Source organism: Vigna unguiculata, chromosome 3, assembly GCF_037176805.1.
Source record: "Vigna unguiculata cultivar grain cowpea cultivar isolate G323 ecotype 2 chromosome 3, ASM3717680v1, whole genome shotgun sequence".
Classification (NCBI taxonomy): domain Eukaryota; kingdom Viridiplantae; phylum Streptophyta; class Magnoliopsida; order Fabales; family Fabaceae; genus Vigna; species Vigna unguiculata.
In genome coordinates, this window is record NC_140794.1 from 17,705,228 (window position 1) to 17,849,406 (window position 144,179).

General features: G+C 33.4%; 7 protein-coding genes across 11 annotated transcripts; 3 read left to right on the forward strand and 4 right to left on the reverse strand.

Moving 5' to 3' along the window:
- Window positions 1-450: 450 nt before the first annotated feature.
- LOC114178510 (DNA topoisomerase, type IA, core) lies at window positions 451-36,541 on the reverse strand. 4 transcript variants are annotated; one of them, XM_085670612.1, is made up of 23 exons: window positions 36,355-36,541; window positions 35,731-36,234; window positions 34,339-34,703; window positions 31,569-32,220; window positions 31,358-31,444; window positions 31,018-31,064; window positions 30,364-30,473; window positions 30,172-30,272; window positions 28,705-28,797; window positions 27,680-27,748; window positions 25,860-25,943; window positions 23,436-23,504; window positions 22,076-22,135; window positions 17,140-17,211; window positions 16,637-16,744; window positions 16,411-16,487; window positions 12,917-13,000; window positions 9,137-9,248; window positions 8,968-9,057; window positions 5,542-5,607; window positions 4,589-4,684; window positions 2,514-2,567; window positions 803-940 (listed from the first exon to the last, which is right to left on the reverse strand). In XM_085670612.1, exons 1-22 carry the CDS (start codon window positions 36,433-36,435, stop codon window positions 2,556-2,558), a joined length of 3,039 nt encoding a protein of 1,012 aa, XP_085526738.1. In that variant the 5' UTR covers window positions 36,436-36,541; the 3' UTR covers window positions 803-940; window positions 2,514-2,555. The 4 variants fall into 4 exon arrangements, with proteins under 4 accessions (XP_027920259.1, XP_027920256.1, XP_027920255.1 ...); XM_028064458.2 differs by lacking the exon at window positions 2,514-2,567 and having other exon boundaries at window positions 451-940; window positions 35,731-36,228; XM_028064455.2 differs by lacking the exon at window positions 2,514-2,567 and having other exon boundaries at window positions 451-940; window positions 34,339-34,700.
- Window positions 36,542-48,964: 12,423 nt separating this feature from the next.
- On the reverse strand, window positions 48,965-49,954 carry LOC146887541 (uncharacterized). The gene is made up of 3 exons (XM_085670272.1): window positions 49,748-49,954; window positions 49,412-49,495; window positions 48,965-49,315 (listed from the first exon to the last, which is right to left on the reverse strand). The coding sequence occupies exons 1-3, from the start codon at window positions 49,952-49,954 to the stop codon at window positions 48,965-48,967; spliced, it is 642 nt and encodes a 213-aa protein (XP_085526398.1).
- Window positions 49,955-71,731: 21,777 nt separating this feature from the next.
- Window positions 71,732-77,048, forward strand: LOC114177762 (RNA demethylase ALKBH10B-like). The gene is made up of 7 exons (XM_028063271.2): window positions 71,732-72,622; window positions 74,000-74,097; window positions 74,243-74,360; window positions 75,164-75,286; window positions 75,408-75,520; window positions 75,767-75,921; window positions 76,139-77,048. Exons 1-7 carry the CDS (start codon window positions 72,001-72,003, stop codon window positions 76,815-76,817), a joined length of 1,908 nt encoding a protein of 635 aa, XP_027919072.1. The 5' UTR covers window positions 71,732-72,000; the 3' UTR covers window positions 76,818-77,048.
- A 16,293-nt stretch (window positions 77,049-93,341) lies between these two features.
- LOC114178277 (2-oxoglutarate (2OG) and Fe(II)-dependent oxygenase superfamily protein) lies at window positions 93,342-100,154 on the forward strand. Of its 2 annotated transcripts, XM_085671147.1 has the most exons (9): window positions 93,342-93,527; window positions 93,610-93,736; window positions 93,835-93,910; window positions 94,006-94,078; window positions 94,177-94,272; window positions 94,468-94,518; window positions 97,674-98,036; window positions 98,862-99,205; window positions 99,402-100,154. In XM_085671147.1, exons 1-9 carry the CDS (start codon window positions 93,453-93,455, stop codon window positions 99,409-99,411), a joined length of 1,215 nt encoding a protein of 404 aa, XP_085527273.1. In that variant the 5' UTR covers window positions 93,342-93,452; the 3' UTR covers window positions 99,412-100,154. The 2 variants fall into 2 exon arrangements, with proteins under 2 accessions (XP_085527273.1, XP_027919895.1); XM_028064094.2 differs by having other exon boundaries at window positions 93,343-93,527; window positions 98,862-100,154.
- Window positions 99,337-103,992, reverse strand: LOC114178279 (purple acid phosphatase 7-like). The gene is made up of 7 exons (XM_028064096.2): window positions 103,687-103,992; window positions 100,994-101,150; window positions 100,801-100,908; window positions 100,578-100,705; window positions 100,268-100,396; window positions 99,990-100,057; window positions 99,337-99,901 (listed from the first exon to the last, which is right to left on the reverse strand). Exons 1-7 carry the CDS (start codon window positions 103,885-103,887, stop codon window positions 99,682-99,684), a joined length of 1,011 nt encoding a protein of 336 aa, XP_027919897.1. The 5' UTR covers window positions 103,888-103,992; the 3' UTR covers window positions 99,337-99,681.
- A 6,003-nt stretch (window positions 103,993-109,995) lies between these two features.
- GGR (geranylgeranyl reductase) lies at window positions 109,996-112,449 on the reverse strand. Its single transcript, XM_028064782.2, has 3 exons — window positions 112,285-112,449; window positions 111,540-111,911; window positions 109,996-111,045 (listed from the first exon to the last, which is right to left on the reverse strand). Exons 2-3 carry the CDS (start codon window positions 111,900-111,902, stop codon window positions 110,377-110,379), a joined length of 1,032 nt encoding a protein of 343 aa, XP_027920583.1. The 5' UTR covers window positions 111,903-111,911; window positions 112,285-112,449; the 3' UTR covers window positions 109,996-110,376.
- Window positions 112,450-127,952: 15,503 nt separating this feature from the next.
- LOC114176515 (purple acid phosphatase 8-like) lies at window positions 127,953-135,293 on the forward strand. Its single transcript, XM_028061578.2, has 7 exons — window positions 127,953-128,149; window positions 132,949-133,105; window positions 133,212-133,319; window positions 133,409-133,536; window positions 133,709-133,837; window positions 134,755-134,822; window positions 134,904-135,293. Exons 1-7 carry the CDS (start codon window positions 127,982-127,984, stop codon window positions 135,115-135,117), a joined length of 972 nt encoding a protein of 323 aa, XP_027917379.2. The 5' UTR covers window positions 127,953-127,981; the 3' UTR covers window positions 135,118-135,293.
- The last annotated feature ends 8,886 nt before the right edge of the window (window positions 135,294-144,179 follow it).

Genomic DNA, 144,179 nt, shown 5'->3' on the forward strand with positions numbered 1-144,179 from the left:
CAAAACTCAAATAAAAATTGGGATAACCATCCAATTTAATGTCCCTCTTTAAAAAACCATAATCTAAATTATTGCCACTGATAAACTTCTTTAATATAATATCTTCATTAACAAGTTCATCATATTATTGCTTAATTTTAATCGTTTAGCTAATTGAAGAAGAATTTTTTTAATAAAAATATTTTAATCGAAATCTCCATATTCAAGTAAAACTAACTACCATTGATGCATTTCACGGTATTAACCTTAAATAAGCATTCCCCACAGTGAGGAATACTTCTGAACCTCACCATCTCTTTCCAAAAATACAAGAATATTCTTAACTATATATCTTTACATAAATTATAATAAGTCTCTCTTTTCATCATTTTTGTAGGAGCCTGTCGAAAACCCTAGCAACGTCAAGTATTCTAAACATATGAAGAAAAAAAAAAAAGAGCAAGAAAAAGGTATATAACTTTTTCTATGAATTTATAAGGTAGATAAAAGAATATCAATCCTTGCTGATAAACAAACTTACCGTTCAGTGCTTATTCAAGTTCAACCAATATTGGCAATAACAAATATTCTTTTCTCTAAACTAAATAATATATTGGCCTAATGTACATATAACCAAAGAAAGACTACAAAATTTCTTAAATCAATTATAAATATACATTTGGTGCATAAAAGAACCTTGCAGGACTGGTGTTGGACTGGATTCACAAATTCTTTGGTTGGAGAATAGTTGGAAATTCCAAGTAGATAAAGGCACATGTTAACGTAGCCAATCACGAAAAAACCAGCACTCATGCTATAAATATAGGCCAACTTAAAATGCTTCAATGACTTCAACTTCTTGAGTTTTAGATTTGCCTTTTGGACGACCAGACCGTCTCACGTCTTTTCCGGATAAAAATTCAAGGGCTTTTTCCAGGGTCACATCAGTTGGCTTGATATTCTGAATGTCAAATTCAAAAGAAAAAAAAATGTCTTACAATACGAAAGGAAAACTCAGCCAACTCAGTTTAAACGAAAATAATGAAAATGGATGTGTTCGGTTACCGATTGGAAAATAAAGAAACTGATGAGTTGATGAAAATATTACATTTTTGAAAGTCCCACTTCAACTAGGATAAGTTATGGGAGCTTCAACTAGGATAAGTTATGGGAGTAGACATTGGTGACTATATATGTTTCTTGTCTCGGTCAAAAATAAGTTTGTATTTGACTTTTCTTATTTTTATTTCTTATATTTTTGTAAAGTGGTGTGAGGTTTGATTTAAATTCTTGCTTTGGAAAATGTAGTTGTACTTAAGTCAAAGAACATGAGAAAGTGGTCTATGTATTGTATAAATTTTTATATAATGCTATTCTCTTGTTATCTTTAGACAGCGGTTGTGATTTTCTTTTGCCTTTGGAGTTTTCACATATCTTTGTGTATCCTTGTATTTATCTTATTTCCATGTTAACAGAGTAATTCTCGGAGATAAAGACGATACTTTTCCCAACAAAAAAAAATGTGAAGAGAAACATTTCTTTCCTCAGTCTCAGGCTTGACATTTGCTTGTCATTGTTGTTCCAACGGAAAACCATGTACACCATTTTCTAGAATGGACATCAATAGTAAAAGTGATTTATCCATTTTACTTTCGGAGCACAATCTAGATAGGGCAAAATAACTTTTTTTGATATGGTTGTGCATGAATCCTATATGCTCTACACACAAGCATTCAGCCTATGATTTTCTTTCTTTTATTTTAACATGATATCTAAAATTAGGTTTACTCTGTGTCTCACCCATGAACAACCCACTAGTTACTAGAGCTACTTTCCTTTTTATCTTTTTTTCTTTTTCCAAATATTGTTCCTTTTAATTTCTGGCATTGTTCTTAGGTTCTTTCCGTCACTAACCTTTTTGCCACCACTATGTTGCCATACCTAGTCTAGTCTCACCATCGTTTTGCTTGATTGTGATCATCCAAGCTACACCCACAAAAATTGTGACGATTAAAGCTTCGACATAGCTAGACGTGCCAACCCCGACCCTCACCGCCTCTACTACCACTTCCTACTGGGTGGCATTGCTTTTGGCATCCTCTTTAGAAGCAACTAGCGGCGTCAGATTCGTCTCCCCATCCACTTTCTAGATGTGTAACTTTTATCTTGATCGAAGTTTGTTGCAATTGTGTCACCTTTTAGGGTTGTTTCTCTCTCCTAGTAATTATTTTCTCAATATACAATTATTTGTCCTCCTGCTCCTATGTCTAATCTACCAATCTATAACAACTATGTCAACGTGCATTATTCATTGGCAACTAATTATGATATTTGGGCGTTAGACATCAAAGTCAAGGTTATGTTCCACCTTATTGTGTATGCCAACCATTGAAATACCTTCTTCAGTGACCTTTGATGACCAGTCTACATTAGTATCTTAAAGTGATAATCGCCATCACCCTCGCAAGCTAGGCAAAGGACACACAATTGTTACATTGTCACAAGCTTGATTACAGAACTGACCGGTGTCATACCTTACATGGTCATGGTCGTCGTCCTCAATCTGTTGCAGTTGTTCAAGCTGCTCCCTTACAACCATCGAATTTATCAGCAAAGTCAAAACCACGAAAAACTTTGATCGTTGTTCTAATTCTTGAGCATGAGTAGAGACAAGAGGTAATAACTCATTAAATTTATGAAAAAGGGCATGTATGTTACCCAAATAATCAGCCATAGGATCTTCTGATTGCGAGGAGCAACAACATCAAACAGGTTTTGACAAACACCATAAAAACATTGAGTATCATTGCTGTATAATAATTTGGCCTATTCCCAGACTTTAGAACATGTGTCGTAAGCCTGAAACATTTGTTTTAAAGAGGATTGGATCGTATTCTTGAGAACAATGCATATATGAATCACTTTTTGAGTAAGATGATCATCAAGATATCTCTGACTCCCAAGCCAAAGTTTAACGTCTAATGGCCAAGTCGCATAATTCATGCCATCTAACTTACCAATGGGCAAGTTCACATTGACATAGTGGAGATGGCTGGTCAGACACATTGGTTGTGGTAGAAGAGATTTCAGAATTGGAAGAGGCTGTGTAAGATGCCATGGAGAAAGAGAGAAAAACCAAAAAATACCAAAGAGGTCTGACTGCATCAACAAGATCATATCCAAAAAGAGTAGGATGAGGCGATTCCGATGGCGATGAGGTCGCTTGGCTGAGGCAATCAGAACCATGTGGTCATCGGTCTGACTGACACTCCGGAAGTAGAGGCAGTGACGACGGAAAAAAAAATGCCAAGATAACCTTAAGCTCTAGTTACCATGTTGAATATTGAGAAAAACTATATAGGGTTAATCTCCCTTGTGTCTAACAAAGAGTGAACAATCGTAATTATAACAAAGAGTGAACAATGATGTCACTTGCAATAATTTCCCTCTCAAACATTACCATGTTGAGAATCGAACTTATATTAATTGTTGGATTGAGCACTTATTCTTAGGATAAAAGCTATAGGTGATAATAAAGGGTGGAACTTTTCTACTTAAGAACGTGACAGTCCAAACACCACGATTCGATTTTGACTTGACACGCCTAACGTACATCACTGGAAAATTGATGCCATCTACAATAGAAGTAACCTCTTATATTTGTTACTCAAGGGGAGGAGGTGACCTAGCTTGTAATTACATCAATCTCTTTGAGCTGAAGCAACCACTCAAAGCTAGGTTTTGAAACATATAATCATTCTTTAATCCTTGGATTAAACAAAGTGAGATTGATAATTTAGTTTTCTATTGTCATACTTCTCCCAATAAGTGTTTTTGTCTAATGTTTTATGTTGATGATATAGTTATGACACAAAATGATGCCACTCAAATTTCTCGATTTAGAGTAGTTATTCAATCACTTTCAAACCAAAGATCTTTGCTATCTAAAACACTTTCTTGTTATTGAAATAGCTCAATCAAAGGAAGGTTGTTGTAGTTTCACAAAGAAAATATGTTGTTGATATTCTTGAGGTGATAGGGTAAGAAAATTGCAACCGAATTGATAGTATCAAAACCTAAATAAGAAGCTAACAGGGGACCAAGGTGAAACCTTTTTAGATCTACAAAGATATTGAAAGCAAGTGGGAAACTCATTTATTTCACTACTCCAAGACTTGAGATCTCTTATGTAGTTGGATCTGTCAATTTATGCGGAATCTTCACAATGACCATTGGAATATTGTGATTCGCATTTTCATATATGTCAAAAAGGCTCTAGTACAAAGATTGTTGTGTGAGGACAAGAGAAATACTCAAACATTAGCGTATTGTATCTCTCGCTACCTATCATCATCAATATCAATCTTATTTTAATTCTGTATGTAGTTTCTTATAGCTTTTAATGGTTCTATGGTAGATTATTAGTATGGCAATACTGTAGCTGTTTGCATCCCAACAAATTACATACTAAAATATAGATCAACCACAATTGCATTTGCATTGTCAGGACAATCCTAAACACACGTTCAACAACTATGTCGCTATGGTTGTATAGTCAGGAGGTGAAATAAATTCTAAAACTAGAAAATGCTTAAGACCACCATCATACCTTAGGAACAGAAGCAATTGTGCGCCGATGTCTAACAGAAAACCCAACTCTTGCGAGCTTTAATATGACAGGTTGTCCATCCTTGGGATGGTTACCCTAATCACAAGCAAATGAATTAGTTCAGCAAAGACTAAAAAATGCAGACAGGGAAAGGCAAAAGGTTTATTAACATTAGGACACAAATCAAAATATCATACAAAAGAATAATATTTTGAAGGTCGAAAATTTTGAAAGAGAAAACAGCACTTCATTTAAAGTTCTCATTGTACATGTTCATAAAATATCATTCACTATGGACAATTTTTGTAACGCATTATTATTTATTAAATTAACATGAAATATTCTTTTTGAAACAGTACCCATTCACATATAACACCAACTGTATGTGGGATTATCTTATATTTATAATTGTTAAATCAATATTGTAGCATTTCGAAGAAGAATTTTAAAATAGCTCGTGAGTGTATGGGACAAGTAAACTCTAGAGGATGTGAATGAAGAGACAATATTAAAAAAATAAAGTACTAGAATACCATAATTTAGGAATGTGGCGGAGAAATTGTGATCGGACAAGTCACAGAATGGTACAAGATCGAGATAACATTTTGAATTTAATGAGATGGAATAGCATGAGCGATGTTGGTTTTTTATGCAATGTGTTTTATGAAGATTGCGGATTATGTAAACTAAGTGTGGTTTCACGTTTTAACAACCATTTCTCACTTTCCAAGAAACTAAATGTGACTAGGAGAAAGTGTTGGATTAATGTTCCGCGAAGGTCGAATAGTTTTGCAAATACTCTAATTCCTAAAGCTGCTTCCTAGGCTAAGTGATACTCTTATTCCAACAAACACTAAATGCATTTAATATGCGATACTTATAAATGAACCCAGAACGCATTACAATAAACGTGATAAGAACCTACGGCTCAAATTGAGAAGTGAGAAACATACCAATGTCAATGGGTATTGCAGCAACTCGAGTGCATCTTCAAGAGTGATAGTACCCACATCCTTGACCTGAAACAACCCAAATTGTTACTCCTTTCCTTTCATTGGAAGAGATAATAATTGGTCATATTTGCACAAGTAGCTCTAAACACAAAAAAACCTACAAGACATCAACCATAGGTTGCACAAGTACATGCGCCGCATGAGCAAACACAAATAGTCACATTAACAAAATAGTTAAAAAGGGTCCCTCCTACACCAAAACAAAAGGCTACCCTAAACAGAATAAAAATAAAAGATTTAATTGACGCATAATTAGCGAATTGCTCAAAACAGAGAAAAAGGGCAAGTAATATGTGCCTTGACAACTAAAGGTAAAATTGCTTTGTAAATCAAGTAAGTTTCAAGTTAGTGAACTATTCAGTAGCGTTCATTACAAAAACATAAGATATCTCGTCATTCTTTAACTACACATTATCTTTTGTTTCAGGGACATAAATGTAATACTTATATTAGGGTCTGATAGAGTCAAGTATGATTCTCTGTAGAATTAATGCTTCCAACAATTAAAGTGCAGCAAATTCCCAAATTTTATAATATCATAAATTCAACCAGATACATTTCTGATATATCATTTTGTCAAGATCCTTTGAAACTTGATTTTAGAGGATTCCAATTTTACAGGAAATTTAGGTGTGAACTGTGAAGGTAATATGCCAAAGTTACGTCAGGATTCTGATATTTTTTTACTATTCTCCTTTCTAGAAATATCTAACAAACATTGTGATAGAGTTTACTGTTGAAAATAGCAGATTATTAGGATAAAAATATTCCTAATATCTAAATAGTAATCAGGAAAGACTATGTTCAAAATCTTCCTATTCATTTAAGCATATATTTTTCCTTATTGGGCCAAGAAAGTTGTGTCCCATTTGTCATTTCCACGAAGACCATCATGGGGGACCTCCTAAGCCCATTCCAAATTCAATACTATATTGGACCTTTGCTTAGGGTATTTAGATTCTCGATTCAAGAGCACCTAATGACATGACTCCTTTTCCTAAGCTGTTTGACTTTAATTGAATGTCAAAATGACTAGAGTAGAACTCATTAAAGTTGCAAATGGTGATAGTGTACCTATAAGCAGATCTGAGAATATAACTTTAGAGTTGTCTATTGTAACATGTCTCAAAATTGGCCAATAGCCTTATCTCATTATTGAAACTTACAAACATGTTCAGCAGTTGTTTTTCGCTTCTTACTATCAGTTTAAGGACCTTGCCACAAGGAAGACAATTTTAATAGTTTGGAACCAAAGTGGGTGGTATCTGTTGGAGTCTAAGAACCAAAAATAAAAAATAAAAGGAGGTCATAAGCCAACAAACAACATCATAAACATGGGCAAGTTATGGCTTTATAAAAGAAGCATTGGACATCCCTTTTGTTCCCTCGTTTGTTTACCGAAGAGTTTGTTAATTCTTTCAATTGTGATATTCAATTCAACTAGCAAAGCAACGTCATACACTCTATCACAAACCGTAATGGAAAGAGTAATTTCCCATTAAATTTAAATGACTATGATGTTTAGGGACCCCTTTTAGAATCTATTTTCTGAATGCAATGGTTTGTTACTTTTATTGAAGACTAGGTTACGAAAAGTAAATGGGATATTTTAAATCCTTGTTAATTTTATTTGTGTTGTCTAGAGGCAATTTGGGTAAAGCATCTCAAATTTTTTGTATCCTAATGGTATTGCTCATGAACTAATATACATTAACACTCGTCACGTCAACAAAATGCTCCATTCCCAAAACATAATGGGGAGAAATTGTGTAACTATCACATACTTCATCAACATATTACCCACTCATGTCTTTAACAACATTAGTCATATTGAATCCCTATTGGCTTTTTCCTCTTCTGTCTTTGGATGTGTTGTTTTTGTTCACTTTAATAATCCTAATGTAGTTAATTAGATCCTAGACATCTGAAATGTGTCTTATTGTTTTCCGTCCAACAAAAAGGGATACTAATTATCATCCTCAAAGTTGTCATGTTTTTAACACCATGGGTGTCTCTTTTTTACCATTAACTTACACAGTGAGGGAAAAGACAAAAGAAAACAGCCCAACTCGGCCACAAAGCAAGACAAGTAGTGTCACCCGGAGATGAGGATCCGTGAATATAATAGTGAGGAGGTAAGTGTGTTATTGAGAATTTACCCGTTGCATTGAAAAAGGAAAAAAAGATTGAATCAACTATTCTACATGATGTCCATACTGGCAATCTCTCTAATAAGCGTCAAAGCTTTATTGTTGCCATTGATGGCTTAGAGATTCTTACCTCAGTCCAATAAGCCATGAAAAGTGAACATTAGACCCAAGCCAAGAAAGAGGAGATGATTGCATTATAAAAAAAAAATATTAACACTGGAGATTGTTGACAACCAAGAGACAAAAGGGTTGTAGGGTGCATGTAGATATTTAAAGTGAAATACAAGAAAGATGTTACAACAGACAGACACAGACAAACTGGTTGCGAAGGGATACACTGAAATTTCTAGAATTAACAAAGAGGAGACATTCGCTCCAAAGAGAAAGATGAATACAGTTCGAATTGCTTTTTCTCTGGCAACTCATTTTGATTGGCACATGTTAGATGTGAAGGATGTCTTTCTTCACGAAGCTTTAAAAGAAGTGTAAACAGAGATTCCTCTAGGGCTTTAAACTCAAAGTGGAAAGAACAAAGTATGCCTCCTAAGTACGCAGAGACATACTTTGCATTCTATATGTTCTTAGAGAAAGCACCATCGTTCACCAACTTTCTAAAATATAAAAATGATAAAAATCATGAAAATTAATTAATAAAATGCTTTTTAATAGCTCTAAGCTAAAATTAAAAAAATAAAAAACTATTAGGTGTCATTGGTACAACAAAAATTACCTAAATGTAAATAATAGAAAGAAAATAGTACATCAATTATAACAACAAACAAAACAAGTGATAGAAATTAAAAACATATCAATTTACACGAAATATTGACATTAAAATAGTTATTAGTAACACATAACATTCAATTTATAATTCGTGATTTTAATAATTATACAAAGTAAATAATTAAAAACATAAATCTTGCAAATACACTGACCAAGCATTTTGATCATCCGAGTTTGGGCCAATAAAAGTTCAGATCAGGACATGACCAGGACATGCATTAGTTAATCGAACCATCTCATTAAGCTTGACCTATTTTGACATCTCTAAACATATTATCTAGGCATGCAACGCATTTTCCTCTTAAATTTTCAAGAAAATGGAATGTCAGACTTCTATTTATGTCAGATACAAACTATTATCGGAATACATGGCAACATAGCATCGAAAATATTAAAACAGAATCAAAGTGTTGAAAACGGCAATGTGACATACATGAGACACAGAGGCTCTTTTGGGTGTGTATCCCTTCCTGTCTTCTCCGAGCTGAACATAAAAGCCATAAGGACCAGTTTTCAAAAGAACCTGAAGAAAGATAAGCAGCCCCAAAAGAAAATTAGAAGTTCGCTATAAGATGTAACCAAGAGCAGGATCAAAAACAAACCTTTTCATTTGAAGCACTGGTAACACCTAGTAGTTTTGGCTCCTCTACTCTAGTGTTTGGCTGAGGTACATCCTCTTCCTCCTCTGTACCATATAATGTTTTAGCAATGTACCTGTTTTCAGCAACACAAGAAAAACTCATCATAGATTCGTTTGTATATCTTGGTTACAAATACTAAAAATGAAGGGTAAGTCAACATCATAACGAGGTACTAGAAAACTACCAATCATAAAACTTAGATGAGATCCCATAAGCTTAGCACACGCACAATTTTCACACACTATACACTAAATGTACTTACAATTACTCGAAGGAGTATATATGAGAAAAACAGCTTGAGATATCTTATAACTTAGATATCTGTACTGGTTCAGATTCATATATAAAATATTAGGTTCTAGATAGGTATAACAGACAAGGCTTATACTCAAAAGATCATCTAAATTTTTGTAAGACATACAAGGTTGCTCTATCTAGACCTCCTCTTCAAGAGAGCCACAAAAACACTTTTTGAATATCCAATAGATGAAGAAGCCAATGACGAATGGTTGCTACGACAAGGACAAGTATGACAGTAATCATTTCAGCCACTAGAGAGAAAGTATCATTGTAGTTAAGTCTATAGATTCAAATATATCTTTTTGCCATCAATCAAGCTTTGAGGAGATCAACTTCACATTTAACTAATGGCATAGACGCATCGACACACAACTGTCTTCTTCTTGGAACTAACTCTAATGTTGTTATGTTAAAGAGTCTGTCTTTCAGTAATTATGGTTTGCCAACATCTAGGATGATCAAGTGCTTTCATCACAATTTTAGGAATAGTAATAGAAGGCCAAAATAAAAAAAAGGAAAAATAGGAAGGAGACAAGCTATAGTAAATCAAAATATTGTGAATAGGATGAGGATTACGGGTAGAGCAAGTGCCTTTGCAATTACAATGGGCCAACTCGATTCATCAAGATCAAGAGCCATGGTATTAAGTGATTGTTGAGCCAACTTCACCTTGGGGCACTGAACTAATAGGTAATTAAAGGTGGTGACAATGTTTCAAGAGGATTATGTATGTTATTTTGGGTGTCACAAGCAAAGGAACAAAAGAGGGAAGAATGGAGTTGGTTCCAAAAAGGTGACATTAGTGAACATATAATACTTCATGGGTTTAGGGGAGTATCGTTGATAGGTTTTTTTGAAGTCGAAAATAGCCCAAAAAGACACATTTGATGACTTTAGATGAGAGTTTATCTAAACTTGGAGACATAATGAACAAAACACTCAACCAAAAACACATGGAGAAATATGAAAAAGGGGTTCCTTTGGAACTAGAATGGAGGAGGGAACTTTATTGTCAAGTGAAGAAGAACGCATTTTGTTAATGAAACAAGCAGTTAGGATAGCATCACCCCGACAATGACCAAGCATATTTGCACCAAGCAATAAGGTACGAACAGTTTTGACCTGGTGTCTATGATTTCTTTTTGCTATACCATTTTGTTAAGGTGTGTTAAGGCTAGTAAATTGATACAAAATGCCATGTGAGCTTCAGAGTTTAGAGAAATTAGAGGAAACATATTCATTGGTAGTATCGCCTCACAAGATTTTGATTACTTTTCCAAATTGATTTCAAATTTCATTAAGGAAAGATATAAAAATAGACAAAAGTTCAAAACAATATTTAGTTAGCTAAATCCAATTACATCTAGAAAACTCATCAATAAACGTTACAAAATATCTAAAACCAAAACATGATACTCGGTTTGGCCCTGAATATCAAAATGGATGATACAAAAAGCAAAGTTACATCTAGATTCAAAATGATTAAGAAAAAAGATTGGACATGTTTTCCTAATAAACATGATTCACATTTAAATGTTTGGAGACTATTAAGTTCAAAACCATCTTTAATTTTAACAAATGTGGATGACTTAAGGGCAGAAATGAGCTTAAAAGACTTCAACGACATGAACTATGGTGGTCCAAAAGGATTTCAACCACTAGAAGGCGGGGCTTGAGACACACTTTCCTAGGACAGCCAAGATGATGACGACTTTGATCAGATTTTGGATCTGTGGCCACCTAGGTTAGGTCATGCTGCCCAAGACGCACCAAACCCAAGTGGCAGGTGGTGACGAACGATAGCGAACGATGGCAAACGTTGAAGGGATCACAAATTCTCTTTTGGTCAGAGACAAGCTGGTGAAGGCTTGATCCCTACCAAGGATGATGGTCCATGGCACATGCTTAGAAGAAGGGGAATTCCTTATTCCCTTTACATTGCCTTTATTTACTCTAGTTTGAATTCCATGAAGTTGGGTAGGTTGACTATTTTTAAGTTGACTTGTTAACCTTGACCTCAGGTTGATTAGTTGACTCAAAGATTAGCTTAACCTAAGCCCACATGCTAATTCAATTTTAATTTGTTTTGTAGGTTCATTAAGAGTTGAGACAATGAAGGACTAGTGGCGCATTTAAAGGGATTTTGAAGAGCACATGAGGAGGAGAGAGAAGGAGCAAAGCTTTCTAGAAACATTTAAAAAGGATGACCACATGCCTTGACCACCAAGAAGTCTAGAAAAATCTAGAAGGAGCATCCACCTTGCCTTGGCCAAGAAGGCTTCTAGAATGTGTCCATGTACTCCTTTGTTGACCTACTTTCTAGACTCTAGGTTTTGTTATTTGCATTGTAATCCTTTTAAAAACTTTGTCCTTTTGCTTAGAGACCCCTAAACACCTCTATACAAGGGGTCCTCTAACACTTGTAAAAGGGGTTGAACATTTTGGAGAATTAAACACCTTTGTGTATCAACTATATGTGAGAGTTTCCTCCCTAGGGAGTGAATACTTTTAAGCCTTATCTTGCATAGCAATTGGCAGCACACATCCACTCATCTACAAGGTTGTCATGACGTCTAGCCTAGCCTTATAGTGACGAGCTTCTCAGATCAATCTATTCCTTCTTGCCATTTTATTGTTTTCTTCTTCCTTTAATTGTTTTCAGTTTCTATGTGTTTATGCACATTCCATTTCCTTTTTGTTTTGAAACAATCCATCATCACCTTCTCTTGATCTTTGTAAAAGAAACATTCACATCTAGATAGCATGTTATTTTAATATCCAATGGAAATTTCACTTAACTTTCTTAATCAACTCACATCATAATCAAAATAATCTTAAAAAGGAATAAGATAATCCTACATCACAAGCAGAGCAGGATCAACTTGCTTTCATGCCAATTTGAGATAAAACACAAAAGAAGATAGAATGAATGAGAGAGTGAATTGACCTTTCTTAGGAACACATAATATTCATAATGACTTTGGAGAATTTAGATAATAATAATGTATGAAAGGGAAAATAATAGAATAAGAAAGGTCATATTTAGGAACTAGGTATCACATACAACAGCTTTCCAATAAATCCTATTTAAGACAACTTATTCTAACACATACATAAGCATGCATGTATGTATGTAAGCAAATATGTGTCTGTGTATATGAATCAGTAGAGATCTAAGTATACTCTCAAGCTCTTTTTCTCATATACACTTCTTGAAGTTGGTATCAAAGTGCATTCCCATAAAGTTTATTGGTCCCATTGTGTCACTCACTATTGGACCATTATCAGACTACCACAAATATCTAGTCTTACGCTTAAAATGTATTTAGTTAAATACTCTTGATAAACAAATATGGCATATATTATGAAATGCACCACAATAAACACGTCAAATAACTTAGAGACAAAACCTACGAAACAAATATGCAATAAAATACTCACTTGCACGTTGGATGTTGATCACAACCAATAAAGTAGCCAGCACCAAATCTACTTACTTTAAAAATAAGTGTGCCTTCCATGCAACTGAAAGAGTTCACACATAAAATCAAGAGAAAATGTAATCAATATACAAGGCAACACATAACTACAAACTTAGCCTAGTATAATGACAACAATATAAGACAATTCATATGATTTATGCTTCTCACTAGTAGAGACTTCTCTAGAAAAGTTGACTATGCTCTAGTGTTGAGTCTATTGGGTAGTTATATTGTTGTTAGGCATCACAAGTCAAACTAAAAATGAATTATACTGATTGTAAAATTGAAACCGTTTTAATTAACAAAATTAATATTTCACTATCATCTGAGTATTTTCCTCTCTTTTTGTCAGCTTCTTTGAGTTTCTCACACTACCATATTTCATTGAGGTATCAAATCTTAGAACAACATAGAAAAGACGCAAATATTATGTCAAGAACCCAAAATAGAAGCTAGAGAATAGAAAATAACGATTAAGTTTAGTGGACAAAAATGAAATAATCAAGGAAAAACATTATTCATAAAGAATCTCCATCCAAGAGCAATCCTCCTTTCTTTCTTACAAAGTGTTTTAGGCCAAACTCAACCCTTAAAAGATCACTTTATAAGTTTAGTGTAAGAAAATTTGTTGCTAGTATTATCTATATAGGAGAAATTGCTCTTAAATAGAATACATAGACATAGTAACTGAAAATCTTAATTTATGATGCTCTATCCCTACAATTCAAGATCAATGATCTTTTGTATAGTAAATATAACATATAATGTCAGCCTATTAATCATCCTAATTATTAATGTAATTAAATATCCTAATTATGTAATTAACACGATAGAAAAAGATATTAACTATGTCATAAATCAAGGGATTTTGATTTTGGTTTTTGTAGGGTTTTTTTCTCTCTTTTCCTCTATGGTATCTTCCGTTGCCTCTTCCGATATTTTTTCTGCCACCACCAATTTGTATGATATGTCAGTTTATACTATGTCAATGTGCAGTTGTCCATTGATAAGTTAGATGAACTAATTATGCAACAGGTAGTTAGACATTAAACTTTGGCTTAAGAGTCGAGGTATTTTGATCATCTTACTCAAAAAGTAATTGATATTGCCCCTGGTGACTTTTCTCGTTGAAAGAGAATTGATGCTCAGTTATGCATGGTTCTCAAAAATACCATTCACTCTTCCTTGAAACAAATGTTTCGTGTCTACAACACATGTTCTGAATTATGGGAACAAGCCAAATTATTATACACCAATGATACTCAATGTCTTTACGTTGTTTGTCACGATCTTTTCAATATTGTTGCTCCTCAAAGTCAGGACTCTATGGCTGATTATTTGGGTAAAATTCAAGAGTTTTTTCATGAATTTAATGAGTAATTACATACTGCCCAAGAAATAGAGCAACGGTCAAAGTTTTTCATTGTAATGGCTTTACACGAACTTGTTGATAAATATTCGAATATTTGTGATCAAATTTTGTGTTCTCCTGTTATACCCATTTTTTCTTCTACTTGTTCCACCTTTTGCATGTGCAAAGTAATGATCGCAATTGTTTTGACAACCTAAGCCACAAGATTGACAAGTATTATGCACATGGTCATCCTCCTCAATTTGCTACTGTTGCTAAGACTGATTCTCCCTCACAATCATTTATTGTGGATGCTCCTCCATTTGATATCGTCGATAAATCTACTCTCTCCAATGAATTTCTTAAATGGTCTGACTCATTTGATATCGTCAACCCTCTGGTTGCATTGGTGGTCTGACTCAATCTTCGTCTATAGATCCTTGGGTTCTCAACTAAAGAAGAAGGAATAAACCTTCACACAAGAATATTTATGAATTATTCCTTGTTCATTGAAGAAGGAGGATAATATTTGTTTGAAATAACATTTGGCATTGTCTAAACGAACTCTTTTAATGGTTGTCTCAACTTCCTTCTGTAGAACCAACTACATGTGTAGACTGGAAATTAAATCTCCCACTTGCCTAAGATAAGGAACCAGAGTCTACACAAAACCACCTTACCCTTTAACAAATTATGTATGCTTTGAATAATTTTCACCTACCCATGGAACCTTTTTCACAAGTCTAAATACCACAATTATACCTTCTTTTGTAAGAGGCATTAATTGACAAAAAAAAAATGGAGAAGTTGGAGAATCTTGTTAGTGAGATAATAAATGCATTACTAGAAGTTGTTGGTAGAATATTAAATGTATCACAAGAAGCTGATAGAGAAGCTAGAAGTTGTTAGAAGATTCTAGAGATCGCTTTGTAATTATTACTTTAGGGTTAGAGTTCTATATAGAGAGAGGTTGATCTACTGTTTCAAATTAATCAATTTGAATAAAGATCTTCTTTCTTTCATATTAATTATTTCAAGTGAGAAGAACAACATTGGAAACTAGTCACCTTACCACTTGGAAAAATACCAGTTGGTACAAGAGGGTTTAGAATACAAGACTGATAGGAGAGAGATATAAGACTAGGCTGGTGGCCAAAGGCTTCACTCAAGCTTACATTGTGGATTACTTGAAGACCTTTGAAATAGTTGCACAAATGAACACATTTAGAGTAATTTTGTCTTTGGCAGAAAACCATGATTGGAACTTGCACCAATTTGATGTGAAAAAAGCATTTCTACATGGGGCATAAAGGGCATATTAAAGCCAACATAGTTTGCAAGGTTAGAAAAGCACTATATGGGTTGAAATCGTTACCTAGAATATGATCAACCTTAAATACAAAGTTTAGGGGACCACACACCGTTGGCCCGTATTGGCCATCGGCCCAGGCTGGCCCATCTCCGCCTTCGGCCTGAGCTGACCGATCAGTCTTGATCTTCGATCTGGACCAGTTCAAGATAGCTCGGCTTGATCTTTGACTGAGACTCAAAGTGTTGTTTTTAGGGGAGCCAAACTCACCTTAGCCCTAGCCTTAACTCACTTGAGAGAGGGCTTTTGAGCCCCATAAAAGAGACTTAATGAAAAGTGGGTCAGGGCTGGCCCGTGGACCATTGGCCAAATTGACACCCCTACTCAAGGATTTGTTTCCGAGGATTAGGATAGGTTGTGTTTGTTTCCTAATTATCCAATCAATGTGTGTGTGTGTGTGTATATATATATATATATATATATATGTTTGTATGTAATGATGTAATGATAAGAGAGAAATTATTTTCTTCCAAACTTGAGACATTCCAAAACTCATAAAATTGCAACTCCTTCAAGAGTTTTTATATGATCATATGAACTCGTATGTTATCTAAGTCATTGATTGGTATCCTGCTTTTCATCAAATAACATTTTCTAATATCCTCCCTACGACAAGCCTAGTATTCTTGAAAAATGCCAAACAAAATAAGAAACACTTGCAGAAGAACCTACAACACGTCATTCCACACTTTATTAGTTAATTCTAATACCATCCAAAAATAGAATATTTTACCTTGGACAAACCCGAGTCTGATCTGGAAGAGAAGCAAATAAAAAATCGCCAAACTTTTTTTCCAACATTTTCTCAACCTACAAAAAACCATTTCATGAGTAAAGATCCAAAAAATAAAACTACAGGTGCATGTAGAAATATTCACAATTGCCAAATAGAACATAGCAACAAATTTAGAATTTTAGATCAACAAATTCCAATCCGTGAGCGAAAACAGATGTTACACCTGATGAATATGAACATTCGAAGTACGCTCACAGTATAATTTAAATCGTGTCCAATAGTCTCTAAGGAGGCCTTTCCATTCAGTCAACCCAGCGGAAACATTATCAAGCTGGATCAAGAAGTAGACATAAGAAATACAAACAATAATAACAACCAACTAGATCAAACTGTAGATAAAAGAATCAGATTTAAATAGTGAGGGAAAACGAGTCAACAAATGGAGTCAATTACAATAATGATACAGGTTCCTATCTTTAAAATTCGAGATGACAATGGGTAGGTTATTGTAGGGTACTAAAGTATATCTACTCCTCCCAGCTTTTAAAGAAAACAAGGGCAAGTAACAGTAATGATATTCATACGCAATGGATTCCTGTACACATGAACCCAATGCATGCTATTTGTGTTGGTACTCATTGAATTCAAATCACATGGTCATGCTAATTTAAAATGCACATATAATGGAAAGCTCAAACGGGACCACAACCCAATCACAGTAGATACCTCAGTTTCCATATCAGCAGTAAAACTGTAGTCCGTGACCTCTGAAAAATGATGCGACAGAAAAGCTGAAACCTATCAACCACCCAAAAACTTGCATAAAATAAACATCATAAAGAAAGTGGTAATCAACAAGCCTAGCATGAATTAAGTCATAAAACGTATGATAGAATAGAAAAATATATCCTATTTCCAAAGAATAATATGAAAATTTATGAAAGTTAATGAATGATGAGATAAATTAAATAGAGTAAAAAAATATATTAATTGATAAGAATAGAAGATTATTATTATTTATGTTTATTATTAATATTATTATATTTATATTATTATTATATTATTTATATTATTGTTATTTATATTATTTTATTAATATTGTTATTTTTTTAATAATTATGAAATTAGTTTTTAATATAAATTATTATAAATGTTTAAGGAAAAGCATACTTTCCCCGCAATTCTTCCCATATGAGATGGGAAAGTTGCATTTCTTAGCTTGCAAAGTTTCCATGTTGAAAACAAACAGTGCAAGCGCCCACCGGATATTTTGATACCAGCTTTACAATGAACTCATTCTCTTTTGGGGCAAGCTTTGATTGGATTTGCTCAACCTTTTCCAAATCATTCCTCTGCATCAAGTTTCAAACTACTCATTTAGGGGGCATGGGGTTACCAAACTCTCCATTAACTAAAAGCTAACTTATTTTGGACAAGTATGTCTCATGATGTTCAAAATTGGGGGAATCTGTCACTTGATTCATGTTGTGGTTACCTGATTTTCCAAGGGCAGTCACTTGAGTGCCCTTACTTCACATTAGGGTCATTTCCCCATGTACGGACACAACTTCATGGTTTTTTTGGATTGGAACTCATTTTCATCAATCAATTTTGGTGTAATTTGTTAAAAATTGCGGTGCTAAATCATGCATGAGCACATCCTACCACATCACAAATCCCATAGACAAATGGAAGTCCTTAGAAGAGTGATCCAACAAGACCTCATTGCACATGACTGCAAATTTATGAAGTCATTGATGATAAACCACCATCCTCTTCGTTTGTTGGCTCTTCTTTGGTGGAAGTAATGGAAGCCTTACTATCAACTAGCGAAAACCTCCATGCTCTACTCACCCACCGACTCACTAAGGTCATAGCTGCTATTAAATTTAACATGGATGCAAAGCAACATGATGTGCAATTACAAGGGATTTTTTATATGTCAAATTTCGCCATTACTAATGGCATTCAACGGTTGGTACTTTTTACATAGAAATTCCAAAAGGTTTTATGTTTTCTTCTAGATTACTCAACATATTGTGGTTGTGCTTAGAAACTCTAACAGCCAAACACTTCAAAGATTGACTTACTATTCCACTATTCTTTATTGAAACCACATCAAGGCCCTCATGCCCTTGCCCTTGCTCCTTTTCTAATAGGAATGGTTTTGATCCAGTAAAGATACCAGCTAGGAGAAATGGGCCCATATTTGTCCTTATGATGAGTGCATGAAGGAACACCAAACAATGAGCAGAACCTATCATCCCAAGAAGAATACCCAGAAACCTGAAAAGACATGTTCTTGCTCAAAAAAAAAAATAGTTCGTTAATTTCTTTATTTTGTATTTGTTGGACTTGCAATTAAGGGTTTCTTTTCTTGTAATTCATAAGCGTAAATAATAGTTTGTAGAATACGACTAGGGTTATTCCCAAGCCAGCCAAGGAGGGGAGTATACTTGGAACTTGATGGGTACAAAGAGGAGAAAAGGAAAGCATGTACTATAAAAGTAAGCATGGAAACCATAACCAAGCATGTTCCTTGCAACATAGGATTTGAATTTTGAATTTGATTCAAATTTTCTCACTTGAATTCATGGCCAAGCAAAGATAGATGCATCTAGATTAAAAATTTGCATTTCATTCCATGTTAATTAGCATTTGAATTTAACCTTTGTTTGGATTAGAGGATGGATTTGAGGGAGTGGAAAAGGATGGATTTGAGGTCAAAAAGAGATGAATTAAAGGAAAGATGATAAGAAATGAAGGAAAATGAGAGAAAAGTTTATGAAAGTTTGAGTGATTTGATTAATATAGATAATAAATAGAAAATTAATAGATGAAATTATACGATCAAAATACCCCTATGGTAAAAAATATTTATATTATTATTATTTTTTATTATTAAGATATAAATTTATTTATATTACTACTATATTTTTTTTTTATTATTACTATTTTAGAAATTTATTTTAATTACGATTGTTAATATTATTAATTTTTATCATCATGATATAAAACTTCTTTATAATTTTATTATTATTATTAATTTTTATATCACAATGGCATCTCTCCCCAACAACCTTTCTTCCCCTCCTCTCTCCACACCAGAGTCGACTCCCATTCAACCATGCATGCACCATCAAACCAAAGGACTCTCTGTCATCCCATGCATACATTCATGAAACAAAGCAAGAGCAGAAACGTAAATGTGTTATTTACAGCTGGTTTTCATTGCAGTTCTTTCACAAAAGTAGGGGGCCCATTTTAATGAACTCCCCCTTTTCCATCCTCTTAAATCAATACAAATTGATAAAATCAAACAAGGATGAGGATGTGCATGTGTCTCCCCTTGGTAACAATACATCTTTTGAAACAAACACAGGATTAAAGATGGCTTCTCCCATAAGTAGCCACCCTAGCTCTTCTAAGACAACTTTTGAATATATTGAATCAGAGAATTCATTTCTAACACTTAGAGTGTGTAAAGGATATTCTAGACTCTTATCATAATTCTTAGGAGGTAAGTGGTGATTCAACATTAAGCCTTATCTAGGAGAAGCATGGAGTTGCTTTCTACTTCAACAAATGGCACACCTTTCTTCATTCCATCCTAAGTCTTTTCATCTTTTATTAATCCATCCACCCATTTCATATTCAATCCTTATTCGTATTCTAGTTCTTTTGTTACTACAATGTTCTTGAGTTAATCTCAATTTGTGATTAGAATTGTTGACTCTAAAATGAACATGAAATCATTTCATGAGAATTTCAGTTGAGGAGATTCAACTCTTGTTTAATTCATGTTCTTATGCTTATATGCTTCCAGCCTACATGTATCCTATGACAAGGTGCATATTTCGTAGGATGGTACTGAGAGCAATGAGCCCAAAGGCACATCTAAAACACACACAAGGGGACCTTTGTACCTAGATGCATATCTAGAAAGGTTTAAGTGGCATGTAAGGAATTTGTACACAGTCGAATTTGCCATAACTCCCATCTACATTAATTCCTTTTGCACTTTCATCCCTTTTGTTTCCTACAAATGTGGTGAGCCAATGGTTGTTATTGTACTTAGTTAAATACTCTTTTCACTAATGAAAGAAGGAAATGAGGGATTATTCTATTATTCTTTCTTTTGTATTAGTCAAAAGGTTGTTTGTCCTTAAATTTTGCCCAATCAAACAATCATATGCACGATTATCAAACTCGTAAGTTAACTCGTACGAGTTTACGTTTCTAAACACAGCTTCCACGTTAACTCGACAGAAAACTTGTTTTGGTGTAAACTCGGCAGCATCAGGAGCGAACTCAGTCAACTCGCCCAAACTCATGAGTTTGCAACCAAGTTGGCATGTTCAAAGAGAAATTTTTTAAACCCAAAACAACAACAACAATAGTCGTTTGGTGTACGAGACTAGAAAAGAAGACAAAGAATTCATCGTGATTAGATTAGGGTTTCATCACATGATTGCCTCCTCACTGTGTCACTATTGCTCACTGCTCGTTGGGCCACCGCTTGCTCACCGCGTCATCGCTCGTCGCATCGTTGCTCGCTCACCACATAGTCGTTTGTGTCACTAAGGTTGTCTCCATTTCGTTCTTCTCCAGCTATGTATCGTGGGTCTTGTTCTCTTTTCCGAAAAGGTGGGTCCTTTTGTTGGTCAGCTACTGCACCGCACCATTTTGGAGAAAGGGATTAGGCGATATTTATTCATTAGATGCTTTGATGCAGCTTTCAGGAAAGGTAATATATATTATATATTAGGCTTTTTAATTAGGAATTAGGTCTTTTAATTAATTAGCATTTTTAATTTCATTTTTTAATTAAGAATTAGGGATTATTTTTAGTTATTTAATAATTGTATAATATGTTTTTTAATGTTGTAGTTCAAAACTGAAATTAGCAATCAATTTAAAGTATATTTGGGAATGAATCAAATTTAATTGAGAGCAGTCTAAGTATCCTATTTATTAAAAATAGAAGTAAAAATGCTCTTAAAATGGTTAGATATCTAGAGTACTTTGAATTGAACTTGTATTTGAATGGACTTATCTTCTTTAATTATTTTATTGTAATATTTGAATTAATATGTTATTTATAATATTTTTCATGGAAAGTAAACTCTTCCGAGTTTAGGAAGCTCTCACGAGTTTACATAAACTCTCAAGTTTGACAAACTTGATCATATGGTTTCTATCTATTAGTTTATCTAACTAAAATATATATGCACATAAAGAAAACAGAAAATTAAATGAAGACCATAGACCATCATTCATTAGAAAAATTATATGTTTACTTTAGATTATTGTTAAGATATTTTACGAAGTTTTAGATTTGACTCCTATTGTTTTTAATTCTATATATTGGTTGTATCTTGATTTTGTTAGTAGTATATCAATCCCTATTTCTTAGGGATTTGTTTCCTAGAATAGGCAGTAATTATTTCCAAATTTATCCAATTAATGTATGTATATATATATATATATATATATATATATATATATATATATATATATCAGATGTATGTAATGAGACTAAATAAGAGAGAAATTATTTTCTGCTAAACTTGAGAGTTTTCAAAAGCCAAAGGGGGCCCATGTCTATTAAACAATGCAATTTCATACAAACAAAACAAATTCAAAATTGCCCAAAGCTTACCATGCGTCCACGAAATTCCGGAGACAGAACTCGATTTTTTACTGTAACATAGTTTCTGTCCTGAGAGAACAAAAAAATTGAGGACTCAATTCTATAAAACTTTATTTTCAATGCAAGATAAAATTAAAATGAAATAAATATTAATTCTACAATGCAACGCATTAATTGTGTCAATGAATACCTATCACTGCATCGCAAGCTCAACAAAGACAAGCGTACGTCAAAAAGCATGATATATAAGAATACCCATCACTACTTTTACTAGGTTCCGTACTAGTACAAGGTATTCAGTACTTAAGATTATCTTCAGATCAGAGCACATTCATTTTATACCACACAAATGTGCGTTGTTATGCTGAATGAATCAGAAAGTTTATACAAACTACACTCATTGAATTGGATGACAAGAAATAGGTGAGAACAAAAGTGGTTTGGTTGAAGAAATAGGTTGTAAAATAGTATAGTGAGTCCTACTATTTTAAAATTAGTTCCACTCTGTTTCTTTTACACCATAAACTCTAAATTAATTCCATCCTCTCTCCCCCTTCCATTTCATCTTAACCAGAGGGTAAGTGATCTATCTAAAATGGCTCAATACCTGAAGCAACACTTCTTTGATTACACTATTTCAAATGATCATAAGTGAACAATTATTTTTAACCAAATATCATTCAGGAATGAGCGATTTTACAGTTTTTATGCGCACAAACTACCTTGGATAGGAAGCATGTTTCGCTCAACTTATTTTGAAGAATTAATCAATCAGCTTCTAGATAGAGATTTTAAAAAGCAATTATTCTCTTTGAAACAATCTAATCCAAACAAGCTATTAGATGGATTCATCAGTTAATTGAACCTCTGCAATTTCTGATATATTGAAGCAAAGGAGCTGAGTAAAGTCTAAGTTACTAAGGTGTTTTGATTGTGTTTTCTTTTTTAGCTTATGAAAACTATTTTATAACAATTTTTTAAAACTAAATTTAGAAATAAGAACGGGAAGAAGATGAAACACTACAAGAAAGAAGACAAAAAATAGAAAACTGTAATTTAAAAAACTAAAACAGATCACATAAATTCTGCTTTAAAAAAATGAATAGAGTTTTTCTAAAACTATTTTCAAAAGTTACTTTTGTCAAACAAATTTTTTTTTTTCTGATTTTATAAACAAAAAATATTTTTCATAAATAGACAACAAACAAACCCCAGATTCGTAAAAACACTAGTGCTAAATCAATAGACCAGAATAACTTATACAATTATCTAAATAGATCACAACATACAATTTAAATTGTTACACTTGATGTGATAAGAGATAAGATATGCTATATTAATGACATTTACTGCTACAGAAGTAAAATACCCGTAAAACTTTTATTGTGGATGCATATGTTGATGGCCTTCCAATCCCTAGCTCCTCAAGCTTCTTAACCTATTAATATCATTTGGAAATCTTAAATGGAGAAAACAAAAGATGAAGTGCAAAAGAAATGAACAGTCTGCCCTCCTTGACAGCACAAATCCTGTTATAAATTCAGGGTGAATATTATATGTTGCAACACGCCTATTTATTTTAAAGAATTGAAAATTATAAATCATAATATTGACATATTGAAAATTTTAACATATGCTTACGATGCAAATATAGGTCTCAACATGAAATCATGAACCAAATTCCTTTATCACGGGATTAAAATTATAACTTTCCTGTCAATGAGCAAATATTATAGTGTATAAAGTTTGACAAAGAGTTATTGACTATCGCTAACTATGTAATGGATAAAATTAACACAGTACTCTTGTGCTTGGAAAGAAGATGAAGGCAGAAAGCATAAAATTCTATGTACTACAGTCTTCAGTTCAGTCTTTAAATCGAAAGAAAAAAAAACAAAGAAGATGTATATCTGAAAAACTCTGATTCTGTTATTTCTTTTCTGTATTCTCAAAATGAATGTTACAATTAATGTAATACAATCATGAAGCTTGTAAGCCAAGATCTGATGTGGGACTAAACTCAAGAATACATAACAGAAATAGCCAATTTAGCAAATGTCATGTCACAGTTTTACAAGAGCAGAGGTCTTATTCAATTACTCTATTACTGAGGTTTGTGAAGAACTCGAAAGATTGAGTTTGTCCAGTAAAGAAGTAAATTGAGACTTATACAGTGCCTTTGAAAGAATATGAGCAATTTGAGCTGCAGCAGGCACATAGGTCACAATTAAGACTTCTTGAGAAATTTTTCTCTGACAAAGAGGATATCTAGCCCCATATGCCTTGTTCTTGAATGATGAACTGGATTTGACAATGACTTAAAGCAATTGTTTATCACAGTAAATTACTACAGTTGAGTTAGAATTGTCACTTATTTAAAATAGTTAACTTGCTAGAATTGGTTAACTTGTTTAAATCACTACTTTTCTGTATCTTGGATGCAAGGAACTCCTATAAATGAATAGATGATCCAAGAGATCATACACTCTCTCTTCAGCATTTTTTCCATATTTCTATCTCAAGAATCAAAGCATTTTTGTTTTCCACTTGCTGGTGCGTCTTTGGACATGAAGATCTAACAAGTTTGTTTACAGGTATTGAACTCAATGGTTGGTATCAACCCAATCGTTGCTTGAAAAGTACGTTTTATAAAATACAATCATGAAGCTTGTAAAGAAAGCTTCACTGTTGTAAGTGTAACTTAACTAAAATGATCACTATGCTTGTGGGACTAAACTCAGTAAGATGTAACAGAAATAACCACTTTACTAATGTAGCAAATGTCACTAGGTATTACAAAAACAGAGGTGTTATTCAATTACTCTGATAAAACAAAAGAAAAGCATAAGAATATAAAGTTCCAAGATCATTGAACCGAAGTAGGTATTACTTCAATTAAACGCAACTGGCAAAGCCACAAGCAAATATTCCCAGCTAATGGATTGATCAGAGTAATATGTTTCACAAAAATAAACATTGTCGTACCCGAGATGCCCAGATAATCAAAAAACAACCAAGAGTATGATAGAAAGAAACAAGGTCTTTTCAGAAGTTATTATACGCATCCCATTTGCTGCAACGATTGGCAAACCATTTGTTGTGTATTTGTCAAAACACAGAAAGAATGATAGAATCATATCATCATCATTCAACTTCTTGAAAATAACACATCAGCAAAGAAAAGTACATTTCTAAACCTACAAACACACAGTTCAATGGCTGTATTTAACACACTTCCTTGACAATAAAATGTAATCGCCATGCACAGAACCAATAAGAGATGAAAAGTCTTCACTTCATAGTTCAAGCCTTAGCAAATTGGGCCAGTTGGTTGATGACGTGGTATTAAAACCTATGGCCGAGTCATCTAAAGTTTGATTTTTTGTCAACCCATTCTCTAATAAACTGTTGATTCTCTATACAAGACTTGTGTATAGCCTTGTCTTGTCAGAATTATCCAATATTAGGCTTTTTCTACATGCAACAAAAGCAGTACCAGCTTAAAGCAGCATAAAATGTTTTCTGTTTTTATTTCCAATTTTTACTTTTAATTACAAAAGTGTCACTTTTTTCTGTTTTCAAAGATTCATATGAGAAACAACGAAAACAGCATTTTATTGTTTTCATACTTCCCTGTAGAAATAATATTTTAAAAAAATAAAGCAAATAAAGAGTCATGTTTATAACGAAAAGCAAAGAAAGAATACCAACATTTTCTAAAGTAAAGAGGCCCCTAAAGTATACAGTACTCCACCACTCCTTTAATATTAATGACAAAAACAAGATGCCTTACCAATGATGCTTCAGAGTACCGTGGTGGTGGTTGTGTGTGGTGCTCACAAGGTTCAGTTTGAACCACGCATAGAGGATCCCCTGTCTACAAAATAGAAGTTAATGAAGAGTTGTGTTATAAAGGACACAAATCGTGAGTAATTATGCAAGACATATACAAAAAATAAGTCAACAATAAGTCTCATTCTGCTAAAGGCATATGTCCAGGTCCTGTGGAATAATATGACTATCAGTATAATAAAATGGAATTCACAAAAAAAAAAAACAAAAGGATGCATAGCAAACCAAGCCTAAGAAAAAGTGAGAGCAATTAACAAAGTTAAAAGGGCTATTTTAGAGACATGGAAACATTCTTGAGCCACCATCTAAAATGTTTTACTTATACATGGCTACAATTGAATAGGCAAATGTTGATTTGTAATCTAATAGTCTTAAGCCTTATGTGTTATTCATATTATTCTATAATGCTCCCTCTGTATTTTACTTTACGCATCACAGAAATAATAGAATATTACATCCTTTTATTCTGGTTTTATATTTTCTATAAGATGGTATCTAGAGATTTCCACCATATAATTTTTTAACCTTGGCTATTCCTTTTCATCCGTCGCTACTGCTAATCCCACCACTTTCACACCTTATTCCATTCCCACTTCCCTTGCTGAAAAACTTGATGACTCTAACTATTTTCACTGGTGTTAACAAGTTGAACCCGTTATTAAATTGCATCAACTTCAGTCATTCATTGCTATTCCTACAATTCCTCTGTGATATCCCTCTTTGATCAAGATCATGCTGATTGTGAGTCCCGCATATAAATCCTGGGAAATTCAGGATCAAATGCTTCTTACATGGCTTTAATCAACATAAATGAAGTTGATTCTCTCTCACATTATTGGTTCGGTAAACTCCGACAAGGTTTAGGACACAATTCATGAGTAATTTAATATTCTAACAAAAGCACGTGCTTGACAACTATATATTGATACTCATTGTGTATCTCTCAATGACAAGATGATGGAAGATTCTTTGTCTCACATCAAAACTATTGTTGACGAATTTGCAGGTGTATATATTTTGTAACAAGCATGGCAAAATATAACATATATACTTCAGCTTGAGAGAGGGGAGTTAAAATAGCATATTGTATGCATGGTTATAACCTTTTTTGTTATTTTAAAAGCAAGAATGCAATAGCATCACTATGTTAGGTTGGCACCTCAGACAACATCAATCATCTCCAGCATACTTGGATATTATTAATCTTATACATATGATGGGGGCCAAACCAAACCCATCAATAAAAGCAAAACAACCTTAGAAAAAGGTAAATGATATATGTCCCTAAAGAAATCAGTATTAAGAAAAGAAGGCACATGTTAACACTTGTAAAATAGTCATTTGCTGCAATTAGGGATTTCAGTTGTATTTATGATTAATTCCATTTGTGTTCTAACTTATTATCATAAATAGTACACACATGTACCTTCTCTGGCACAATATTCAGATATTTTTCTTCTCAATAGGAATAAGCTCTCAGGAATTTATTTTTATCCAACAAGAGAAAACAATAATAAAGAAAATAGAAGATATTATTATTATTATTATTATTAATATTATTATAAGGGTACAGGTGGGTCTATCTGTACGTCAATCAAAGCCCCCTCCCCTTATTAGAGAAAACAAATGACAAAGCAAACCATAAGGAAACCAGAAACAGCAACCTATCTAAATAAACAGAAATGGCAGACTGTCATATGAAGAAAACATCAAATGGTTTCTGTAGTATAAATTATATCTTGAGATTTCAGAAATATTTACCTTGAGAGAACTTAGTATTCCAAATGTTTGATCAGGGCTGGATTCATCACGGTCTTTATCTTCAACATCCTAGAAGGGAGGATAAACCACACGTAAGTCAGGAAAACAAATCAGTTATAGCTTCCTAGTCATATAAAGGCACATGAAGACCTAAAGGGTAGCTATCTCAAACAAAACCAGTTTTGGGCAGCTTTCATGTTGACCTAAAGGGTAGCTATCTCACAAAAACATATATGGAACACCCAGCAAAAGAATGAAACAAAAATTCTGCGTCAAGTGAGAGCCACTAAAAATAATAAAGATTTGAATCAAATTTGACCAATATTTCAGTCCCTTTTACCCAGTAAAGCATACTGTTGTAAGAAGGATATTAAATGCATTACTAGAAGTTAGTAGAATATTAAATATATTACTAGAAGCTAATAGAAGATTCTAGAGATCTCCTTGTAATTATTACTTTAGGGTTAGAGTTCTATATATAGAGACTAATGTACTGATTCAAATAAACCAATTGAATAAAAATCTTTTTTCTTTTATATTAATTCTTTCTAGTCATACAAATTAGAACCACAAGGATATTCATTCAGAATTTTATACATCTTTTGGGATGAGGAAACTCTTAAGTAACCTCTGCATGCATTATAGCAAACCAGACAAAAAGTCTTTCCGAAACATTTTATGCTCAATTTTATGAGACCTTGTTCAGCATCGAAACGGGATATTAACCCGTAAGAAGAAAACACATTCCAAGTCCAGTAACTTTAAGAATTTAATTTTACAAAAAGCACTATTTTGTAAATCCAATTGCAAATTTGCAATATATTTTATCACAGCAGCAAGTAACTTGCACAAAACTCAAGACAATACTAATAGTAAAAATAATAAGAATTTAGTTGATTGAAAATAACCATAATCATGAACACAAAAAATAAAGTCATCTCATTTGCTATACTGTCAACATCACTACATGAATAGTTACAGATAGTATGCTACCAACATCAATTATTTGTTGGAACCAACCATACCGTATAAACTGCCTGATACCCAGGAAACTCAACCATTGAACTCGTAGTACGTAATACAATAGACTCATCACCATTTCCAATATCAAGATGTATCTGGAATCAAAAAAACGTCATGAAAATGTCTGGTCAAACATAACAATGCCGGAAGAAGCAGATGAATATCTGAACACAAATGTAATTTTAACAAAGAAATTTTTCATGTTCTTTCCGTAAAACACAAAAAGAATATACCATCAGTAAACATGGAATAAATGAAGTTACCATGAATAACTAACATCTCTAACAAATTAATGTGCCATACAACAGAGCAAACAGATCCTATCAAGCTATCTTTTAAATGGTGAGATTATTATGGTGAAGAGCATCCAGAACTCCAAAAATTTGTCATTCATGCATTGACTTAGACATGTAGCTCCTTCACATGTGAACAGAATTAGAGTTCCTTTGAGATGATAAGTTAATACTAAAATATATCTCTAGAATAGAATTACCGGTCTACTACTTGCCTATCATATTTGTCTTTACATTTGTTTATGTACACACAGATAATAAATAGGCTAAAGCAATACCAATGAATGATGTTTTTATTATGGCTAATTCAAAATTAGCTAAGAAGAAGCAAATAAGAAAACCAGTTTAAATTAATATTGATGATTATTCATCCAATGATGAGTGGATTATGGAAGATGAGAAAAATGAAGCATTAGGATTGGATGTAGACAACTTGGATTTTGGATGAAAACTTGGTTCCAGTCCAACTTGGATGAAACACTACATCAACAGGATTTTGACAATACTGATTTGAATGGTGAAGATGGAAATGGAGTTGAAGGTCTCTATGGAGATTATGATTTTAACTTACAAGATTATTTGCTTTAGATGGATTATTATTTTGTAACTAGGATAGAATTCCTTTTGGAAATAGGATGGAGCTATTAGATTACTGTTCTGTAACAAGGAAGGAGTTACTCCTCTATAACTAGGATGTTGTGTTTACACCTAATGATTTATTGTTTTATACATTTATTATATTATTTTTGTCATATTGAATTGAAGTTCAATTATGAGTTGAGTGAGATATAAGGATTTTGTGTGCACATATGAATTTCATAAAATTTACAGGATCCTCCGGTCTGTGTTATGATCTCCTAATTTACAATCCATATTACCCTTTCCGATCTCATGTAAGATCTTGATTTTGACCACCTTTCTTCCAATGCATGTTTGACCTTTATCACCTTGGTTCTAGTTTCACTCTTTGTTCTGCTTTCTTGATAAGAGGTATCTCTATCCTTTTCTTATAATTTCATTAACCTTCCAATAAAGCAAAAAAGTAGCACAATTTTGAATTCTAAATTAATCTAAGTGAATACTCTAGGAACAAATTATAAAACTAATGGCTAGTTTATTATGCAGTTTAAGGTCCGTGCAAATATACAATATATCAAGGATATTCAGTAGTCTAACCTGCTCAATGACAGCAGGTTCCATTTGACATGAAACTGTTCGTGACCAAATAAGTGTGTAGAGCTTCAAAGATTCTTCATCAAGTATCCCAGCAAGCATTGCTAAAAAAACATCAACAATTAATATTACCAGCAGTCACCTCAGTACACCATTCAAGTAAAATATTCACAAAAGAAGCATATGTTGTAATACATGGCAACGTGCGTATGTCGGTTGGTCTAATAGCTTCATGGGCCTCTTGTGCATTTTTCACCTTTTTAAAATATTTCGGAGCACTTTGTGCCGCAAAATCTTGTCCATACCTGATACAGTAAATTCTAATTCATGCACATGAAAAACAATAAAAATATTTTCTATGGCTTGGTTTTACTTCTGTTGTTTTAAGAGCATAAGGTCTGTTTGGATCAGGGTTCCCATAAGCATTCATTGGGGAAAAAGTAATTGGAAAAAAAAAATCAGATTTTGTAAAAGCTAATATGAGGTAATTTCTACAAAAGTGCTCATGGAGAAGTATATTTCACTTTTTTCCTCTTTTCTTCTCCTAGAAATGCTTATAGAAAGGTTTATCCAAAGACGTCCATATTATATTCCCACCTCACCTTCTCCTTCCTTTCAAAGTAAAACTCACTAATCAATTTTTTTTTAAAACTATATAATGTTATAGTATACACTAGAATCATTGTATCTGTAAGGCTTAAATCCCGTCTTATATCTGTGATAAGTCAAATAGCTAGTAATGGGGTCACTCGGGTCGCATAGATACATCTATAATACAAACTCAGTAGTAATAATGAAACTCTGATAGCTAATACATGAATAAAAGTGGTTTGGAGAAATGAAGATTACCTTTCAATGATCAGCGAGCGTATATTAGCAACAGCTTCGTCAGAAATCTAAGTAAATTCAAGGCAAGTTGTTAACAGAACTAAACAAGATTACTGGGTTCACAGAAAGAAACTCTAAACATGTCATCCACATGGCAAACAGTAAAAAATAAAAATTGTTATAGGAAAATCATGGGTGATTGGTGATCACTTTTAGACAGACAAGACTCATGACATGATTGACACAAAAGAGAAATGTGGGTGGGAGGGAAGGGGATACAACATACAAGAATATTTGGAGATGGCACAATCAGCTTTTGTGGACAAATTAATCATATTTATGCAACCAAAGAGATACCTACATGGAATCCGTCAGTTCTTATGTATGTTATCAGACCCACTGCTACACCATCAGAGAGTTCAACTCCTTCGTAGAGCTTCTGTGCAAGCTGCACTTGAAAGGCATTTCATATTAATGATAAAAATAAGTCTAGTAGGTTTTGAAATTTAAATATTAATTCAACATACATGAATAAACATGGAAATATTAGGCATGAATAAAAATTCTAGTACCTTCATTGTGTAACTTGCCGTGAAATGCAACTTGTTTGCAGCATCTTGCTGAAGTGTTGACGTTATGTAAGGTGTTGGAGGATTTCTTCGAGTTTTGCTTTTCTTCAAGCAAACAACATGAAAATTGGCTGAGTTTATATTGCTTTGAATATGTCTTGCCTCAATATCAGAAGTAATTGAAAACTGATTCAACTTTTTTGAATCAAAATGGGTCAAGCGAGCGGGAAAAGTAAAGTTCTTGTTTGATCCCGAATCCTTCTTTTTCAATTGAACCTCCACAGTCCAATATTCCTTCGGTTTAAATTCATCAATTTCCATTTCTCTATCACATATAAGAGCAAGTGCAGCAGATTGAACTCTTCCAGCTGACTGACAACCAGGTAACTTCCTCCATAGTAGAGGAGAAATGTTAAACCCAATCAAGTAATCAAGAGCCCGCCGAGCAAGGTAAGCTTGAACTAAATTTATGTCAATCTGTCGCGGTGTTTGTAGGGCACCTTTTATAGATTTTTCAGTTATTTCATGAAAGACTACTCGTGCTAAGGATATGTTATCATGTAGAGCACCCTGTTGTTGTAACATCTCAATAATGTGCCAAGCAATAGCCTCCCCCTCTCGATCAGGATCTGATGCAAGAATAAGGTTTTCTGCTCTGCCAAATAACATAAAATGAATTAAGCAAGATACATGTTGTCAACTGCCTATAATGCAAACATACTTCAAAATTGGCATCATATATATGCATTTTACCATAGTGGATACCCAAAATTGGCTGCCTTGGTTGTTATCTTCAAAATCTTTTGATATAAATTATTTTATTTAGATAGTGTTGGAAGTCTCACATCAACTACACATGAGGCCAATTCACAATATATAAGTGGGTGCAATCATCACCTTACAAGCCGGTTTTATGGGGTTGAGTTAGACTTAAAGCCCACTTCTAACATGGTATCAAAGCCAAGTTAGAGTCTATCCTAGCAAACTTTCTTAGACATTCTATTCCATCCATTATCGGACCGCTAACGGACCACCTACTAATTTCTAGTCCCACGCACGAGATGAATATACCTCGGCGTGAGTAGGGTGTGTTGGAAGTCCCACATCGACTAGAGATAAGGTCAATTCATAATATATAAGTGGGTGCAATCCTCACCTTACAAGACGATTTTGTGGAGTTGAGTTAAGCTTAAAACCCACTTCTAACAAATAGTAAAATGATAATTATCATAAGTTGAATAGAATATTTTTATTTTGATAATAATTGTCCGAAATTGAAGTATGTTGTTGATAGTTAAATCATATTAACAGTCAATCAATGTATTGTAGGAAGTAGTTATTTTAAAACGTGTATTGCAAGTTGTGAATTATATTTACATTTATCATCTTTTAAACCTCCAGCTTGTAAATTGACAATTGCCAGATGAGTTAATCACTCAAGCAAATTCAAAAGTATTTTGTTCATTTCTTATTCACATGGTATCAAAGCTCCCAATTTGAGGGAACCCTACTTCCAAAACCAACTTTTTGTAAAAACCTTGGCAGGGCATTTTGAGAGAGCAAGAGACCCTGAAAACGTAACTAGGCACTATGTGCTGTCAAGTACTGCTAAAAGAGGAATTTTATATAGAAGAAATGGGAATTGAACTAATATGATGCCAATTATGCAATGTCCATTATTTAACTGAACCTTTACAAGGCACTGTAATTTCACCAAAGAAATCTAGTAACTATGACGATAAAAAGCATATTGTAGTTACCAGTTCTGTGCTAAAGCTGAGATTCAGACTATGGCTCAAGGCATTTGTGCATAACATTGGCTCAAGATTATGTTAGAAGATTTGAAGATTATATGGAATGGACTAGCGAAGGTTTATGTAATTAGTCAGAAATCATAACTCAATCTTTCTTAACATGATCAAACTAAACATATTCAGGTGGACGGGCATTATCAAAGAAAAACTCAACTGGGGAATGATTTGCATTTTCTATATACACTCCCAAGAACAACTTCTGGATATAATAAAGACAAAGCATAACAGCCCCATTTTTGAAAGAATAGTATCCAAGCAGGAAATGGAGAATGCCCACTAACCAGCTTGAAGGGGAGTATAGAAAATTGAAATAACAGTGCGAAGCATAAATCATATTAGTAGACAATCATACTCAGTCCAATGTATCATAGGAAATATGTACCATAGAAAGTACTGTAATTTTAAATTTTTACTGACTTTTGAATTGTATTTGCCGTTATTATCTTGCAATCCTCCTGCCTATAAATTGAAATATTGCTACTGCCGGGTGACTTAAAAACACAAGCCCATTTAGAAAATACTCTTCATTTCTTATTTTTTACAATGATTATGCTTTTCTAACACAATGATGATAGTAAATCAATCAAACTAATAAAATCTAGGGAATGTATAACAATGATTATATTTTACTCAAGATGTGTTGTGCCCGTATCTTCATTTAAAAAGAAAAACTGTCGTATTTATATACTATATTGTACCAAATACACATACCCACACCCACTCCCATGCAGCACAGTCAGCATATGCATTAAAAGATGGAATGGAAACAAAACCACAAGTAATAATGACACATCTGCATTACTCTAGTAACATCATATTGAAAAGACACCAAGATTAGCTCCAAAAAGATTTAACAAAATTGTAATACCAAAACACACACCCCAATAAAATTATACTAGTATAACCATCCACTGCTGCCAAAAGCAAAACCAAGTGGGATGAGGGATGGGGAAATGTACCCGCTCAAAGCAACCTTGATGCTCTTCAGATGAGTCCAGGCAGGTGCCGGAACCTCCCACACCATGCTAAAATCTTCATCCGGTCGAACGGACCCAGACCTGGCTGCCAAGTCTCTCACATGACCATAGCTAGGCAAGACCTCATACATATCACCAAGGTATCCCTTAATAACCTTTGCCTTTGTTACAGACTCCACAACCACCACAGACTTTCCAGAGGGAGGAAACAATGGCTTGTGCGTAAAATTCCACAACGGTTTCGCCTCTTCAATAAGACTAGAATTCCCCTTTTTCTTATTCAACTCATCCTTCACAGAGGCAGAATTATCCACTATTTCTTCAATTGCACTGTCAACTGAACTCTTCTGAATAACCACAGTATCAGTGTCATTCTTGGATGTACAAACACAGGACAAAAATATGATATACAAAATCATCTAAAAATAACAAAAAAAACATAAATCACGAGAAATAATGTTTTAAAAGTAAGCACTGGTCACAGACATAATAAATACTAAAAGCTATCCAAATTATTATAGTGTTTTGATTTGTACTGGTACAAAACAAAATTCTAAACAATCTATATATAACAATACAACAAAAATTATTCAAAGTGACCATGCAGTAAATTTCTAAGACAATGAACATAAGAAAATAAACAAGTAAAATGTATTAAGTTTCTCCAAAGGGATAAAATAAACTTATAATTTCAACTTTTACAAGAGCATTCTGATTTAAGTTCTCAAAAGCTACCAATTTTAACCAAACCATAAGCCACAACACAATAAATTAAAAGTGGGATAAGATCAAGGTTCTAATTGGATAAACTTTTTTATAAGCACTTACAAAGAAGAAAAATAAATAAAGCAAGTTCCTGCCATAGATTAAAATAAACTTATGCACAAGTTAAAATCGGTTTTATGAATAAACTTATCTCGTTTTTTCCTTTTCCTATTTTCTTCTCCTGCGAACGTCAATGCCATTACTTCAATAACGTGCATTACTGTGTTCTTATTTGAAAACTAGTAGCTAACTACCCATTACTAACCTTTGAATCCTTCTCCTAAGACATCAGGTATAAAATGAATTATGTTTCTCATATAATCTAAAGCCAAATAATACGCTTCAGCTTCAATAAGAGCTCTCGCATGTAACTTCTCCATTTATTTTAAGTTATACATAAAGTAATTTAAATTTACAAAAATAAAACTTCATTTTTTATTATCTTTTTATTCAACTGCATAAATTAATTACAGCTATATCTAATTTAGTTTTTCTTTTGATTTTCTTCTTGTATGAGTACACTTGTCAGTGTCCATACTGACATTACTTCAGTACCAGTTCAGTAGGAGGTATCGTTATTTCCTTAATTGAAAAGGTTCAATTGCTAACCTTGGAAACCTTCTTCCTCTTCAATTTGGTAGATTTTCCAGAAACTTCTGCAGCACACTCCTCATGCGCCGAATTGCTGGCAGCAGACACCTTCTTTTTCGGCGAAGGTTTCTTCTTCACGGTTTTCTTCTTTGCAGTTTTCGCAACATCTTTTCCACTCGCACCGTCGCTTATTACACTCCCGTCCTTCTCCTTTCCGCGAACGACGACAGCCTTCACCCGTTTCCCTTGCTTTCCATTATCTGCCACGCTCGTCGAGAATCCCTTCGAGAAGAGCCCATGGTCAAACGGCGTCGTGCAGTTCGCGGCGAACGGAAAACTAAAATAGTCACCAAACAACGCCGTGGACTTCACTGCGAAAGAACGGACGGGACTCCTCTTTGCGGTCACGCTGCGAGGGAACAGTACACACGTTCGACGACATTGGAAGGTGGTGCCGGTGATGGTTGATGAGGCGTGTGGTGAGAGCGCGTATGTCGGAGGCTGCAGCGCCCTGAACTGCAACTGCGATGCGACGCCCAACCGAAACACAATCACGTTATTGCCACGATAACAAGATAAATTTAAAAAAAAAAATAAGGGAATAAGAGAGAGAGAGAGAGAGAGAGAGAGAGAGTGAGTGACCATGAAGTGACGAAAGGAGAGAGTGTGAGAGGAAGGAACTGAGGTTGAGGTGGAGAAGAAGGTTCTGTGAAGTTGAATCATTGTAGTGGTGTGTTCATTTCATAGATGGTGATGAGTGAAGGGAGGGTTTTGTTGAATAAAGAAGAGGGTTTAAGAGTAACGGCAAAAAAATGGCGCTGTCTCTGCTAGTGATAAAAGCTGCATCGGTTTGGATATGTATATGGAAGGAGACTAACCGGGCTGGGCCAATTTTTTCTAATGAGCATTTCTTCATGCACCCCATTTTTTCTCCCTATAACTCCATAAAATATTTTTACCTGTGAATAAAAATATATAAAAATTCTAAGTTTCTTTCCTCTTTCTTGACACGTCGTCTTTTTTGACCTTCATGTTGCTATCTTCATCATCTTTCTCGCTCATCACCAATTTTATATTCATAGAAATATTTTTGGATTGGTCAATTCGGAATGCACCTCTGAATTTGGGAGTGTATACCTGATTATCCAATCCGATATACTCCCAAATTTGGTAATGTACATAGATTGATAAATCCAAAGGTGTGATAACTCAACTTCTATACTCTCATATTGACTTATCACACTTCCTTGGCATCTTTGTTTCTTTTATCTTTCAATTTTAGCTTAGATTTGTAATTTTTATGAAATTTTAGGAGTTGCAACTTCGCCCATTGTCATTCATTCACACCCAATGCATTTTTTAACATTGCTCCCTGACTTGGTATTGCTCAACGCCATTTATTGGCACCCAACACAGATAAAGGGGGTTTCTCTTTGTCACATTGGAGCCCGGCTCTCCAAAGTGGCTCCTAGTGTTGTATAAAAACCACTGATTTTCCAACACTGACCTTTTGCTAACTATTTTGATCATAACTTTTTTTATAGGTGTCCAAATGAGTTGATCCTATTTTCATTTGATTCTACACTCAAAGAGCTTTAATTTGTGTGGTAGAACATATTCTTTTGAGTTTTGTACGAGATGTAGTTTAATTTACAAAATCGCATAAATAAAAAAGGATTGGTTGCTATCATTATTTTAGTTTTTCTTGTTAGTAAAGGTAGTTTTGTAATTTCGTAGGATTTATTTTCATTCCTCTTAGACTTGTATTGTGGGCTTAAGAGGGAAAGGCCTGGTAGACAACTTTTTTCGCCTAAACTATCCCAAACAAACTAAATTAATCACCCTTACTAATGTAGTATAAGGATCAACTCATGTTAGTCTAAGGATAGGGCCAATGCAATGAGTGGATTGAATGCAAGATACATATTTTTTTTTGGATTTTTAAAAGCATAAAAATAGACAATGAAACTAAAATAAAGGCAATTGCAATGTGCTAAGCTAACGAAACTAACTCATTTAAAATGTTGGATTATCACACATTTTAATTTGAACAAATGGAAACAACTTGAGGCTATAAATTAACTCCACAAACTAAACTAGACTACTTTAACAATGTGCAACATAAAACTTAACATTTTTCAGGGCTATGAATGAAATCTTATGCAAAAAATTATGGTTGTGCAAAGAATTGAGAGAAACATAACATTAATTGACCAACTACTATGCAACCTAGAGCTAAAATGATGCAAGAACTGATTCTAAAATTGTAGCCCAAAATAAATAATAGGCATTCTTAACAAAGAGATAAAACAAGAATTAAAATGAGGAAATGATTAAACATCAAATGCTCTAATTGGTGCTTGCAAAAACAAAGGAACAATGTTCAACACCACTAAATGACACATATCAAGTGAAGAAAATTATATTTTGGAAGCAAAAACAAAACAACACCAATTAAAGCTTCTTAAACCAATACTATAAACCAAAGGATTGAATGAAAATGATACTTTAATAACCATGAAAATTGTGAACTAAAAAAAAACCTATCTCAAAATTAAAATTGAACCATAACATAGAATGAAAAGTGCAGCAAATAGCATAATAAAACAATGTAGAACCAGTGGCAATTGAAATGGTTTAGAAATTAACACTATAGTGGAGTTCATTGTGCAAGATCAATCATTCATCTCAGCACCAATATAAAAGAAATATATGAAACTAGATTGCAACATTCAGAATGGTACCAATATGGAATCTAAATGAAATGCCACTCTTTTACAGGAAAATAATAGAAAAAGGTATCAATTGGCTGAGCCACGCCAATCCAACTTAATCACAACAGTTAAAAACACAAAACACATTCATAAGTCTTTTTGCTAAGCCAAAAGAACGTTGCTAAGCCACGAACTTGGAAGTGGACCAATGGTGGGGAGAAATCAATGAACCCAATGACAGAGGTATCTCAGCACTGATCCAAACTTTGGGCTAAGCACAAATAAAAGGGAGATCTAGTACATGAAGATTGTGTGACTGAGCCTGGGAAAACTGGTTGAGCATCGCCCATACCAGGCTATAAAACAGTGACCCCTCCCCTTGCTGGAGAGACAGATATGTAGAGAATAATGTCTATCTTCTACTCTTTCTTACTAAAAGATCAGTAGATGAATTGTATAGGTGAAAAGAGGGATGGATTGTTTTTATAGGAGAATATCAATGCTCACCATGAGTGGCTAAAACCTCAAAGAGGTAAGGTTGTTTGTAATTGAATTCTCTTTCTTTTATAATAAATTTCCTTTCTGATTTATCTCTTCTTGCTTAAAATCATTGGTTGCATGTTGTTTAGATTAATTGTGATAATTTTAACTAGTTCAAACTAAGTTCGAAAAGTAGTTTGAATTGTGGTCCAACAAGCTTCTTGTACCTATACTGGTGCTAAAACTAGTATCTAGAGGGTATGCTAGGCAGGGAAAGGCTCGAGCAGTAATGCAGGGGTTTATTCTGCCAAGAGTTGAGAGATCACCTTGGGTTTAAATTCCCTAGGTTCTAGATAACATGGATGCATCTAGATCTACCTAAGAAGAGTGCTTCCAAAGCAATAATCTTGAAGAAGTTTTAGACAAAAGAAGGAAAATTACAATATGAAGTAAAAGGGAAGACAAAAGCAATCAACCTTGTCCTCTAATCCATCATTCAACTATCATCATCTCTAATTAAAAGTCAATCTCTAAATGTGTAGTGATTATGATCTAATTATTGATAAACCTTTGCAAGTCCCTGTGGAGACGACTTTCAACTACAATACAACAATACACTTGTTGTACAAAGATTTGACAATAAAGCATCATCAGTTTTTTTTTTTACTTTCTTCTCTTTTTTTAATTATCGTTTTCGGTTGTGCTGCAATTTGATATTTATGCTCAGTTCCAGATTCCAATTTTCTATTTCAATGTTGTTTACATTACTTTTACAATGCACTAATTTACATTTATGCAACAAACCATTTACATTGCAATTGATGTTTTAGTTTCATTTAACGTTTATTTCATTTACATTCTATTAACCAATCTTATTCACTGCATTTTAATTTTAGTTATTAAATCTAGACTTTAATGCTTTCAATTTCTTGTTTGTCTTTTCCTATTTTCTTTTAGACTTAATGCAATCCCCCAACCATAAAAGAAAGTAAATAAATTTGAATCAATGCTCACATGACATTGTTCGTTGGGCTAACCTATGTTAACCTTTATACTAAATTAGTTAAGGGGGAAACTTAGTTTTTATTTTATGAGGCTTGTATGACAAAAAGCCCTCTTTCAAAATGGTGTCATTGTTAGGGAATGCCATCGAGTCTCATTGATTGATTTTCTTTCTTTTGTTTGTATATAATGTCTTTCCCTTTAAATAATCAGTTTACATTTAAAAGTTATTATGAGTTTCATCATGTTCAACAATAAAATTTTAACATGCATTTTGATCATTATGAGTTGCAATTTTCTAAACCATAATATGGAAAATCATTCCAACCATATTTTAAGCAGCCTTTATAGCCTTGTGAGTCACAATTTTTCTAGTAGCTACCACAACTTTATGAGCTTTATATAATCACTTTGATGAGCCACATTTTGAGTCACTGCCACAATCATATTTTGAACCTTCCTCTCAACCACTAGAACAATTTTCCAAGTCATATTATAACCATTCTTTTGAGTCATATTTGCAAACATAGTTGTAGGATAATGCAGACCTTGTGACTAAAGAGATCACGAGACATATAGCTGATAGATTGACTCAGATGGCTACATAGGTTGAACAAAATTTGGTAGCCACTATTGAAGACCATATAACCCAAATTGGACAGCTAGCTATTGAGATGACTGAGCTGAAACAACAAAAATATGTGAAGCAATTTGAAGAGCAGGTGGAGCAACTTGAAAAACCTACAAAAATCATGCAACATGTGATTGAAGAATAGGAAAAAGAATTGGATTTGAAACCTCTTCCAAAATTGGAAGAAGAAAGAGAAAAACAATATCAATATGAAAACAACTTAGATTTGGATTTTGATTTATCTCAATTTTTAGAAAATTCTGTTGCATTTGCTTGTGATTCTAGTTTGTTCTTTGTTTATGTTGGAATTAATCATGCAATACATCCATATTCTAACCCTCTTGCAGGTGCAGATTTTCCTCCAACTATTAGTGGCATCAATGATTTTTCAATTTTTGATGGTGATGGTGTTGATGTTCATGTTGATGTGCACAATATTGCAACAATTGATCCTGCTTTTAATGCTCAATTTGACTCTGACTTAGTTGTTGCTAAAGCTACTCTTAAGGATTTAAGTATTGTTGCTCGTAATTATGATACACAAGGTTGTGATGTTGATCTCAATGTTCCTATTATTGATCCTGATTCTAAAGTTGTTGTTTATGATTTTGAGGCTCATCTTGATATAAATTAATATACTTTTATTGGTGCTAATTTTGTTCACAATGCAAACTAATGTTGATTTTTTAGCTATTGATTTAGATCTGCTGCTACTACCACAAGCTACTATGGATTATACTTTGTGGACACCTTCACTAGATAAGGTGTTGCTGTAATTGTAGCAGGGCGCATGAGAAAATCAGTTGAGAAAATGCACACACAAATTAAGCATAATTGTTGAGCATGAAAATGATACGTGTTGGAATCAACTTCTAACCTTTGTTTGCAATTTTAGGAGTAGAGTGTTGTTATTTTCTTTAGTTTGTGTGAGTAACAGTAGTAAATATAGTATAATGAATAACATGGTAGAAAGTAGGTTGTACTACTTCTATATGAAAATAATTAATTTTGATTTATCCTCAGATTGAGTAGATGTTACTTTTGGTAGTTTAGGTTTTTCTTTTCTTTTTTTTAGTCTATTTTAGTTTTATTTTAGTTCAGTTTTCCTTGTTTAGTTTTGGATAAATAATTCTACTTTTCAAACCTTGCACCATGGTTTTTAATTATCAGATTCTAAACCTTGATATGCAACTATTTAATCTCTTTGTGGTTGTGCAACCCCCTTTTGCATCCTAGCAGAGAGGAAAGCCTTGCATAGTATATGTGCAAAATTTATGGATGAGATTGTGGAGATTTTGGAGCTAATGGAGTTGTTGTCCTAATTTACATTTTGGTTCCCCATTTTAGTTTTTGTTCTAGTTCTTATTTTTAGTTATGCTTCAACTTTCATTTATGTTTTTTTTTTTTAGTTTTTGTAACTTTTATTTGCTCTTTTGGGTTTTCTTTTTGCATTTCACCTTCACTCACATTGAGGACAATGTTGGACTTTAGTGTAGGGGGGGATTTCTATTTTCATTTCATGTTTCTATGTTTTTTGTTTAGGATTAGGTATGATTATCTTTGTTGTCCTAGTCATGTTTGTTAGTGTTATGATTGAGCCTTGTTTAGCCTCCATTGTTCCTAAATTGAAAATAGAAGAATGATTTGAGCATTTGTGAATAATTGTGAGGTTCTTCATCCTTATTTAGTACTTTAATTTCTAATTGACATGTTCATGCACTGTGTTTAGTTGGATTCTCATGAAAAATTAGATGATGGATCCAATTTGATGAATGCTAACCTTAGTGAGCTTTGAGCCAAATTTCTTCATTGTGTGACTTACTCATGCTTGCAATGTGATCCAGAACTTGATTGAACTCTTTTTTATGCTACTTGTTTTCTTATAATCTTGAAAGGATCTAGGCCATTTTTGTGAACCTGACACATAGCCAAACATCTTTGCCTTACTTTTTTTTTCATTGCACCCTTCATTGAGCCTAATTAACCTATTTCTTGGTGATTTCTCAACTCATTACAAGCCTTTGACCTTAAAACCATGATCAACCCAACTTTAGAGTTGTGAGGAACCTTGGAACTATTTTGAGCCCTATTGAGAATCTTAAGTGTTGTTTTGATGCATTGTGGGAGTTTGGAAGAGTGTATGAATGGGAAAAATTGATCCTAAATATGATTTGATTGAGATTCTTGTTTTAATGCTTTAAACATGTTCTTAACTAGTTTGAATGCTTCTAAATTTGATGGATGAATTTTTCTTGCTCACATATCTACTCTCAATTTTGAAACAATGTGCTCATAATATTTGCAATTTTCTTGGCTCAGGCTCATCTTCTTTAGTTCTTATTTGTCTTTGTTGTCTCCATGGACTCAACCTAATTTTCCAATCCTTGATCTTCCGTTGTTGATGATTGTGTTTGTGCTTGTATGAGTCTAGTGTCATAGGTTATTTAGATTTAGTTTTGCCTAAGAGTGTAGAAGTCTAATTGTGGGGGTATTTGATAACCTAACTTGTATACTCTCACACTGAAGTTTATTACTAACCTTTGGCATCTTTGTTTCTTTTATCTTTCAATTTTAGCTTAGATTTGTAATTTTTAGGAAACTTTAGGAGTTGCAACATCGTCCAACGTCATTCATTCACACCTAATGCGTTTCTGAATATTGCTCCCTGAATTGGTATCGCTTGACGCCATTTATTGGTGACCCGCACAACTAAAAGGGTTTCTCTTTGTCACATTGGCACCCAGCTCTCCAAAGTGGAATTCGACATTGCGTAAAAATGTTGATTTTCTAGCACTTACCTTTGCTAATTGTTTTGATCATAACTGTGTCTACAAGTGTCCAAATGAGTTGATTCTTTTTGTGTTGGATTCTACACTCAAAGTGCTTTAATTGGAGTGGTAGAACACATTTTTTGGAGCTCTGTGCAAGATGCAATGTAATTTACAAAATCGCAGACGTTAATCAGGATTGACTACTTTCATTATTTTAGTTTTTCTTGTTAGTAGGGGTAGCTTTGTAATTTCATAGGCTTTATTTTCATTCCTCTAAGACTTGTACTGTGATTTTAAGAGTGAAAGGCCCAAAAGGAAAGAAATTAGGTCAATTTTTGTGCTTTGGAATGGAAGACAACAACTATGAAGGCAATGGGCAGAACAAGATGCAAAAGATAGGTTGGTTATAATATTTTTCACGTTTTCTTTGCTTTGGGTGACTATTGGAGCTCAATAAATTTCATTTTCCAATTTCTCTTTAATATAAAATGGTTTTTCTTCTACTTTCTTCTTTCTTTTGTAATTATCATTTTCGGTTGTGCTACAATTGATGTTTATGCTCAATTTCAATTTCCAATTTTCTACTTCAATGCTATTTATATTACTTTTACAATGCATTGATTTACATTTATGCATCAAACCATTTACATTGACATTGATGTTTTAGTTTCATTTTACGTTTTATCCAATTTATATTATGTCAACCAATCTTATTTACTGCATTTTAATTGCAATCGTTAAATTTGAACTTTGATGCTTTGAATTTCTCATTTGTCATTTTCTATTTTCTATCAAACTCAATGCAATCCCCAACTTTTTAAAAAATTAAATAAATTTTAATCGATGAACTCACATGACATTATTCCTTGGACTGACCTATGTTAACCTTTATACTACACTAGTTAAGGGGGAAAATTATTTGATGAGGCTTATGCGACATAAAAGCCCTCTATCAAAGTGCATGCTTTTTTGTTTTTTAATTTAGTTTGTTATGTATGGGTTGTCATGTGTGCCTCAAAGCCTATAGTCTGTGCATGTGAGAAATATGGGCTTCATTGCTTCCAAGTGATTAAGAGACAACAACATAGATAATGGATGAGAGACTAGAATCCGAACAAATTCCCCTTGCATGTCCAATTAGTGGAACAAAATTGATAAGTAATGATTCTGAAAGAGCCTATCATTGTACTTCTTTTAGGCCTTAATCAAAAGAAAAAAGAATTCTATGCAAATGTATTTTAGAAAGAGGAACATCATGTGAAAAGAAAAGGGAAATATTTTGTAGGGGTGCTAAAAGGAAAAAAAGGGTGCGGGAAGAAATGTTCTTTTCTAATATGCGATTTTGGGAATTTATCCCCTCACCTACATTTTTCTTCTTGCTACCCCATAGATATCATGAAATGATCATTTTACCCTTAGTAAAAAAATAATAAAAATTTAAAATTTGTTTATCTGAAAATGTTTGCTGAATTGGACAATCAAGAATCCTTTATTTTTTAAACTACATTACGGGTTCTATAATCCAATTTTTTTTTGGATTACACAATCCGAAATGTATTTTAGAAAGTAATACATTCTTAATTATGCAATCCAAAATATGTTTTCTTATCCGATAGGTATTTTCATATCAACATATATATTCTGAAGTAGACAATACGTAACATATTTCAAAAATTAATACATTTTGAATTATACATTCCAAAATATATTTATGAACCTAAAAATATATTGTAAATTATAGAATTCAAAATATATTATTTTTTGAATATATTACGAATTATATTATAACCTAAATATACCATTTCAGATTGTACAATTCCTAATATATTTAAAATATATATATATATATATATATATATATATATATATATATATATATATATATATATATATATATATATATATATATATATATATATGTCTATATGTGTTTGTGTGCGGTGTGTGTCTTGGTCTGTGTTTGTGTGTGTTTGTGCGTGTGTGTGAATATGATAAAAGGACTATTTATCATCTGAAAGTAATTGACTTTGAAATACAATTAATTTGACGTTCCTCTTTGATAGTTAAATTATGGCTTAAATAATAGTTTGGTCCTAATTTTCGTTCAGTTTTTTCAATGTGGTTCTACTTTTGTTTATTTTTTCAATTTGGTCCTAATATTGGTCAATTTTCAATTTGGTCCTTCTCGCTAACACCGTTAAAATAGTTAACGGATGTGAACAGTAACCTCCACGTGTCATTTTGTGATTTTTTGATTTTTTTTTGATTTTTTTTAAATTTTTTTAAATTAAAAAAAATGCATACTTGTCTAGCTCATATCATACCACGTGTCATTTTGTGATTTTTATTTTTTTTTTAATTTACAAAAAAAATCCACTTGTCAAGCTAATATCATGCCATGTGTCAGAGTTAGTTTTTTATATTCAATTTGGTCCCAATATTTGTTAATTGTTTTCAATTTGTTCCTAATTTTTTTTTTAAAATTTAACATTTTTGTTCCTTTCCAAATTGAGACAAAATTTAATTTGTGTATATTAAAATGCATATTTTTGTTAAATATTTTTAATGTAGAATTAGAGTTAGTTTAAAATTAAAACGAAAAAAAAGCAGTAACACCATTAATTTAAATTTTTAAGAGGTTAAAAATATTTAATTTTAAACCAAATCTAATTTTAAATTAAAAATATTTAATAAAAATATGCATTTTAATAAGAATATTCATATAAAATTTATATACAAATTATATTTTGTCTTTGGAGAGGAACATAAATGCTAAATTAAAAAAAACTAGGAACAAATTGAAAACAAATAACGAATATTAGGACCAAATTGAATATAAAAATTTGATTCTGACATGTGACATGATATTAGCTTGACACGTGGATTTTTTTTGAAATTAAAAAAAAAATTTAAAAATTAAAAAATCACAAAATGACACGTGGCATAATATGAGCTTGACACCTATACATTTTTTTAAATAAAAAAATTTAAAAAAAATTAAAAAAATTAAAAAAATTTAAAAAAAATCAAAAAAATGACAAAATGACATGTGGTGGTTACTGTTCACATTCCGTTAACTATTTTAACAGTGTTAGTAAAAATGACCAAATTGAATAAAATTAACGAATATTAGGACCAAATTGAAAAAACCTAACGAAAACTAGGACCAAACTATTACTTAAGCATTAAATTATTTAACACTCAATTCATCATTGTAATTCAGAGAAATAATATAAATTTAGTAGAATTAAAGGTTTGACTTATTATTGTTTTCATGAGGCATTTGTATTGGTTTAATGATTGATGCATCTGATCACTTGTTCTCGTACTATCGTCTGATTGGTGTTAATATGATTTCCAATGTTGTGTCTCTCATCAGTTGAATTTTAACTCGTATGGTCAGTATATTTCAACATTGTATCATGTATCGTTTGATGATATATGTTTTGTTATCATCAAAACCACTTTGTCTTTGGGGTTTTATTTTGTCTAGTGTAAATAGTATACACTCAGAAAAGAGTGAGGTGCTTAACAAATTAATTTACGCTTATTTAGTTAATTTAGATTTGTCTTGAAATTGAATGAACGATAATTATTGATAATTAATGAAAAATTGAGATGTGAATGAACTGACAATTAGTTTGTTTCTATAATTGTACTATTCTTACTATATTAATGTTTTTTCCAACAACAATCTCATTTTATTGATCCCTATAATTTTATGCTTTTTGTAGACGTTTCTAAGTTTTGGTTCACTAAAAGTTCAATTGAATTGATTAGGTAACTACTTTGGCTTGACTTATCTGATATATTCTTTATTGTTGTTAACTTTTTATGTAGTTGATGTTCTTGGTCTTCACTTTGGATAGTTTGATGTCACATTAGACTATCTACTCCCTAATTTGATTGTGAAACAATAACAAGTAATGAGTCTTGCTACATAAAATTCATGGTGACTTCATTGATTTGTAATGCATAGAAAAAATAAAAATGCAAGTGATGGTTGAATTATGTTTTAAGAATTTTTACAATTTTTTGTAGGAATTAGATGATAAATTTCATTTTTAGAGATGATTTATCAAAGCCTTTTTGAAAGATAAAGTTCAACAAATTCTTATTTCTCAAGTTAGTGTGTGTCAAGTAACATGTGATACAATAAGTTAAGGAAAGAAATATTACTTTGTATTTTTATATTGGTTTATTTGATATCACAGACTACATCTAGTTCTTGATCAACTGATAACTGAACTTCTATACCCTCATATTGAGGCTTATTACACTCCCTTAGCACCTTTGTTACTTTTATCTTTCAATTTTGGTTAAAAAACCTTTTTGGTCCCAATTTTCGTCAAGTTTTTTCAAATAAGTCCTAATTTTGGTTTTGTGTTCAAATAGGTCCTAATTTCGTCAATTTTGTTCAATTGGGTCTTTTTTTGCTAACACCGTTTAAATCATCAACGACCATGAACAGTGACTGGCACGTGTCACTTCGTGGTTTTTTTAAATTTTTTTTCTTTTTATTTTATTTTTTTAAAATTTTTTTAAATTTTTATTTTTTTAAATGTACACGTGTCAACTCAGTAGCGTGCCATGTGTCACTTCGTGGGTTTTTTGAATTTTTTTTTTGAATTTTTAAATGTCCACATGTCAACCCAGTAGCGTGTCACGTGTCAAAGTCAATGTTCTATATTCAATTTGGTCCCTATATTTGTTATTTTTGTTCAATTAGGTCCAAATTTTTGTTAATATTAACCAATTTGGCCCCTATCGAAGATGTGACCAAATTTAATTTTTATATCAAAGTTATAATGATGTGAATTTTAATATATTATATAAAAATATTTAATAAAAAATATGAATTTTAATATAAAAATTAAATTTGGTTTTAATTTGGAGAGGGACCAAATTGGTTAATGTTAACAAAAACTAGGACCTAATTGAAAAAAATAACAAATATAAGGATCAAATTGAATATAGAACATTGACTTTGACACGTGGCATGCTATTGGGTTGACACGTGGACATTTTAAAAAAAAATTCAAAAAATTCAAAAAAAAAAAAACCACGAAGTGACACGTGACACGCTACTGAGTTGACACGTGTACATTTTAAAAAATTCAAAAAATAAAAATAAAAAAAAATTCAAAAAAACCACGAAGTGACACGTGGCAGTCACTGTTCATGGTCGTTAATGATTTAAAAGGTGTTAGCAAAAAAGGACCCAATTGAACAAAATTGGGACCTATTTGAACACAAAACCAAAATTAGGACTTATTTGAAAAAACTTGACGAAAATTGGGACCAAAAAGGTGTTTTAACCTTCAATTTTAGCTTAGATTTGTAATTTTAAGGAATTTTAAGGAGTTTCAATACTATCCGGCACTAGCTGATTGGTGCCCAGTACAACCAGAAGGATTACTTTATGTCACGTTGGCCTTTGCTAACTGTTTTGCTCATAACTTTCTCTACAGGTGTCCAATTGAGTTTGATTCTACACTAAAAGGAATTTAATTTGAGTGGTAGAACATATTTTTTTTTGGAGCTTTGTACAAGATACAATTTAACTTTAAAGATCATAACATATTACATTTTTCTTTGAAAATTTGGTGCATTTAGCACAACTTTAAAGCATGTCCTCTCTTCATCTAATGGGCTTAGCAGTCTGTGTCCATCCTAAAGTTCTTTCCTTTATTTGTGCCCAACCATTCGACGATTTGTTGCAATTCCTGATCCTTACCCTGCTCCACCTGAACTTCCTCCAAAAACTCATTAGTGACTTTTAACATACTACACCTTATATGACCCGCACCTGTGTGTCGTCCCAAGTTCATATCCCGTAGCTTTTTAATCAGCTCTAGTTCTTTCATCATCATAGCAAACATATGAACTCTCTTTCTGCTTAGGGTGTCTGCAACGACATTGGCTTTACTAGGGTGGTATAAAACCTCAAAGTCATAATCTTTGAAATATTCCATCCACCTGCGCTGTCCTATGTTCAGTTCCTTCTAATCGAACACGTACTTCAAACTCTTGTGATTGTTGAATACTTGGAATTGTGAACCATACAAAAAGTGCCTCCAAGTCTTGAGGGAAAATATCACCGCAACTAACTCCAGATCATGCGTCGAATGATTCTTCTCGTGCACTTTCAATTGTCTCGATGCATAGGCCACTGGTCTTTTGTCCTACATCAGGACACAACCCAAACCCGTGTATGAAGCATCACAATACACCTCAAACTTCTTAGTCGTGTTTGGAATAGCCAACACTAGCACGGTGGCTAACCTTCTCTTCATATCCTCAAAACATGCTTCACACTCGTCTGTCCAAGAGAAATGCTGGTCCTTTCTGGTGAGTTGTGCCAATGGACTCACCATCTTGGAGAAACCTTCCACAAACCACCTGTAATAGCCTGCTAGACCCAAGAAGCTTCACACCTCTGTAATTGTTTGCAGCCTCTCCCACTTTACTACCGTCTCAATCTTCATCGGGTCCACTGCTATTCCTTGGGCTGATATTACATGGTCGAAGAATTGTACCTCTTCTAGCCAGAACTCACACTTTGATAGCTTCCCATACAATTGATGTTCTTTGAGAACTGCTAACACCACTCTCAGATGATTCACATGCTCTTCCCAATCCATGGAATAGATGAGAATATCGTCGATAAACACCTCAACAAATTTATCTAGGTAAGGTCAGAAAATTCTATTCATGCAGTCCATGAATATTGCAAGAGCATTCGTCACCCCAAATAGCATCACCACATATTTGTAGTGTCCATAACATGATCTGAAACCTATCTTTTGTACATCCCCCGGCTTAACCAAGATCTGATGATATCCAGATCTCAAGTCTATCTTTGAGAACATCGCTGCTCCTCTCACCTAATCTAGCAAATCATCAATCCTCGGTAGTGGATACTTATTCTTGATGGTCAGATTGTTCAATTGACGATAGTCAACACATAGCCTTGAGCTGCCATCCTTCTTCTTCACCAATATCATAGGTGTTCCCCATGGTGATGCACTCAGACGAATGAATTTCTTCTCTAGGGATGATATCAATAGTGAAATCCACATTCCTGCTTGGTGGTAGCTCAAGAATTTAGTCTAGAAACACATCTGCATACTCATCTACCACTAGTATGCTTCGGATATGCTCAATTGTACTTTTCTTTTCTCCTTGGGCCACTATCATGTAATAAGTAGCTCCAACTTCTATCTCCTTCAGCGCCTGGTTAGTCGATATCACCTCCAGTCCTTCTGTATTTAGGAACACCACTCTGCACCATCCGCAGTCAATAACAATGTGGTTATTGGACAGCCAATCCATCCCCAAAATCATGTCCAGACCCTCATCGGCAAGCATATGAGATTCACCTTGAACCTGCGACCTGTCACTTCCATAGGGCATCCCACATAAATTGAGTTAGTGGATACCTACCCAGATGCTGACGTTGCGACTATTAACTCGCACCCCAGCTCTCGAATCTCAAGTCCGAGCCTCCTCACACATTCATTGGATACGAATGAATGGGTAGCTCCTAAGTCAAACAATACCATAATAGTGTCATCAAAAAGCAATCAAGTGTTGTGCACCAGATTAAGTCACCTCGGATCTAGTTAGTGCAAACACACACCCTAATGCTCTGGGTCGCTCTCCTGCTGGCTTCTTTGTTGGAGTTCCACCAGCTGGTTTCTTGTTACGACACTATCAGGCAAAGTGTCTAGTCTGCTCACAAATATAGCACTTGTCAGTGCTAATATCGCTACCAAAGCTGGTAGAGGGTTTTGGGAAGTCCCTCCTTAGATGCTCTTTACCATAGTCTACTATATGGTTTATTCTGTTGTCTAGAGTCTGTGGTGGCCTTCTACGGTCTTGCCACTTTGTTGGGCCCCATCTCCAACTGTTCAACTGCTTTGGCCTGCTCGACCAAAATTGGAAATTCTCTGATCTTGAGTGGCACGAAGAACCTGCGCAACTCATGTTTAAGTCCGCCCTCAACTTTCTACACCTCCACTCTTTTGTGACAACTGGCAAGTAGAATCTCGTCAGATACTCGAACCTATCAGTGTAGGCCTGCACGGTCATAGTTCCTTGTTGAAGTGTAAAGAACTCAACTTTTCGCTCATGCTCCGCACTGTTTGGAAAATATTTCTCCAGGAACCTCATCTTGAAGGTAGTCCAGGTCACTTGCTCTTTATGGGTCTGCATCACTTGTTGTATCTTCTACCACTAATACTCAACATCTGCAAGAAGGAATGTGACAAACGTCAGCCTCTACGCATTCATGTAGTCAATAACTCTGTAAATTTTCTCACACTCTCGTAGCCAAGCATCTGCCTCATCAAGAGTGGCCTTGCCAGAGAATTTTGTTGGCCTGTGCCTCATGAAATCCTCCAGGGTCACAGGGCAGGTGTAAGGCCCAATTTTCCTGCCCTAGCATTTTAAGGGCTGCCTTGCGTCTGTTGGGCTTGAGGGTTGGCCCAAAGGTTAAAAACCATTCCTAGTTGCCCTAATTTGCACTTTCACTCTTGCAGAAGTAGCTCCACATAAGTATTTCTCAACTCACGATTCCCTTGTTATGGGCCTAGAACCACTGTTTGCCAGTAGGGTTTGATAATAATCTGTCCCTGTTTCTACTTTTACTGTTCATTTCAGCTCCTTGGCCATCCTTAGGACCACCGTGTGCACTGTGTTCGTGTCGGAGTATCCCGCTAGCTTGTTTTCCAGGTAAGGGAAGCTAGGACCCTCGTTTTCTTATGTTTTCCCGTTACTTTGTTGTTAGTTCGTGTTTGTATAACTTGGTTGTCGTTGTATCTGATCTAGGTTATGTGAAAGCATGTTTTGTTTCGTGTTTGTGGCTACTGAACGAGAAAACAGTGGCGAGTGCTGGTTTTCTCGCCTAAGCGAGCTAGACTCGCCTGAGCGAGCTAGACTCGCCTAAGCGAGATTATTAGGTGCTCGCGAAGAATCTGCCACTCGAATTGTCGCCTACTCGACTTGTGATCTTTTTGAGCGAGGGGTGCTCTCGCCTAGGCGAGAAGGGGCTCGCCTGAGCGAGACCCCGCAGAGCCCCATGTTCCTTCATCGCGCCCTCGCCTAGGCGAGCTGGGATTCGCCTGAGTGAGAGGATCCCTCTCGCCTGAGCGAGACCTGTTAGCTTGGGCGAGGCAGCGGGCAGGTTTTGATGTTGTTGTTAAATGGTTCACTGATGTGTGGCTTGCTTATCTGGCCCAAATGCTTTACTAGAAGGGTTGTGTGATGATGGCATGATTAATGTATACATTTGAAATGGAAATGGCATGTGATTGATGGAATATGAATGAGAAAACACGAGTTGCATGAATTGTTGATTATACATGATATTTATGTTTTAGGAAATTAATGATTTGTGGGTGGAACATGTTTAAAGTATGGGTAGGGCATAATTCCATGACTCTCGTAGTAAGAGATCTAGGTGGCGCCTCATCGGGTGGGACGTAATTCCATGGACCCTCTTAAGGGGAGTTCCTGGTGGTGCCTCGACAAAAGGACGTAATTCCACGGGGGGTCATGGTGGTGCCTCAGGGCCAGGGTGTAATTCCACAAAGGCCACGTGGTGGTGCCTCCTGTAAGGGTATAATTCCGTGAAGGCCTCGCGGTGACGCCTCATTTCTAAGACATAATTCCACTGCCACGTGGTGGTGCCTCATTATGAATATCCGGATAGTCAAGTCTTGGGGGATCTTAGATGGTTTCAGTAACTTATGTGTGAATGTCGGTTACTCATGTTTGACTCTGAGATTGTATGTTGACTTGCGTGATATAGGATTTCTTTGTACTAGCTTACCCTGTTTGTTTGTTGGGTTGTCTTGTATGTGGCTCGTCTCTTAGTTGCGATGATCATTAATTCTGTTGATGTGAGCATATAGTAGAGCATCTGGCAGTGGTAATGATGCTAGGAGCGATACAACTTGATGGACCGGACGGGCATCGGGCCCATTTTGGGGCCCATCGCTAAAGACTTTATTTGCTATATTTTCTTATCTGTACTAGACTCGTACTGTTAGCTCACTAGTGTACTTTACTCTAGGTCGTGTGGGGCCTCCTTTATGTTTCATGGTTATGTTGGGGTATAGTGTGCTTCATATTCCAAATCTTCGTACCCTCAGGATATTATATATGTGACGTTTTATTTAATGAGCTTTATCTTTTTATTTGGGACGTTACAGCGGGTAGGTGCAACCACGAATCTGGGTTGCGCTGCAATAGGCTGCTTCGCTTCCACCATTGGATGAATCGCATGAGCAATGTCATCAGTCCCAACATTATTCCTTCTTCCCCTGTTTGCCATAGATTGTGCGCGCTACATTTTTCAGCTGTTCAAATCACACAGCTTAAGTCATGACTATACAACTAAAATTAACACAAATCACAACAACAGTCTCGCAAGCGAAACACGATAAGCTCACTCCCCATGGACCCCAAAAATCATTTTGAAAACCATGGCTCTGATACCAAATATAACATCCCAGTCAGATATTACAAATTTTAAATAAAATAAACGAAATAAAAAGTCAACGACATTTATTATAACTTCATTTCCCAAAAATGCGGGAAATTTAAAACTTTATTCCACTATAGAATAAGTGTAACTCCATGCTTATACAAATTCAAATAAAATATTCTGATATGATAATATAAAAGTTTACAATTTATTCAAAAACATAATAAAACTCTGGTAAAACTCTTCTCCCAAACTAGCCATGCTCCGGCTCTATGTCTCACCAGATCCACTGCTCTCGTGTACCGCGTACACAATCATCGCCAAACACAAGCAGATAGTGTAACATCCCGTCAGGATATTACTGATTTTTTTTTATAAAATAAAGAAGTAAATTAATAACACAACATTTAATAATACCTCATTTTCCCAAAACGCGGGAAAATTTAAATCTTTATTAAATAATTTAAACAGCGTTCAAATCCATCAATCACCAAAATCAAAAGTTATAATAACACCTATAAGGGTTTACAACTGATCTCAAAACCAAATAAAACAAAACATAAGATTTCCCCGAGCTATCCCCTCCCCGCAGCTAAGCTTCACCAGAACCACCTGCATTAACACCATCTGCTCACGTATATCACGTATACGATCATCGCCAAACACAAACAAATAGGATGAGCTTAACAGACAAAACATATATAATTTTACAGATATATATATATATATATATATATATATATATATATATATATATACACACACACACACACATGTCACTACGAAAAACAAACATCCCAAATTGTCCCATCTTTTAATTCATGCCACCTGACCACAATTAGATTATTCGTGTTCTACATCTTCTAGTGAATACTTCAAGATGACTTGTTGTCATACCTATCGTCCACAATCGATAGAGCACGTGCCGGAAACCATGTTACGGATCATACACCATAACGCCAGGTGGAGTTCCCAAATACGAACATAGTTCGCATCGTCCCAAGACTACCAAACTCGTCAGCCAACTACTGAGGAGGGCAATCTATCTGGATCCGTCCGTATTGGCCACAACCAGCACACTCACACCTGCAACACTCGCCAACCCGAGCCACAACTCAAGGGTTCCTCGTGTTCATCCGCCATCCCGAGCCACAACTCAAGAGATGCTATTCCGAGCCACAACTCAAGGAATACCACGTGCTTACCGCTATCCCGAGCCACAACTCAAGGGATACGTTCCGAGTCACAACTCAAGGGATACGTTCTGAGCCAGAACTCAAGGAACACCAGCAATCCCACCTTTAAAGCAATCACTAAAAGCATTGTAGAGCAATCTATGTACTCCACCACCCCATACTACAGCAGTAAAATCGCCTGGCGGGGGACACGTGCTGCCAGGTGCTGCCAGCTCATAGACCGACTGGCGGGTGTCGCGTATCGCTAAGCGCCCAATGCCTTAAAATTAGCGTCACTATTAGTACCGCCTGGCAGAAAGGCCCCCACCGCCAGGCGCACCTGTCCCAGTAACCTTCTGTTATCATATCATCGCCTGACGGAGCCACTTCTGCCGCCAGGCGCCTACGATCCAGTGTTCTTCGTTTTCATGACTACTGCCTTGCGGATTCCTGCTCTCGCCAGGCGCTGTATTAAGACAACAGGGTCTTCTGGTTTATGGTCTACAACTTGGAATTTTTCAATATTACTAGACTTCTAGCACCAATTGTAAACTTACCAAATTACCATACTATGTCAAATCTTAGAAGTTAAGCTAATCACTAATGTGTTCCAACCACATAGATTCCCAATTTCACAGTCCCGTTCTAAAGCTTTATTATGATTAATACCTGAAACGCCAAGCTAACAGAATCGTTAATACCAATCAAGGTGTTTTATTCCTTACTCTAGGCAGTAACCGTTATCGTAGTAAAAGCTTGCTCCCCTTTTTACATTTTTTTCATGACCTATTTACATACTACAACCAACACACCATCTCATACCCCAATCTTATTAACCCTTGTATTTACTATGGTTGTCAAACCAGCCTCATCAAAACCATACAACCTGGTGAAATCAGATTTATGCCTCCCACCAATGTCCTAAAATTCTCATATTCTAACATTCGCATATATGTAACCCAACACACTTAACTACCACTTAAGTAGAAGGCAAGTCATGACCTCTTGATCCCGCGACCCCAAATTTCATCATACTGAATCAATTCTATCCAGGACAACTACCCAGACCCTCAACGTTCATCTCGTCAATGCAGTATTACGACCTCTGCGTCGGCGCCTAGCGGCAAGCCCCGCGCCGCCAGGCGGTGCATACCATCTACCAACTCCAGATTCTTTTCCAGAACCCGTATCCCTACCAATTAACCATTCTTTGCTATTTCCTGTATTCTTCATCCAAATTCCATCCCAATCATAGTAATTCAAATCTTAATAACTTCATTTAATTATTCTAGCTACAATTTTACATGATTCAATGTCTAATTAAACAACGATATGCCCCAACATTCGACCACAAAATATTTTCATAGGACTTTCTCAAATTAAACATTAAACCATGGAAAACCCTTCAATGGAATAATCCAAATCATCAATCCTCAAGTGGGACTACAATTTTACCCGATCAGAATCAATCCAGATCACACAAAACATCAGAACCGAGCCAATTTGACTCGCGTCGCCTGGCGGGTGTGCATGACCGCTAGGCAGTTTATCATAGAACCCAGAAATTGGGGTACAGGTACAAGGATTCATCGTCAGGCGGTTCCTCATGGAACCCAGAAAATGCACTAATATGACATGTGCCGCCTGGCGGCTATGAGCAGCCCGCCAGGCGGTTTCTGGAGAGTTTCCAAAAACGCGAAAACTCATACAATTTACCAAAATACCACAACCATGCACATGTCAAGTCAATGCCAAACCATCAAGCCAATTTAAGTTTCATGCTAACTAATGCAACTCAAGCATTATATTATAAGAAACATGATCAAACCATAATATTAAAACAATAATAAGTAAATAACACACAATGGACACACATAGGACTCGAACCCAAATCCTCTCATATAACCAAAGTACTCTCAACCATTTGAGCTAATACTTTTCCACGTCATACTAACCATAATTTAATGTCATAAATGTTTTTCCCTCCCACATTTATTAATAAATTATTTATTTATTTAATTAAATTTCACGGGTCTTACAGATAGGGTGAGTTAACAATATATAAAACATGCATACAAAACATATGTAAATACAAACACACCAAAGGAATTCCCTCCTTTGATTCCATACCACATGGCCATCACCATGTTACCCGTGATCTACGTCTTTAGACGAATACCTCAAGATGTATTGTTGCCTCACCTACAAGCCACAACTTGTAGAACACGTGCGGGAAATCTACTACGAACCATACTCCGTAACGCCAGGTGGAGTTCCCAATAGAAACATAGTTCATAACGTCCTAAGACTACCAAACTCGTCAGCCACATACTGAGGAGGGTCATGTATCTGGACCCATCTGTACGCCACAATTCGCACACTCACACTGACAACACTCGCCAACCCAAGTCACAACTCAAGAGTTCTTCGTGTTCATCCGTCATCCCAAGCCACAACTCAAGATATGCCATTTCGAGGCACAACTCAAGGAATGCCACGTGCTTAATCCTTATCCCGAGCCACAACTCAAGGGATATGTTTCGAGCCACAACTCAAGGAACACTACAAGTCCACCTTCGAGGTATCTCTAAAGCTTTGTAGATCACGCACACTCACAGCAACCAAAACATAGTTTCTGCCTCTGTAATATCGCCTGGCACTGCTCTTGAGCCACCTAGCGAAACTCGCTTCTAGACCGCCTAGCGGGAAACACGTGCCGCTAAGCGCCAAACGCCTCGGAGCCCACTGATCTACAAACATCGCCTGGCGGAGACCAATACCGCCAGACACTACATCAATACTTGCGTAGTACTAGTTTTTGTTAGGCACTACAAACCCCTTTTTCACACGTTTCCCAAATCATTGCAAACATACTTACCCTCTGAATTAGGTGATTCCATCATGTTGTGTTACTCATATACCACAATTTCATCATTTTCCACTTAATCAATAGATACACCTTATCTTTATATCTATCAACTCTCTAAGTCAAGTATTTCATTACACCATAGGATCCAAATTCACCATTACCACATTTCTGTTTAGTCATGCACAACCCAATTTGCCCACTTCCAATAGGAATCTTTCCTGCGTAATAACCTTATCATATAATAAACCCATATTGCATATCCCACTAGTGCATTTTCATTTAGTACTTCCAATTCCTAATTGTACTATAGCTCTCAATTCCCAAAATTCTTTTGTTTCCCTGTGGTGCTTTTATTATGATAATGATGCTTCCCACTCTCCACTAACCTTCAAATTAATTTATACTAACATGTTATATATATATATATATATATATATATATATATATATATATATATATATATATATATATATATATATATATATATATATATATATATATATAATCACCCTAAATCTCTGTCTAGGCAATTTCTCAATCCCACATTCAACATTAATCTGATTTTCAAGAATTCCAGATCCATCGTTACTCCTCACAGCCATGCAAAAATTTCGTTCTAGGCGCTAGGCCCCGTGCTGCTAGGCAGTGCATGCATTTATGGGAAATTCCTAGATTTTTCCAACTCCTGTAAGACCCTCCTAGTTTTCCCAATTCTAGTTTTCCCAATTTCTTCGTCTATTTATTTCTACAATTTTGTGATTCCCATGATCACAGTGTACAATTGCTTCGCTTAAACTGTATCCAGTAACACTTTACAGTTTAATTAAACAATAGTTAATCTTAGACCCTTAAACCCCCAAATTTCTAATCCCCTCTAAATGACTCCGGTCACAATGTATGTCAACAATTAACGACATATAATCATTAACTCGAACATAAAGGATACCGCCAGGCGGTTCGAACCTAGAATCACGCAGAAAAGGGATGAGTCGCCTGACGGCAGTTACCCGTCAGTCGATTTTTGGACATAGTATATGCATCCAATTAATCATACATTTGATGCAATTAAACAATACAGAAGTAAAAGGAACAACTTGCCTTAGCTCTTTCTCCAATTCAATACAACCATTTAACCAATTCATGTTTGATGATAATTCCTATAAGTCTAGGATTATATTATCACTCATCATGATCAAGCAATTTTATTAAAATAATAATAAATTAAATAACACACAAATGGCATACATAGGACTCGAATCCAAGTTCTCACACATAATCAAGTACTCTTAACCATTTAAGCTAGTATTTTTTCACGTCACAACAATCAACATTTAATGTCATAAAGGCTCCCATTACCTGTATTTATTAATTAAATATTTATTTAATTAATTAAATTTCGCGGGTCTTACAAGCTTCGCCAAGCAAAAACCAGTTGCAGACTGCCTGGCAGAAGCTAAAAGCCGCCAAGCGTCACACGCTCCAAAGGTCTCTAGAATTGAAGGTATCGCCTGATGGATCCATTTTCATAGCCTGACAAGACAATCCTCATCTCTAGGTGTAAGACCTGAGAAATTTAAATAATTAATTAAATAATTATTTAATAAATGCGGGTAATAAGAGCCTTTATGGCATTTAATACAAGTATTTGTGGCGTGAAAAAGTACTAGTTCAAATGGTTGAGAGTACTTTATTGTGTGAGAGAACTTGGGTTCAAGTCTTATGTATGTTAATTGTATGTTATTTTAATTGGTGCAATTTTTTTAGGTTATATATTGAATGGGAATAGTGATAATGTAATTCTGAGAATTTAGGAATTATCATGAAACATGAATTGGTTGAATTGGTTGTGCTTTGACTTTGTAATTGCAGGCTTGTGTGTTCAAGCCTTGCTCATAATGAAATTAACCTCTTTATTTTTGCTAGTATAATTGTGGTTTGAATGAGAAAGGGTGGGGAAACCCTAGAGATAGTGGACACAACCAAAGGGAGGCTGGGAAAATAGCCCATAATGGGTTGTTAAAGGAAATTATAGTCAATTAAAAGCATTTTTTTTATTTAATCATAATTAGGACCATATAAAAAGAGAAAATAAGGCAACTATGAGGGTTTTGAGACTGCAATTTCGTTAGGGGCTGAGAAGAGAGTTTTACAGAATCATTCTAATTGTTTTGGGAGTGTGAGAGCTGAGTTTTTGGAGTGGCAAAGGAAGGCTAATTGGTATCATAAAAAAAAAGGGGAAAAAAGACCATTAGGAGCAAGGATTTTCCAAGTAAGGGGAGCCATTTTCGTGTATACTGCTATGCGCATGTTTGAGAGCCATAGTCTCATAATTTTATGCCTTATTGACAAGGAATTTTTGTGCCTGTGTGATATGCTGTGTGAATTGATGTGTTGGCATTGTTGGAAAGGCCTCATATACATTTGGGTATGAATATGATGGGGGTATTTGCATTATATGACTGTTGTTGTTCAAGCTTAAAGTGATGGTTCAATTAGGTTTAAAGCATGTCCATAAGAATTATTGTTGCCTAAGAATTTTGTGATAATGTTTGGATTAGGGTTTTGGCCTGAAATTTTGGTTTTGTGCGCGCGTAAACAAGGAGAATGTCTGCTATTCTCGCTCAGGCAAGCAAGACAAGCCTAGACGAAACTAGCAGAGACACAAAACCTGGTTTGTTCGAGTATCTCGCTCAGGCAAGAGCATTTCGCCTAAGCAAGAAATCGAGAAGTTGTGAGGTTGTGCTCGAAGGTCTCGCTCAAGCGAGGAGCCCATGGATTGGGCGACAGAGCATCTCGTTCAGGCGAGAGGTACTCGCCTAAGAGAAATCATGACCTGATGAGTGTTTTTCTGCTAACTTGCCGCCTAGGCGAGAGATGTTTGTGTTGGGCGAAGGGAGATCTCACCCAAGCAAGATGAGCTCGCATAAGCCAGGCTTCGCAAGTAAGCCATTGTAGCACGCTTGCTTAGGCGAGAAAGCTTAGCCTAAGCGAGTCAGGCCTGGTCGCTTAAGCTAAGGCTTCTAGCCCAAGCGAATTTAGTGCAGTTTGTGTGCGTTATTGTATGCATTGATGTGGATGTGGATCATGAGATGTTGTGCCATGAGCGGATAGGTTCATGGATGGTGTTTAACACATGATAGTATGAGCGGGTAGGTTCATATCCAGTACTCTTGTGTGGGGATACGAGCGAGGTAGGTTCGTATGTTTCGTGCCCACACTTGAGAGATGTTGCTTGCGAGGAGGTACATAGCTTGTGGATCAAGTGTGTTGGACTATGGGTGGGCAGGTCCGTAGAGTAGGACTACGAGCAGGGAGGTTCGTAGAGGCAGGACCATGACCAGACAGGTTCGTGTGAGCATCATAAATCCTGAGTCTATGGCTAACCTTGTTATGTGAATTAAAGGTTGAGAAGCCTTTGGGTACTAAGAACTTGGCCAAGGTCTAACTATAACAATATAACTAGGGGTATTTATATTATTTAGTTGATGCGTTTTCCGTTTATTATTGAGCTCACCCTTTCTGTTTGTGCTTGGCAATGATCGTGTAATTCTTTATACGAAAGCAGTTGAGGATACAGGTGATGCTGCTAACACTTGAGACGGAGAGAGGGGCTAGCTTGGGATTCGAGCTAGGAACTTACTTATGTTTTCTGTTATCTTTATTGGATTTTGGAAATTGTAATAAGACTAGTTTTTTTTAGCTTTACTTGCTCTTTAGCGCTTTGAATAATTTATGAATTTTCTCGCAATTGGGAATAATAATAAAAGTTTGATGTTCTTTTCTTAATTATTTATTTTAAATAAGTAATATCGAGTAGGGATGTTACACTAAGCGTTAACGCTTCATGACCCCTCTATAATTGTAGCTATCGCCTGGCGGTTCAAACTTCACCGCTAGGCGCTACACTAATACAACGAGTTTACTGGTTATATTCCACCACATTTCCAACCCTTAAGAATCTAAATACAGTTGCCATTTCTCAATGATATTCCACAACCCACAAGTCATATGCAAACCAATTCCTAAGACCTCCAATTCAACTTAGGAAAACCTAAATATTCACCATTCAATATACCACACACATGTGCTTGAACAAAAAAAGACATTTGAACTCCTAAAAATTGCCCATAGTGTCCACCCATGCTTATATTTCACACAACAACACATATTCCCAAACTGTAGCCACAATTTTGTACTACTTCCATGTCCTCAACATCACAATCAAGATTCAATATTATGTCTTAAGCCATACCACTCTATAATGATTCCAATTTCACATATTTTCCTAAAGTCTGATACCCACTTCGACCCTCCCAGAAATTCCTCAATTCTCGCCTCCTAGGTATTGCCTGGCGGCAAGCCATTAGCCGTTAGGCGGTGCACCACTTTCTGTTAAAATTCCAGATTTAGTTCTACACTTTCGCAAACCCTCTTCCCCACAATCTATACCAGTCTCTCAATTATACACTCTATACACACCAATCATGTGCTTAAGTTCACAATTATTACATTAGATTGCAATTACACATAATGCTATTGTTGTTCATCACACAATTTGTATCCAACCTCAAAACCCCCAAATTCTCAAACCCTAATATGCATATATAACCATATTCATCCAATCCCCTCGCACCACATCGTAATTTCACAAATAATCCCTTCCCTCAATCAACCCATAATTAAGAACACCTTTTCCACCACTCAAAAACAACCTAGAACACACAAAACCCTAAATCGAGCCAATTTTGCTTGCGTCGCCTGTGGGTATTCATCGTCACCAGGCGGTTCATGTCAAAACCCAGAAACATGGTTGTTTAGGTTGGGTCGCCTGGCGGACTGTTCGTGCCACTAGGCGGTTTCTGGTAAAATCCTAGAAATCTTCACATAATGGTATGAGTCACCTCGCGGGCCGTCAATGCCGCCAGACAGTTTTTGGAAAATTTCTAGAAAACTAGCATAGAATCCAGAACAACTAAACATAATATTCATACAACTCATGCAATTTATACAATTACTATAAACATGACTAAAACATGAATTCAGCCAGCACCCCTAACCTGGTTTCGTTGCTCAAGTTTTGAAATTGCTAAAGTCTTAGGTGCACCACAATAATTCTAGCCCTTGTCTCCTTTCCAAGTTTGCTCTCAACCCTCAATACTCTTTCTACTTGGTGTCCAGAATACTCTTTCAACAGTCCTCACACTATGGTAGTCTCAAAAACCTACTCTTCTCCCACACAAAGGCTCTTAACTACATCTTAATTAGGTTGAATGGCAAGAAAACGAAAAATTACATTAAAAATAAGATTAACTGTCATTCAATGGTTGTTCTATCATGGTTTTCCAACCCCTTCCAACTGCCCTCTTAGACGGCTAGGGTTTTCTAATCCCTCTCATTCATACCAAAAAGAAATTTGGCAAAAAGGAACCTATTTTGCGTTAGTCAAGGTTCAAACGCACAACCACACAATTTCAAAAGCATGTGCACGACCAAAATAACCAATTCATGTTTCATGATAATTCCTATACATCTAGGATTATATTATCACTCATCATGATCAAACGTATTATTAAAAATAATAAATAATTAAAATAACACACAAATGACATACACAAGACTCAAACCAAGTCCTTTCATAATAACCAAGTATTCTCAACCATTTGAGCTAGTACTATTCCATGTCATAAATGCCGACATTAAATGACATAAAGGTTCCCCCTACCTACATTTATTAAATAATTATTTATTTAATTATTTAATTTTCTTGGGTCTTACAATGACCAAACATTCAAGTCAAATGTACTAACTAGATGATAGAAAAATAGTCACTGTCAGACAATGAAAGCTCTCTAAAAAGAAATAAAACAAAGTGATTCATTAGACGAATCAAGTATGAGTTAACCAAACCAATAATGTAGTCAAAGTTGGACAGATGAATGAGAAAATTTATCATACGAATCTACCTACATATATGATTCAAAAGATAATGCTAATAAGACAAAGTGAAACAAGAATCAACTAAAATAATTAAAGAAAAAGCCAAGAAGGTGAAGCTCATAAGGCTATATATTGGCCAAACAATTCACCAAATGACTATAGAGTTAAGTTTGATACATTGTGACTTAACTTATTTAATGAAGAAAATTTTGAACGTTAAAAAAAATATCATACCAACACTTTAAATATTAAGTACCTCCTTAAATGATTCAAGAATTAAAGAAAAATCCATTGATTAAAGATTTGATTAACTTAAAATAAAAAGAGAAGAAAATTATATTTGAAATCAACATTGAAGATTTGAATATCGATTAATATAAATATGAAATAAATTGTATTTGTGTTCTATAATAATCATCTATGTTGAAGCTAAAGAAAGAAAGATCTCATCACAAGGTTATATGGAAGATATCTCAAGGGCAGATTAAAGATTGAGTATGTGAAGAGTATCCCAATAAAATGATTACAAATAAGAAAATACTCTAAAGATATCAATGATGAAAGAATTACAAATATATGGAAAAAATTGAATATTTACTTTAAGGTTGTTAACTAAAGAATAAAATGAGTTGATGGTTGATCATTGTAATTTGATTACAAGTGCATGATTTTCTTTGTTATAATGAATTTGGAAGTTGTGAACATTTTGGGTTGGATGATTTATTGGAGTAAGAAATTTTTTGGTTGTCTTAAGGTTATGGAATCGAAGTATTACGTTGATTAGATGTTGGGTAAGTATGATTGCATATTTTGGATGTTTTCATGTGTTGAAAATGGGTTTTGGTTTGCTTTTGACGTTATTTTTTGGGATTTTGGGGTGCCAGGGGGTAGGCCTCTCGTTTTTGGGCGTTGGGCGCTAGGTTCAGGGCATCGGACACCATTGACTTTTCTAGTCTGTGTAATTTTCATAAAATTGTGTTATCGATTCATTAACCGCTGATTGAGCTAAAATTTTGACAATTGGTCAATACCATGTTGTGCTTTAGTTCGAATGGTGTGATCTTCGTTTGGATGTATGTGGTTAGAGATATATGACACGCATGATTCTTGTTTTTCCGATTGTATTGTGTTGATACTTCTGTTGTGATAAATTGTCATGGGTCTTGCTTGTAGTATAATGGATGTTTGAACATGATGAATTGATGGATGATGGATTACGTGAGATGATGTGATATGATAATGATGTGTGGTTACTTATCTAATTATGAGAATTATATGCATATACATATGGTATGGTATGATGTGGCATGATATAATGTAGTTGCATGTTGAGTTTAGGTATGTTAACCATGTGATGAGATGATGCGTGCATATATACACATATGTGATAGAACAATATGAATTGTCTCATAATTGTAAAACCAGATTGCACTTTTACCCAGATGACTTTGGTGAGTCGGGTAAAAAGAGATTTTATTCTACTGTAAGACTTTGGCTTAAGCTTAGTAAAAGTGCTTTTGCCTACGACTTTGGTGAGCAGGTAAGGGTTGTTGCTTGTAATTCTTATGGAAAGCAGGTAAGAAATTCTTTCCAAGAGGAGGCGGTGCGCATGAAAGGAAATGGTTAGGTGTGAGAGAATGATATACTATGTGATATTATTTGATGGTAACATGATTTAGGTGAATTATTATGTTGTGATTATGAGGTGAGTTGTATCATATCACAATATGGTTGTATATTGTATTTTTTTTTGGTTAAGCTCACCCATTGCAATTGTACTGGTTGTGTGATGATCGTATAATGTGTGTATTATACGGAAACATATGTGAATGCAGATAATAGTGCAAATGCATAAATGCGAGGAGACGCGATGGTGAGAACTTTGGGAGATTTGGAAGACTTTTGCAAATGGATTTCGAACTTCGTTTGGAATTTATTTCTTTGGTTTTTCTTAGATTTGACGAATTGTAATGGACTGTTTAATGATGTTTGGAAAAAAAAGTTATGGTGTTTCACTTGAATAAATTTGGACAAGTATTTATGAAGTAATTTTACTAAGTTTCTAAGTGTAGGATGATATTAAAGTTTTGTTTGGTATTGAAAAAATTTTTCACATGACATCTCGAAAGGGATGTTACAATATGAATATTCTCTTACAGTACCCATATCATGAATCTCAACCATTTTTTTTTACTTGTTAAAGCAGAACCAATGTATTGCTTTTGTCTCATAATATTACACTATAAAGTACAAAATATATATGTGAGTTCATTACATGGTGATAACATTCAATTTGAAACAAGGACGTCATAATATTATTTTAAAGTCGTATGGCATAGGGACAACTTTTCCACAAAATCTTAAACTAGTGAAGTCGTCATGCATGGTGACAACATTCAATTTGAAAGAAATCGTTAGGTGCAATAACGACTTTCAATTGGATTGAAATCGTCCTACATCATAACACCTCTAGTTTAACATTTATATATTAAGGATTTAGTTTGGTAGGTTTAACATTTATATACTGAGAATTTAGTTTGGCCATGGTAGTATAGTTTTCATTTCATTACATCAGTTATGGTTGTCATGTTTAAAGACAAAATATGATTGTCATTGTTGCAATTATGGTATTCTTATTCATTGGATTTGTTTCACATGTTGTAATTCAATTGACTTGTAATTTAGTTCATTGGTTTTGGACTGCCCCTACTTTGAAGCCATGTGTGGCTTGTCAATTACAAAAATGAATTACTTGTCAACTTTCTAGTTCATGTATGACATTTTAGATTTTAACGTTCTTGCCCCTACTTTAAAGCCCTGTGTATAGGGCTGGGCAAAATAAATCAAACTGCACTGAACTACCAAAAACTGTACTGAACTAAAAAACAGCTCGCATGAACTGCACTGAACTGAAAAATAGTTCGGACGAACTAAACTGAACTATTTTCCTTAAAAATAAATTGGACTGAACTGCACTGCGCTGCACTGCATTATAATATGAACTGAACTGTTATAAACAGAACTGTTTTATGAACTGTACTATATCAGAACTGAACTGCACTATTTTTTAACTGAACTACACTTATTTTTAACTTAACTACACTATTTTTGAACCGTTTTTGAACCGAATTGCACTAATTTTGAATAAACTTCACTATTTTTAAACCAAATTGTACTATTTTTGAACCGAATTGCATTGATTTTGAACTGAATTGCACTATGTTTGAACTGAATTACACTATTTTGAACCGAATTACACTAATTACATATGATTGTAATACGCAATAATAATATAAAGTTTATAATTTGAAAGTGCTTAGGAAATAATACTTGAAATATACATCATACTTCAATACACCAAAATCAAAATATTTATACATCTTAATACATATGATTATCATGCACTTAGATCAAAACACATACTTACACTAATTACATTGATAAAATGATTTTCTTCAACTAAAAGCATCATTGTTCAATCAATACACAAGGCCTTCAAAGTTTATATCAAGTAATGGAAAAAAAAATACAAAAATAGTACTATTTTGACTTCTACAGAATTTCCTAGTATTTTTTCTTTAACCATTTAACTTTTGTATGGTCTAAATTCACGTAAAAGCAAGCTAGAATAGGTTGGAGTATAATCGTTAGAACCAAAGAATAATAAATGGAGTAAAAAAAGCTTATACTCACTCAACAATATTTGCACAAGATAGCCCACTTGTGTCTATTCTTTTAACATGAGTAAATAATGGTTTTATTCTGGAGCAAGAAATCAAAAGAGAACAACCTAATAACCAAAGTAATCAAACACCAAACATTGGAAACAGGGAAAGAAACACTTGGGGATTGAGATTATGGAGATCTATCTTGGGAGAGGATTGCTGAATGGGGAGCTTTATGATCACTTTCAAAACACATATAATATATCTTGTGCTCGCTTATTCACTTCAGAAAAAAGAAAACAGAACATTCCTAACATTAGGTTGGGAGGGAGGAATTGTCCATAAAGCATGTTACGGGTCAGGGACAGATTAACCATCTTTGTCCAGTTTCTAATATTGGAAGGAATTTGTCCTGTAAGACTATTTTGATCAAGTTCAAGAACATGCAAATTGGTCATCTCTCCTATGAAATGTGGAATGGGGCCAGAAAGACTATTTTGTTGGAGCTTGAGGAATTTTAAATTTGTCAAGTTTCTAATTGAAGGGTGGATTGTACCAATGATAGAGTTGAGTTGCATATTAAGTTCAACCAGGTTGGCCATCCTTCCAATCGTTGGAGGAATGGTACCAGAAAGGTGATTTGATTGAAATAACAAACGCTCTAAGTTTCTCAATTCTACAATCTCTTTGGGAAGAGGGCCAAAAATGTTATTGTATTTCAAGTTTAGAATCTTCAAGGTAGTTAACTTGGTCATAGAAATGGGGATTGGACCACTAAAATTATTTGTATTCATTATCAACTCAGAAACTCTGGACAAGTTAGCAATTTGGTGAGGAATGGTATCACTGAAACTGTTGTTACTAACATCCAGAGTTAGCAGATTGGGAAAAGATGAGAAGCTTGGCTTTAGTTTTCGAAGCTAGCTTTCCACTCAAGTAAAGCACTTGCTTCCCTCACTTGGTTTTCATCAATGGTGGCAGCAAAAGAAAAAGTGGTGAAAAGTAGGCTTTAGAAGCATAAGAAAACAAAACTGGTATGGGAAAACATTGAAGGGACTTGATAAAAAGAAATGTATATTAATCCTTTTAGCAAATAATTAACAACTGTGTTTTCTTGGACTGAGTATAGGCTTTTGTTGTGTTTGCTGAGCATTCTACCATTCAATCAAAACTCAAAATCACAAATGAGCATTGCCTTTTATACTAATCATTACATTAAAATAAGCCCAAAAAAGAGTCTGATGTCGAAACCCAACCTATTTTGTTCAACGTTTGCAACAAATTGATTGGTAAAAAACTCCATAACATAAGCCTAAAACAGAGCCTGAACCAGAAACCCAACTAATTTTGCTTTCTATGTCAGCCTGATATGTTTGGTTGTTTCAAATCACAAGTTATTAATGCATAGAATGTTCAAATCACAACAATATAATAGAACAACATAAATGTTTTAATATGTAGCATATCTATTCCAGTAATCGACTTCACTGACCTGAAGTTGGAAGCCAAAAATCCTAATTGGGAGACAGTAAAATCTGAAGTGCACAGGGTTGTGTTTCTCAACTGGGTTTCATGTTGTTGACGAAGAAATCCCTAACAGGTTCATCCCAATAAAAGATTAGAATGATCGAATTGGAGAAAAAAGAAGAAGCGAAATGAAAACCTAAAGATAAAAAGAGATCACCTTCGACGACAACAATCTTCGACGACGGCGAAACCTTCGACGACGGCGAGGCGACGGAGACAGGATCTGTCTTGGTCGTGGTTGAATCTCGGTGGAGAAAAAAAGAAGAAGTGTGTGTGGACTGATTGGGATCGAAGAGAAAGAAAAAATCACACTTCAGTGTACTGGATGTGAACAGTTAACTGTTTGCAGTACAATTTTTCTAACTTTAACTACAAAATAGTACAGTTTTATTTTACTGTTAATAATTCAGTTATTTTTAGTTTAAAATAGTACAGTTAACTTAAGTACAATACAATTAAGTTATTTTTGTACAGCCCTACCTGTGTATAACTATTACCAAGAATGTATACCTAAAATATTCATTATTTTAAAATGGATTGATATGAAATGCAAGTTTTAATTAAATCCAAATTATATATTATATTATAGGTCCAAGTAGCATTATTAGGACCAATGTTCAATTGAGATTGCATTTTGTGTTGGTGATCTCAATGAAATCCTTTTCTATTTTCTCTATCCACAAGTGAGTGATGGTGGGTTATAGTATAATGTGACAAGTGTCAATAAATTCAAAGCAAATTAGTAAATAAATAAAACAAATCCATATCATGTGCAATTAACTAAATGTTTTTCAAATATTTTCCACCATACTTAGCAAATAATCCAAAAAATGTATTCTATAGATTTTAGTTAACAAATTGGGTCACCTAATGGAAAATACCATTACAACTATGCAAATATGAACTAAAACTAAACCACTGAACAATGATGCAGATTAATATAGGAATTAAACACATTTAAAAGCCATTGTAGAACGAAAGCTATTATAGAACCAAAAATACTAATTAGACTTGAAAACGTCTTTAAAAACACTTTATTAATACATTATTAACAAATGATGAGTGATTAGCTTGATTAGGATTTTTTTTGTTAGAATTAGAGATATATTCTACTTTGATTTAACATTTTCATATACCTCCCATTTCCTTGAATTCACTTGAAGGTATTGATTCTCGTATAGATTAAAATTTGCCTTAATACACTATGTTATATTTGTTGTCCCAAAACATGGACGATGTTTCTTTCTATCGTACTTGAATATATGGTCATTGCTATAGTGGTAAAAGAGGCTTGAATGAGTCTTTTGTAATAAGCGTTGAAGAGTTTGTCTCAACAACAAGACAATCTAAATATTTTGAACTTGAAGGAAGCATTAGATGTCATAACATTAAATGTGATTGTACAAAGATTTTAACAGATAAGATTGTTAAAGTTCACCTTTATAAAGAAAAAGGGTTCATACCAAATTATTGGATTTGGACATTACACGATGAAGATATGCCACATGTTGATTTACATTTGTTTAAGGTTTAAACAATGGTGTACATATTGTTTAAATGGAACAATTGTGTGCACGAAAGAAATGGTGAGTAATGTTCTGTGTTAATTTGAATCAGCCCAATGACACTAAGAAAAGTGTCCTAATGAATTCACTCAAAGGTTTTGTTTTATAATTTGTTGACAACAAATCAACTTTAATTTGAAGGGCGATAGATTCTAAATTGTTAATATGTGTTAGACTTCTATATAAGTTCTTTAATTTTGTGACATTTTTCCATGACTTTTAGATTTCTTCCATCTATAGTTGTTTCGCAAGCTATCACAACAAACAAAAGTTTCTTCATCCTTAATCAACATGGAAAGCAATACCCGAAAAGGATAAATATCCTTTCAGGCAACATTTTAAGGTAACATGTTCTAACTTATTATGCATGTAAATTAAGATGTTAACTACTTAGGTTTTATTTAAAGAAAACTTGTGGTAAAAATGTATGTGGAGATTTTTATATTTGCATTTCATATATTAACGTTTAATTGTCTTATTATTGTATATGATAATTAAGTGAAAATCAGAACATGAAGTTCAAATTAAGAGAAATTTCATCACTAAAGTATCTCATCAACTATTTAAAATTTTTAAAGATCTCAAAATAGATTCATGATGACGTGTGGAACAATAAAAATATATTATAAATTTACATAAAAATTAATTTTTATTTATTAAATAAGCCCAAGGTCAGAATAGGTCCTATTTTACAAATTTCTGTAATTAAATTTCGAAGAATCTGATTTTTGTAATTTTGGAAATGATATATTTTTTTCCAAAAAATGAAATTTCAAATAAACAAATTTAAAAAGTTATTGTTTATTTTAAGACTTAAACCCAAACCACCATGGCTAAATATAGAAAGGGCAATGACCAAAATCCCCACTTCCTTCCAGAATATTCTCTGTAAAATCCAAAATCAGCACCCACCAGTCCTCAGATGCACAGCAACAAATAGAGAGTGTGTTGTGGTGTGTCGCTACTTGTGAATTTGAGCCACCATTTAAGACTATAACACATGCGTGATCAATAAGCCATTCCCTTTGTGCCACATTCCTCATTAACCCTAGATCTTCCTCTTCAAGCTCCTCCCTTTGCGTCACCCCAACTCAACCACCTTCTCACTTTCAATCTAACATTCACCCTTTTCAAACCCAGATCTACTCAATTCAACAATTTTTACCTTAACGCTCTTATAGATTTCAACGCCAAACCCATTTCATATTAACCGTTTTTTTCACTCTTTGTTGGCCTGAATCATTTCTGGGTGATCTTGTTTCTGAACAAGTTTGCTGCTTTTTTTGCTTTTTTTGCTTTAATTGTTCTGAATTCTGCGTTTCATTTAGTGGGGTCCTCTTGAATTGCGCTGTTTTCTTTTTCTTTTTTCTGTTATAGACTCGTTGTTTCCTTATCTAGATCTAATTGTGCTGGGGTATGCTTTATATGCGGTTGTAGTATATTCTTTGTAGTGAGTTCTCATGGCAATGCCATCGGGAAATGTGGTAATACCGGACAAAATGCAGTTTCCAAATGGTGGAGGTGGTGCCGGTGGCGGTGCTGGCGGTGAGATCCAACAGCACCATTACCGCCAGCAATGGTTTGTTGATGAGAGGGACGGGCTTATTGGCTGGCTGCGAAGCGAATTCGCTGCTGCCAATGCTATCATAGACTCCCTATGTCACCATTTACGTGTGGTTGGGGACCCTGGGGAGTATGATATGGTCATTGGGGCCATTCAGCAGAGGCGGTGTAATTGGAACCAGGTCCTGCTTATGCAGCAATACTTTTCTGTGGCTGATGTCACGTATGCACTGCAGCAAGTGGCGTGGAGGAGGCAACAGAGGCCTCTGGATCCAGTTAAAGTGGGTACAAAGGAAGTTAGGAAACCTGGTCCGGGATACCGGTATGGGAATAGGTTTGATCCTGCAAAGGAAGGTTATAATTCTAGTGTAGAGTCTTATAATCACGATGGAAATGCCACGTTTCCCAGAGGCATGGAGAAAGGGACTCCAACTGTTGAGAAGAGTGAAGAACGTAAATCTGGTAGCAAGGTTGAGAAAGTGGGGGATAAGGGTTTAACATCTGCCGAGGAGAAGAAAGGTAAGAATGGCTCAATCAATCTGTTTGTTGCGCATTGTTTTGTTTATGCTACAACATGGTGAATCCAGAACTGAGTTATTGTCTTTATTACAGCCTTTTGTGTATTGTTGAGTTGTTTGTAACCTTTCTTTGTTGATAATCTTCAAACAATATGTGATAAAGGCTTAATGATCGAGTTTCTGGGGCATTCACGAAAACTAATTGAATCAGCCTTGTGTTACTGGTGCAATTTAGAAGTAAGCAGTTTTGTTCAACTTGGCTTCTTTTACCGGGCCTTCCAAATATAACGGTTCTGATCATTTTATGCATGTGTTTGCATAGAAGAACACAGTTCTGATACGGGGAAAGTAAGGAGCCTCTTTTTTTAATTCAACGTTGTGGAAAGACTCCTGTTCTATTATTAAATTGGAATACATGCAAAAGACAAATCATAGAAGACTCTGATTTTTTTTCTGACCAATATTTCGAAGGGTTGTTCATTAAATCAAGATTGTTGTTTTTGTTTCTTATGATCTGGTGCCTTCTGCCATCCTATTTATGGAAAATAGAGGATAAGTTCACTGATCATTTACACACGAGAAATGCCTGCACTTTATTAACTTCTTTGCTCTCTTGCTTGTGTGAGAAGATTCTATTATAAAGCATCAAACTGATGGCAACTTTAAGAGCACAGGGTGTTCTGAAGTATATTTGTCCAATTTAGAATCTGAAGCTGTTGTTGTAAATGATGAATGTATATCTAATTCTAAAGGTTTTCTTCCTCCTCACAATGATGATAGTGAAGATATATTTAATGTCATGGTTAACTTAAAAGAGTTGAGGGCAGCAGAGTGACTCTAGTTGTATTGCATTCATGATTTGTGAAATTATTTTTGAACTGTACAAACCTCCTTTTCTGGGACATGAATGTGATGTACTTAAATTTGGGTACAAAATAACAGAAGTGTACGAACTGACCCCCTTGTTTGATATAGACTGCACACCGTTAATTAATTCTCATGCACTTATAAGATGGAGTCAGCTTACAGTTCTTGTGTTTCTATGCAGATTTTTTGTATAATATGTTTATCAGTAATCCTTATCCTTATATTGTAAAATCTGTCTGTACTGATGAGTGTGAAGACAGCTTTTCTTTTGCACTTTTGCCCTTGGTAGTATATGACTTTACCCTTATTTAGTACTTTTTTAACATTTTCTAATTATTAATTACTTTAAATTTTATATTAAAAATTCTTCTTTCTTAAATCTTTTTTACCTATTCTTTGAAATTAGTACTTTTTTTTTTTTTAAATTTTGGTCCTTTTTCTTAAATTTCTTTGTTTTACTTGCATACTTATTAGTTACAAGATATTTAACTCTTGTGAAATGCGTTTCCAGGGAATGATTCTGATTCTGTGGAAAGTCAACATCAAAGCCAAAGTTTTTCTACCATAGCAAAGACTTTTATTGGCAATGAAATGATTGATGGGAAGATGGTAGGGTCCTTTAAAATATCTCTTTACTTTTGTTGATGTGATTATTTCATGATGTGTATATGCCTTCTCATAAGTTTTGTATTATTTTCCTTCTATCTTTTATATTCTATATTTAAGATGTCCCATTTTCTTTCTTCACTTTTAGGTGAATGTGGCTGATGGACTGAAGTTGTATGAAGATTTATTTGATAGCACTGAAGTTTCAAACCTTGTTTCATTGGTCAATGATCTAAGGATTTCTGGGAAAAAAGGACAGTTACGAGGTAAATGTACTTGATTGTCACTGTTTCCCTTTTTAGTAGGACTTTTTATTGATAGGAAATAGGTGTTGCAATTTGCCAGCAGGTCCTTTGTCCATGTTCTTTAAGTTGTAAGTTTCTGTGAAAAGATGTGGTTGACTTGTATATATTTTCTCTTTGGTTCGTCTCAGTAGTTGAATAGTCATGGGCAAAGAGTCAGCTTGCACTATTCTTGGTTAATAAGAATTGTAGAGTAGTATACGTGTCATGAGTATTGACATTAAGTTGTCTATTTCACTCAATGTGGAGCTTCTTGCATTAGCAGATGCATCACAGTTTCACTCTGTGGATAGGAGTTAAGAGGAGAGAGATAACATACTTTGGTCCCTTAATATTTTGTACAAGCGTACCGCAGAACAGTTTGCATTGTCTGAGTACTGTGACATTCTTCTATTTCTTGACTATTGCTATCATTGATGTTAATATATCATTCATGTCTGTCAATGATAAAAAAATATTGAACTATTGAAGAGCAAAGAGAATACCTTAGCATACCCAGGAATTGAACAGTAAGGTTTGCAGCGGACAAATAAGGAGATAAGGAGCAAAAAAGAATACACATCACCGTATTTTATCTGATATTCATATTGGTTGATGCCCAATTTGAAAAACTAGGCACTTGTAATGCATAGGCGTTGATGTTCAGTATGATTCTTAAATTTTATGTTTATATCTCCTGCTGGGAAATGATTTCACCATAGATCATGCAAACTTATTTTATTTTTAAAAATATGTTTTTTAGTTGCTGAATATTTTCTTATAAGCAGGAAATCAGGCATATGTAGTTTCAAGAAGGCCCATGAAAGGGCATGGAAGGGAAATGATTCAGTTGGGTGTTCCAATTGCTGATGCCCCAGCAGAAGGGGAAAACATGACAGGAGCCTCCAAAGGCATGTTATTGTGTGATTTTCTTTGGATCAATCTACTATAGTTTGCAAAAGTTTCTTACATGCAGTCTTTTGCCATCGTTGTATTAATTTTTTATTATGTTTTACTAATTGAATTTGGCAGATATGAATGTGGAACCTATACCTTCCTTGTTTGAAGATATTATTGAGCGTATGGTTTCATCACAAGTAATGACTGTGAAGCCTGATTGTTGCATTGTGGATTTCTATAATGAGGTTGGTTTCTTTAACATTCTATTTTTTATGTGAAAAGCTAGCAACACCGGCGCGCACATTAGTTTCAAAACTCTATTATTGGGTGAAATTCATGTTGGAAGGTCCCATATGAATTTTATTCAGTAACAAATGGTGTTCTGAAAAGAGTGGCAAATAATGTTTTGCTGGCATTCTACTTTTTCTATTTATTGTGGTATTATTGCAATCAGATTTGCTAATCCAATATGGTTACACAATTCTCCATAGGGTGATCACTCACAGCCCCACAGTTGGCCATCATGGTTTGGAAGGCCCGTTTACATCCTTTTTCTTACAGAATGTGAAATAACTTTTGGAAGATTAATGGCCTCAGAACATCCTGGGGATTACAGGGGCAGTCTCAAGCTTTCTCTCGTTCCAGGGTAATGCTTCCAAACGTTGTCTTTTACTATGACATGATATAATATTGTTTGGAAAGAGTATGATCTTAGCCAAGTTGCAATTTATAAGAATTGTAATTTGTTTCTAGTTACCGCAACGATACATGTGTAATATAATCTGAAATTTGAGCACCCCTTATGCTGATTCTACTCTTGAGATCTGATATATATGATTTTTGTTTGACTCTGGTTTCTGTAGGTCCCTTCTGGCTATGCAAGGGAAATCCTGTGATTTTGCGAAACATGCTCTTCCTTCCATACGCAAGCAACGCATACTTGTTACCTTCACAAAGTTCCAACCAAAAAGGTCAGTACCAAGTGACGCTCAGCGTGTTTTCTCAGCAGCAGCATCTTCTCAATGGGGTCCGCCACCAAGCCGATCTCCCACTCATGTTCGTCATCCTGTAGGCTCCAAGCATTATGCTGCTTCACTTCCAACTACTGGAGTACTGCCAGCTCCTCCCATTCGACCACAAATTCCAGCTCAAGTTGGCATGCCACCATTGTTTGTTACTGCTCCAGTTGTACCTCCCATGCCGTTTCCTGCACCTGTGTCAATCCCACCCGGTTCCGCCGGATGGACAACAGCTCCTCCTCCAAGACTCCTTGCTCCCGGCACAGGAGTCTTTCTACCTCCACCGGGGTCCGGTAACTCATCGCAACAGTTATCAGCTGGTACTTTGGCTGAAGTGAATCCAAGCATGGAAACTCCAACCATGCAGGAGAAGGAGAATGGGAAAACTAATCATAATAGTACTACTACTACTACTTCACCAGAAGGAAATGTGCAAAAGCAAGAATGCAATGGCCATGCTGATGGACCTCAGGATGAAGCAGCCCAAGAGTCATGGCAGGATAGCAAGGAGAAAGCTGCGTAACGTACATAGAGAGAGAGAGAGAGGGAGGAAAAGCTTATGAACTTAAGTTGAGTTTGAGAGAAATGTAAAGGGCGGCAACACGAGATGTGATCATACTGCTGGAGATAACAAGGGAAGGAGGTAGAACTTTTGGTTCTCTACAAATCCTTTCTTTGCTCCATTGCTCCACTCTTTTTTGGTTGTCTTCAAATATCAACTCTTACACGAAGGGAAACGCATTTTTAATACTAATTTTGGTCTTTCCTATCTTATTTTATTTTAATGCCACTTGCTATTAATTTTTATCTCCTAGTAGTAGTAGCAGTGTGTGTGTTCAAAGCATGAAAAATGGCCTGTTTAGTCGCAAATACAAGTTGGCAAAATATTCTTTTGGAAGTGGGTAAGTAAAATTAGTAATAGGTTCAGTCCCATTTGAAACTTGTCAGTTACGTAATTAACTGTAATGATACACCACCATTTTAGAAACCTACAATTTTTCAAAGTAAAATACGATTTATAAATCGTGCAATTTGGAAGTCATTATTTCTTCGTACAAAAGATTTTTGGATTCTTCACTGATTTGTTTTTTTGTGTAATTTAGAAGTCAAACAATTTCTGAATTGTGTAATTACTTAATGCTTTAACTTTTGGAAGATATTATTTATTTTTGGATTGTGCCGGAAGTTACTTTCTATTTTTGGATTAAGCAGTTAAAAAAACAAAAACGAACATTTGTTTATATAGAAGTCCAGGAAGAAGCCGTTGCTCCTTATCAAGTCCCAAACAATTATTAACATCCTTGTTCTACTAGTATTCTACAAAAGCACAAAAGGTTATAAGCTAACTTTTGAGATCGTTACTACTTTTGTCCCTTTTAATATATGAATTTACGAAATTGATAAATTATTTATATTAGTAGATTTTTAAAAGCACTCAAACTACTTTTTAGTATTATAAAATTTACATAACAGTAATCTACTTATTTTAAAAATTTATGGGGTTCATGATTTTAAAATTTATCATTCAGTCAACTGACTAATATTTGGTTACATGATTTTTTTTTTTACTAAAGTAATAACATTTTTTACATGCTCCTTAAAAATAGTAGAATACACAATACAAAATGATTGATATGTAATCGAAAGTTCAAAGTTTTTTACATTTACTAAAACAAGTTATAAATACTTTAAAATATATATCTTTATCAATAAATTACAACGCATATAAAATATTATATTTATATGTTTATTGATGTCATTTTTATATTTATTAATTACTTTATTAGACAATTTTACCAAACGTTTATGGTATATTAAGTTAATTTAATAACTTTGTACTGACTTTTTGACTTGTTAAGGTGAACGTACTAGGTTCGAGATTATGGAATCTCGATATAATCAGTATGATCCCAAGATATATGAAGTTAAATATGTTATTAAAGATATATCTATTATTAAACAACTTGAAAATATTGATATGATAATTTTTTCAGAAAAATTTTAGGTAGTAAAATCTATTTAATGTAACTGAATTTGTTATATATTCTAGGGTTAAATATGTTTTTGGTCCTTCAAATTTCAGTGAATTTTGGAATTAGTCCCTCATCAAAACTTTATACTAATTTAGTCTTTCATCTTTCAAAATGCGTGAATTTAGTCCTTTTAACCAAATTTTGTTAAATTTATCTGACGTTTCAAGCACATTTCATGACAGTATTTAAGTTAACATTGAAGAAAAAATGTGTCAAACAGTGTAAATAATTTAAATATTATCATGAAATGCGCTTGAAATGTCAGATAAAGTTAACAAAATTGGGTTAAAATGACTAAATTCACACATTTTGAAAGATGAAGGACTAAATTGGTCAAAAATTTTGATGAGGGACTAATTCCAAATTTCTCTGAAACTTGAGGGACCAAAAATATATTTAACCCTATATTCTATTCATGGACCCAAGATGCCTATTTATACATATGTTAGCATAGGAGTACTCACCCCATTCTTTTCAATCACCCATTAAATTATCCTATACAGTACTATATAAATTTTTAATCATTAGACGTTTAGTACTCATCATTGAAGTTATGAGTTCATCTCTTGAGAGTCTTACTTTCTTTACCTTGAAAAACCTTCATTCGTTCCTAATAAGAATATTTGACGCTCATTATAGGAGATAGGTAAACATGAAAAATTGGCTCCAAAATAGGAAGATTTTTAAAAATTGCTATGAGTTTCATTCTCTTTTCTTTTTCTTTTTTTATCATATTTGTAGTGTAATATTCGTTTACTTCTTAAAACTATTTTCAGTTTTTGTTTTCCTTAAAACTTAAAAAATCAGATACACACAACATCTATGTTTCTGCTAATCTTCTTTAAAAGGTAAATATCTCTTTAGGGTAACTAAATTTGTTATGAGACCAAGAACTCTATAAATACGGGATGCACTACATCAAGTAATCACTCAATTATTTTTTATCACTCATTATATTATCTCATACAGTACTTTCTGAATTCTTAAAAACTTATTTGTCTAAAAATATTTTACAGATAGATAGGGGTGACAATATGGACTGGCCCAACCCGTTTAGGCCCGGCTCGCATAAGGCTCGCACAACGCGGGTTGGCCCGTCCTGCCCTGCGTACTTTATGCGGGCCGAAAACACTGGCCCGCCTTCGCATACCACTTGGCCCGTGAGCCTGTGTGCCGGCCCACCTTTTTTTTAATTTTTATGATAAAACTTTCAATGTTTAAAAATTAGGAAACTTTAAGAAGTTCACAAAATTAAGTAAAAACTTTGGGAAATTAGATGATAAATTGATAATTCAACATTTTCATCATATTCATATTATGACATACACAATGTATTCTTTAAATTTTAGCAGCACATAAAAAATTACATAATACTTGTCTTTTCCAATTATACAAGAATTTGAAACGTTAATGCAAGAGTCCATAAAAGAATTAATATACACAAGTGCAAGTTTTTTTTTTGTTTAAATTTCATGCGGGCTTGCAGGCCAGCCCGCGCAGGCCGCATGCCTATGCGGACCTACGGGCTCACTACCCTGGCCTGCCCCACATTTTTTATGCGGGCCTGTGAGCCGGCCCGACGGGCCAGACCCTAATTGCCACCCCTACAAATAGATCTCTTCTCCATCAACATCAGAACTTTAATACTCATCATTAGAATTAAAAGTTTGACTCTTGAAAGCCTTACTTTCTTCACTTAAAATAACACCTCATTTATTCCCAATAAGAACATACGATAAATCATGCGTTAGAACTAACCTAAATAACTTTCTCAACTTAATGTAAGACATGGTGATAACATCTTATATAATTGCTAAAATCACGATCAATGGTAAAATTTGGCTGACTAAGTAACTGTCAGTAATTAAATCAAGCCGTATACATTAAAAACTTTGACCAGATAGAAAATGTTTGATTGGACCAAAACTTACCTTATGAGAAAGCTATGTAACTTTATTGGAAAGCATGAAGGCAGCTACACTGTAAAATTAATTGTAGGCACCACACAAAATTGCACAAAATGGTAGGCACCGTTCAATTAGAGCCACAAGTTGAAAGACTACTTACTAACAATTCCTTCTTGAGTGAGTTATCTTAAAATTAATATTATAATGTTTTGTAAAGTCTATAAAAGGCTAATCTTGTACCAAGAGTAATGCATCAATTTTAGATTGAAATATATATTGAGCAGAAACTCTCTCTTCCTCTCTCGTTTTCACTGTACGTGTGTGAGTGTTTTTTGATAAAATTATGTTCCACTGATATCAATAACTTCCAACCAAGTGAAAGATAATGTAAGTTACATTACATATAAAAAGCACAAACCTTTTGAATCCATTAATTTCAGTGCCAAATGGTGGAGAAGTTGGCCCTGTCCTTGGTCCACGCAGCTCGCCGCCTACGCCCATACTTCCAAAACCACAACATCACCGTCAAAACCGACTACCCAATCCAAAAAATATTGAAAAAACCATACCTTGCAGGACGGATGTCATCTTGAGCCTTCGAGCTGTCGGAATTCAACATTCGCTACGAACCCCATGGCTCCATTAAAGCCCAATGCCTCCTAGATTTTGTTAATGACCTCCAGCAAACACCTACAGAGGACCAGTGGACGCTTCATGTAGATGGTTCCTCGAATCCGAAAGGTGCCGGTGCTGGCATCGTGTTAGAAAGGCCCAACGATATCCTCATTGAAAAATCCCTCCACTTCGGCTTCAAAACATCCAACAATCAAGCCGAGTACGAAGCCATACTCGCTGGCCTTTCCCTTGCCCGTGAAGTTGGCGTCAAAATCCTAACGTGAAAAACCGACTCCAAGCTTACCGTGGGCCACCTAAATGACGAATTCCAGATTAAGGACCCCATCCTCTTGCAATATTACCATCTAGTTCGCGCAGTCATTCAATCTGCCTTCGAACAAGTCCGCATCGAACATATCCCCAGGACCGACAACATCAGAGCCGTCATCCTCTCTAAGTTAGCCAGCACCAAATTAAAGAGCCGCCACCGATACCTATTGCAACAAACATTATCTACGCCTTCCATCACAAATACTTGCCACAACCTAACCCACGACCCAACCAACAATACCACCCCTTCCCAAACCCACAACTGGATTATCCCCTATATCCAATATCTCCAAACCGGCAACCCCCCTCAAGATGCTGACAAACCTTGGATGGCTAAAGCCGCCAGGTATACCATGATAGACGATGACCTCTACAAACGCAGATACGGCCAACCACTTCTCAAATGTGTCACTGTAGAACAAGCGTAATATGGCCATGGCACTCATCTAGACCTCCTACCCGTAACCATCAAAATATGGCCACTCATCTAGACCTCCTACCCGAACTTAGAAAAAAAGTCCAGATACGCAACTTAGCCGCCAAGCAAAGAGCTGTCAGAAAGTATAACGTAAACCTATGTCCACAATCATTTGTAAGCGGAGACTTAGTATGGAGAAGGGTCAGCAGCGCAAGAAAGAAGGATGTTCTCTGCCAATTGGGACGGTCCGTACCGCATACGTGAAGATGCAAGAGGAGGAGCATATCGCCTGGAGCATTTATCTAGGGAAGAAATACCCAATACGTGGAATTTGCCCCACCTTAAGTTTTACTTCAGTTAAACATGTATTGTATCTCATAAAAACACTTGTAATCCTGGGTGTACTCTTTTTCCTCACCTGGTCTTTTTTCCCTAAGGAGGGTTTTGGCCAGGGAGGTTTTAACAAGGCACCCCAGATTCAATGAATAATACAAAGGGTTCCCAACTTTACGACTACTCTCTATTTAACTTCTCATATTCGTTTAAGTTCCCCACCCTTACCACAAGTAAGCGGCCTGGGTCGAACACCCTTAACTCGTGGTTAATTCGTTTAAGTTCCCCACCCTTACCACAAGTAAGCGGCCTGGGTCGAACACCCTTAACTCGTGGTTAATACGTTTAAGTTCCCCACCCTTACCACAAGTAAGCGGCCTGGGTCGAACACCCTTAACTCGTGGTTAATACGTTTAAGTTCCCCACCCTTACCACAAGTAAGCGATTTGGGTCGAACACCCTTAACTCGTGGTTAATTCGTTTAAGTTCCCCACCCTTATCACGAGTAAGCGGTCTGGGCCGAACACCCTTAAAATACAATCGATTTCGCCAAACATACGCCACAAATCATCAAACACCCGACATACACAATAGCATACAAAGAACTAATCACATTAAGCATAAATGCAAAAGAAATGTACCAAGCATAACGAACATAATGTACCAGTTATTACAGACATAGGCTCAATAATATTTTCAAATCATTAAAAAATCAAAGTCCTATTCTGTTGCATCATGGGCCCCCTCCACGACATCATCCACCTCCTTCTCTTCTTCGGCCACCTCCTTCCCCGCCTCCTCGTCCGGACTGCTCTCATCCTCATTGATAAGTTTCCCGTCAACAACATCCTTGTTCACATGAAATTTCGAATCATCGGCGTCAACATCTTGGTGAAAAAATGCTGCTTGCCGCAATCCCTTCTGAAAGCCGTTGATATGCTCTTGGATGATGCAACCTTTCAAGTCATCAAGTTCACCTACAACACCATCATATTTTTCTTTCAGCTCATCATAGTCTGCCTCCAAATCTTCTATCTTCTTGTTCAATTTTCCCTCCGAGTCCAAACATCGGACCTTCCATGTTCCCAACCTTTTTCTCTCTTCCTCCCAACTCTCCCTTTCTTTCTTCCACGCGGCTCTCTCCTCCTCAAACTTGTGGACCTTTCCCTGCAACTCCTCCACTTTTTCCCTACCTCCCTCCTTTACTTCCCGTCGATATAGAGACCCAACACGACGACTTAATATCAATGCTTTGCTTCCAAACTCGATCATCGTCCTCACAATATGATCCGCCTCCATACCGTCAATGGAGTTGATGATGGTATCTGGGAGGTTTTGCGTAATATCTTTTCTAACAGATATCTCCGGCAACTTAATCAAGTCGGACTCTGTTCCTTTTGCCCCACTGACCGATCCCGCCCCACTAACCGACCCCGCCCCGAGTAATGTCGCCCTCACCTTCTTCACATCCTTCCCCTTGCCGGGTCGAGGCGGCAACTCGGCCTTCCTCTTGGTCCCGTCGTGCACGTGTACCTCGACCAACGATTCTTGTAGGTTGGGAACATCAGTCTTCCCGGCTGCCTTGGCCTTAGCAGCCATTTCTTTCCTCAACGTCTAGAAGAGTGCCAAATTCTTCTTTCCCGATTGCGCCATGTGCCCTACAATAACATATTAAACCCCGATTAAGACAACTTAGAATCATTAACACAGTTTAAGTAATAAACAGATACCTTCAATATCAATAATCGGGTGCACCGAATTATAAACTCTAACTAGACCCTTAGTGGGCAACTTATCAACAAACTTCATCAAGGTCTCCACTACCTCCTTATCCCCCGCCAACAACTCGTTGGTGCCCATATCCTTATACCGAGAGGGGGTTCCCATCCAGCTAAACGGGAACTTTGTACTCCCATCTGCGTTCAAGAAATGGGACTTGCCCTCTTCCTTCACCACAACTTTAAAGTATCCGTCCTTAAAATGCTTGAAGGATTGAGAGAATGCGTCCAATCTGCTGATGCTGGGACGACTTATCAGAGATAGCCAAGTAGTCGGTTGGCGGGGCCTAGTATCATAGAAGTATAGAAATGCATAAGGAGAAGGCTGCAAATATAGGGATTGGCACAAAACGGAAGGCTTGCATATAAGCCCAACTGTTTGGGTGCAGCTGCGTAGGTGCAAGGTTCAGCGCACGCAACACACCCATGGTGAAATCATCCAACGGCAACCGCACATGTAGCTGAGAGAAGTGGCACATGTACATATAGAAGAACTTCTCGGTTGCCCCCTCTTGCCCGTGGCACACACGGTCGATGGCGCTCACCCTCTCCAAGGAAACAATACCCCCGCTTACACCTTTTGCGATAACAGGTGTACAATTCAGCCAAGAGTTCAACAGGCGAGACCACCAAAATAAGGATGATTGATTACGAACGTCGGCAGCCACCCACCCGTAGCTGCCCTTGGCTGGCCAGTTACTCTCCGCCAACTCCTCTGGAGGATCTTCTCGAACCTCCGTCACCGTCTCCGTAGGGATTTCGCCTACCATAGCCCCAGAACTGGTGCTTTCCTCTTCAACATGTCTACCTCAACTCCTCCCAGACTCTATACTCTCACTACTAGACGTAGACAACGACACGCTATCACTACTAGACATACCTTTTCTTTTTTTTCTGGAAAGATGTCGGCTGGAAGTAGGAACAAGTCGGACAAGAAAATGCACACAAGATCTCTGACTGAAAATTCTCGCAAATGAACCAACAAACCCTTACTCGTTTTAAAATCCACATTCATAGGCCAGAATCCCAAACGGTAAAACCCCTTCCCGTTAAAATAACAACCCATACCAATCAACACAATCATTCCAAAAGACATGAGTCTTAAAAACGATGGCGCAAAAACCCCTTTGATTTGATCCCTGACATCCCTTCACCTACCATCAACCCTTTCTCGCCTTTAACCTTAACATTGTTCATCACACTTAAAGGCTGGGGACTGGTGTACCACACCTAGCCGATCCCACTAGCATATTAACACATATCACCCTTAACCGACACCTATATCGGTCAAGGCTGGGAGACTAGTATACCACACCAAGCCAACTTAACGAAATAATAATAAAACGATCACCATACCTATACACCAAAACATTCAAGTAATCGGCCTAGGCTGGGTTGATCTAAGCCTAGCCGGCTTGAACCGATAACATAAACATTCAGAGGAATAACTTGCCTAAGACAGCATATGAACAACACAAACCGTCAAGGGAAGTAGTCGGTTTAGTCTGACTACCTTAATACGCTTAGCAAAACCCTCTTTATGCTCAATGAGCCCACAATAATCAATCTAAGGGCCTGGGTTAGGGCCAGGTAGGGGTGGCAAAACGGGCTGGACCCAACGGGCTAGCCCGTCAGCCCGTGCTAAAAGGAACGGGCTGGGTTGAAGATTTCAACCCGTCAGCCTGTTCTGGCCCGTCCCGTCCAGCCCGTCAACTTGACGGGTCAAAGTACGGGCCAGCCCGTCCTGGCCCATTGGCCCGTTTTAAAAAAAAAATATATATATAAATAATTAAAAAGATTAATTTTTTAGATTATATATTTTAAATGTATAAATATATAATAGTATTGTAATTTAAATCATTAACACCTACAAATTAAGTTTGAATTATTAGTTATAATTGAATAATATAATATGTAAATTTAATAATTATTTTAACTTATCTAATTAAAAACATTAACTAATCAATTAAAAGTTAAAATAATATTTTATTTGATTAAATATGACTTTAATAATAATTTATATGTATATATAAACAAATTTAAAAAATAAAACAAATTAAAAATTTTGAAAACTAATTAAAAAAAAACAAAATAATAAAAAATAAATTAAAAAAACTAGACGGGCCAACCTGGCTCGGCCCGTTAGCCCATCCTATACGGGACGGGTTGTGACTATTGGCCTGTTTCTGTTTGACGGGCCAGCCCGTCCCGGGCCGTTTTTTGCCGGGCCACATACGGGCTGGGCTGGCCCGTTTGCCATCCCTAGGGCCAGGCCCACTTACAGCCCAAACTAGGGCCCAAGATAAGGTCCGGCCCATGGCATAACTATACATAGTTAATACTCTATAAATACACGTGGACACCAGTAATTAAAGGTACGCATTCATTACTCCATTAATCACCTGATTTGACTTTTTGAGAGCTTTGACTCACTTGAGAGTCCCTTCTGCAGGTAACCCCTCCTGGGTCCAAGCAGAATGTACCAACCGGAAAGAGACCAACTGAGGAGATAGCGACATGGGTAAGGTAACGCTTGTGCCTAACTTATCTTGTTTGTTCTCTACAGGAACAATATCGATTTTTATATTTTTATTTTACATATATAATATGATAAAATAAATAATAATAGTAAATTAAATTAAATAAATATAAATATAAATAATAATAAATTATAATAATAATAAAATTTTTATTGTGAATTTTTATTATCATTTAACAACTTTAATTTATATTTATGTGTAAAATAGTAATTATATAATTTTATCTCTTAAATTATATTTTTAAATCTATCATACCCATCACATCATACACCAACTCTCATCTCAAATTCACGCAAGTCATATCATACTTTTCTTAATCCAAACAACATCACAATCCTCTTTTCATCCCATCAAATTCATCACTTCATTCTCCCTTAAATCATCTCTCCCAATCTAAACACACCCTTAGTTTGTTTTGTTTTGTTTCTTTCCCTTGCCCATGAGGGTCGTTTCCCATCTCCCCAAAACGAGCGTCTCACTAGAGTTAATCAAGGGAGGCATGAAGCATTCCATCACGGGGTGAAACCCGATGCAACAAAGAACGCCCCCAGGACTTATGCACATGGGGAGCGCAAGCTTGATGCGTGATCAAGGGAGGATGAGCCTAATGTTGTAATCAAATGGATGAAATTCTAATTCGTGATAAGATGGAGGTTGATTCATGATGAACGAATGGAAGAAAGATCAAGAAAATCAACGATGCCACGAATGGGGTGCAAGTTACCTGATTCAGGTGCAAGAGCAAGAGAAATGGGTTAGGTTTTGTGTTTTCTGTTAATTTTCTGAATGAGGTTAAGGGGGCTAATTAGGTTTTCATAGAGAGGCCTAGATTGTACATGAGAGAGAAATGTTGTAAGAGTTAGGTTCGTGTTCTTGGGTGAGAGAGAAAAAGTGCATTGTAATGGGGTTTCTCCACCATGTCTAATGAGCATAGTGCCTTCAGATATTGCAGTTTTCTCTAGTGTGTAGGTAGCTACACTTGGTCATTCATGAGCACAAAGTGTTCGGGATTGTGCTAAGTGAGCCTCCCTTCACCAATTTGATTTTAGAAATCTTCTTTTCGTTTAAATTTTCTTATTTGCAATGAAATACTATGATTTAATTTCATTTCTAATTTCCGGCTTGTGCATTTTGCTTGCTTAGGTCCACTTGCATTTTATGTTTCTCAACTTTAAATTTTGAATTTGTTTAAATCCAATCCCTTTATTACATCCCTGTTTTCAATTTAGTTTCATGTTCTTGAGTATGTGTAGTGATCACAAATTCACAATTATGCACAATCCAATGTTTCCTCTTGGAAACCAAGTGACCCAAAGTGGACACACATTATCAAGAGGTTTTAGGCACACATTATCAAGAGGTATTCTTGAGTGTAAAAGGATTCATGTTCACTCACTGTAATTGTTCTTAGTTTTATGCTTATTGTACTATGTTTAATTTTATCAGGTATAGTTAATGTTTCTATACTGTAAATTTGTTTGAGTTAAGCTTTTTGTTTCAGTTTTAAATTTGTTGCAATAGTTTTTATTAGGTTTTTATGTTCTAGTATTTGGTAGTATCAATAATTATATTTTCTAGGCATCTTGGAGTAGATAAAATCTGTTTGGCAATTTGTAAAGGTGCAACATGATAAGCACTCTTAATTCAAGCATATTTAATTAGTTCTTCTGCATAAGTAGTTCATACCACATTTACATTGCATTTGGAGTTAAAGTGAATTGGGTGTGTTACTGCATCAAAATTCTTGATGTGAATATGAGCTGAAATGTTTGCTACTATGAGTTAAGTCCTAAATTTGTCATTGGCATTTGCATAGCATCTTGATATAATCCTGAACCTGCACATTAAGTGAACTGAGTTGGGTGTTTTAATGTTATTAGTAGAATATCAATTCTGTCCTTAATTGGTGAATTTCATATTCGCACCATTCTGATTTTGGGTAACAATTAATCAAGAATGCTTGTTTGAGATCAGATTGAGCTCACACGAATTTCAAAGCATGCATATGATTTATCTGCAATTGCCATATCATGATGTCACTTTAAGGTTGTTTCAATTAAGGTGGCATAAGTAACACGTGAATTATGTTTTGCATCCTAAATTGGATTAATCTAGAATTCCATGCATATTAGAACATGGTTTCTGTTATTTCATATTTTCACTGAACTGATTCACATCCAACATCAGAGACTTATATAATTCACATTCATATTGGCAAAGTGATCATGTTGTCATGTTTTTAGTAGTAGACATAGGTTATTCATTGGTTGATTAACTTTAAGTTCCTGCTGCCATAGGGTTTCATGCATATTCTCATCTAATTTAGCGTTGCATTCATGATTTCCATTCATTCAAGTTCATCCTAGAATACTTTAGATCACCTTAACACTCATGCTCATAAATTGTCCATGCTTACTTAGTTGCATTTACGTTCTGCACTCAACATTTGTATTCAATTATGTAAAACATCATTGTTGTCACATATTTGTTTAATGTTGCCATATGATTTCATGAATACCAATCAGTGGATGTCATATAGGTTTCATGCAAATTTTTTGGTGTTAACCTCATTTTGCATTAGGTTTTAGCATGATTCATGATCCATAATCATTCCTTATTTGTGCATATTCGCATAGTGCATGCATCAGAATTCATATTTCCTTTAGATATATCCCATTTTAGTCAAAGTTAAAGTCATCTTCCCATTAGGTTCCATGCATCAAACATTCTGCATCACTCTTGCATTTCATGGCACAGTTTCATTCAGGCATTTAGTTTAGTTTTAATTGAATTAACTATACACCTTTTTAGCTTTAAATTTTATTTCCCCCTTTCTTTTCTTTTATTTTATTTTCAACAATATTATTTTTCTTTTATTTCATTAAGGGGATTTTGGATTTGTTTGATAAATTCTAAGCGTGGCGAAAAAAAGGATTTAGTAATAACTTTTTCCAAGAACCTTTCCTTCATTAATAATAAAACATATGAAAGGGTATCAAGTAGATTCTTAGGAAAGAGAGGCGAGTCACAACGGACAAATGTAAAAACCTTGTCTTTCTAATAATGCTATTATTGAAGTGATCAAATTAATATTACCTATCTATAAGAAAGTAGCCAAATATAGTAAGGGCAAAGTAACCTAAAGTCGTTTCTCAACGAACAAGGAATTGATTCCTAACAAATTGGTTTTGGTAAAAATAATACAAAAGAGTTAGTTAAATAAAATAAAAATAGTACAAGAAAATAAAGATAAATAAAAAAAATAAAAAAAATTATAAATAATAGAAAGAAATAAAATTGAAAAAAGATAAAAAAAATAATACAAACAATAGTAAAGAAATTAGGTTGATTATACTATTTTTTAAAAACAGAAAATCATCATTGGTTTTCTAAAGATTATTGTTACTGATTTCTTGTCTAAGATTTCAAATTAATCAATGTAACTTCTCAATTAATTTGTTGGCATCCTCACTTTTAACTAAAGTAACTTCTTAATCAAAAGTAAAAACTTTTTAGATTAATCATAAGAAATTTGACCAAAATAGCTTCTCAATTAAATATTACTATGCCTAATCATGTTTATTTTTTTACCTCTTATATCAAGTAAAAAAATAATTAACCAAAATAACTTCTTGACTAATTCTAAGTAAAAATTTCTCCTTTAATCAAACAAACTTCTCAATTGGCAAAAACTCATTCAATCATATGAAAGTTTCTTACTTTAATCAAAGTAACTTCTCAATTAAAATTAAAAACCCTTGGACTCATATGATTGTTATGTTATGTAGATTTAACACTATGATAATTTGCTACAATGTTGAAATCATTACTTTTACTTGATTAAGAGACAAAAGACATAGATAAAAACCAATCATAACAATTATCAAAAGAATAAACAAATTTATTCATCTATGTCAAATAAATGAATAAATAGATTTAGCAGAATCAATCCAAGAGGTTTAACACCCCATGGAACATAAAAATAACATAAAAATAGAAGAGAATAGATGAGATGACATGAAAGATGGTGGAGAGGAGGAAATTTGGTCCCCCAAAGGGTTCCTAAGCTCCTTTGATGTGTACAATTTCCTAATCAGAGTTTTCCCCATATCACTTTCATGCATCTTATTTTTTTTCACGCATCTTAATTCTAACTAAGAAAATGAAACTCATTCCAAATTCAATGGTCTTTAACAAGACCCAAAATTGTAGAAGTCGAAAACCAAAAACTAGTAAATCAAGTAAATAAGGCAAAACAAATAATGCACATAATTATCACTTTCCCAAGCAACCTCCCCGACTAAATAAAAAAATCGATCTTTCGAGTAGCCTCCTTGACTAATGGAACAAATTGCACTTCCGAGCATCATCCCGAACTAATAGATCACATATTACTCTACCGAGCAATCTCTTCAACTATGGTGGAACAAATTGCTCTTTTGAGTAGACTCCCTGACTAATGAAATAATCTCTCTTCCTAGCAACCTCCTCAACTATGGTGGAACAAATTGCTTTTTCGAAAAGCTTCCCTAGATAATGAAATAGTTGCTCTTTCGAATAGCCTCCCCGACTATGGTGGAACAAATTGCTCTTCCGAGCAGCCTCCCCAATTGTGGTGGAACAAATCACAATCACATATTCATTTAAAAGTATACATGTTTTTGACCCCCCACCCACCCACACACACAAACAAAATCTTTAAAAACATCATTTTTCCCATTTTTTAAGCATCCACATTTAAATTCATTAGTCATTGATATCTCCAAATCTCAACATAGTTCACAAAAATTGTTTTAAACACCATGAGATAATAAAATCAACATCATCATACCATAAATCAAAACTAAACATCCAATTTTCTCAAAATCATGTTCATAGAACCATAACCTACAACCCTTCACCTTTATCAATCCAAAAGAAACTAGATTTCAATACCAAACTAGCCCAAAACCACTTTTTAACTCCAATCATATAAAACAAAGAACTAGTTAACTTCCTTTACACATAACACTAGTTTTCCAATCATCATGAATTCATCAAAAATCAAAACTTTCAATATATTTACTTTTAAAAACATGTTTTGATCATCAAACGAAAATAAAACTCAAAATAAAACATAATCTAGTTACCTCACCTTACCCGAATACTCCATATGGACTAAATTAAACTTATACACTCATTTTTACTCACTAAATCTCAAGGAATTCGGGTTGTAACAGCGCTGCCTAATGAAAAAAGAATGTTACTCTCTCGTTGAGAATCGAACTCGAGACCTTATGCTTAGTTGATGACATACCTCTAGCCAAGGGGCCTACAACAAGAGCAATGGCCAAGAGGATACAAGAAGACTGAGCTTCTTCTGAGCATAGTAGGCCCAAGTTAATGTTCACATGAGCTAAGGAGAATGTGAAGATGTAGTCTATAACTATGTGTTTGTAAATATTAGAATAGGTTTATTTGAGTCTTGTATTTTGGGCCAAGCAGTATAGGGTTTTCTTTGGGCATTGTTGGACTTTTGGGCCTAGTAATGTAGTTTTGGCCATAGAGAAATGGGACCTTTATGTGAGACACATGGATTAACATTTTTACCCTAGGATGTGCATTAACTTGGAGAGTAAGCTAGGGTTTTGGCTCTCCATATGCATCCTAAGGCATGGGAAGTGTGACCCTGCCACCTAGACAAGTCACATTAGAGACATGCTCTCCTTTAGAGCACTCCTCTCGTAAAATCATTCATGAATATAGTAGATAAATCCTGTTGAGATGACTCCAAACTTTTTCTTTCTTTATGAATCACTAGAGCTCTCCTTTAGGTTTTCTTTAATTACCCTTCCTTGAGAGAGTTAGTCTAACCTATTTTGAAAGCAATTCTATACCACCATTTCACCATTGTTGAGCCATAATCACCTTCGTATCTTCATTGCTTCCGCACCAACCTAACTTTTCTTCAAGCCATGCACATAGAATGCTTGGAAGAATTGTCATCATTACTTAGGAGTTGCTGTAATCGAGGTACAATCCCATTTATTCATTTTATTAATTGTTATAATTTTCTAAGGTTTTTCAAATATGATGTTAATTTTACATTATAAGAAATTTTATATTTTAAATTACACAATTCATAATGTATTGTAAAATTTATATATCAGAATGTATAATCCAAAATACTAATCTTACATTCCAAATTATATAATTTAAAATATAAAAATATAACATTTCTTATTTCAAATTTTATAATGCCGAAGATTTATGAATTATATAATTCCAAACTTAAATTGTAAAATAAATTAGTCATAACAGTATAACATGTATTTTAAAGATGGAGATGTGGGAAGAAAACATGTCTGTTTATAGGAAGTAATAGCCTCTTAAGAATTAGACTTAAACTTATAACTCTCTCTATAACCTTTGTAATAGAGATATCTTACAAAAAAAAATACTTATCATCAAACACTATACATGATTAACCACCGTAAATCATAATAGATTTATTAATCCATAGCGGCCTCCACCTTAGCTCTAATTATTACTCTTGATAATAATTATTTAAATAATATACTTTTATAATTATATGAGAATATATTGGTTAGGATAAAAAGTACATGGGTTAGGATTAAATACGTTTTTAGTCCCTTAACCTTCAATAAATTTTGGAATTAGTTAATTTTGAAACTTTGGACCAATTTAATCCTCCATATTTCGAAATACATGGATTTAGTCATTTTAATCAAATTTTGTTAGGTTTATTTGATATTTTGTACGCATTTCATGATTGTATTTGAGCTGTTTATAATATTTGACACATTTTTGCTTTAATGTTAAATAAAATACTATTATGAAATGCGTTTGAAATGTAAAATAAACTTAACAAAATTTGATTAAAAAATTAAATTTACGTATTTTGAAAGATAAATGATTAAATTGGTTCAAAATTTTAAAATAGACTAATTTCAAAATGTACCGAAAGTTAAGGAATTAAAAACATATTTCGTCGAAGTATATTAAAATTAAATAAGATAACATGTTAATTTTTATTTATTTTTATATAATATAATTTTTGCGGTTGAATAGCTTAATCCCTAGGCCGTTGGTAACAAAGGTGTTAAGCAACTGTTACGCGAAGAGTAACCGATATGCCTAATTCCATACGTACTTAATATTTGAAGAAAGTGAGAGACACGACCCGAAGTTGAGTTTAGTAGTAATGTCCGAGGTTGATTTTGAACCTCAACATTCACGCCTCTTCATCCCCAACTTCCTCTCCCTTAACGAATGCAGAGTTAGTTTCTTTCTTTCATTGTTTCTTTTTTCTTTGCTAAAACCTTTGGTCTTTATACTTTCTGATTTTGATTTTGGTGAAGGAATTGGAATTCATCCACAAGAGTAGCAGCACCGTGGGTTACAGACCCAATGTCTTCTCTACTACTCTCTCCCATCTCATAGCTACCAATTCTTCCCATTTCGTCATTCCTTTTATACCCATTAGAGGCATTACATCAAAAACTTCATTTCCACCCAAATTTCGTCAATCTCTTTGAAATTTATTTCACTGAATTTGCCTTATTTGTTTTCAAATTTGGTGGCAGAAAGGTTGAAAGACAGGCTAGAGGAGTTTTTCAAGTGTGAGTATGAGCTCTTCATTGAATTCACTGGTTTAATCAGGTTGGTTACCTTTACCTTACTTCACTTCAATGTTTGGCTATTATTCTCTGTTAATATGCATTTTTACCATCTTGTTTGATGGTGCTGTGAATCAGTTGGAGCAAAGGAGCAAGCATTGGATGGCATAGTGATGATAACAGGCCCTATCTCAAACAACGCCATTTCTCAGTGAGTTCCATTCAACCAATCAACCCCATTTTAAGATATTGAGTATTTTTTATGCTACACACTAAAGCTTTTTCTCCCTTTTGGTAATACCATGAAAGGCAGTGTGCTATCTAAATACTTATGGCAAGGATTTCACTGGTGGGGTATTTCACTTCCAGGATGGTGAGCCCAAGTCAATTATGCCAAAGGCCGGGGTGAGTTTTCCCTATTTTTTTTATAATGTTATTTAATAAGTAATCTACTGTGGACGTTCCCGCGGTTCCATATGTTGTTTGAATTTTTTTTATTGAACTATAATTTGTTCATTAATAATTCGAAGTAGGAAAAAAACAAGTCTTTCACTCTGTTTATCTTTCTTGAACTTGAGAATGCTTAACTGTCTATTTCAGGATGTTGTGATGTACACAGCAGATGACCATAACATTCATTCTGTTGATGAGGTATATTCAAGTACTCTCTTTTCGGTTGAGCGTCTATTTACTTTGTTGTATTCTTACGCTCTTTATTAGAATCAAATCTTCATTGCCCCCTCCCTAACTTCTGAGCCAGGACCCCAAGAACAGACATTCTTTGAACTAACATGATTTGGCTTCTTATATTTTCGTCATTTCTCTTGTCAAAAACCTTAATGAAAAGTTGATCTTGATTATTGTCATCCCAACAATTAATTTCCCTAATTCAAGCATGGTTAATTTCCTTATAAACAGAATAACGATAATGACTGTTGTATCTGCAAGAAATTGAATTGATAACACATTACTAATTCATCCTGATATAATAATGTTTTTCAATAGTGAGTGTTGTTATCGATATAAAACCAGTGAAAAAGCTTATATGGTTCTTATTTAAAATATTGATGTTTGCACTAGTTGATTAGTTCCACTTTCATCTTGTCTTTGGAAAAACTTTTTAGGTGATGAACTCATACTTAGTACATATATCAGGGAAACTTAACCTAGTAGGGAGGACTCCACATCCACTTGATTTAAATATTTCATCTTTTGACATTTATATCTTACACCTACTGGTAAGATTTTCTCTTGATTGGATCCATGATTACCCATGGAATGGTCCTGGACATGATTAAATATACAGAGCAGATGAGCATTTATCAGAGCATAAAAACATCATCACAGCATCTATAATCAGAGCAGATGGAAAAGATAATCAAAGCATACGTATATATGAATTGAGCCTTACACTCGTATTTCATAAGACTATGCTAGACCGTCTAGTGAACAAGCAACACAATGTAGATTTATACTAGTTCACCCAAATACATCCAATTCTCCTTTAAGACCATTGCTTAAGAGGTTCCACTAATCAAATAAATGATTAAATGAGTACACAAACTTCTCTTGGTTATCATGTCTTAACCTTCCCCTAGATTAACATGTTTCTAATATTATATCTTTTGGAAAAATTTCTTGTTATGACTTGATTACATGTTAGGGTATTAAACAACGTTAAACAGTTAATTAGATTGTTTGTTGCTATATCTATGTATCTATTAGATGGTATAGTGTGTTTCATCTAGTGCAAAACACATACTAAAAGGTTCATTTAAGTATAACATGTATATATGCATATCAGATAAGCTTTGTCTAGTATTTTGTAATTATCAAAACTCTCTTAAAGAGACTATGCTGAGGTTAGATTGTTTAGGCTCTCAACCATTTCCTCCTTTTTATTGATGACAAAAGTTATTGTAATTATGGATAAGAAACCATATGAATATCATAGTATATGCAGAACAGGTTTATACTAAACAAATGCTCATATAAAGTTTTGTGAAAGACTTAAGAAAACAAGTAGAAGATGAAAACTAATAGAAGGTAACATCGAGACATAGTGTCAAAGACAAGAAAGAACATTAAAGAGTTTTCATGTTTCTACAAGTTCTCCCCTTTTTTTACAACATAAAAAGGGTTCAAGGAACAACATCATTGCGATGAGGGATATGTCTGATAATCAATCCTTTGTTCAAAGGTAACGACTTTAGCCTGAGAGATATGGGCTTGATGGTAGCCTTGCCTGTGTGTTAGTGCAACAGAGGAGGTGGAGTTGTTTAAACCAACTACATTTTGGAAGGTAGTTGTTTGTGCTGAGGTGACACATGGATACTAGCCATGCATGAAGAGATGGAGCCATTGCAGAAGAATGAGATATGGGAGCTGGTAAATCCACCCGAAGGCAAGAGTATTTTCTATAGCACTCAATATGCATGTGCAGGCCAACTTTATATATTTCTCATCTTACTCATTCTTACCCAATGTAGAACTTCCAACTCACTAATTCCTAATAATCTCTCCCTCAGGTACAAGTCTCTTTCACATCGATACACTTTTCCTGGTAACCTTTACTTGTACCATCATTTACCACATGGGACACACTTTCCTGAAATTCTTGTTAGCAAAATTTTTCATACAAGGAATCCACAAACCTAGGATTCAACACCCACTTAATATGCTACTTGTCTGACTCGTTCACTATGTGAGGAAATAAAGAATTATTTTTTTGATAATTGTCAAACGAATTATCTTCTCGTTATCTTTATCTGTAGTAATCAAATTATTTTAAATAAGGAATAGAAATATGTTGAAATGAATAGGAAGATTCTTAAGATATTTTTTCCTAATCACTATGGAGATATTGAAGATATTTTCATCTTAATAATCATTGTTTATAACATGTTGTGTTAGAATCATCTTGGGAGTGCGAGTAAACATTGATAGATAGCAAGTAGACAGTCAAGCAATTCAAAATAGTGACATGTGATAACCATGTGTATATTGCCTCCTCTTGTTCTCATGTTAACGTCTTCTAGACTTTGTCTTCTCTTCTCATATCATCTAGTCTTCAGTTTAGCTTGGAATGCATCTAGTATTCATTTACGTTTGGAGAGTGTCTAGACACTCACACCCGTGGATAGACTATGTGTAGCATCTATGCTTCGCGTAAATGTCTAGCTTCGGGTTGCATTGTCTAAGATTTGTGCAGCGTCTAGCGCTTTGTGTTGGATCGTCTGAGCTTTGCATAATATCGTTTAAGCTTCATGTATCATTATTTAATGCTTCACACTTTTGTATAGACTTTAATTTTTCATGTCTGGCTTTTCCTAATACATACTAAGTAGCTTTGATTAGATCAACCAAAACTATTTGTTATCAGTAAAACCAATGTGGTAATAGACAAGAATGTATTGATTGATATAAGATTATACTATACACGATAGGTAGTCAATCAATGTATTAGGTCATCTATGCCTTAACAATTTTGACTTAGCCCCTAACTTTTATTAACTTTTAACAAAATTGATAATAGAATAAGTACGTTTTTGTTTCTTTTGGAACAAATGCGTAGGCAGAAAGCTGTCATCTGTTCTACTTATTATTGACGGGATTAAATAATTTTTTTTTGAACAGTGACGGATTAAATAAATTAAGACTGATATAGGTAACAGTTGTAAATAAATTTGTTTTGGAAGAACTAAACTGTTGTGAAATCATTATATCAGGTAGCAAAGGGTAGTTCAATCTTCAAAATATACGACCTTATTAAATCTTTCTTTCTGATCTGAAGTTATCTTTATCAGATAACTGAAGGAGAAAGGCTCACAGTTGCTTTGTGGTTCAGTCGTGATGGCTCCCATGATGAGGACAAGAAGCTCATTTCCCTTCTTTCACAACACCTATTGCATAAGAACTTGGCTGATTCATACCTACCTTTGCCAGCATCCTGTAATATGTACTGGTTTTCTCTTGGCCAAGCTTCTGATTGCCAGTTCGGTTTTAATATATGCTGGGCTAGACTGCATGTTCTTGGATATGACATATATATTTCTCAAGACAGTGGCGATGACTGTGATGTCTCTGACTTACTGGTAAAGCCTGTGCATTTAGTGAGGGGAAGTGAGTTGCTAGATCAGGAATTTGTCAATATTATGCATGCACTTCAGGTAAAGCCTGTGCACCTGTTGCATTTTGCCACTGTTTATATTAGATGATCAAGTGTAAATGCACATGATTATAATACATCAAAAGCCTATACAAAGTGACCATGCTCTTTGCTCTTCTTTATGACCCTCTGTAAAAAGTAGTTTTTATAAATGCCACTGGTACTTAGTGTTGCCGTGCTAGACAAGGCAAAGAAAACTAACTAGAAATTTGCTCATGTGTCTGATTGTAGATATTATATTATTATTATTATTATTACTACTATTACTATTATTAAAAGAAGAAATTTGTTAAGCCAGATTTTTATAAAGAGGAGTTGGTTTACTTGATGAAGACTATCAAAATGTTTTGTGTAGAACAGTCGGACCATCTGTCAATATAAATGTGGGAAAGTCTTGCTTTTCAACATATGGAGAATGCTTTCTGGGAAGTATATGTTAACTCTCAACCTATTTGCATTAACCAAGACTTTTGATATATTAATGTTAAAACGAATAGAACTTAAATTTAGTTCGTTTTTGGACTTCTGTTGTCAAGGTTGTCTTGACGTGTTTCTAAGAACACGAGTAATATGACTCTATTTGAGCATGATAGTAGAAAGGCTTCTTAAAATTTCGAACTGTTTCCCACAAGTTTATTTAAGAGACTTAAAAAGTGAGGTTTCTTTTCTATTTGATTTGCATTTTATGATGTAATATGGTCCCTTAATTTTTCTTCAACTATGTCTGTTGCTGTTGTTTATGCATCATTGGTTTCTTGCAAATAATAATCTATTGATTTTGGAAAATTTTCTGGACTACACTAATTGATGGTCTTTACTCGAACAGGTTGTGCATTTCTATTGTTGGAAAGGTTCAGCTTTACTGAACAAGGTATCAAATACAGATTCCAAGGTAGTAAAAGTGACAGATGTGCAGAGAGAGAAAATCAGTGGTCTGAATTCTGTACTTTCAAATGATAATGATTTTGCTTCCAAAGTTTTCTGTAATACGCTTTCAGAAGAAAATGGGTACATTTGCTTTGACTGGTCAGGAATTCTGGCTGCAGTAGCTGCTTGGGAAGATTATGCATCGAACTTAAGCCAACAAATTCATTTACAGTTTCCTTTCTGGAAAATGCATGAATCCATCTACAATGTGCAATTAGATGAGCCATGTTCATCCAATAAAAGGTAATCACCTACAATTGAGCTTGGGTCAAAAATTTTGAAAAAGGCACCGGTTAAACAACTAGAAGATAGTTTCTGAAGGTTTGTTTTGATTACTCTATTCAAGTCACTGTGCTCTAGGGAGAAATGAGAAATGCGACTAACAGATGTTTCAAGATTTATCATAAATGTAAGTGTTATGCATACATACTTTATGCAGATTGGGTTAATCTCTGCAATTAGGAATGGGAGTATCCTGCTAACTGGAGCACTTTTGGATTTTTCGGCACCAATATTCAATACTAGGTTGCATAAACTACAAACTACAGTATGCCTTTGTTTCTTAAATATCTGTAGCAGGAGTTTAGGTACAATTTACATATTGCAAGCTCATTAACACGTTCCTACACTTCCTTTTCTTTTGTTTTTACATCACAAATAGTACATTTTTAAGTCGTCCGAATTTTCTGCCAGAGGTATCTCTACATATACTTTAGGTTTTATATCCAGGCTGCCAGTTTAGGTTCTTTGGATATGGTCCACGTATGCAAAGGTTTGCCAGAAACATCATAAAATATGATATCTGCATAGCTTTCGGTGATCTGCATAGACATGAAACCCTGTCCATCATAATACAATTTCAGTTCTTCCAAGTTCCATGGCTTGACATCACCTGACCACGCCTTTGATCCACCTCCACTTGTTAGAAAGTGAATTCCACTGGATTGTTCATGCAAACCACAGAAGCATGAATGTCAGAATTGTGATGATGTTGAAGCAAAACCATTTAATAGTAAGACATGCTTACCTATTTTTGTCAATTATGTGCTCCAGGCAGTGATCATGTCCATTTATGTATGCATCAACATTGTTTGCCTGCACCAATAGTGAAGAAACTAACTGGTCAGAAATTGTACATTTTCATGCCATGGTTTCAACAATAATCAGGGAACTGAAGTTTTAATATGGTCTCTGCTATTTGTCTCGTTATGATTTATGAATCTGATAATTTTCTTTTAATCTGATATACTTGCGGTTACCCAGACATTATATGTGGTTTTATATGTGAAAATTTGATTTGTTTACCTCCAATATGGGAAGAAGTATCTGTTTGAGCTCTTCAGTGTTACCATGATGCCCTGCACTGTTGATTGTATGGTGACCCACCACCATCTTCCATTTTGCCTTTGATTTAGCCAAAGTTGAATTAACATCCTACATAACAAGGGAATGAGAGGACATGAAAGACATAATAATGCAAATTCAATGTCTTTAACTTGGTAACAAGTTGGTAAGCCATGTCATAGTTTTGAATTGAGTTGATTTTAAAATGTTGAATACGAAAATGAGTTAATTTTTGTTGAGAAGAAATTTGGATTTGGAAGTTGTAACTAACCACCAAGAGTTGTGAAATGTAAGACATGCGAGGAAGCACGCCTTCCCAGTCATAGCTGTGTTCTCCTGGCTCCTGAAAGTACTCGTCTACAAATGGACTCGTGTCCACGAACAAAAACTCCACAATTTCTATAAACACAAAAGGACAATAAGCACCACTCACCAACAATCTATGTTTCCTTATAGAATAATGAAAATGAAATATTGATTAAAGAAATTTATACCTCCATCGAGAATAAAAGATCTGAGACAAAGCCATCTGCTATCTTTCAGTTTGAGAACAGGACTTAGTTGTGCCTCAACATCACCTCTGTAGTCATGGTTCCCAAGAACTGCCACAGTAAAAAGGAAGGTGAATTTGTTTTAATTTAATACATTAATTGTTTTTCTTTTAATATTTAAAATTAGTTAACTTACCACTGTACCAAGTCTTCTGCAAACTAGGGGCAGTGTATATGTCAACAAATGATTCGTAGAATGCTGGATCTTCAACCCCTTTTAGCCCATCTTCATAAAAATTGTCTCCAGTCGAGATCACAAAATCTATATTTAATTTCTCACCCACTATTCCCATCTACAAAATTAACCAATAATTATTACTCCATACACCAAAACTAAACAAAAAAAGAGAGTAAAAAATTATACAGTTGTCATGAACCAATCTAAACAATGTTATTTGGAATATTTGCTTGTACCTCTGAAACTCTTTAAAAATTAAAAGAGACGTGTATTTGAATAATTACTAGCATTATTATGTTGCATTGGAATATGCCTTGGAATATACACACAGATAGGCTTCATATTTTCAATGAATTTTCTTATTATCTGTCGACTAATGACTTTTGCTTTCCTGATATGACTTTTTTGTGCTGACAGACTATGGTGGGCTTAGAACAACAGAGTCCCATCTGCTAAATAAATTCTCAACTGAAAAAAGTATATCTTTTAATATATAGTGATATTTAATATCAACTTTACAAAAACAGATTTTTTTTTTCAAATTATTAATTATAAAATAAAAAATGACATTGATATTTCAATTTTTTCTTCTAGTATCTTGTCACTGTTAGTTATTTTCCATGGATAATGGATTCAGAATAAAATGAAAAAAAACATGTTTAAATATTTTTGTAAATAATAATAACTTCTTTACATCAAATGATATGGAGTCTCACATAACGATATATCATATATGTGAGTCCAACATAGATTTACGTTGGTCAATATCTAGTTTAACGTAAATTATTTTAACACTTATTTATCTTTTATCTGATATCCATTAACATTACATCTTCTCTTATTTGAGATAATCAGTCCTAAATATTTAATATAAGAAATCTCTTTTATTTTAGTGTTCATCAGTTTAAACGAAGACAAAGTTTACTTCTACATTGTTACTTAATTTTATATGATTTTCTTTTTGCAAGTATTGTGTAACTGGAATTTGTTGGAAAGTATAGTTTCACATTCAATCATAATCGAAATGTCAAATATATTTTATGCTCATTACCGGGACTGTTAAATTCTAGTAAAGAGACATATATCTTTATAAAAATAAAAAGTAAAATAAGCCTGTTAAATGTAACATAATGCTTATAATAGTAACTTTATTTTTTCTTTAGTATATGAATAAAAATATCAAACCATAGTTTAAGTGGGATGATGTGGAATGAAAAATAGCATATCTTTCACATCCCAAAGTTCAAAGGTGCCACGCCACTATGAAAAGGCAAAGGTTAATGGAGAAACATGTTGTTGTCATTATTTATGTAAAGAAAAATTATTTTTTGACACCATTTAATATTTTCTATAAAAATAAAATAGTTTCAATAAAAATTAATTTTTATATTTTTAGAAAAAAGAGAAGATGTATAGTAATGATGGAGTAGAATTAGATGGTATTAAGAAAAATAGTAATGTCAAAATAACATTGTCCATCGTATAATCAACAGAAGGCCGAGATACGTAGAATATTACATATAAAAGTAACTTATCAAAATTAGGTTATGCGTAACCAATTTTCAGTGGATGAGGGGTTGGAAGATAAACATTAAATAAAAAAAATGTGATAATGAATATATTTCTTTTTTGTAAATTATAATAAATTAAATATGGTAAAAAAATAACTTAAAAAAGTATGCAAAAAGCAATGTTAAAAATAACATAATATGGCAGAAAGAAAAAGGGAATTGAAAGGTAAAGTCAAGAGATTGTGATTAAAAAATGGTATCAGCATCTATATGCGAAGAATATGGAATATACCAAACTTACGTACTACTGATAATTCATTCAATTGGTTAAATAATCGCAACCTAAATTAATTATATATACTTAATAAAAAAAAACTCTCGTAAAAAACAAGTTTATCTGCACGAATAATCTAATGAAACTTTCTATATGATAGATGCCGATCTTGTACCAGAAAAAATGGTTTTACAAACATAGAATTTAGCTATGGTTCTATAAATATACATTTTTTGGTTGCTTAATCTCATGTTTATGAATTTTAATATATGAAATCAGACCTGCATTATATATTTGATATGAAATATATAACATAAAAAAAAACGAATTTAACTTGATAAACTAACTGATTCAGACTAATCGAATCATTATCAATTTGTAACCAAATAAATTCGATGATATAATTCAAATTGCCTCAATCGATTTTTCTCGTAAATTTTGTAAATGCTATCAATTTTTTATTTTTGTTTTTGTTTTTGAAATGGTTCAACTACATGTACATAAGATAATTGAAACTACAAACTTTTTTTGTTTGAACATACCGAAAATACGAAACTGCACTCCGAATAGTTAGCATCACCATTGCTTTTAGTTTTGAAGAGGGATTCAAAAACAAAATACTCATCGTATTTTCTTTTTTTTTTAATCTCTCTGGAGAAGTTTTTAAGTTTATTTTTGTTCATAAATCCATGGTTAGAATTTTGGAGTTTGCGTAAAACGTTATATGGAAAGTATATAATCTGAGATATATATATATATATGATGTGAAGATAGAAGATGATTGATGCACATATATATTATTATGAGAAGGAGAATGATGAATTTGTAATGCAAAAGAAGAAGAGGAAGATTATAGAAAATGAAACCTGATTAGCTACGAAAGATTGATTATTTGTTCCTTTTCTTCCCCAATCTCCAATTACCAAAAACTGAAGAGATTGTTGTGATTTGTTAAGAGGGTGTTTGAATCTGGGAAGTTCAGCAACAGAAGGAGTCATCAATAAGAACAACACACAAGCTCCCAACACACCACGCAATATCATGTTTTGTTTTAAAGATAAAGCCATGGCTTTTTTTCTCAACAAACTATAACCCAGAAAGAGAGAAAACCAGAGAACCAGAAAACCAGAGACAGAGATGAAGGAGGCAAATGTATGTTATATATATAGAGAGAGAGAGATTGTAATTTTATCTCATAAATTTAATAGTCTTCAAATAAGTAATACTTTAAACTATATATATATATATATATATATATATATATATATATATATATATATATATATATATATATTTCAATTGAAGAAGACATATACGCTACGCTACTGTTGATTGATATATAAAGTAGACTATATCAGTAGTGGAAATTATAACTACAAGATCTATCATTTGAAACCTTTTTCTTTAAGAGGAAAATTAGATGTGATGTAAGTTTTGTTGGTAATTAAGGAAAGTGAGTTGTTTCATATTATTTTTGTTTGTTTTTAAGGTAGAGGTGGTGCACTCAAGAAAATAAGTCGTTATCTTATTGATAATTGATAGATTTTAGTAGTTTTACATAAATATTACAAATTAAAATGTTAAATATAATTTTGTCTTCAAATTATTAGAGAATAGTATTTTATTTTACGAAGGTTATGTATAATTACTTTTCCAACTAATAATAGCTAGAAATTATATTATAGGCTATGTTGCAATTCTGTTATGTCACATAAAAATCACTGCACACGTATACTTGAAAAAGACGATGGACATTATTTTCATAGTGCAAAAACTCAACACTTTTTATGATTTAGTTTATGAATGCAACACACTTTTTAATAATAATTTGAAAAATATATTTAATCTTTAAAATTACAATTAATTTTACCATATTATTCTGTTAAAAAAAATTGTTAGTTAACATGCACCAGTCGAACTATTAAAAAGTTAAATTTTGTTTTATTTTTTTTAAATATTTATAAATTTGTTACAAAAAGTTTTGTAAAAAATTGCTACCAAATTTTTTATAAAATATTTTGTATCAAGTATTTTTTACAAAAAGTTTTGTATAAAATAATTATGAATTTTATAATCTTATAGAAGAAGTAATTTTATCTACAAATTAAAATTCTTAAAAAAACAAAAAAAAAATCGTACAAAAATTTATAAGAAAAATCTTAAAAAATTTTAATAATGTGGGTTAATATCAATATTTATTTCTATTCTACGCGTAGCTTGATATTGTGATAATTTAAACTATTATTGGTTTCTTCTAATGAATTTTAATGAAATTAAAAAGGTAAAACATAAAAGTTAGATTAAAATAAGGAAATGATAATGTATATATTAAGTAAATAATAAGGACAGTCCAATTGTTGAAGAAAAGAATTGCGTACACGATTAGTTAATATACATAAAGCTTTCTGATGGCAACACCACAATGCAACTCATTTCACTATACTATTTTTGAAGCAACTATTTGGATTCCCATCCAATGCTATTTCAGCGTCACATTTTTTTTTTAATTTATTAAAATTGAAATAAAAAATAATTTAAAACTTATAAATTTTATAATTTGAATACTCAGCATTTACAATTATTATTATAATTAAATAATTCAGCTTTTAAAATTAATAGAAGTTCTTTAATTAACGATGTCAATTAATTAAAGTTGAAAAATATTTGCATAAGTGAGATTTTAATATATGTATATATATTAAATAAAATTTAAACAAAAGAAAAGAGAAACCTGTATATCTACTTTAATCTGTTTTGATAGATTAGAAAGAGATAGGTCAAAAGAAGATAAACCGTTAAATATATATATATATATATATATATATATATATATATATATAATAATGAGACAAAATATGTAATATATCCTCAAAATTTGGATGTCATTTTAATATTTCTTTTCTTTTTAGTTTGATCTGCAATTCTAGAATAAATAATAAAAAAGGAAAACTCATTCAAATTTTGTTAAATATAATTAATTTCATTTTTTGAAAAATAGTCTTTTACAAGTAATTGGTAGTTTTATATCCATGTTTGATTCCGAATGTTAGTTAGAAAAATGAAGATAATTTTAAATTTTAAATTAATAAGAATATTAAATGAAGCTTTCATTGTTTTCTCTGTTTTTTTCTTGTTAAGATATCTCAAAATGTGATATCTATGGACCTAATAATTGTTTTGACTAGCAAATCTTCGCAAATAATAAATACATGGAATTTTACGTATAGAATCCACAAATATTTATTGTGCAATTTTTTAATTATAGACAAAGTAAATTATAAAATTTTAGGATTTAAAAATAAATATGAAGATAATAATTAAAAATACTAAATATAAATAACATAAAGATACACTACTAAAAATTCTCATATTACATAAAAATTTTCTTACAAATTTGTTAAAAAAAAATTGCAAGAAATTTTTTTTTCTTGCTATTTCTTTTAAGAATTTTAATTGGTAGGTAATTCCTTCATGGGTAATTATTTTCTACAAAATTATAAAATTTGCAAATATTTCTTACAAAATTTATTGTGAAAAATGTTTTATACAAAATATTTTGCAAAAATATTGATAACAATTTTCTGCGAATTTTTTTTTTTACAACAAAATTTATAAATATTTTCTATGAAAAATTTAAAACAAAATTGGTAGGAAATATGAGTTTTTTTGAATATTAAGATTATTCAAATATAAACTCATCTTTCTCACCCGATTCACTCTTATCCTCATCTAACAATTTAAATTACTTAGTTTAATGGTTCACGAATTTAATTTGATTTTCATATCAAATGGAGAAATCTTAAATCACTGAAAAAGATCTCATCTTGATAAGTTTATTATGATGACTCTTGTTCTTATATTATAATAAGATGCTTGATATATTAATTTTATCTTGTCACATATCTTTTGAGTAATTAAAGAGGATTTGAGTTAAGTTTAACATGATAGGATAAGTTCTCCCCTAAATTAACACATAAATTTAAATTATAATAGTAATTAAAATATTAAAAATATATATTTTATCGTTCAAATATAATTTAAAATTAAAAAAATAGTAATGATTTATTTAATTAAAAAAAGAAAAAATAATTATGAACAAAAATAAAATTTGTCCAATATCTTATATGCATTTATGCATATAATTATTGAGATATAATTATTTAATTTTTTTTAAATACTGCTTATAATTTTAAAATATTATATACTTTTTATAGTATAAAAACTAGTTATATAACTTATTCTTACAAGGTCGAAGTATACTTCGTAAAGTCTTCTAACAAACTTCAATAGATTCACGTCCTTAAACTCAAAGGGTACCCGTTCTCAAACGTCACAAATAGGAAGTGAGGCCTGCAAAAGACACTTTGATGCCAAAGTCGGTATAGGATGTCAGAGAATAAATGTTGATGAATATGTAACAAGAAATGAAGCTGGAGTTTCCACTGATGTCAAAAGTAAAAAATAACAGACGTCAAAAGCCAGGTTGTTGGTGGATCCATGTTTATCTAAGTTGAACCTGACTCATGTTTAATCGAGTTGCACCTAACCACACCAAGACTAGGTAAAATTGAGTCGACCCTGAACCAAGTTGAGCTGAGTTTGCCCCATCCTAGTTCAAGCTAAGTCAACTTGGGTCCAGGTCAAGATAGTTTGAGCTTGGTTGAGTTGAGTTGAGTTGACTAGATTAAGTTAAGTCAGTCCAACCGAGTCGACTAGGGTCCAAGTCAAGTCAAGTCAGGGTGGGATCGCGTTTAACTGAGTTGGGCTAGGCCTATGTTAAGTCAAGTTTAGTCGGGTCCAATTTGGGTTGAGTAATGGTCGAGTTGGACCTAGATGAGACTAAGAGAAATCAGATTAGGTTAGGCTAAGTTTAGTTGGGTTGAGATATCGAGTCAATGTCATGTCTAATTAAGTTGGGTTAATCCCATGTCAAGTTGAATCGAGTCTACGCGAGCTCATGTTGAATCAAATTAACCCAAACCCAAGTCAAAATATATCATGTTCATGCATTGGATGACAACCATTATTCATTAAGGTATTCAAACATGTTAGAACAAAGAAATTTTGTCTTTTTTATGTACTAATTGAAGTTATTGTCATTTTAATGTACTAATTGATGTTATTACCTTTTGTCCATCAATTTTACAATCCTTAATCATTGCATTTGTATTAAGGCCGAATAGTACCAGACCTCGATAGAATTCTATACCTCTTTTATCCTTCAACATGACCCATACTAAAGATTGAAGGGCTGGTATATTGACCAAGGCTGAATAGTACTCGATCTTGGTAGAATTCTAGGTCGGATACTATTTAGCCCCATTTAGACAATCTCACACATGGTCCTCAGCCTTGGCAGAGTCTTAGAGCCGGATACTTAGTCCAACTTATGACTAGTTCCCAAGATTTAGCAATTATTTCCCTTGGTCAGATACTTGTTGGACCATTGATGATGGCTTCTTCTTGTCTCCATTGAAGCTTGCATGAAGAATGAAGGCTCCATGGATGGTGTTGGATGTGGAAGCATGAAGGAAAGAAGCTTAAGGTGTTTGATTTGGTGTAGGTGAAAGATTCTTAAGAGAGGTGAGGCCAACTCCTAAGGAAGAAGACTAGAGTAAACTAGAGAAGTGTTCATTCTAAGGTGAGCTCAAAAGAGATTTGTGCACAAATTTAGGCAGCACTTCATTACTCAATTTCAAGCTGAATTCTACATGTCCTAAGCCTTCTATTTATAGGCCAAAAGGAGACCAAAGAGTCTCCAAAAAAATGGAGAGAAAAAGGAGTCTAGAAAGTTAAATTTTGGAGCCAAAAAGGAGCATGTGGGAGGTGTGACTTGCCACCTAAGCAAGTCATACTTGTCTTGCCATGGGAAGCTAACTCTCATCTTTGGAGAGCAAGTTTGAGAAGCTTCTACGCTTTTTTAGAGTAGACACACTACTCTCGGTCCATTTGGCCCAATTCCCCTTTTTGGTCCAAAATTACTTCTAAAGCCTAATTTCCTTTGAGGCCCAATACATGACCCAAAAAAATACTATTCTACTGGGCCCAAAATACAAAGCCCAAAATAAAATCCTAATCTAGTATTTACAAGCAAAGAGTCCTAGGCTAGGTCTTCACATCTTCCTTGACCCATGTGAAGTTCATCTTGGGCCTTGCATGCGCATTTAAGACTCATTCCTCTTGTATTCTCCTAGCCATGGCTCTTGTTGTAGGTCCCTTGGCTAGAGGCATTTCATCGACTAAGTTGATATGTACCCGACTCTCAAGAGATATAAACAAAAAACAACACTAATTAGCATAGTTGTTAACCATCCACAAGCAATTGAGCCTCTTGGCCCAAGCCCACCCAGGTAATTGGGCCTCCTAACTTAGGCCCATCCAAGTAAGATAAAATATTACTATAAATAATAATGTGGGTCATTGCGATGACAATTTGGCAATTTGCGTATCTATGTGTATGGAGGTAGAAGATGATGGTGAGGGGAGGGGAGGAGCGATTTTCTTTGAGAGTAAGAGAGACGAAACAAAACCTAGTTTTCTTTAAGAGCAAGAAAGACAACGCAACTGCCAACAACCGACAACAAGGGTTAGTTGGGCGATAATTATTCCTCTTTGAACTTGTAGAAGAGATAAAGACAAAAAGAAGTTGTCGACACTAAAGAAGAAACTAAAGGGGTGTCCCTCGAGTGAAACCCTAGTCTCTCCTTTTACCAGCGTGCTTAAAATTGCTAACATCAACAACTTAAAAAATAATTCAAAATTGCTTATAAAAATTCCACATAGACTTACATGTCACCGGATAAAAAAAGTTTTACGGGTCATTCTATCACTATCCGTCAAAGAAAATATTGAAACAACACTTAATTTAAAGGAGATAATGTGAGAGTATTTAAATAAAGTTGTAATTATGAGCGTCCACAAACCACATTGAAACATCAAAATTGCATACATCTGCAGCGTGTTACATCAAAATTTTTATTTTCAAGAGCAAGTTTAGAGTTATAAAAGGCCATCTGATATGAACTTCAAGTGATATTTCTCATCAAGATCATATCACTGTTACCCCCCAAAAATTGTAAGACCCAGCAAATGAGCGTCCTTAAGAGGTGTAGAGAATAAATAGAGTAAGAGTGTATACCACATTTCTTTTATCAGAAAATTTAATTTGAACCGTGTTATCAAATCTGTAAACCCCATTTCATTTGATAATCAAAGAGACATTTAGTATCCGCTGGACATATTTAACAAGAGTCAGAAAACAAAATATAATATTAGTTCCTTGGGGTCTTGGAATGCTAATTCGGTATCAAATATGGTACTGCAAGACATACTAAACTAGATATGCCCTCCTTTTGGGTCCTTGCCTCAGAACTTGCTCATCCATTTTAATATAGTCAAGAAGATATCAAACCCAAATGGACGAGAAAGTTTAAAAGCTGAGATTGATTGAATAGACTTGGGAGTTCCGCGTTCAAAACCGTGGAAGTTCTCATGCAATGCAACGATCTTCTCACTTAGTCAATCAATCAAAGCACTATATCAATAACAAAAACCCATTATCCACTAGCATCATCAAGAACACTGAAGCTTCTATCAAATGCATAATCCACAAAACTGTAGAGAGGAAAGACTCGCTCCCCGTACTTCTCAAATCCATCCAATTCTTCCTTGGCCGTTTCTCTGAGCTCTTCAGCTTTTTCTATTGCCTTTTCTACTCCATTAACCTCTGCATAACTCTTGCCCTTGTTTTTCCTGTCAACACCTCCCTCAGATTTCAATCTATCTTCCAGAATATCATCCACAACTGCATACAATAGCCCAACAGCTCTCCCGTACCTCCTCAGTCTCTCTATCTCATGATCTTCAGCTCCAGCCAACAATCCTCCACACACTGCAGAACACTCTCCCATTTCACCAAACTTTTTCTCTTGAATAAATTCAACTGCATTGGATCCTCCTTCAAGGTCCAGGAACTGCCCTGCAGCCATACCAGTGGAGCCTACAGAGCGAGCCATCTCAGCAATCACACGAAGGAGATTGGGCTCTGGTACAAGGTCAGATGGAGTCTGTGAAACAATGTGGCGAAATCCAAGGGGAAAGAGTGCATCACCAGCAAGAATTGCCATGTCAACACCATAGATGGTATGGTTTGAAGGTTGCCCACGGCGTGACGGGGAGTCATCCATGCAGGGAAGATCATCATGTATCAATGAAGCTGCATGAACCTGATTGCCACAAAAATATAAGATTAACAGTATACTTATACCATGTATGTTTAGAAATACTCAGAAACACATTCAGTTTACTACCATTACTTTTTAGTGAAGTACATACTTCATAATTTCCATTTTGTATCCATCAGGAGTTCAAAACATACGGATTCAGAGAATCTATTTTGTTCAAGAACAATGCAAACTGCAAAGAAAGGTATTCTTAAATTAACGGTTTATCTAAAGGCAGGTACTCTATGATGCAAATACAGCTAGCAAAAGATGGAATCCAAAACACTTATTTACATGAATAACACGACACTCCTAAAACTAACCACGCTACTAAGAAAACTGGTATAATAACTGATAAAACTGTACTATAATAAAAATAAAAACTTGTCAATGATAAGGCAATTCACTCAAATGCCTCGGATCATGAAACCAAGAAGATAATAAAAAAAAAATCATCAGAACCAAAGCAAAACGACTGGGTGCAAAAAGAGTATTACCATTTCAAGGGCGCAGGCAGTAGGGAAGGCAGCAAGGCGGCTGCCCCCAAAGAGTTCACATGCAGAGATGCACATAACAGGTGGGGCTCGCTTGACACCCTTGGCCAGGACTGAATACCTCATAGCTTCATATATCTGCGAAGGAAACTGAACTGGAATGGCTTCATCGAGCTTCTGATTGATCTGCACCATTAGGGAAGCCCAATATGTCCTCAAATCAAAGTCAGAGGCTTTTGATCGAGTGGAAATCGAAGAAGGAGAAGAAGCAGTCGCGGAGCAGCGAATTGGAACCTTCAAATTCGAAGGCTTTGGGATGATGCAGGTGTGAGAAGTGGCCAATGTTGCAATTGCAAAAGGAGCCATCCCTGACCTCTATACGAAAAAGAATAAAGGAAACGATCAAAACATGTTATCAATGTTATCCCTAGTAACCTTAATATCCATACACACCCAAAGCTATACATTTCATCAAACAAGCGGTGGACGAGAAACTTTTACAAATAACATAAAGCATTGGTTCATCTAATTACAGACAAAAACAAACAAACGCAGCAATTGACCTGAAAAATAACTCAAACTCAAATAACAAACTCCCTACCATCAAGAATTTGCAATTTCAACCTCATAGAATCAATCACCTACCGGGTCAACCATTTTTAAGTTAAGCGAAATACAGAAACACCCATCTAAGACAATAAACTAAAATACAGAAAACAAGTCGGAACAAAAGCTAAGAAGAAAATACCAGATATGAATCAGGGCGAGCGCAATGGAAGAAGAAAGAGTTAAACAGATCGGGCAAAGGAGGAGAGCGAGTTTTGTTGAATTGAGGCAATGATGCAGTGATACAGTGATACGATAAGGTGAGGAGGGGTCAATGGGTAATGCGATTAGGTACAGTAAGGTGTTGGCGTGCTTCTATTGGTTCATTGTTTTTTATTATCAAATTTATATATTACTTTTTTTATTTAATTTATATAAATTAAGTATCTCCCTACAAAATTTCTTAATAAAACTATTAAAATGTTTTTTATTTTCATATGAGTTAAATAACTTTTGGTTCTTTGAAAATTAAAATTAGTTTCTCATCGATATTTTGATCCAATTTAATCACCCAACTTTAAACATGTATGAAGTTAGTTATTTTAACCAAATTTTATTAAATGTATTTAACGTTTTAAACACGTTTTATGATAGTCTTTAAATTAGTTATATCGTTTGACACATTTTTGTTTCAACATTAGCTGAGAAATAAGTTTAAAAATTGGAATTAGTCTCTCTTCAAAACTTTGGTCTAATTTAGTCCATCAACTTTAGAAATGTATGAATTTAGTCATTTTAATCAAATTTTGTTAAGTATATTTTATGTTTCAAACGTGTTTCATGATAGTATTTGAGTTGTTTTTACTGTTTAACACATTTTTGCTTCAATGTTAGCTAAGAAACATGTTTGAAATGTCAAATAAACTTAACAAAATTTGTTTAAAATGACTAAATTCATGCATTTCTAAAGGGATTAAATTGGTCCAAAATTTTAAAGAGAGACTAATTCTAATTTTCACTAAAAGTTAAGGGACCAAAAACATATTTAATCATTTTCCTATAATTAATATATTATTTGACTTTATCATTAATTATCGTTTCTATCTTTTTAGTTTTAACTTGATCAATTTGTATATTTTTTCAATAATTTCTAACTCACTTATTAATTGAGTCGAAGATAATTAATTTTTTTAAAAGATTTACCTGTAAGATGAAAACTTAAAAATAAAAATCAATAGAGTCAAAAACTTATAAGTCTTTTAAAAGATAAAATAACTTGATTTCCTATTCAAAGTATATTTACAACAAATAAGTAAAAAGTGTTTATTTGGGAATGTTTGCAATAAGTTATACACATATGTCATTTTGCATCATGGTATTGTCTATAAATCTATAAAATATACACAATGAAATAACATAAAAATCAACACAAAATTTCAAAATATATATCTAAAATGAAAGTTTCTAAGAATTAGCAGAAAGAGGAAAAAACCTAACATCTTCATATGCTAGAACGTGGCTATGTAATATGCAAAAATGTTGCTTGCTAAATGTTGGACGCATAGATCCAAAAGAGTCAACATCATTCTCCTTCTTTATTTGTTGTGCTTACAAAGGATTCATGGTTCACCTTTTCCTCTCTCAACTCAGTTTTTACTCTCTTCTATCTCCTTTCAATCTTTTCCCTTTTTTTGCAATAGGGTTCACTTAGCAGTACTATGATCTCTACTTTTCCATTTCATTGCAAAGTATGGTAAAGAGTCATTGTCTTAAAAATTCAAAATTCAAAATTTGAAATTTGAATCTTCACTCTTCAATCTTCACCTTTTCTTCACTCATCCCTTTTTATTCTTAGGCTATTTAGGGTGATTTTCTATTTTGATTCATCCATTCTTCTTAAACGTTTTTTTTTCAGGCTTGAAGAATGTTGTGGGTGGGATGGTACTATCCAAGACAAAATTCAGGATCAACATGGACCTAACAGTTGAGCAAAAGCCACCATTAGCGCCAGAAGGCTACATTCTCATTCTAAGGAGGAGGATTTTGAAGAACCTTAAGATCAATGGAGGGAAACAATGAGGAAACTTGCGAGGTGTTTTCCCATTGCTATAGTTACATGTAGATGTAGAGACAAGGTGTGCTTAATTTCAACTCTCTCTTTATTATTTTCTTTTTTTTTTCAGGGAAAAAAAGAAGTAATTTGGCACTGTTTTACAAAAAATAGGTTTACAATATTGTGCATGAGTTGTATTATGCTAGAAGCCATGGCATGGATATCCCAAGGCCAATAATAAACTCCAAATACAACACTTAAATGAGTGAAGTGAACAACCTATAATATTGCAATATAGTAAGACTATGATTTTTACCATTTCTAGGAAACAAAATATTAATTTTAGTTTGATTCTTACGATCTATAAGACAAAGGAAAGCCAATTCTTTTTCAACTTGCCAATGAATTTCATCCCATGATACATGAGGTTGGTCAACTTTTCATGCCTCCTCATCTTAATTTTTATTTAATTTTAAAAATTAATTAGAATGTTGTGGGTGGGATGGTATCAATCTCTTCTTGGGTATGCATGCCCACAAGGTTGAGATTGGGGATTTCAAGACTTACCTTGAAGGGTATAAGCCTAGGTATCTCTTCTTTCTTTGATGTTCCACACTATCCATTTACAAGAAGAGTTGTTTATTTTTTCCAAGGTCTAAGGTTAAGTGTTTTATTCATTCACGTTTCATTTTTATTTAATTTCATGTTTGTTTTGTTCAGGACATTCACTCTTAAGAGACAGGTATATCCTGATTTTGAGGTTCTTCCTTTCTTTAAATTTTCCTTATTCTAATAAAATGAGTATGACATATTACCATCCACTTCGCAATAATTTATACTCACGTTTTGTTTTAGTGTTTGGTGTTGTGTGGGCATCAAAAATACTATATGGATATTGTACACCTATGTAATCTTCTTTTGTTTGACAAATAAAAACATACTTACCAAAGTTATTATTTCAAAATTTGAATTTCTTATTGCATATGTTAGTTTATAATTGAATAACTTCACATTATGATCATTTCAATTACACTAAGAAAAATATCATTTTCTTTTAGATGGAATCATTTTTGAAACATAACCATAAACAAGCACTGAATGTTTGATATTTTGCAATATTGTTTATTTCAAATATATAATAATGTACTTTATCATTTTGTATATTCAACATCATGCGAACATTGTGATTGATGAAATGTTAGATGCGCCAAAGGCTCCATTTGTTTTTGTTCTTGTTGTTTGTCTATAGAGGTTCTTGCTACTACCACAGGAATGGCTGCAGGAGGTAACTTTGTACCCTTTCTCAGCTTCTGAATCACATTTTCATCTCTTTTTTTTTTCACAAGAGTTGTCAACTTTGTTTTGTGAGTACAATAATATTCAGTGTAAATTTGACTTAGGATAAAAGTCTTTGTGTGTGTGTCTTGAATTTATTTAATTTGTTAAAATGGTGTTTAACAAGTTAAATGGCTTACACATATAGTTATGTGAATAACATATTAAATCAATTAAAATAACAATTAATCAACTGATTTTACTTAACTAAGTGAAATCAATTGATTGAGAATTACTTTCAATTGATTCAATATGTTAGTTTACATACTATATATCAATTTTTTTTGTGAGATGAGGTGAGATTTTGAAAAACACAAAACCGCTCTTGAAAATTTGCTCAATCTCATTCTTTCAGAAAAAAAAGTATATGTTGTTGTTGATTGAAAATCATTCAAGAGGTGTTAGAGCTGTGATTGCTCCTTGTTAGCGAGTTGAAGAAGGTTCTTGATTGACTAGGGATAGTTCATCTTGAGGTTTGATCTTCCTTGTGTCTTTGTCTGTTTTTATGTGGTGTTCTTGGTGTGAGCCTAGGTTTGCGATAGTGATTGTTGTTGTGCTTTGATTATTTGTTATGTGATTCAAGAAACTTTTATTATGTGTATTTTTCTTTTTCAAGAGTTCAATTGTAAGGATATTGTAATATCTTGAATAAGTGAAAAGTCAAGCTAAGGTTATCTTGACTAACTGGATGTAGCTCCATTGGAGTGAACCCGTATGAAATTCAAATATATTATTTTCATGTTTTTGCAAATTTAAAGTTCTAATTGGTTGTTTCAAGAAATGCTCTAAATTGGATCTTTAATAATAATTTTGGTGTAATTGCATAATCTGTTAATAAATCATTGTGTTCCTTACTTTTATGATTGACCTTTAATATCATAGTAATCATATATGTAATTTGATTGTCATGTGAAATATTATAAAATTCACTGTCAGAATTTTAATCAACTGTTTTCACATTTCAATTAGTTGAAATGTTAGATCCAGGAATGAAGCAAGCTTCAAATCTCGTGACCAATCAAGTTTAAGAAAATCATTTTCATAAGTATTTGAACTGAACAAATTTTTAAAGGGCAATTCAACCCCTCTCCTCGTGAGAAACCCTTTTTAGTGATTACAAGTAATTCTTAAACTAGAGAAGTTTAGCTTTGAGAAAAAGTTATTATAAGGTAAGGGAAACTCATTATTTTAGTAAGTTTAGTTCTTTATCTACCTTTTGATATATAGATTGGTTGGATTGAATTATTTCTCAATATGTTTTGTGACCCGTTGATGCAAATCAAATGTTTTGCTTGTAATTGTATGCGAAGTCCTTGTGAAGGAAAATGGCAGTGAGGATGAAGTTGTAGAAAGTTATATGTGATAATTTAATTATGTATGTATAAGTAATTGTTAAGTTGACTGAGTTGTTATAATGGTATGATGGTTAAGTGTTTGGGTAGTATGATTATTGCGAAAAGAAACTAGTTATGTTATTGATGAATCAATCAAGTTTGAAACTGTAATGGTTATGTGAAATAGAAATGAGTTGAAGGTTCTGTTGAATTATGGTGATTAGATGAGTATTTCAATAATGATATATCATTTTAGTTGATTTGGCTTAGGTAAAATTTGATCCGAGTATTGTGTATCAAATTAATCAATTGGCATTTTCTGGTTTGTCATTAAATTAGATTCATTTTATACAAGAGAAATGCTAAAACATTTAAGATAGATCCAATAGATCAATCTGATTCGTATATCAGATATTGTTTTTTCAAAATTGCCACTAGGCAACGCATCAATATTGTTGGGCACCTTCTGCAAATTATGTTCCAGTGGTCTATAGTAAGGGATTTCCAACTACTGGGCAAAGGGGTCTCTAGTATCCAGTCAACAAATGGATGCTAACGATTTCTAGAAAAGGGTTATGAAGGTGTTAGTGGTACCACATGTATGTTGGTCAGTGTCATGATTGTTTTCCTCCACCATCGAGTATTCTTTGAGGAAGAGATTTAGTGTGCTGTGTGGGGTTATGCTAACTTGTTTCGTATTTCGTCCCCTCCAATTTCTTTTCATCATAGTGTTTTCCTCCCTTAAAGCCTCTATCGCCTCAGCATTTCGCTTCTTTAGCTTAGTGAGCTCTTTTTGGAATTCCATTAGTAAATCCTTTTCACTTTAATTGTTTCTCGGTTCTTCAATCACAACTTATCTTTTGTTGTTCATCTACCTCTAGTGGATACCATCAAACTTTCTTCTTGCAAGAAACTTCGGCCTTATAGTGGGCGCTAAATATTCTTATAGGATCGAAATATATCCTAGAAGAGTCCCACAAGAAGTGCTCATAAACACTTGTACCTTCAATTCAAGATGTCTTCTTCCACACTTCCAAGTAGTCCAAATGTACATGGAATCGACGTCTTTTCACTTTAGAAACCACTTTTTTAGAGTTTTCTACGACTCTCTAAGTATATAATATTTTCACTCATCTGTTTGACGATCAAAGATCACCTCTATGATCAGGGTAACAAGTTCTACAAAGGTAACCAATCAATTTCTCTTGTTTAGTAAGTTGGTTTTTTGCCTCTTTTCTCGATCCAAACTGTCTTTCTCTTTTCATGTAGGCAATCAGTGCAACAGTAGTCCAAGTCAACAATGAACATTGGTTGATATACTTCCTTAGTCGGACACTACAAGATGCAGAGACAAGGTATGAAATGGTGGAAAAAGTAGCATTATGTTTAGTAATCACAACAATGTGGTTGTGACCTTACTTCTAAAGCCATTCCATTATAGTCAAAACTGATTACTCCATCCAAAAGATTTTGCAGAAGCCAGACTTAGCAGGTCACATGTCTTCCTAGTCTGTTCAATTTTTAGAGTTTAATATCCAATACGAGCCACGAGGCCCAATAAAGGCACAATGCCTGGATGACTTCATTATTGACCTGTAGGGAACACAATTTGCTGACTTTTAGTGTTGAAAGAACCAAACGAGTTGGTCATTGAGAAGTCACTCCACTTCAGTTTCAAAACCTCGAACAATCAAGTTGAGTATGAGTCCATCATGACCGACCTCGCCTTGTCTAAAGAAGTAAGAGTTCAAAGGTTGATATGTTGCATTGATTCCAGGATAACTATAGGTCTTTTAAAGGAAGAATATCGAGTAAAGGACGCCTTGTTACTACAATATTATCATAGTCCAAGACATGATAGATGGTTTCACGGAGGTCTAACTCGAACACATCCTTAGCAATGATAACATACGAGATGATATGTTGTCCAAGTTAGTAAGCACCAAATCTAAAGGAAGATACAAGTGTTTACTACAACAATTGTTTGATGAGTCATTATTTTTTCTTATTCAATTGCCTTTTTATGCCCATCTTAATCATAATTTAGTGCTTAATTCTCTATTATTAGTGCATTTTCATCAATTGGGCTTCATTGGACCATTATTCTGATTTTTGATTAATTTAGCATTAATTGGTCTAATTTTCGTTTATAATTATTTTGTAAGTATTTTTATGAAACAATTTTGGAGCTTGGACATTAATCTTAAGATGAAGAGAGCTTCAATTCCACATCATTTCCACGTCATTCAAGTGATTGGGCCAACGTTTTCAGCCCATAGTGCCATTTTTGTAATTCTGCACCTCATAATGACATTTTTTGTAAATAAGTGGAACTATGATGATGTGACCACGAGTTTTGTAGGGTTTAGGGTTTTTGGGACAACCCTCTTCTCCCCCATTCCAATTTTCACATTGTAGGAGAGCGCTCATTGTTGGGTTTTTCGTTTTCCTCTTCTTGGAACACATTTAGAGCATTTTTTGAACACTTGCATACTATTTCAGTCTGTTTTCTTTAAGATGGTGATGTATTTTCGTTTACCTTTGATTTGTAATTTCAATTCCATGACTTGCTTATTTCTTGGAAGAGATGCAATTAAGCTTTGTGGTTCTGATTTGCATTTGCGTTTTTGTTCTCTCTTCATCTTGATTTTTTGATGAATAGATATCTTACATATGTTAATGCTTAATTTACAGATTAGGCAATGTGTTCTTAGTTGAGTTTGTTCATGCTTAATGAATTAGCTTTGCTGCCTCAGATAAATGGATGTATACTTTGTTTAATTGCGTTTTGAAACACGTTTTTGATGTTCGCTTAGTGAGTTTTGAACGAGTGGATTGGGTGAGACCAAAACCCTAATTTTGTGACCCATGATAAATGAAATTGCATTCAAATTCAAGGAGTCAATACTTGCAATTACGTTTTGTTAATTTTATGTTGGAATTTGAATTAAATCTGAATCTTTCAAACCAAACCCCACTTTGTGTTGAATTATATCTAGAAAGCTTTGAATAAAAGTATTGGTGACTAGGAGACGACCTTAGGTTAACTTCTAAGTACTGCATTTTAAACTATTTTATTTGGTTGGTATGACCTCGATCAGTGTTAGTATCACCATCCATAAAAGAACTAGATAATTGCATGCAGGTCAGCAGAGAGGGTACCTATGGAGCCATACATCTACTATATCAAAATCGGTGAAATACCAAAGGGGCAAGAGAAAAGATGGATACGCAAGGTAGCACAATACACAATGATGAATGAAAAGTTGTTCCGTAAGGAGTATAGTCGGCCCTTGCGGAAATGTGTCACCTCTGACCAAGTCGCCTATGTAATACAAGAGATACACAATGAAGTATACGAGTACCATTCCGGCACAAGAACCATGACGGTTAGGATATTATGAGACGAATACTTATGGCCTACGATGGAAGAAGATTATGCAGAGTGTGTGAAGAAAGTATTCCATACAAGAAGCACATAAATATAATCCATAACAAGCAAGAGCCACTACATAACGTGTTCACATCATTGCCCTTTTAAGAGTAGGGGATGGATATTATCAAACCTTTTGTGCCAGGAAAAGGCCAAGTGATAAGTTTCAAAAATAAGTAATTTTTCCATTTGAAATTGACACTTGTCATGTATCAAATGGTGCTATTTGTGTACAAAAAAAACTTCCTCAGCTTAAGATACAGAATGAGATATTGAGAATTAGAGTTTTATGAATTATAATGATATTTTGTTGTTTTGCAGTAAAAATAAAGAAAACATCAAGTGTGTAGCTGAGCCACAATATTGAAGCTTAGCCATGACAGTATAAAAATAGGACAACATATTTGGACTTTCTGGCTGAGCACAAGAAATAAAGTTGAGCCTCATGAGGAAACCCTCTTTGCAAGGAAACCTAGAGCCCAAATCCATAAGGTTGAGCAACCAAGAAAACCCTTCTAAGAAGGAGACGTCACATGCTAAGAACTAGGACAAGAGATTAAGCTATAAGGAAACCCACTTGTGAAGTAACCCCTGTGGCTGAGCACCACCAAAAAATTCCTATAAATAAAGAGCTTGGGTCCTCATTTTAGGCATTGCGTGGTGGTTGAAAAACATAGCAGTAGTATAGAATAGGGTCTGTGAGGCACAGGGGAAGTGCTCTTTGTGTAAATCTTATGTGTAGATGCTACTAGAATTGCATTGCAATATTCTATGAGTAGCTAAACTCCTTCGTGCCAAGGTTTGATGTAATCAATTATGGTTCTATTCACTTCTACTTCTTGGGTATTTATGTTTCATTTCATTCAATTGTTTGTGGTTTGATTTATGCTTAATGATGACTTGATCATTCATCTTATTTCACGAGTTTGATTTGATTGGAAGATTGGTCTCAAATTGTGTGGATGAATTGATGACTCATCCTATTTCACTGGTTGGGATTGAGTTGAAAGAAGGATCTCAAACTGAGGTCTAAATCATCATACCTGTTTTGGTGCTGATTAGTAGTCAAAGGGGATACTCGAGGAGAGAGTCTTGCACATTAAAGCAAGGATTCATTTACCAGGAGTTGAGGAATCACATTCGGTTTCAAGTCCTTAGGTTCTAGTGTATCAGGGATGAACCTAGATCTACATAGAAAGAGTACTCCCAAGATATTGAATGATTTGCAAAGTAAGTAAACAAGATGGTAATGGTGTAGTAAAAGAAGATGAGATGAAATCAATTCATAGACCCTACTCCACTAAATCTATCTAATAACTACTATCTATTTTTACATGCACTCTTTATCAAAAACCAAAAACCCAAAAATCAAACTACCAATATACTTATTACATCCCTGTGGATACGACACTTGTTGATATCACTACGTACCGGTACACTTGTTGGAAATGGTTTTTGTGAAACAGTCATCACCAAGTCAAATCCCTACTTGTGGGCATTGATTACTTTTCCAAGTGGATCCAAGCAGAACCCTTAGCAACTATCACAACTCAACAAGTACAACAGTTCGTATGGAAACAATATTGTTTGCCGATATGGTGTCTCGCACACCATCATTACTGACAACGGAAGACAACTCATCGATAAAGGCCAAACCAAGTTCTATCATGTCCTTGGTATCAAATATAAAAGAAGTTTAGTCGAACATCCTTAGTGCAATGGGCAGGCAAAGGCTGCGAAACAGACCATCTTAGTCGAATCGAAGAAAAGGTTATATACGACCAAAAGTAAATGGCTAAAAGAACTTTTAGAAGTCTTGTGGGCCTATAGGTGCATCCTTTAGTCCTCAACGAAAGAAACACCCTTTAGTCTAATTTATGGTACAAATGCTATGATACCTGTATAAATCGGACAATCATCACTACGATGAGATCACTTCGATGAAGACCTCAATGATAGCAACCTCAATACCAATCTGGATTTGTTAGTGGAAAAAAGAGAAAAAGCCCACAAACAAGAAGCCGCAACCAAGCAGAGAGCGTTTAGAAAGTACAATTCTAAGTTGCACCCGAGATTGTTTCGTAAGGGAGATCCAGTCTGGCAGATGGCAAGTTGTGCAAGGAAATATGGCAGCAAATTCTCAGCAAATTGGGAATGGCCTTTCCAGGTACTTGAAGACATCAACAAAGGCATATACAAGTTAGAAATGTTATTTGGTGGACCCGTCTCCAGCACTTGGAACGTCTCCTATTTGAAGTTTTATTTCAATTAATGTTCTGTTCAATATCAATGTAACACTTGTAACCTCGGTGTACTCTTTCCTTACCTGGACTTTTATCCCTATGAGGGTTTTAGCCGAAAAGGTTTCAATGAGGCACTCACATCATCAATAAAGGGAGGGTTACCATAGGATTATATTGTATGCGCTTCATCAACTTAAGTTCCCAACCACTAATCTAAGTGGTATTAGTCAAACCCAATACTTAGTTCCCAACCACTAATCAGAGTGGTATTGGTCGAACCCATTACTTAGTTCCCAACCACTAATCTAAGTGGTACTGGGAGAACCCATTACTTAGTTCCTAACCACTAATATAAGTGATATTGGTCAAATCATTACTTAGTTCCAAGTCACTAATCTAAGTGGTACTAGTCGAACCCATAAGTAGCTCCCAACCACTAATCTAAGTGGTATTGGTTGAACCCATTACTTAGTTCCCATCCACTAATCTAAGTGGTATCGATTAATCCTATTACTTAATTCTTAGTCACTAATGTAAGTGATACTGGTCTAACTCATTACTTAGGTTCCCATCTATCGAGTTATCCTATGTAAACCATCAAAGGTATAATTTTGAAAGAGAATAACTTCTTGGCCAACAGAGTAAACAAGCAAATCGAGGAAAGCGTTCAAATAAAAAGCACAAGTGAACACCTAAGAAGTAATTTTATTACGGTTCAATACATTCATACAAAAATGACCATAATATATTAGACTGTTATAGTAAAGTGCAAAATAAAACAAACCCATTAGCAACATCCTTGACATTCTGCATCTCGTCAATAATAGTATGGTCGACGATAGGAGAAGGGCTCAACCTGGCAGTCCCCCCGTCACTATGATCACCCTCTACAGTCACAACTGCACGCTTAGCCGCCTTGGCGGCCAATATCTAATCAATGTTGAGCAAGCAACCTTTATATACGTCTATGTCAATATTGAAGTGGTAGTTAGTGGTTGACACCTCCTTGTACAAAAACCCCACCTACCTCAACACTTTTTTGAAACCTTTAACATGTTTAGAGATCACATAATGGTGGAGATTAGAGATCTTGGCCTCGGCCTCCTTCAACATTGCGTCCTTTTGCTCAACGCCTTCCTCAACCTTCTTTAACTTCTTCTCAAACTTTAGTCTAATCCTTAATTTTGTTTAGTTCTTTCTCCAACTTTTTCTTCTCTACTGCCCAGTCAGCTTGGTCGACCTCAACTTCTTCTTCACAGCGACAAGTTCCTCCACGACCTTTATGGTGGCATTTGGCTCCATCGCGTCAACCATCTCCAACTCTAGCTCAGTTAAATTAAGATCTATACTTTTCCACAAATGAACTAGGGCTATTAAGACCACCAAGTTTCGAGGAATAAAACCATGAGCCTAGAGTACCACCCTGAGCCAAAAACCTAATTTTACTCTTATCCTTCCCTTCCCCATTTGCTTGGAAGGAGTCGAGCCTCTTTGCAACACTCTTAGGCCTATGAGTCTCCACCACTACCTTAGTTGGATTGGGAACCTTGGTTTGACACTCCCTTTGAGCAACCTCAACCATTTACTTCCCCAATTTGACAAAGAAGTCCCCATCCTCACCCATATTCATGCCATGGCCATATAGCCTACAAATACAAATTTTCTTTAGATATTAACTAAATCACACAAGTTATAGAAAAAGGCAAACTCACCACATACATGAAAAATAACTCCTCCTCACCCTTCTCACGACCATGGCACACCCTATTTATAACGCTCATCCTCCTAGGAGATGTTATATCACAGTTCACCCCTAGCCAAAAACATATATACTGTTGAGCCAGGAAGTCAACAATCTTGACCACCGAAACTTAGAGGTTGCTAGCCTAACCCCCTCATTGACCCACTCTTACCCAACTTTCAGAGGAAGAGAACTCTTGACATGCTCCTCAGGATGGTCTTCCAAGCCTTCCTTGGTGACTTCCATATTCACTTCCAACACGATCGACAAAGAATCACTAAACATCTCTAAAGTACATGATTATCTTTTACTCTGACATCAAACCACTTATATCTCAGATTAACTTTGGTTTCAGAGTGTCAGAGTGTCTTTTGCAGACAATTCCCCTCGCTCTTTGTTCGTGACTAAAAGATGAGATACCCTTGAACTCTTGAAACTTAGGAGAATTTACATTTCAACCTTGTAAGAACATATGTAAATTAATTATCAAATTTAATGAGATTTATGGCATATTATGATTATAGTTGTATTTACTATGTTGTAATTATAATAATATTTATTATGATAATATATATATATATATATATATATATATATATATATATATATATATATTGCAAGTTATTAGGAGAGAAAGTATAATTTAATATTATTTTTTTATTTATTGTTAATTTAATATAGTTCTTATATTTTTCAAAAAAAAAAATTAATATAACCTTATTTGCATCGTCAACCGTCAACTTTCACGGTGCAGACGTAGTTTTCATGCATTAAGCGAGACCTAAGGTGAGCGACGTCGATTTTTGAAAATAGAGTTAAATTTCTATATTATCATTGTTCTTCTGAAAAAGAAAATCACATTAAATATTTTTAAAATAAAAAGTTACATCAAATTAAAAATAAATTAAAAAGAATATTAATAATTATTACAAATATGGAGAACAAAATTAGTGTTAAACTAAAAAATAACAAGACAACCTATTTAATTGATATAATAATGAAATGAGCTTAGTAGTAATTAAAAATTTAAAATAAAAGTGATTAAAAATTTATTTGAACCGACATTAGTGAAAAGCAAGGCTGGATCAATTTTAAAGCAACATATCTCGTCTGCAATCCATGGAAGCAGCACGATCTACTGTGCCCATAATGCAAATAGTTAAGATGATGGGCAAGCTACAGTGAAAGTCAGAAAAAAATTCATGAAATCCTTCTTTAGATAAGACGAAATGTTTTCTTTTAAGTTCACATCACTTTCTTTTTGTACCAATATTTCACAACGGCTGAAGTATAAAAAAATATATCTATATTTATTATTGGAAAATTCATGTATGTTGACCTTTATTTTAATTTTAAAAATAAATATAAATATTTTTTTATATTTTATTTTAATTTTTTTATTTTGTAATCAAATAAATAAAATAATCGTATAAAATGAAACAGTTACTTAAAAGATAAAAAAAAAAATTATCTTAATTTAAAAAATAATTATTCATTAAATGATAAAATTAGAAACAGAGATGTGATACTAAAATGGAGTATCTCCATATATAGATATATAGATATATTATATATATATATATATATATATATATATATATATAGAATGAGAATAAAAATAATAAATTCATAAGATATATGATGTAATAAAAGAAATAAAAGAAGTATGTAAAAGAGTAAATGAAATTAAAGTGTTTGCAGGCTTTTTTTTTTTAAATAGCAAATAATACATAATAGTAGTAGAGGTATAATTATGTTGGTAATGTAATATTCGAAGTTTATAGTTAGAGGTATAGGAGAGTAATGTTTTTTTTTTTTTTTTAAATTTGGTTTCAAAGTGTTTTTATTTAAAAGTTTTGTCCAGTTTAAGTGAAATTATTGAAAGAAACTTTAATATAATTTGATAGATTAATTTTTGACTTAATTATATTTTGAGTCCTGATTAAAGTTAAAATTTTTAATTAAATTTTTATCAAATTTTTGTAATTTATTAAATTTTTAAAATATTAAAACTTCGCTCTCAATTAGATTTGAGTTTCTGTCGTTAGAGTTAACGTTAACTACTTACATACTTACATGATATTATTTTACATGTTATTTTACTTCAATATTGTTACATAATACTAAAAAAATTTAATTATGATTTTTTTTTCAAAAATTTATTGTATTTAACGAAAATTATTTTTAAAAGTAAATTAAAATAATAAAATTAAAAGCTAAATTATTTTTATATAATTCGCTCAGTTGATTCAAAGTTTATTTAATAAAATTCAAATTCGCTGAACGGATTTTAAATTAGCTAAATTTTCACATCTACAGCTTGTTGTCTTTAGAGTTAAATTCACTCAGCTCTTCGAAATGTGTTTTAACGATGTTGAATGATTTTTTCCAGAAAATATGCTCAGGGGATTTTTTCAGCGGATTGACCCATATATATATATATATATATATATATATATATGTATATATATATATATATATATATGTATATATATATATATATATATATATATGTATATATATATATATATATATTGGCAAAAATAAACTTAAAATCGAGAGAAAAGATTACCTTATCATCTAAGGCATGAGAAAAATAACGTGATTCTTTCTTATTTCCTCTTTTCTTGCTTCTATCATTTATTCTCCTTTTTCTTTTCAAGTGCTATCATTAAGTTTTCTTTAAACAAGTGGTTCTCCTATTTCTATCATTTTTTTAGTATGAAATGTGACCTGAAAGAAATATTGGATTATGGGTGTTGGCTAACTTCTTAAATAATTTTCTAAAGAAATATATTGTCTCTTTAACTTCTCTTATGAGTTATTTTTAGAATTATTGTTTTCCTTATATTTTATGCATACAGAGATATTTGAGTATAATATTATATCTTTCTTCTTTTATAATCAGTTATTTTATAACTATAATAGAATATTTGGAGAATTTCAGTCCATTTATTCCTTATCCATTGTTCATCATACGTTATATAGTTCCCAACTATATCTCAAAATTATTTCCTTTTATTCATTATGATCCAATTATCGTCAAAAATAATTAGCCAAAGATAGAATCGTGTTGTCAATAATGATAAAAACCAGAGCTGCTTCTTTTGGTTTACGAGAATATAATGCATTCACCATATCATGCATAAACATTATCCACCAATATCAATACAATCATTTACGTTAATGGAACATTCCAATCAATGAATTCACTGTTAAACGGTGCAGACATATTTTTTTTATTAAATAATAATATTTTGATTTATTATTTTTATTCATTTTTAATCCACAAACGCTTGAGTCAAAATATCATTATTTTTTTATTAAAAAATATAGATATTAACCAAAAATTAGGAAAGATTTTGCTGTTTAACAGACATCAATAATATTTGCGTCTAGTGAATTGATTCCATGTAATGATGCTTCATGTTGATGTCTACAATAATTGTGATTATATAATGGACCAACAGAGTCTTTTCAAAATTATGATGGACCATACATGACCCATGCACATGGTACAATGTCATACATTGCCTTCACACAAATTTATCTATTAATTAGATTTAATTGAAAATATACTATCCAGGTAGCTTTCTGTCACTTCCTCTTATAATATATATAAAAAATATATCGATAATCTTTACTTCTGTTTTATGTAACTAATTTTAAATATTACATTAAAATGAGGTACGTAATGAAGATATTATATATAAAATGTTGAGATGAATGTTTTGTCCTTCGTATATTCTCTGACCTAACCATGGGTCTGCTTGTGTTCATTGATAGCATAGCGCTGTGTTTGGTTGTTTCCTCGGCACTGCTTCAGCGTTTTGAAGAAGCACCTAAACCAGATGGGTCGCTCAGCTTATTGGTCATTGGAGACTGGGGAAGAAAAGGAGCTTACAACCAATCCAAAGTCGCGTTTCAGGTAATTTAAACGCCTTTTCTCCCCAAACAATGCATACCATTGAGTCGCAACCTTAATGCTCAAAATCAGAAACACTATACTCATTTTCCTCTAAAGCATCTTTTTTTGTTAATAATAACTTTTAGAAGAAAATAAGCAAATTTAAAATTTAAAACTATTAAAAACTATACAAAAAATATCAATTTATTTTATTTATTTTTCTTTTTTAAAAGTTGTTGTGATACTTTATCAGCGATCACAACATTTATTACAACTTTCTTCATCTTCTAAAATGGAGTTTACACAAGTCCAATCATGTTGCTTGAAGGTGTATGCAACCTTGCCAACTAATTACAGTGAATTAAAAAACCTCTATCTGGTATACAGCTTGTAATCACATACATTATATTTTATTTCTTGTATTAATTTAATATTTTTAAAATTTTTAAAAATTTAAAATGTCATAAAAAATTTTAAATTTGACTTTGTGGTAAAATTAAGGAAAGATCGTGAATCTAACTTCTCTCACTAGCATGTTAAAAGAAAAGTGAAAAAAGTTATGAATTTAATTCTTGAAATAATATGATACTAACAACTAACATTTATATATATATATATATATATATATATATATATATATATATATATATATATAAATTTGATTGAGAATATATAATTTTAAACCGTATTATAGTTTTTTTATGCAACCCGATGCACGCCAAGTTTAGTTGTTATTTGGACAGAAACATCTAGGTGTGTATTATCTCGTGAATAATATTTTATTAGTTCCCAAGAAGTTTAGTTCTTATTTGGACGGAAACATCTATGTTTATATTATTTTATTAGTCTGTTTAAAGTGGATTGATTTATTAGATGGTAATAGGCTAAATGGCTATGTTTCGTACAGTGAATATATATCCTGATTCTTATATTTAAACATTACATTTAGTAGAAATCCTTGATATTCTTAACTTTATTACTAAAGAAATATATTTGTGAAATACTAAAAAATTCGTAAGAAAAAAGTTATAATGAAATATGAAGTTATAAAAAGAGTTACTATAAAGTTTTTGTGATTAAAAATATGACTCAAATAATGTCATTAAAAATATTATAATAAAATCTTTTCGTCCTACCACAAAAATGCGTGAGAATCATATATATATATATATATATATATATATATATATATATATATATATATATATATATATATATATATATATATATATATATATATATATATATATATATATATATATAGTTATTTGTTAGATATTATATGACACAAAGATTCGTTATAAAATTATTTGACTCTTGTTTGACTATATAATCAGTAACTCTTGTTTGGACAAAATACCTAGTTTGAAGTAGGATATAAGACACTATAAGCGAAAAAAACAATGTATTGCTTATACTATAAGAAAAAAACAATGTTACTAACAGTTAAAATTTATAGATAATGGTAAATTTTCGTTGGCAATTATACTTTTTCTACTAAATATTAACAGGCTAAACTAGTTGAAAAAATGATTATCCATTAATGACGAAAAATATAAGATTCATTGGTAGTTGTCAACTACAAAATCACCCGGTCAGTAATTGTTATAATGTAAAAATAACCTATGCCTATAAATCTGTTGGTAAATAATATTATTTAAGAAAATCTTTAAATAATAATTTATTATAAAAATAAAAGATAATTACTCACTACAATAATATAAGAATTTATAAATTAAAGATTATTAATATTCAAAAGAGTCTGTATTATGATAAAAAATTTATAATTAATTTGTGAATCGGTTACTTTTCGCTATAAAAAAATTAATATCTAAACTAGTATTTTTTATTTATAATAAAAATTATTTTACATGCTAATAATTTTTAGTTTATAAAATGATTTTAGTAATTAATTATTTTATGTCTTTAAAATTATTTGTTAGAACCAAACCACTAAAATTTGAATAGAACCAGGTTTTTGTTTGGCCAGCATCCATGCTCTACAACATCTATATCTACTCAGATTCTGTAATAATCAAGTTCATGTATCATATTGTCCCTTTTAAAAAAAAAATGATTATTTTGTTGTACTCATTCATTCATTTCGAGTTTGATACAAAATATTTTATCCTTTAAAAACATAGTTAAGTAATTTACAAACATTTCTATTAGGGTCACATTCTAAGTTTCTTAAGAGCATGTCATCATCAATCATATTTAACAGGATCGAGTACCAACATTGCATATATACCATTAGTTAACACTTTGTTGAAAAAAAAAGGCATAATTAAAGTATAGAATAATAATCATTACAATCACGTATGATTTTAACCAAGTTGAAAAATCATTTGAGATTCAGGCATAAAATATTATTTCGTCCATATTATGGTAAAAAAACAATAAAGTTAAGTTCATATTGTAGGTACATAGTCATTCATTAAACAAAATGAATAATATGAAAAAAATAATAATGTATAACAAAATTGCTTTGTTTGTGACCTTTTTTGCTTGAATTTACGAATAAACTTAAGCCCAAAAACAAAGGTCCTCAAATTAATTATACTAACTTTATAACCTCGTTAAACAATTCTTATTAAAATTGGATAACATGGTTAATAGACCTTTGAAATAGATACATCTATATCTGAATGTATTGTTGGTCCTCCCACTCGTGCTTCATATGCTAAACGAATTGGAGGATGTTTCATGGAGTAAAAAAAAAAAACTTAAAGGAAATGTTTGTTCTAGTTTTTAGAAAATCATAATGTGTTTATAGATCAAACTTGCCTAAAGAACTTACTCAACTCATTTAACACATTCTATTGGTTTAGGAAAGACTTTAAATGCAATAAGAATCAATTATTTCATTGCATAAATGCATTAATAGTTTCTGCTTTTCATTATGACTAAATTTCTTTCCTTAATATCAAGGCATATCCACTTATGTTGGAAGCATAATCATTTGATAGTTTAAGATTCAAAACCCATTAACAAACTAGTGGAAGTACTTGTGCTTCACACATATGTGTTTAAAGTATAAAATATTTTTTATTAAAAATAATTATAAAAATAAATAATTTGTATATTTCTTATTAAAGTAGTTTTTTAATATAAATATTATTTAAATTTAGAAAAGTAGTTATTAAAAGATAAAATAGTAAAATAACTATTTTAATTTATAAAATAATTAAATTTAAATTAACAATTATTTAAAGAGTAAAATAGAAATATCATTATTTTAGTTTAAAGTCACAGTTACTGAGAGAGTAAAATTTGACAAATAGTTCACATGAAAGAAACAAATCCCCTTTATATATCTATATGTAAATTCTCTTTTGTTGTCCATATTTATTTTCCAAATTTATCCTTTAAATAATTTTTTAAATTAAAATAACGATTCTATTAATTTGACCATTGTTTTAAATTTAACTGTTCTTTTTTTCAATTTGAAATTTGTAAATTTATCATTTTTTAATTATAAAATTACTATAAAATAAATAAAAATTATTTACAATAAAATTATAAAAATTATTTATATTTAATTTCATAATTATAGTAATAACAAAATAAAAATTTTATTACTTTTTATTATCCTAAAAAAAGTAAATACATATGCATTATGTATTTTCAAAGTAAGTATAGATCTAATAAATGTAATCAATAGATAACATTTAGAAAATGGTTAATCGAATAAGAAAAACTATTATTGAGTAGATTATGTTATAAATAAATTCATAATAATTTATGAAATAACATATTAAGACAAAAAAAACGATTTAAATTATTTTAAATTAAATTACATTAATTTTCTTATAAATAAAACGAAATATGTAATGAAATGACAACAATTCATTTCCCTCTATATATGACTCTTATCTATAATAATATATAAAAAGAATTTTCTCTTTTGTGTCCACATTTCAAAATACCAATTTTATCCTTTAAAATATAATTATTTATTAAATTTTTAAAAATTGACTGTTATTTTTACAAATATTTTATAAAATCATTTATCTTTGCTTCTTTCTTTTTCTTTATTTATCAATGATTATTCTCTCATTTTTTCTGATATATTTCACTTATTTTTTATATATTAACTTAATAACATTATAATATCATCATCTAATAATGTAATATTACACATATTTAAAAAACGCATATAGACAAACGCGATAGTGTCTGTGTTTATGCTAGTATTAACTTCAAATATTTTGAATAAAAATTTAAAAATAATAAGGATGAATAATAGGGCGCATATATATATATATATATATATATATATATATATATATATATATATATATATATATATATATATATATATATATATATATATCGTAAAAGGAAATAAAAGTCATACGTTTATAGAATGTATAATATGATAAAAAAAGAGAAATAAGTAGAAACAAATAAAAGAATATGATAGGTAAAATTAAGGAATACGTGCAATATATATATATATATATATATATATATATATAATATGACATTTTTTTAATTCTAATAATTGTTATCTTACATAGAATAGTTTCTGAATGATTGATTTTGTAAATTTATACACCATACCTATTAAATTCATGCATAAATAATTATTTTGGCACCAATTTTTCTTAAACTTTGGTGTTTTTTTTTACTAATTTGACCGATATGAGAGCGATGATTTTAAGAATTGTTTGGACGAATAATTCAAATCAATTATCTATCTGCAAAACTGCAAATAATGGTGATTTTTCTCATGTTTTATTCTTCTTGCTCAGTTCAATTATTTACGGTGGAAAGTAAGATGAATTTTAGTTTTTTTTATTTTATTTTATTTATAGATGGGGGCTATTGGACAGCAATTGAACATCGATTTTGTGATTTCCACTGGAGACAATTTTTATGACAGTGGCTTGACAGGCATAGACGATCCAGCCTTTGACGACTCATTCACCAAAATCTACACTTCTTCTAGCTTGAACAACCAATGGTACAGTGGTAAGACTTCAAAATAAGATTACCTCATATTGAATAAAAATAAAGAAGATATAAATAAGAATAATAAATTTATTGTATTAAGATTTTAGATTAAATCTCATTGTAGTTTTGGGCAACCATGACTATAGAGGGGATGTTGAGGCACAGCTGAGTCCTGTCCTCACAAATCATGACAAGAGATGGATTTGCCTGAGATCTTTTATTGTGAATGCAGGTGATATCAAACTTCTTTCACTTAATTTCAAATGGTTTAATTATTCATGCGTAAAATATTGAGGTGGTTTGTGGCATTGGTTGTTTCAGAAGTTGCAGAGTTTTTCTTCGTAGATACGACTCCGTTTGTGGACAAGTACTTCACAGAACCTGGGGACCATGTTTATGATTGGAGAGGCATATTGCCTCGCAAAAAATATATTTCCAACCTCCTCAAGGTTTTAAACCCACTCAATCAAAACGAATCTTGGAAAAAGAAATACAAAACCCAAATATATTTTTTATATTATTAGTTAATTGATAAGCAAAAAATATATATATATATATATAAATTGTACTATTAGATTTTCCATGTTAATTGGTTAACGAGTGTATACTGAACTTAAATAGGAGGTGGATTTGGCTTTACAAGAATCAAATGCAAAGTGGAAAATTGTGGTGGGTCACCACACAATTAGAAGTGCCGGCCAACATGGTGACACAGATGAACTCGTAGAGCAGCTTCTCCCAATTCTTCAGGTAAATTTCCTATTTTTATATTTTAAATATAATAATCACGATACTATTCATAACGGATATATGCTCCTCAATAATTAATAGCGGATATATCTAGAGTTCTCAATTTGTTGCTGTCTTCCAAGCTTGTCTATCACACATGGGACGAGGCATAAAAAGTTCATAAAAATAACATAACAAAAACTCATGACTAAACTTATGTGAGTTGGTCTAAATAGAAGAAGTTACATTCGAATTAGGTCGACTCAATTCTATCTTTGATGCGACCTTATTTTGCTCAAGTCTTTGGATTCAGTTTATCTACTTTTAGTTCAAGAGAACTTAAAGTAACTTTAAACTCAAACAACTAAATTAGACGTTCAATTTTGTTAATTTGGCTCGACCTTTGACTTATGTCGACTTAGCTTGAATTTCGTTTAGATTGACTCGTCTTAACCTTTGACTTCGACTGATTTGTCTCGATGTTCTGTCGTGATTGACTCATTCCATTCTTCGGTCAGAATCGATTCATATCGACCTTCGACCATAATGACTTGACTCGACCTTTGATCTAGGTTGAAGGTATTGTATTTATAAGTTAAATGAAATCTTCTAACGAAGTCAAATCCACTTTGTCTTTGATCCTAACCACTTTAAGATGGGACTTATGAGGTTAGAATATTTAGTTTTATTCACTTATTTGGTGACCTTTTATAAAAGGAGACTTATTTAAAAGTAAGTTTGGAGTGCCATGGATCAAATTGACATCTATATATATATATATATATATATATATATATATATATGATATCAACTAAAAATTTTCTTAATCCTTGATAAAATTTTTCGACAAATATTTGATGGTCAAATTTTCATTAAAAAAAACTTGTCCGATGGTAATTCTAGCTTCAACGAAGTATTATGTGTCTACTGCTTTTCAGGCTAACAACGTTGATCTTTACATAAACGGACACGATCACTGCCTACAGCACATAAGCAACATTGACAGGTTTGTTAATTTGTATTCACACTGTGTGTAGTTAAGATTAATTTGAAGTATATATATTGAATATATATAGATGAATTTCAGTGGAATACAATTTTTGACTAGCGGTGGAGGGTCTAAGGCATGGAGAGGAGTTGTGAAGTGGTGGAAGGCAGAAGAAATGAAGTTGTACTACGATGGTCAAGGATTCATGTCTCTTCAGATCACTCAAACTGAAATTCACATTGTATTCTATGATGTCTTCGGCCATGTTCTACACAAATGGAACACCTCCAAACAGCTTCACCGACCTTGGTGAACAACTTCAAACCCACTTCATTATCAAACAAGAAAATAAGTCCAATATCATTGTTCATCTGGTTTGGCTTCATATTTCACACTATGCAATTCACTAAAATCTGTTCCATAATATTTGTTTAACGTCCTGTTTCCCACTTTTGTTGTTAAGATAATTAAAGAGATAATGTTCTACGAGATCTTAGGTATATGTTAGATGAGTACGAGTGTCAAAAAATATAAAGAGAACTCAATCTTTTCTCCTTTTACATTTTTATACAGTAACAAGTTTTTAAAATAATTACTTTTAAGAGTATATTAATATTAATCTTTTATTGGTTAATATTTTAACTCTCAATATCCTCACCCCTTATATACCACATCCTGAATGTGAGAAAGTGTATTCGTATCGAAAATTTCACATATAAGTTATGTCTTATTGAACCAATTTTGTAAAATTAAATTAGACTTATAAAATTCTCTTTTTAATATAGTATTATTAGAAGAAATATGTAAGTGTTTGATAAAACAAGTAAGACAAAGTTTAAAAAGAAATACTTTATTGAAAGTATAAGAATGATAGTTATTTTACGGAAGTGAATTATGCTTGAATATAGAGGGAAAATTCAAGTAACACAAAATCATAACAAAAAGTCACAATAAAAAGCCTAAGAAAATCATAGTAGAAAACCTAACAGAAAATAAAATCATAACACCAAACTAAAATAAGATATCTAAGATATCAAAGATATCCTTATCACTCCTCTCAAGGTAGGCATGAAGATTACAAAAGCCAACTTGAAAGTAGCAATTTTGAAAGGCACTGAGATTAATGAACCTTGAGAATCTAGAGAACCTCGAAAAGTCAAGAACCTCAAGAAATTGAGAAACTCGAGAAGTCAAGAAAATTTAGAAATTTGGGAGGTATTGATCAGAAAATTGTACAATAAGATTTCCATTGGTGATAATTTTGGATAATTGTGTGTTTCTTTTTCAAGATGATGAAATAAAGGGTTAAGAGAAGCAAAACTCGCCAAGGGTGAAATGACGGAGAGAAGGTAATGGTGGAAAATATACTAGGTGAGTGTTTTATAAAACACAAGAGAAAGTTGGAAGAGAAATACTTTGTTGAAAATATGAGAACGAGAGTCATTTTACATAAATGAATTATGCTTGAATGTAAAAGGAAAATTCAAGCAATACAAACTCATATCCAAAGTAAGTGGAAAAACTTACTTTAAACAAAAGTCTTTAATATAAAATAATGGACGACACAAGGTCAAAACCCATGATAAGAGGAAGATAGCGTTGGTCCAGCAACGGTAAGGTGGTCCACGCCAATTACACAAATGCAAAGCTTGTTTGTGTTTGCTAAAAGGAGACAAACATTTGCGGCTTACTTATCATCATCTTAACCAACGAAAAAGGAAAAAAATTATAATAATAATTTTCTATGAATGGGCCAAGCCCATGAAAGACTCATGAGATTTGCTTGGGCTAAGCCAACAAAAAGGCATAAAAAATAATACTAATTGTGTATGCATGGCCAAGCCCACAAAAGATTCAAATAATAAAATATTTAAATAGCGAATTTAACGCATTTGAGTGAGTGTTGTGTGGGTTAAGCCAACGCAAACTATTGAAACTTAATCATTGGTGTTAGCATTGCATGGGCCACGCAATTGCGTGCAAATTTTGGCATGAAACATTTGTTTCCAAGCACATTTCAGAACCTCCATCGAATCTTGAAACCTGCATTCAGAGATGCTTTTCAAGAACTCCAACAATCAAGAATATCATTTCATTCATTTAGAATTGAAATTGCAACCATAAAATGAAGTGCATTGTGACTTTAATTAGATCAAATTACAATAGTCACACAAAATCCATAAGTCTAAGATCCAAATAAGCAATCTCTCCAATGGTTTGAAGGTGTCGAAATATTTGTATAAATATATAAAATTAGTTACAATACCAAATATATAAAATATATTAAAATTTTAACAAATATTTTAATATATATATATATATATATATATATATATATATTAAGTATATCAATTTAGGAGAGCCAAGACCACTCTCCTCGACCATCATAATGATTCGTCATTATATGTATCCATATGTTAAGCGTATTTAAAAAAAAAAGTTTTAAATATTTCTATAGCCTTATGAATGAAAAAAATGTTTTTTTCTCTATTTTAACATGTTAAATGTAATTAAATATTTTGTTTAATACGTTTAATATAAAAGTTAGAAGAGATCGATAAAAGCTTAATGTTAGATGGTTATAACATATTCATTTAATGAAAATGTTCCATATTTATTCTTACAATTTGAATAATAAAAGAATTTCATAATTTTCCAATGAATACAAAATAATTCATCGAACCATAAAATTTTAAATTTCTCTTGCATTGTCAGTCCTTAAAATTTATCATGGAACAACAATAAAATACAATGCAAAGTACCCCTAACCCAAGCAAAACACGCCACCAACATCATGTCCTCATTCTTCCATACATTCATTTATAGAACAAAAGTAGATATCCCAAAATAATATTGTGAACATCAAAACACATCTTACAATCCCACCTTTAATCATTATGAGTAAAAAGATAGCTCCCCTTTACATTTCCATATCGCAAAAGCACACAATCTCCATACATAAACACATAATAATAATTAGAAGAGTAAGCTCCCCTTATATAACAACTTAACCCCAATTGTACATTTCAACATTGATTCCTCTGTAAGAGCTTAGACATCATATTAAAGCCATCAATAAAACACGCTTCACCATCCCATAAATCAATTTACAACCATTGTTTTGCACACAATCAAGTAATAACAAGAAAAAGATTTAGCACTGCTTACTTGGAATTCCTGCAACAAGACTACTTTGTCTTTGCTCTTCTTGCCCTATCCAAAACTTTTGCTCTTTCTTTCTCACTAAACTCACATTGCCTCCCTCTCCCCACTGACCAAAATTTTAACTTGGAAAAATAATGCTTTTGTTTTCCCTTAAACCAATGTTAAAAAAATAAGTGAGTGGATCCCTTAAAAAAATTATTTAGACTAACCTTTTACCCTTCCCCCTAAGACAACTCCAACTTTTCACCTTCCTAAGAGCACCACAAAAATACCAAAGAAAAAAAAAAACCAAAATTTATGCCTTTTGCTCTAGCCAAGGTTCAAACTCACCACCTATAAGTTCCAAGCCAACACTCCAAACCATATCAATTATCCAATTTTTCTTGTCAACCATATGCACAACAAACATTACAATAATATCCACACAATAAAACATGCAAAATAACATACAAATAATTATAAAATATAATGTAATCACTTCCAAATTAATTGTAAAAACAACATTTAAAATATAAACACTCCAAATGCACACGTAAGGAATTAGACCCATGACCACTAACCCTTAGCTAAGGCTCTAACCAACTATGTTACACTTCACTTTAATATAGTTATTTATTTATTAATTTAAATAATACTCCTCAAGTCCAATTACCACCTTGAAAATATAATTATTTTTCTTGAGTCTTACCGCCAATCCACTTGTAAGGTAAAAAACGACCACATATAATCCGGCCAAATGACCCATCCACTTGCAACATCGTAAAAGTCAGCCACAACTTGACCAAGAGTTCAATCAACGGCGTAATAAGCACACCTTGCATGCCAATCAAACTCTCGAGACTAAAGGGCTTATGTACCTACCCAGCCTAATAGATGATGTTAAGTAATGTGACCCAATAAGGCTAAATTAGCCTCATCACCAGAAAGACTACAAAATATTCTAAGATACGTCTATTTGGACAAATATTCACATATTAACAATAATTATGACAAATCTCGATTGTTTGATTACGTCTTGATATTCCTTAATACCAAACATTTACAGGATATTTGGTATATCGGGTACAATGTCACATTATTATTATTATTGTTATTGCTTATTTGAGGTAAGTCATTATTTTACTGATATTGCTTGATATTACATTATCTGTTTTACCACATGGATCCAAGGTCAAAAGGTCCTATATAAACACATCTAGTATTCGCTAAGGAATACACACTCTCTCTCATACATTCTCTTTTACTCTAAAGATCCAAACTCTCTTAGTAATTTGAGCGTCAGAAACTTTTTTGCAGATGAATCTTTCCTAGTGTTCAAACACTCAAGAGCATAAGGATTCTTCAAAGGTCAACTTGCGAGATCCCGATAAGAACAAGTTTGACGTAGAAATGCACTTTTTTATGTTAAGTTAAATTTAGGTTTTTCTACATCATGTTGGACTTTTACCTAGTTAACCGTAAACATCTTAGGTAATTAGTCTATTGGCAAATTATATTTATTTATAATTATTTGCATTGGATTGCGGAGTTGCAAAACTTGTTAATAGCCATTTAAATTTGGTGATGTTTAATATTTTATATAGGTCTATATTTGATTTCAAAAGAAGATCGATCTGCAAGCATATTACGAATAAAATACTTCTTTTACGAGAATCAAATCTCAATATATATTGAGCTGCGTTTAGATTACTTTAAATTTTAATTTTTTCAACGCTTATGTTTGTAGGTCATAAAAAACTAAATTCATGTCAAATCCCGAAAAAAATTATGTAGATTATGTTAAAGAAACAAGTAGAATGCTTGAAACTAGAATATAAATAATATATTTTTATTAGGTCTTTGTAATTAAAAATGTTATTTGGACATTATTTATTATTAGACTAATTAAGTGCTAAATGTATGAACCTAATTAGTAGATGTGCTCAATAGTCTTAGGTCCATAGAATAAATAGGTTTTTGTTGACTTATTTGTAAATAGTTTAACACATAATTTGATAAAACTTATACTTTGTGAAATAATTTTTCTTTAAGTTCTTCTTAGAAACTTAATTCTCATATTTGAATTATTAATTTATATGGCTGCCCGACTTATTAATCTTTCATGTTTTTCATCTTAATTATCATTCGTGCCTTCTATTTTTTTAATCATTCTATAGAAATTGTTAAAAAAAAAAAAAATACTATTCTTCCAAATCCTTGATTAGTTATCAAACTCGTTGATTATATTGAGGTACCAAACAAGAAGAAAAAATTCAAAACCCTCATTAGATTTAATCTCTCTACAAAGGGTTAAATTCTTAAACAGTGAAAATAAACTCAAATCAAGCAGAAATCCATCAAGAATGATCCAACATTACAGTAAGCATATAGGCATATCTATTTAACAACCTATATTCAACTAATATATAGAAGAAAAGGCTGAAGCTATAAAAGTCATAACATATCTACAATTTAAATTTAACGTTTAGATTTTTTTTTAATTGGTTCGGTTTTAAATAACCTATTACAAACCCCACTTGTTGGAGTCTTTTTCTTGTTATATATAATTAGCTAGTTAGATAAGGACACAAAGCTACTTAATAATAAGGTTTTAAAATAGGAAGTTGACCTTTTTGGGTCATTTGATAATTGCATGCAATAATTATAGTGTTTTCTGTAATTAATTGAATGTGGAACCGGACTTAGAGTGTTTTGTTTTGACTTCTAATTGAGGTGAAGCTTCAAAGCCTTTTCTCATGTTTCTCTAAATGAAACAAAGTTTGACATGAAACAGAATTATAACCACAAACGAAGTGTGGATTATTATTTAATTATTTTCTGTGCATGACTAACTTTCCAGAAGAATATATTTAATGAAAAAGCATACATCAAGATAATTCTTTTTTTACTCTAAGAGAAGAAGAAAGAAATATAAGAAAATATACCGTTAACATTAGGTATTCAATGTTTATCTTCTTATTACGAAATCTAATATTCTTTAAATGCATTGATTACAAGTGTCATTTTCACTAAAAAACTTTAAATGCATTGATTATAAGTGTTATTTTGACTACTAAAAATTATAGCTCCACTACAAGAGAATGTCTCATTAATAATCAATTCTAGTAACTAAGAGTTATTAGTCACTATAGTGACCAATTTAGATATTAATTTTCAAAATAAACAATTATTGGTTATTAAGAGAGTCACTATTATGAATAAAAAATTATAATTGATCGCTAAATTGGTCACTAAGTAATTAGAGACTAATTTAAAAATCAATCACTTTAGTAGAAAAAACCTTGATAGTTAATGTTTAGTGACCAATTTCCTTTGGTAACTAAATTTTAGAAACCAATTTACACTACAAAAAAATAAGTGTTACTGACAATCCAAATTCGTCGAAAACAACCAATATCTGTCAATAAACGTGTTTTCCTAACGGATTACCAATGATCACATATTCGTCGGTAAAAGGGTCGTAGGCAATATTTACCAACGGATTATGCCCTTTGGTAATTACCGATGGATTAGTCCATTGGTAATTACCAAAGGATATATTCGTCGGTAATTACCGAAGGATATATTCGTCAGTAATTACCGGAGGATATTTCTGTTGGTAATTATCGAAAGATTTATTAGTTGGTAACGTCATGCGTCAAGCGGTGAATTTACCGATGGATCTGGTGACAAATTTATCCGACGATATTTTCAACACTAGTTTCCAATGCATTCTACAATTCCAGCTTCCTAATAAATAGTATCAGACCTACAATCTTATAGATATAATCAGACCTGCCAATCTCATAATTAATTCTAGCTAGGTAATCTAAACAAATATCTTACAATATATGTCTGCATTATACCACACAAACATCAATGTTCTAAATGTCTGCATATAAAAGTAAAAACAATTTAAACAAACAACAATCACAGTGTGTGTTCTCCAACTAATGTATCCAAACATAATAAATAACAAAGGTAATATAGAAAAGAGGTCATAATAATCTACATAATCATTTGAATTATTTTCTTCTTCTTTAGGGTCTTGTTGTTGTTGCGACTGTGGCTGGACTATAATGGACTGGACTAGAGTGAGCTAGATTATAATGGGGTGGACTAGAGTGGGCTGGACTGTAATGGGTTGTTGCTTGGGCAATGTTCGGCTAGAGTGGTGTGGTTGAAGACGAGTGTGGGCATTAGGAGGCAGAAAGGCCATGACTATATTTTGGAGGGTTTGAAACTCCAAGCTTAAATTTTCATAAGCCTGATTACGTTCTTCTAGTCGTTGCGTGAGTCGGTTCACAGCCTCTTCACAGTCTCCAATCCAATAAGGCGCTTTCCTGCAATCCTAGCATCTTTAAACATCTCAAATAGCCTATGAGATACTCTACTGTGAATTTTTTTTTCTAATTTGAGCTTAGTGCTCATGTTTCCGCTGAACCTTCATTTGTAAAAATAAATCAAGTACTAATCATCTTGACCACACAATATGCATGGCATTTAAAGTCTAATAGTAGTGGACGTCTATTTTGCATTTGAGTTAAATACATGAATAGGGAAAGAAAATAAGTTTCATGACGTTTTACCTTAAATCGTTGCCAGAAAGGTTCTTTTTCTTTTGGAGGTATTGCTTCCTATGATGGCTAAGGCGAAAGGAATTGTTGCTTAATAAATCTTATGATGGCCTGAGAAGCAACTCTAGAAGGAACAAACCTAAATATAAATACATAAAAGTCATCTAATACAAATTAGTTTTTAAGATTATTGGAAGGTTGTGGTGTGGATGTAGATGGTATGGGTACCACAGTAGGGTGTGGTGTGGGTACCACAGTAGGGTGTGGTATAAGAACCTCAGTAAGGTGTGGTGTGGGTACCCCAACAGAGGTTGGTGCTTGAATGGGTGTACTATGTGGTATTTGGTCAAGAACCCTTATGACATAATGTGGTTGCCTTCTTGGTTTTGCTATCTTCTTCCCTTTAATATTGGAACAAGATGGACGTCTAGGTGATATTGCAACAATCAAACTATATAAAACCACAAAATTCAAGATCAAGTATCAAGCATATAGTTATTTTACAATTTCAAATGATAAATGTTATTTCACAATATCAACCACAAAATAATGCTTTTATAAGTGATATATTTAAAGTTTGCCAAAACATAAGGAATCTTTACATAAATTTATTGATTACAACAACCAAAATAACATCTCACAACAACCACAAAATTCAATCATCTCTGTCATCCTTGTCCTCATCATTTTTGTCATGATCATTATACTCATTATCGTTGACGTCATCATCATCATCATCATCTTCTTCTTCTTCTTCTTCTTAGTCATTCAGATCTTCTTCTTCGTCTTCTTCTTCTTCTTCATTTTCTTCTTGTATTTCCCCTTCCAATTCTTCAGGATCACAATCAAAGTCATGCTATGTAGATGCACCTTCAACTTAAATTATTTCATGGGCATGTGACATTTCATCAACTTGATAGGGAATATCCTTTTCCACCTCATTTGACTCAATGCCACCCCTAGGCTTAGTTTGTATTGTAATAGACCAACCACATTTGTTAATGCTATGAAATGCTGGATATGGGACATAATAAACTTGTCTAACATTAATTGCTAGAATGAATTGATCAAATGGTCGATATCTTAAATTCATCTCAAGTTTGACAATATTATACCTAGTATACACTCTTGTACCACTTCTAGAAGGATCAAACCATTCACAATAAAAAAAACAACTACTTTTTTTTTGGAGAAGTACAAGTGTTGTACTCAAGCTCATATATTTATGAATTTTCCCATAAAAATCATCATGACCACCTTTTGTAAGTCCCTTAATGTACACACCACAGTTAATTGTCTTCTTTCCTTTGGACCATTCATTAGTGTGAAACTTGTACCCATTGACAAAGTATGTGTGCCATTCTTTGATGCATCTCATGGGCCAATTTGCCAAATCCCTTAACTCTTGATTTTTGGGACATAATGGCGTGTTATAAGCTGCACAAATTGATCCTTTCACTTTGGCTTTATTGTTTACAGAACATTTGGATTCCTCCATAAATCTGTACAAAGAAATAAATAAAGTATGGTTTCAAATGAGAATAAAGGTCTAAAAGATATAGAGATATATTAATCATGGATTATCACCTTTCAAATGTATACATCCACTTATATTGCACTAGCCACCAAGCCATGCTTTATATGGCAGATGAAC

Coding starts and splice junctions, on each gene's coding strand:
- LOC114178510 (XM_028064454.2), bottom strand. CDS start 36,435: ATGATTCAACTTCACAGAACCTTCTTCTCCACCTCAACCTCAGTTCCT. Junction 22,136..23,435: donor CCACAATAAAAGTTTTACGG/GTATTTTACTTC, acceptor TTGTTCTCTCAG/GACAGAAACTATGTTACAGT. Junction 9,058..9,136: donor CCAGTGCTTCAAATGAAAAG/GTTTGTTTTTGA, acceptor ATCTTTCTTCAG/GTTCTTTTGAAAACTGGTCC.
- LOC146887541 (XM_085670272.1), bottom strand. CDS start 49,954: ATGGATTGGGAAGAGCATGTGAATCATCTGAGAGTGGTGTTAGCAGTT. Junction 49,496..49,747: donor GGCTGCAAACAATTACAGAG/GTGTGAAGCTTC, acceptor GTCCTGATGTAG/GACAAAAGACCAGTGGCCTA. Junction 49,316..49,411: donor ATGATCTGGAGTTAGTTGCG/GTGATATTTTCC, acceptor GTGTTCGATTAG/AAGGAACTGAACATAGGACA.
- LOC114177762 (XM_028063271.2), top strand. CDS start 72,001: ATGGCAATGCCATCGGGAAATGTGGTAATACCGGACAAAATGCAGTTT. Junction 74,361..75,163: donor GAAAAAAGGACAGTTACGAG/GTAAATGTACTT, acceptor TCTTATAAGCAG/GAAATCAGGCATATGTAGTT. Junction 75,922..76,138: donor AAGCTTTCTCTCGTTCCAGG/GTAATGCTTCCA, acceptor TGGTTTCTGTAG/GTCCCTTCTGGCTATGCAAG.
- LOC114178277 (XM_085671147.1), top strand. CDS start 93,453: ATGTCCGAGGTTGATTTTGAACCTCAACATTCACGCCTCTTCATCCCC. Junction 94,079..94,176: donor TCAAACAACGCCATTTCTCA/GTGAGTTCCATT, acceptor ATACCATGAAAG/GCAGTGTGCTATCTAAATAC. Junction 94,273..94,467: donor CAATTATGCCAAAGGCCGGG/GTGAGTTTTCCC, acceptor TGTCTATTTCAG/GATGTTGTGATGTACACAGC.
- LOC114178279 (XM_028064096.2), bottom strand. CDS start 103,887: ATGGCTTTATCTTTAAAACAAAACATGATATTGCGTGGTGTGTTGGGA. Junction 100,706..100,800: donor ATCTTTTATTCTCGATGGAG/GTATAAATTTCT, acceptor TTGTGTTTATAG/AAATTGTGGAGTTTTTGTTC. Junction 100,058..100,267: donor TACTTCTTCCCATATTGGAG/GTAAACAAATCA, acceptor CTATTGGTGCAG/GCAAACAATGTTGATGCATA.
- GGR (XM_028064782.2), bottom strand. CDS start 111,902: ATGGCTCCTTTTGCAATTGCAACATTGGCCACTTCTCACACCTGCATC. Junction 111,046..111,539: donor CTGCCTGCGCCCTTGAAATG/GTAATACTCTTT, acceptor TGTGGCAATCAG/GTTCATGCAGCTTCATTGAT.
- LOC114176515 (XM_028061578.2), top strand. CDS start 127,982: ATGGGTCTGCTTGTGTTCATTGATAGCATAGCGCTGTGTTTGGTTGTT. Junction 128,150..132,948: donor AATCCAAAGTCGCGTTTCAG/GTAATTTAAACG, acceptor TTTTATTTATAG/ATGGGGGCTATTGGACAGCA. Junction 134,823..134,903: donor CACATAAGCAACATTGACAG/GTTTGTTAATTT, acceptor GATGAATTTCAG/TGGAATACAATTTTTGACTA.